At 44.2% G+C, this 144,179-nt stretch overlaps 1 protein-coding gene across 5 annotated transcripts; it reads left to right on the top strand.

Moving 5' to 3' along the window:
* Positions 1-24,191: 24,191 nt before the first annotated feature.
* NCAM1 (neural cell adhesion molecule 1) lies at positions 24,192-141,905 on the top strand (the record flags this gene model as incomplete). 5 transcript variants are annotated; one of them, XM_084274881.1, is made up of 20 exons in its annotated part: positions 24,192-24,243; positions 85,759-85,833; positions 87,311-87,529; positions 88,340-88,483; positions 89,437-89,574; positions 90,055-90,172; positions 91,291-91,460; positions 92,322-92,464; positions 98,093-98,122; positions 103,035-103,185; positions 103,778-103,962; positions 104,300-104,396; positions 105,276-105,446; positions 106,589-106,720; positions 122,943-123,067; positions 123,790-123,970; positions 135,704-135,911; positions 136,330-136,446; positions 138,335-139,117; positions 141,785-141,905. In XM_084274881.1, 20 exons carry the CDS (start codon positions 24,192-24,194, stop codon positions 141,903-141,905), a joined length of 3,360 nt encoding a protein of 1,119 aa, XP_084131007.1. The 5 variants fall into 5 exon arrangements, with proteins under 5 accessions (XP_084131007.1, XP_084131009.1, XP_084131008.1 ...); XM_084274883.1 differs by lacking the exon at positions 138,335-139,117 and adding an exon at positions 107,900-107,914; XM_084274882.1 differs by lacking the exon at positions 98,093-98,122.
* Positions 141,906-144,179: the final 2,274 nt, after the last annotated feature.

Here is a 144,179-nt window from a genome sequence, read left to right as displayed (position 1 = left end):
CTTCCTGCTCTGGCAGCAGAGGCAAAGAAGCAGTGGTAAAAATGTAAGAAATAGGATATATTTCAATCCCTCAGCTGCATATTTAGGATGAGATTTCCCCCACACTCTCCCCCCCAAAAAAAATATCTGAAGGAGTATCTGTGGCCAGATGCCTAGTCTGCAGACTGTGAGTGTGCTCTCTCAGGTCTGCTGTATATTGCCACTGCCTGAGCTGAGTATTGGTGTGATGCTAAGGAGCTGTTGGCTTTTAACTCACAAGATCTCTGTGGGGAGTGACGCACAGGAAAAAATAACCCCACCACCTCAGGATCCCACAATAAGGCCTGTGGGGAGCAGTGACTTGTTTATGCCTATCTAGTCTGCCCTGGAAGGCCCTAGGCCCCACAGGTACCAGGGGTGTATTTTTAAAAACTCCCACTCCTTGTTGCCAGCTCTGGGAGCTGCTCTGCAGACAGGCAGCTGCTACTGTCTTGATTAAACCTGCTTTGTCCAGCTCCTTAACAAGGAGTTTAAAGCAGGGGCAATTACAAATCTCTTAATCCATTGCGATCTGGGAGTGGAAGGCTGGTTGCTAACGTGGTTGTGACAACTGGGCCACAATGCAGTGAAAGGAGAATCATGGGAAGACCACAGAGATAAAGTAGCTGGCAAGGATATGCCCAGGGCTGAGACTCTAATACAGCAGAGAGGAGAGCCTTCATCTTTGGGTGTGAAGAGTAACAGGCGTAGTAACAGCTGGCTCACATTTCAGCTGGTGTATGTCAACAGAGTCTCAGCCAGTCCAGAAACTGAACTGTAATTATATATCAATCAATGAAAGCTTGTATTTGTAGCAAGTTGATAAGCTGTCAAGATCTGTGATGCCCCTACACAAAAGGACTGAATATTTACATGGAGGTTGTAGAATTTACTCTTCGTATCCATCTCCTCCCTAATTTTTGGTAGTCCAATTTATCTGGTGCTCTTCTACTTTTCTATTAAATAAGCATGAATAAAAAAGAAAAATGAAAATTATCTGATTTCAGACATTAACCCAATCCTTGCATTGTCCAGGGGATAACATGGGATGGCAGTTAGAAGCTTTTACAAGGCTGTGAAAGTATAAAGAATTAAAAGGTCTTTTCCAAACCTTGTGATTCTGTAATTGTTTGCTCTACAGTTTCTACAATTTATTCTCAGGACTAAAAAACACAGACACAAATTAATCTGTCAAACCTCAAACAAACACAATACTTCATCAGGGACCCAATTCTGAGCTGTCAGCAGAAGAGACTGTGTTCAGGAGACACTTCTAGACAAGCTCTTCTGGCAACTGAGAGTACAATACATCCTTTTTTCCCCCTTCTGTATTACTACTGGCCTTTGATCTCATGATCACCAACAGCTGTTTCAGCAGATCACACTCAGTCCCCCTGGCAGCCAGTCACAGTTCCGGTACCAAGGTTTTTCCTACCTTTGGAAATAGCGCTGATGTAATAAAACCCTGGTCTGTAAGAGCCTTGATGTCTTGTCTCCTGGAATGTGGGAATAGAATATCTATTGTTTCCCCTCCCCAATATATTCCTGGAACTTGAGCTGCCAATCAGCAAAGCAATAAAGTGCATGATTAATTTGACATAGAATTTCTAAGTTCCAGTGACTTTGCCTTAGTTGTCTTCTCTGCCCTAGAGTGGGATAAGGGATCTGGCAATTTCTCTAGTTTATTAAATCACTCCAGTTTCTAAAATTCGTTTTCCTCAAATTATATACCAGAAGAGAAGCCAGTGGAGAAATCTAGGGATGATAACTGTGGCTTTATTTCTTTTAGGCATCACTTGCAGCAGCCAGAAGTGTTTTCCTGGCTAAAGTTACTTGGTGAATATTAATACTAGAACTGAACCGTTGTGTTAAGTGTCTCCTTCAGAGAACCAAGTCGGTGTAACATTCAACAGAGAGCGTGTTAGGTTCTGGGAGAGGGAAGAGATTCAGAGCAGTTAATGATGATTTGTATTTTAGATATTTGGAATACATCCAGAACGTGTTTACACTGAGGTATAAAGTATCTCCCAGAAGTTTTCCAGCCTTCATTTTATCTTGCTGCCACACTGCATTTTAACAGCGAAATGCACTCCAGTAGAGAGACCGGTAAAGCCAGTTTATACAAACTTAATTGATTAGCTTCTGTTGCCCCAGTGTTGAGAAATAAGGAAAAGGCAGAGGTCTTAAATCAAAAGGCCCTGTCAGATGCTTCCATCTAATTTTCTAAAATGAACGGCACGAGGTAACACTGGCCATCCATCTGCTTCCTTGTTCCTGGCTCAGTGTATATCTAAACCTCCAATTTAATTCAAGATAGGGATCAAGCAGTAACTATTAGTGCAGTTTTAGTACAAGTTATAATGCCTTCTAGATTTTACTGCTTCAAAGGCCAATTTTGCTACTTCTGCTGAATAGGTGAGTGTAAAACAAAGGCAGGGCAATGGGGGAAGCACACATCCTCCCCCAGTCTCCCATCAAATGTCATATAACATAGCACCTGGTTAACTGCTTTTCAGAAGGCAGGAAAAAAGCAACTTGCTGCTGGCCCCTGTCAGAGGTGGGAAGCTCTGCTAGGTGGAGTTTAGTTCTGATTCTACAAGGTTACAGTAACATGCAAGTGTATGGATGCTTGCATCAGAGTCTGCTCTCTGCAGGAACGCTCAGACATGGGAAATGCTTGGGTGACCTGAGTTAGAAGCTTGTTTAGAAAGCTGGTTATGGAGATTAATATATTAGAGTGTCTCTCTTTTCCTTATTGTTTGTATCCAGCTGCAGCCCATGAGCTGCTGGACTAACTGCCCTCCTGCACATTTTTGTAACTGCCATTGCTTCTGCTTTGGTGCATTTGTTTCAGTGATTTTCAGGATGTCAGCTGTGTCCCTGAATGTGTTGCTTTAGGTTATGAACATAGCCTCCAGGCTATTCTCCATGGACTTGATCCATAGGATTTGACCATATGAAGCTAGCAGAGCTGGAAGTGAACAGTTGAACCCCTATTTGCATTCTATGAAGCCAAAACTAGGGGAATGACAGATGTTTTCCTTCACTGTCCAGCAGGTGCTGTGTGGGTCTTGCCTTCTAGGATAGAGTTTAAGGGAATTAGCATGGCCATTTTAAATATTACCATCTGATCCATGCTAACTGTGTCACATCTCTACAATAAACCAGTTTGCAGTTTATTTCCTGGGGAGCATGAAGAATATAGCAATATGAAAACCTTCTGAAGTACTGCCATCGTTACTGAGGGAAGGTTCATTAACTCCCTCCAAACATAAATCAACTGATGTCACCAAGACAATCCAAAAGCTTTACACTTATAATACTATTTGGTACCTTAAGGGGGGTAAAACTCCTTGCCAAAGTCCAGAGCTCTAAACAGAAAAGGTTAGACCTGAAAGGCAAAGTGCCACCTTTGTGTTTCCCAATTATTCTCACAACAACTGAGTGTTCAGCATCTTGAAACAACGTGATCCTCATTCTGCTAACCTGCTCCACTTCAGCTCCTAAAGCTCTACATTAGATAAATTACTTAGTGCCACAATTAAATCCTTATCAGTCCTGTTGGGGCCTATGTCACAGTCACTTTAGGAAAAAGGAAGTTCTTTTTAAAAACTGAATTACACCAGGAAGTAATTGTTTATTATTATTATTTACAAGCATATTTTTTACCTGTATAACAGAAGGTGTGTGTGAGCTGAGTAATTTCAAGTCTCCTCTGCACTGAGAGATGAGTTCATGCAGGACAGTATATTGCCAGAAGTATCTGTGATCAAGAATACATTAGAAAAATGCCATCTTTATTGATAGTCCTTTGTTTTTCTCCCTGAATGGATTCTCTGAGCCTTGCATTTATCATTTGGTTGTAGAGGCAATTAAAATACAGCTAGAAGGATGTGAGTAGTCATCCTATAAAACACAACTAAGCAGAAGACAAGATGTATGCCTCTGCACTTGCTTGGGCAGGAGAGTAAAGGGGGATGCTCTGTACTGGTCTACTCACATGGCAGAGGCAGGGCTGTTGTGTGGCTTCCTGATGATGGGGCATGAAGGGGCAGGTGCTGATCTCCTCTCTCTGGGCACCAGTGAAAGGACATGAGAGAATGGTATGTAGCTGTGAAAGGGGAGGTTTAGGTTGGATGTCAGGAAGAGGTTCTTTACTGAGAGGGTGGTCAAGCACTGGGACAAGCTCTCCAGGGAACTGGTCACAGCCCCCAGCTTGGCTGGGTTCAAGAAGCATCTGGACGATGCCCTCAGTCCCATGCTGACTTGGCTGGTCCTGTGGTGGTTCTGGATGAGTTTAAAGTCCAACATACTTATGACTGTAGCTTCACAGAATACAAAAATACCCCCACCAAACCCAGGACTGAAGGCTTTGAAGAGTTAGATTAAGCCAGGATATGTAGATCACTCTGTGAGTGATCATTATAGTCAAAGTGCCAGGTATTTATGACTGTAATTCCCAGGTACAAACAGGGAAAGGACCTACTGTGTCCATGCAGAGGAGTTCCAGCCACTCTGTCACTTTCCTTGCATAAACGTGTTCGCACCTTTAACTCCAAAGGTCCAGCCTGGTGAAGACAGGAGCCAAATTGCTTAGGGATAGGATCATTTCCACCTGGCTTTGGTAATGTGAATCTTGTCCAGTCTGACCTTGTGAGAGGTTGGACTAGAGTCATCCAGAGGCTTCTTCAAATCTGTGTTCTCCAACTGTGACTCTAGAGCTGCTTTGTTGGAGACTCACAACAAAGAAAGCACTAAGCATCATACAGTAGGCATTGCTGGTAGCCAGATACACTGTGAACTACCTAAGACTGCTATGGGTTTAAAATGCTTGTATCCTTCTCACCTTGCAAAAGAGAGCTATGCTTTTTTCCTCCCATGGTAACTATTCACCAGACATAAGAAAATAAAGGTTTAGTAAATTAGCATCTCTGTGTGCAGATGATAAAAGCCCAAAAGGTATGGGAAGTCATTTGTCAGGTATTTGAAATGTTTAAGGTGTGGGTCATCAACACAAGCCCCAGCACTCCCACCTCTCTGTCTTCTCCACTGATCTTTCTTCTGCTTTCACTGGTGTTTCTTACATGTCCATCTACACCGTTGGGGATATGGTCCAATATGTTATTCTCCAAGATGGTATAAGTAAGACACATATTCCTCTAGGTCATAGACAGCTCTGCTGGTTACTTGTGTATTTATTTGCTTGCAAACAGAGTTGCATTCCTTTGATTCTTTAAAGCAAGAGTAATTTCTAACCATCTAGTTTGTCAGCAGGGTTTTTCTCCTAATGATGTAACTCCCAGATACCTTTCTACCTCCCTTATTGCTGCTGCAGCTGTTGCAGATCTGGAAATGGCATTTCAGCTCTGACTCAGGCAGAATTTCAGTGCACCAGCAGATTTTGGCAAGGGGATCAAAATCCTTGCAATACCTACAATGAGGAACTCATCCTCTGACACTGAAAAGAACAGCTAAATGCACAGCCTGACAGAAATGACCCTGCGAGCCAGGATGAGAGTGGAGGTGAGACTATTTACATACACATGATGAGATGAGAGGTGCTGAAAACAACAGTGTTCCTTTTGGACCTGTATCTTGATGTCAGTAAGCTGTACTTCTTGCCCAAGCCCTGCCATTTTTCTTGCTCCAAAGCAGCAAATACTTTTCCTTCCCTCCTTTCCTCCTTATGTTCAGCCCATTCTCACTGCAGTGGCTGCATCATTCCAGAAGGCATCTGGCTGTTTCTGATCCCCTGTCAGTTACAAACGCTCTGCAGTAAGAAACAGAGACACTTGTCCAAGCTGTCGCTTCCCTGAGAGCTGCTGCAGATAAGGGAGCTCCAAAGGGAGCCTGCTGAACTTGAGGTATATTCTCCTAGCATACCATGAAAGCACCTTAGGACTAGCAGAAAGGAGGAACAATCACATCACAGCCTTGCACTTGTTGTGTCAAGCACTCTGCTGTGCTCCCAAAGCCTTTTTAAAGGCATCATAAAAGGATATCAACATATTTCATGGGTCATGATGTTCTAAGAGTTTCTGCTGCTTCTCTACAAATTAGCCTCTGTTGCTCTGGTGGGTAATAGCCTAAATCCACAGGTGACTTCAAATGATGCTGCCTCTGAGGGAGGAATGCTTCAAAAAGCTGACTGGTGGTGCATATGTCAGCAGTCCCATTCCTAGCTCTGCCACTGACCTCTTGCAAAGCCTCCTGGTAACACGTGCAGCTGCTCTGAGACTCCATCACTTTTTGTAATGTGGCATGGCTCCTTCCTCTGCCTGCCCAAGGTTCAGGACAAGGGCTCTCTCCATGTAGATGTTTCAGTAAAAGGAGTTTTGACCTCTACTGAAGCTGCCAAGAGTAACTGTAATATGGGAAATAGTAATGAATCTGCCTTTCTCCCTGCCTGGGAACTAGGTAAGGGACATCATCCCACTTGACATTAAAAGAAAAAAGTAGGCACAGAAAGGAGATGGGATTTGCTCCAGGTCACACAGCAGATCAGTGGCCAGGAACTGAAGCCAGCTCCCATTTCCCTTCCCAGACCCCTCTTCCTCCTGCTCTCTGCAGATCTCTCTAATGTGTGCTTTAATTGCTAGACAGTGTTTGTTTTCATGGTTGTGCATTCCACCCACGTGATATTGGATCCTCTTTGTCTTGGTGGGGTGGGTGGGCAAGGAGAAAATTATCAGTTCCCCAAGCCCCTTCCAAATTAGGAATCCTACTTGACTCCAGCACTGTGAATTTGGGGAGGGGAAAAGGGGGGGCCTTCTAGACACTCCGACTCCTTGTCCCACTAACTAACACTCCCTTGTCCTAGGGGAAAAGAAGCATTTAGGACACTTTAAACCTCAGCTGGCAGACAGGAAATTCAGTGCACTGTCTGAAGAAGACATAAAGTGATAAGGGGCTGAAATGTGCAGAGTCCTGAAGGGAGGGAGGGAGGAGAACAAAACCTTCTACCCAGCATGGGGATGTACCTACGTGTCACTGTAATTCAGCATGATGCATGCTGGAGAGGCTCGTTTGTTACCCTGCATTTGAACTCCAGGGAGAAACCAGAGCTGACAGCCTCCCTGCACCTCTTGCTGGATTGCAAGGAGAACTTTCTGTTTGAAAATATAGCACCTTGTGTGAACAGGCTTCCTTTATCTCCAGCAGGAGGGAGGGGATGGGCTCGTGTTTTATTTTGACACAGCAGTTTGCAGGGCTGGAAGGCTCAAGAGAACAGACTACCAGAAACAACTGGCTTCAGCCAAACAAAGTCAGTTATATTTTAGAAACAGGAGGCCTGAGGGCAGCCACGCTGCACCAGAGGGAAGCAGCACAGGTAACAGAGTAGGGCAGTAAACTTCTGAGAGGGATAGAAGCTCTGCTGCTTCCATTTGCAAGAAAGATGTGTGTGACAGACCCAGCCCAAAGAGCAGACTGGGGTGTCCCCCTCAGGAAGGAGGCCTGGAAGGGAGGGGCAGGCAATGCTTGCCTGTGATTTCTAGTGTATTTCAAGTCCTGACAGCAAAATGCTCAGTTATATGACTCAATACTACTTCAATTTAATAATGAAATGTATTAAATTATAAATAGCATCTACTTTCCTGTCAGCCCTTTGAAGGGATAGCATGCAGACTGTGTTTACTTCACCTCCTGGATTTATCTTGCATCTGTAAAGGCTGGTTCACACTGACAGCTACCCTCTCAGCTGTGCAGCTCCTGCAAGACTGCCAGGGTGAATATATCTTCCCACAAGCAAGGAAGAATTCCAGGCCCAACCATCCTTTCACCACAGTTGACTGGCCAGAGACTGTGGGAAGGAGGAAGTCTGTTTTCAGGGAGTCACGGTTCAGCAAGGTGGCACTCTGCAACAGTTGTGCCATGAACACATCTGTAAGGGCAGCTCTGCCCGTGGGAATGAGGAGTTTTGTGATCCCAAGGGCAATACCTGCATAACATAGGTTTATTTCAGAGCTGGAGGAGAATCTTGAGCCCTTCCTTTATCTGCCCACAGGTTTATTTCCACCTTTGGGGAAGTCTTGGCTTCACCTCCACGTTGCATCAATGTCATGTTGTTGTATTCTACTCAGTAAAATCCCAACAGGGTAGGGAGGCTGGAGGGAAACCTCTCATCAAGACTACTCCCTAAAGAGAAAAACCTCAAAAGAGGCAGAAAATGTGCTTAGTAGAGCTGATGACAGTTTATCAAAAGGTGCTTTCAGTCGGTGTTTACTAAAGCACATTGCACACAGTGCATCACAACCCAGCAAGAAAACCAGGGTAAAGCAGTGGAATAATAAGGAAAGATACTGATGGGATCTTTCCTGCTTGGCTTAAACCCAGTTGTATCCGTAGACTTATTTGTATATCAAATGAAAAAAAAAAAAAACAACCCCAAAAAGCAACTGAATCACCAGAACCTGTGCTTGAAAACCACTAACATTAATAAAGATCAGAGTTACACATTATACACTAACTACAGAGTTGCCCTGTGGAAAGGATGTACTGAAACTGTTGGTGACTTCAGCACCCTTCCTGCTACTCCTTGGCAATTAGCATTCCAGCACTGAGCAGCCCTCACAAGAAGGTTCAACAGGCTTTGTTACCAGTGAATAGCAACCTGAACAAAGAAAACCCAGATTGAGCTGAACTTTATCTGAGACCAATGCCTCCTGTGACAAATTGCCACAGCAAGAGGAAGGCCTGTGCTAGAAAGGGTGCTGGCTGCTTTCTACCCTTCATTTTTGGTGGTTTAAACCATCACTTTTTCACCAAAGCCCAGATTTTCTGGCAAAATAAGATGAGATAGGGAAAGGCAGATCCTTGGAGAGGCAGAGCCTGGCAGGGATTAAGAAAAAAACCTTGTGCCTGTCCCCAGCAGCCCTGCACAGTCCTGTCCCTGAGATGTCACTTGCAGGGTGGTACCCTGTTTGCTGTAAGCTTTGGACGTCTCTCCCAATTCACTTCAGAAGGTCTGAGGAGGAAATTCTTGTCCTCACGCACAAGTTTGAAGAAATGAAGTGAAGGAATGGGAGCTGGTTGGCTTTGAAGTTCAGTTTCCCTCAGAAATGTCTTGATTCCTCAGGGGATTCAGGCAGGTGGGTGCCCTGTCCCATCAGCTGCCACGCTCATTTGTACACGAACCAAAGCTGCTCCAGGGGCCACTTTACAGACCTCACTTTTGGATTGTTTCACTGTCTGATCAGAAGCTGGTATGTTCAATAAGAAATTTACCCCCAAAATGGCCCTTTAATGATATGTTTTCTTGAGATTCACGTTTTAAAACCCCCCAGTTATTGTGACATTGGACCTTGTAACTCTGATATGTCTCTTGGATGCTAATGCCAGCATCCCGCTGCAGTTCACTGCAAACTTTACTTGCAAGTCATTTGCTTGTAAATGGTGAAATCTTGCTCTAAGAGAGATGTCTGATGCAGGGTACTATGTAAATATTTATGTTGTTTCTGTGGAGGAATGCCTTGCAATCAGACAAACCACACAAAGGCAAATGAAGGCATCAAAAGGAACCACAACTGAAAAATAGACATTTATCTCCTTTCAGAGAGAACCCAGGTGGTGCTGGGATGTTTTCCTCAAGAGAAGATCCATTTTCTAGTTTGCAGGTGCTTCTAGACTATTAACAGCCTGGGAGAACTCCCCCAGTCCATCTTAAAACTCAGGAATTGGATTTTCATGGAAGCCCAGTGTTTCCTCAGGCAGGAATGAGGAGAAAGGCTGCATTTTACAGCACAGTTGTTACAAAGTAGCCAGGACACAATCACCACTCCCAGTCAAACACAACAACTTTCAACTGTTTGCCTTTTAAAAAGTTGAAACCTGCTCTGAACCAAATATTTTGCCTCCTGGTCACAGTTTACTGTCTTTACACCTCAACATTCAGTTGCAGCAGAAAGGGGAAGTCTGTGTTTTGTCACTTCTGGTTCCTTTCATGTCCTTTTATTTTTAACACCATCAAATATCCTCAGCACCAAAACATTAAAACTTTGTAGGAAGTTTGCTGCTGGTATAAAAGAATAGATTTACATTTATTTATCCTCTAACTCCAATTTTTGATATGTATTTTATTACAGACAATAATAAAGGGAGCTGCTGCCCGGGGACTGGCCGGGCATCGGTCAGTTCAGGGTGAGCAAATGTTTTCATTTGCATTAATTGCTTTTCTTGGGGGTTATTTTTCTCTCTGTGTGTTATTTTCCTTTCCTGTTGTTGTTGTTATTATACTGTTTTTATCTCAGCATGACTTTTCTCACTTTTACCTTTCCAGTTCTCTTCCCCCATCTTGCTGGGGGAGGGAGAGTGGCTGTGTGGTGCTGGCTGGGGTTCAACCACACCACCAAGGAGTGTACGCAAGAATAAGACCTTTCAACAGTACTGTGGCCTTGAGAGATGCTGAAAAACAATCTGTAGCATCTTCTTTTTGCGTGTGTGTGTGTGCAAGAGATTGCTTTTTCTTAGGAGCTTTAGATGTACATTACTGTTGGACTGCAGCCTGTGTGCTAGGTACAGATGTGGGCTGCCTGCCAAGCATGGAATTTCCCAGAGGTTTTGCTTGATCAAAGTAACAGAAGTTGTCAGCAGCTTCAATCAATATCCAGAGAGTCACTGGACTAACCAACAGTGCTCCTGTCTTGTCAACCCTTTTGTATCTAGCCCAGCAAAACTCTGTACTAGCAAAACGTAGCAGCCAGCCAGCTCTGTGTGGCTGGAGAGGTATCAGAAGGGATGAACACAGTGAAAAACAGGTTTAATTACTGGACTTCAGGTCCTCCCTTACATTCCTTTCACCAAAATCATTAATTTATTCACATACCAGGGAGTGACCCAGAATAGCTTCCACCCAGATATCTATTCCTAATGCACTAATTAACTACTCTGTAACAAACTGTCTTGTTTCAGAAAGTTCTTTTGAATTATGATCTTTTTTTCTTCTTTTCTCTATGTAGCAACCAAGTTTCAGCTATTGGGTTTTATCCAGACCCCCAGCTTTTAGGAAGAGCTTTTGAGTGACTGGGCAACCTTGTGTAGACCCAGGCTGGAGGTTGGTGGCCCTGCCTGTGGCAGGGGGGTTGGAGCTCTGTGACCCTTGGGGTCCCTTCCAACCCAGACCATTCTATGATTCTATGACTGTGACCTATCTGGAGTGCTGTACTGTCTCCTCATAGAAACCCATACACCTCAGGCTCACTATTTAGAACCAGTGGCCACTGCAAAAGAAGTTGAGACCAAAGTAACTCAGGATTCAACAAATTAGGATGGAAGTAGAAATGAAACATAAAGCCCCAGTTTTCTACTTTCACTTACATTCCTCTTGGAAGAAATAACACTACTACTTGTTAGTAGTGTAGTAGGACAAGGATTAAAGCTGACATCTGAGCCCAAATATCTGTATCCTTGAAGGAAATTGGATTTCACTGTGATGATGCAAATCATAACTACCCTTCCCTACCAAGAGACTCTCCCCGTTTTAGGAACCTACCCTTATGAAAGATTATCATACACACCTCAGAATCCATACACTGATGGATAGGTCTGTGCTTGTGCTAAGGTGAATTTGAGTTTGTCAGACCAGGCAGAGCTGTGATATAATGATTTAATTCATTCCTGGGTAAATGCAAGGGATTTACTTAGGAACTCTGAAAACGTGACTGATGGGGTTGTGGAGAAAAGTTTGGGAGTGTAAAAGCACAAGAAGATGGGGGAAGTAAAAGGAACAGTAGGCAGAAGATGGTGCTGTGACTCTCCAGGAAGCCAAAAGCCTGGAACAAACGATCCTCAGAAACACTCCAAAAAAACCCCTCCACAGAGCAGCACTGGCATGTTTGGCAAACACTGAAATGAAAATGTCACCGTCTTGCCAAGCTGGCAGAGGGAGACCTGATGTGTGATCATTAAAATGAACCCTGGCTAACACTAGTGTGTCCTTAGCACAGGCTGGTAAGGGAGCAAGGGCCATTCTTCAGTTACCCCCCACCCCTGTCAGCTCTAGATGCAGGTTGATGGTGTTTCTTCATGAATTAGAATTTCCACAGCTGCCACATCCCAACCCAAATCAAGCTGAATTTTCCAAGTCCCAGTGGGGACAAGTAAACCACAGACTGGTCATGAAGGGACTTGTAATGTATGTGCCTGTCTGTATGCACCTAAGAACATACTTCACCCTGTGAGACTGGGCTGAAACAATCCAGAGGGTCTCCAGATCGTTGCAAAATATCTGTCAGAGCCAGAAGAAACCTTCCTCTTGCAGATGAGGGGCAGAGGGACACTAAAACAAGAACAGAGAAGAAAAGCGACTCCTCGATTACTGACAAAAGACATGGCCAGAGATTTGGTATCCAAAAGCAACTCCAGCTCTTACTCTAGCCATCAGCCTGCTTCAGGCAATGAGTAGAGCTGAGGGTAGCAATGTGGCTGCCTGCAAAGCAGCAGAACCTGGTTATGCTCAGCAGTGACCTCTTCTCATGGCAACTGTGGGCACTAATAACTAATTCATCAGTCAGGAGGGTCCCTTAACCCATGCAGTGTCTGTAGCTGACAGGCATCTTCCCTTCACTTTTCAGACTGCTGCTTAAATGGTTTCGTCACTGACCTTTGTACAAGTCACAGTTTCAAGTCATGCAGAGAAGGATCCATCCCCTGACCCCTTCCCCAGAGAGCCCCTGGCTATTCCATTCCATGTACATGGTCACTGAGAGAGGATGAATCATGACTTGAGTTTTGAGATGTTACAGCTGATGGCAGAGAGATACCAGTGAAAGCAAAGGTACAAACACCAGGCAAGTGCTTCTCACTAGTTGATAGCTGAACTGGAAAATCACAGGCACTGAAGAGACCTGAGCTTTCCAGCAGTGCTCATGCACCCTCAAAGCAAATCTTTCTCAAAAACAGCAGCAAAATCTACACCTTATTTACAGTTCTTCCTCTTGCCATTTCTCTGTTGTTGCGTTTAAAACAAGCTCAGTATCTTATAAACTCACCTGAGCTTGTAGATCATTCAGGGCTGAGATGCTCTCTTGCCTGCATGGCATGGTGGACTGCTGGCAGGCAGTACCACCTGGCATTATATGCAGGATCTCAAGGAGAAAAGGCCAGTGTCATGCTCTGGTTAGTCCTCCCCCAAGAATGCCATAAGCTAATGTGTACAGAGATTCTTATTTTAAGAGGCTTCAAGCTATTTTCCAGGGGAAAGAACCTGTTCAGGGATGTATGGGAATACCAGGGCATTAAGCAGGAACAACAGTATAGAAAAGGCAAAACATGACTCCTAAAAATGGCTCTGCAGCAAACAGGAATGATGGGCAATTATTTCAGTACCTTCAGCAGAAGACTTCAGAAGCAAGATTCCCCCCTGCTCTTGCAGCAGGGCATCTTGGCATATTTAGAAGGAGCCCAGAACTCCATCAAGTCAGTGGGAATCTTTTTGTTTGTTTCAGTGAACTTTGGAATAGCCCCAGATTAGATGCAGCCATACAAAAAAAAAAAGCTAGGGTAATTGCTTGTGGCTGCATTATAAAAAAACATAGTGTTAACCTAAATTTTATGTGAAACTGATTTAAAACTAAAATTCCAACATAAAGGCCTGGGACAAACTCTAGGAATCACTGCTGAAAAGTATTTTTTTTTCTCATAAAGTCTGAAAAGAGAAAAAAATAGTCTCAGGTAACAGCTTTGTCATTTGACTGATCATAAACTCAATTATTTTGTAGTTCTAGAAAGATGTCCAAATGTCAGTTCACTACACCTAACTCCATGTATCACCAAAACATTGAATGACAAATCAGTCCCAGAGAGCAAATCAACATAGTTTACAGATCTTCTATCTGTGTCAGGTTACAGATAGATGCTCTCTATTAATTAGTTGGTATTTTTGTTGTTGTAATACCTAAATGCTTCTGTCAGTAAGCCATTTTATTAAATACTTCAAACACCAGTCAAAATTTGCTTCCTGCAGTGTATGTATACCATAAGACCAAATGGCTAAACCACAAGAACCACAAGGTACCAGCAATAGTCATAAGCAGAATGAAAAAGAATAGGTGCTGAAAGCCAGAGGCTTAGACATCACCTCAGAATTTCTCACTACTTGCTCTTCTTTATCATTCCTTTAATATTGTTGCTCTACATATTCTGTTGTAGTTTCCTGGTCTGAGTGTGAAAGACACCAGTGAAAAAGCACTACCCCAAAACCAGGACTTGGTACTTCAGCAACATCTGTCCAAAAATAACTTTTGGAAGGTGTGCTAAGCCAGAGGTAGGGAATTCTTCTCTTCTACAAATTATTATTTATTGAATTATTAATAAACATTCATCTCACAGGCTACAAGAGAATCTCACACAGCAAGAAAGTAAAGCTTCCCTTGAAGGAAACGTCTGCTTATCTTGCATGGTTCATCCTCAACAGATGTGTTAAAAACACAGACTAAGAACTTCTACAGGAGGGAATTTAATTTCATCTTCTGAGTGTAGTTTCGGAGGTGAATGCCATTGGAGAAGGGGACTATAGGATACAAGGTCACCTGTAAGTAAAATCCCACAAGTACCAGAAACACACACATAGCAAGAGTGGGACCACACACAGGGACCCCATTTGCTGGGCTGTAGGTGTGGCATTAACTCTTGTTTGCTGGCTGGAGAGCTGTGCACTGGAAACACACCACAGCAATATGAAGCAGAACCTGCTGCTATTGCAGTTTTCTTTTATTTGCTCATTTCTTCCCTGTGATTTATATGGAGATTGCTATTTGGAAGATTGGATTATTGTGCAAGCAGTAAGACCACACAATGTTCTGTTCTTTGACTCTCTTACATTTTGCCACTTTGGCCATGCTGTTAAATCCTGAACTGGGGCAGTGAGCAGAAAATGGATCTGTGATTAAACTGGATTTCCTGATCGATGGGCATTTCCAGAGTCTGAATATTTTTTTTTTTTGTTACATAATAGAAAGTACTTTAGAAAAGAAGCAGAAATCTATTACAAAAATATAACTTCTGAGGGGAAAAAATAATCCTGATTTTAGGGGCATAAATTCCCTTCTGAAGTACCTCTCCCCCTCCATTCAGTGTGAGGTAGAGATAAGTGCCTGACATCACTGCTTCAGTAAACTACATAAACTTTGTTGAACTGTATTCAGGCCACAGACCATGAATGACAGTGTCCACCTTCTTCAAATATCACTTTCCATGATAAAGAGCAGAAATTCATTGTATAAGGGAGCTGAAAATATACTTCTGTTGATGTTAAACGTCTGGATAATTCTCCAGAGTAAAGGCATAACCTGCTTTCTAAGGCAACAACTTCTGGATTAATCCACACAGTGGTAAAAGCTAAGCTCTGTCTGAAAGCTCAGGCTGAGATGATCCAAAATTTGAAAGCCCACAATGACAATATTTACACCTATGCTGCTCCCCCCCAGCTCCTCTGACAGGTGTCTCTATTTGCCCTATTGTTGGCATCTGCTTTAGAATGAGATTAACCCAGCCAAAATGACCCCCACCTGTAGCAGGCTCCATGAAGGATGTGCTGTTCCTCTATTTAAACACCAGCTTTCAGCCTTGTTCTCTTCTTACTACCTGGTAGTTGTTGCTTGTACAAAGGGATTGTGTGAACTGGTGCAATGTGAGCTGGGGAGCTGCTTTGGCAGGGGGTTGGACCCGATGAGCTCTCAAGACCCCTTCCAACCCTTGTGATTCTATGAACTGCTTCTACCCACATCTGCTGCTTCAGCACTCACCTCAGGAGAGATATGAAGAATTTCAGTTGAGAAACAAGCACCTGCAAAGATGGGGCAAGGGCAACGTTGGGAGCAAGAGGAGAGCAAAAAGGTGAGGTAAGCCAAATGCAATGAATAGTTTTAGAAGACCCCCTGAGCTTTCACCCAGTCCCTTTAAGTGGGGCGAGGGCAATGTCAAACTTCCTGCTGCTACCCTACAAAATTCTCAGTAGAAAATCTTTGGCCATCACAGAACTCCTGTGCCTTAGAGCATCTCTGCCAGGGTTTTTTTTTTTTCCTTGCAGGCCCCAGGGAGGAGATTCCTAGGAGTCAGTTATGCTGCAGCTGTCCCTTCTGGTCTCAGCAGCAGCTGGGGGATAGGAGTGAGCACTTCAGTGAGTCACGCAGGATTTAAAATCAGTCTTGGTTTTGAAGTTGTCAGGATCCTGTCTAGAGCAGAAGCAGAAATGTAATGCTACTTGACCTGAGTTGGTAAGCTACTTTTTAATGACACAGCTCGAGACAGATTAGACCTTCATCACTGTGACTCAAGGGTTTTCAGATGAATTCCTTTAATAAGGTGTGCTGGTGGGTAGAGCTGTTGGAGGGACAGACAGACTGGGTTAGGAGGCAGCAGCGTTCCCTTTAAGCCAACAAGGCAAGCAGAGAAGCAATGCCAAGGCTTTGCTGACAGCTCCATAGCTGCAGTGCACTGCTGAAGCCATGCTGAGGGTGGCTGTGCCAAAATACAGAGCCCACCATCTTATGGGAGCGTTTATGGTAGGCAAAGTAGGAGAGGGCTCGGATGGATTGAAGTCCTCCTGAGGCTTGTCAAGCTGGGCAGTCAGGCAAACTGTTGATCCAAAGCTGGTATAATACAAACTAGGAGGGGTGAAAGGCAACACTAATACCTTTCCAACTGTGGAGATGGGTTTTTGAGCCCCTGCCCTTTGGATTTTTGTATTCCTACCTTGAGGCTGGAATAACATTGCCAATAACTTTGTACAGAGCTTCTTCCACCCCTCGAGTGAGGGGAGGGAGATGCCTAGAATAGAAAATGTTAATTGCAGTTTAAATGTGCAGTAAGTATTCTCAAGGAACATCCACGTTCCATATGCATTGTTAAAGGTGCAATAAATAAGACTTATGCTGAATATTTTGATATTTGATATTTACTTTGTGGCAAAAATAGGAGATGCTGCTTGAACTAGACTGAAAGTGTTGCTTAGCAATGGGAAAGGATCAGTTCCTGCTCTGCCCAGAAGAACAAAGCAAATCTCTCCCTTAATTCCTTAGGCAGTGAACAGGATTGTGAAGAAGAGTTCTAGGAAAGTTTAGGTTCCTATGTAAATTTAAAAAAAAAATCACAGCAGAAATATGGAGCAATACACAAGCAGATAAGAACGAGACTGACATCACCATGCCACTAACCTTGCTGGGATTTTTTTTTCATTACCCAAAATGACACAAGGATCTGACCATGGAAGTGGTGTTACAAAACAACTGGTATTTACCTTGGGTTTCCTCTGAATGGAATCAAGGCAGTTACTTTGTTCTTCCTGAGAAGACATTCCAGGCTTTCTCTTTTGTGGGCATTCCTCAGATTTTCTCGTTAATGCAAATAATTACTCCAACTCACTGGGGAAACAAAACCAAAATAACCAAAAGAGTTTGGGGAATACCAGCTAGTATAGCAAGTCCTATCTTGTTCACCTATGGGCCTATCACTCAGCTGTTAGGGAATGACTGTACTGAAATCTGCAGGCATCAAGGCCAAACGTTTGCAGGCTCAGGTAGATGCATCTTTGGAAAGGTGATGTGAACATTATTCATGTCAGGTCTTATCCACAATATAATACCAGCTGTGCAATTGCAATGTTTGGAAAGCCAGACAGTAAATTCAGGTGGACTCTGGGCTCCCTGGGATAAAAAAGCCAGGGATCTCCTGGAGAGAGTCCAGAGGAGGCTACGAAGGGGATGAAGGGCCTGGAGCATCTCCCCTGTGAGGAAAGGCTGAGTGAGCTGGGGCTGTTCAGCCTGGAGAGAAGCAGCCTGAGAGGGGATCTGATCAATGGGTATAAAGATCTGAAGGGTGGGACACAGGGGGACATGGGCAGCCTCTGCTCAGTGGCTGTGGGGACAGGACAAGGGGCGATGGGCTCAAGTTGGAGCACAGGGAGTTTTCTGCACCAATGTGGGGAAGAACTTCTTCCCAGTGAGTGTGAGGGAGCCCTGGGACAGGCTGCCCAGGGGGTGTGGAGTCTCCTTCTCTGGAGAGATTCCAGACCCATCTGGACACCGCCCTGTGTGCCCTGTCCTAGGGACCCTGCTTTGGCAGGGGGTTGGACCCCATGAGCTCTGGAGGTCCCTTCCAACCCCTACAGCTCTGTGACTCTGTGACTTCAACAGTTTCTTTCATTTTACAGAGATCTCCAGTTAACTTTAAGGAGCAACTTAGGGGAGCTATGTGAAGTGGGTAAGTGCCATGGACAGCACTGGCTTGTTGGAATTTGGATTGTATAAATGTGACTCTTTAGTATTTGTTAGCACAGGGCAGGTTGGTTAATACTTTAAGCATGCATGTGGACAGTTAAAGTCAAACATGGCCAAGGAAATATCAACCTGACCCCAGGTACATAGTATTTTGGTGGTCTCCAGGATCAGAGAACTGTTTTGTGGTAGGATTCGTTTAGGAATGAAGCTTAGTCAGAAACATAAGACAGAATGTGATTTCCTTAACTGGCACAACAGCTTTCAAAACCATTTTATCTTTTATTAAGTAAATCCTAACATCAAACTTAAGCACATTACGAATGGCTGTATTTAACGGCCTGATTATGTGGACATATCTGACTCTTAGTAACACTGTGAAAGAAATGCATTGTGGATATTGATTGTTATTATAATTATGAGTCATTTCCTCTGATATAATGCTTGTGCCAATGAAGGTTAGGATGCCCAAGAGGCTCTTTTAGGCATTAGAAAAAAAAAAGGATCTACGAAGGGAGTGTGCAGTGTAGAATGGCAATGACTTTCATTCAGAAAACATCTTTACAGGATAGCTTGGCTTAGAGAAGAAAAGGATTTACATCTCTTCTATTATGAAGCTGGAATAATAAGAAGCCAAACTAAAAATGGCAAAAGAAAGCAGAGTTCCATAGTTCCAAAGGAAGTTTTGTAACATTAAATACACTTGAAAGAACAAATCAAGATTTAGATTGGATAAGATTAAAAAGATTAAAATGAGACTTTTATCATACACTGTAAGTGTAAGGGTTTATACATGGAAACATACACATTAAACTTGAAATTTTAACTTCAAAGATGGGAGATTTATTTCCAAAACTACATGGGAAGTAACTGCCAGAACTTCTAGGAATGACATTAGATTGTTGGTGACGCTTCCACTGTGAGTCAGGCTGACAGACTGTCTTCATGAAGCTTCTTTCCTTGGGTATTTACATGAAGAGATCAACAGCAGTCAAGTGCATATATTCTTGGCTCTCTGCATGGATCAATTATCTATTTGCACAGATGTGGCAAGTAAATTCTCAGAGCAGGAAAAGTGCTGACATCAATGTTGGGAGTTTATTCCAGTTATGGAGATAAAATATATATGGTTTTAATGCCAAGACCCTCAATTTCTGGATTGCTGTTTTCTCTCTCAGATTCTGATGACTTCATCTTCATTCTTGAGGTTTATGACATCACCAGAAGTGCCTTAATAGTTTTGTAAACCCTGTCGCTTAAAGGAGGAAGGGATGATACTAATTCTTTTCTTAAAAAGAAAGTAATCTGTGACAGAGAAGGATATTTTAAGGGACTATCTCTGCTTTTATTGCTTATCTGTGAAGAAAAATATTGATTTGAGATGCATCTTGCACCTTGTTATCAATCATAATAAATATCTACACAGAATGGAGTCATACTTTGACTAGAGAGGCTACTGAAGTCCGTTCCCTCAGTGTGCCACTAATGTATGCCTATTTTCTGTAGCCTACAAGTAAGAAATAAATCTGCTTTGTGGTTCATAAATCTGGGTCTAATGGTTCCCACAGAAGATAGAGAGTAATTTTTTGCAGAATACCTGTCCTTAATGATGCTAGCCTAAAGGGCATGTGGATGAAAAGGGTTTTCTGCTGCTTTTCAATGATCAGCAACAGAAAGCATCTGTGATTATAGCAATGGTCGTAACTGTCCTGTTGCATCAGGTCTGAATCCTGGGGTTTGACCTCAGTTGCAATTTTAGATTGTAAACTTTTCTTTCCAAAGCCTGACTACAAAGGGGAACTGTCTGCTATGTCGTTTCTTTTTAGCTTGACAGCTGAAGTCCTCTCTCGACCCCATGCAAAACCTCAATGCCATAGAGAATTTCCAGTGTATCCTGTAACAATCCTGCCTCAGATAGCAACCAGTCTACAGTTATGCCAGGAAAAGGGGGATGCTGACTCTGAAGAGAGTTATTTTGCAGTCTTTCCATGATGCTGAAGCTGCACCCCCTGTGAAATGCCTGTATAGCTCAAACTCTAGTTCACCTGTTCATCAAAGGAGAAGCATTATTTGATAGGTGCCACTGCTGCTATTTTTAAAGCTGGGAGAAAACTTGATCCAAATTTCCTCTTCACTTCTATGCAAATTACCCAATGAGGTCAAGAACTGAAACTTGTGTTTCAATCGCTGATTTGTGGGATTTGCCCTTTTTATTTTACAGATGGAGGAGAAGAAATGCATGAGCATGGCCTGTAGATGCCTGTTAATACCAAAAAAGGGGAGGTGTTTCATGTATTTAGAACATCTCATTTAATTTGTATATGCTTGGGACTGCTCTCTATTGGACTTTAACTACAAAATCCACAATTCTGTTTTTAAATTACACAGCAGCTTAAACTCAGCTAGACATTTGGTGTCTTTGTCAAACCTTATTTTGGTGGGTGGTGGAAGCTCCTGTTTCTGGACGTCTGCTACAGGTGAAACAGTGTTGACTTCCATATGATTACATCTTGACTTACCCTGAGAATGAATACTACTATGTCATGGACTAAGATATTGCTTAATAGGAATAAAGATATACTAGCTGTCTTTAACACAAACAACTACTAGCAGGACATCGTAAGCCATGCTATTTGATGCATGTAACACCCTTTTTTTCACTTATCTTTCTGTTCCAATTTTAAGCAAAGTTAGAAGAGAGCTGTCAATTGGTTTAATGCTCTGTACAAGACATACAAATACTACTGCTTCACAAGTGTTTTGCTGATTTTTTTGTAGAGAAGATGACTGAGATTTCACAGAAAAATCTCAGTTGCCATTTATAAAAATACAGTTGTATCTTATAAATTAGTGGTTTAGCTCTTGAGTCAATATCTAATGACCTATGCACTCCTACAACCTCTAATTATGAATGCTATACGTGTAGTTTTTACAAGGTAGCTGTCCATCTAGATGTTCTTTGTAGTGAATGGAAAGAAATGGACAATAGTGTAAGCCCTCTGGGAACTAGAAGTAATCCTACATACTATTTCTGACAGTGCAGGTGACAGTATGACAACTCAGGCTCTTTTCTCTGTAGGAAATGATTGGGCAGCAATCTGGCTGATTGCAAAAGCGTTTACCTAATTGCCCAAGGTAGAAACTCAGTCTCTAGTGCTATAAATCCAGCTGGTAAAGTTGGTATAAACCCCCCACGTCTCATGAATTCATGTTTTGTTATTGTCTGGGGTTACGTTTTACAGGGCAAGCTCATTGAGAACATTGCTGGCAGAGAGAAGGGGAGACCCAAGGAGAAGCAGATTCCTTGCCACTAGTTCACCCACACTTGTCAACCAGCAGTTGAAAGGATGGAGAAACAAGATGGGAGTCTTGCAAGATGTCCTGGTTTGATGGAGGATAGGGTCTCTCCTCTAAAGCCTAAAGTTATGTAATAATAGATGTAAACTCAGTGTACACTTTATAATAAAAGGAAAAGTATCAAATATGTATCCAGAAATTGGCTTACTATTTGTAGGACAAAGGATGCTATTTCTTCTGAAGGTTTTTATACCAAAGAGCCTTAGTGAAAGGCTGACTTTCTATTCCAAAATGGTCTGAGCATCTGTATGACCTGAAAAACTGTGCATTAATGATGGCATCCTCTTGGATGAGTGATGTGGAGGGTGGGGGAAGACAGAGTCCAAGGCATGGTAAATCTGCAGGATAGTGAGGATTGGTATGAACTGGGAAAGCCAAGACTCAGTGGAGTAATAGAGCAATAGCACATGGCAGGGTTGAGCAAGGTTGCTCTCTAGATAATCGATCCAATATGAGACCATGGTCAAGGCAGACCAAAGGAGCAGGGAAGGTATGTTTTCAATCTCAGTGCAATAAGTAATCTTGTTTTTTCTTGTAGAGAAGGATTTTTATAAATTGAAAGGGGGAAGGGTTTTCTCAAACAGAAAAGGATAAATACAGAAGAATGTCATGTGGTCTGGAATGATCCACTAATGGCAAAATACTGAAATGGACTGACAATATTAAAATATTGTAGAAATATGGGTGTCAAATCATATTCTGAAGATATTAAGCTATCTTGTGCATAAGTAGTTCCTACTTGACAATCTTTTCCTAGTAAAGTCTCTGTGTCATTAGAAGTCCTTATGTGTTCCTAACCACTCTTCTGAATTTCAATTTAAAATAGCAACTAAATGAAGCAAAGGAAGAGAAATAATTTTGCATGTTACAACAAAGGTCTACGTCAGCTGAAGAGCTTTTCTCTACTACTAATGAAATGGAAGCAGACTGTAGGCTGCACCTGAATAAAATCAATGCTTAATTTCTTTTTTTTTTCCCTAAGAACTTTCTCTTCATTAAAGCCCAGATCCCCTTGTTCACAGCTCCCCAAACAAGCACAGGGTATGCCCAGGTAATGGGAACTCTTCACCCTGCAGGGTGGGAAAGGTGTGAAGGGGTGCTGGTAAATGTGATAATCTCAATATTCCACGCCAACATGTGGAAAAACTTTTTCACAGTGAGGGTGAGGGAGCCCTGGGACAGGCTGCCCAGGGAGGTGGTGGAATCTCCTTCACTGGAGATAGTCAAGACCCGTCTGGACGCTTATCTGGGTGATATGTCCTAGGGAGCTGCTTTGGCAGGGGGGTTGGACCCGATGATCTCTTGAGGTCCCTTCCAACCCCTACAGTTCTATGATGGGCTTTCTTGGTTGTAATGGAAATCTACTTGAAAACTGATGTTTCACTGTTTTGTTTTGGGTTTTTTTCCCCTTCCTTCTTCTCTATTCTCCCTGTACTGAGTCCCTATCATGTTTGGTGCTGTGCCCAAGTGCCTGCCCCCTCTCAGATCTTGAAGGAAGTGGAGTTGCCACTGTGGGTGTTGAGGGAGGGAGACTAGAAATTGAGTGACAAGATAGAATCACAGACTGGTCTGTGTTGGAAGGGACCCCAAGGGTCACAGAGCTCCAACCCCCCTGCCACAGGCAGGGCCACCAACCTCCAGGCCTGGAGCTACACAAGGTTGCCCACAGCTGCTCTGTATATACGTTCACCTCATCACAACAGCCGCCATGTCCTGTGTGAGGCGGGGGTGGCGGGAGGGTCGGTGTGGAGCCGTATGAAGGAAGGCCTGGTAGAACCAATCCAAAAGGTGTGTGGCCTCCTTCCTTCCTTCAGAGCTGGGCTGCCACAGCGCACCTCTTCCCCCACGGACCCCCTTGGCTTTGGCCACACGCCTTTGTTAGAGCAAAACGCCGCCTGTGAAAGCTCCTGGCTCTGGGGCTGCCAGTTCACGTCCTCTGAAAACGGCCCAAAAGCCCACCCGAGCTACGGGGGGATTATTAAAGTCTTCTCCTTGCTCTGCTCCCTCCACAGATATGCCTTCGGGCCGGCCCAACCGGCAAGGAGCTGCCTTCCCCACCGCCGCTTCATCCGTCAATTTCATGTTTTGCAATAGACCAGAGGGGCCGCGGCCGCCCTGCCCCGGGTTTTAGCTCCCCTCAGCCCCCAGCGGCTCCTCCGCGGGCGAGGCAGCGGGCACGGAGCCGCCGCCGAGCCGGCACCGCGTTTCGGGACTGGCCGGAGCACCCCTCGGTGCTACCAACCCCCTTCTGCGCAGGCTGCGCTGTACTACTTGAGGCGGACCCGGGTGGAAGAATACGGCTGTGCCAGCAGCCGCCACGCGAGGCCCGCGGCGTAGGGATCCCGGCTGCGGTGCTGAGGCCGCCTGTCAGTCAGCGCGGCGGCGCCGGGACGCGGCCGGGGCGCAGCCGGCAGAAGGCGGTGCGGGGAGTACGCGCGGTAACGGAGCCGGAGCGCAGCCGGCAGCAGGCGAAGGAGAGGACGCGGAGTTGGGGGGGGGGGGAAAAGAAAACCGGAGGGGAAATATAAAAGAAGCGACCAGCGTTTTTTTCCGGACTGCGGGAAAAGGCTATTTCACGAGCGGCTTCCTCTCCCCCAGCTGGCTGCGATGCTGCTAGCCACCGTGCTGCCCTGGACGTTGTTTTTGCTTGGAGCTGCAGGTACGGCCCGGGGCTGTGGGGCGCTGCCCGGGGTTGGGGCGGGGTAGTGCCGGGACCTGGTGGGGCGAACAATGGGGTTGGGCGGACCCCACCGCCGCTGCCCTGCTGCCGGGCTCGGGGGGGGGGGGGATGGAGAGGAGGGGGGAACACACACACACACGACACGACACAGCCCCCCCCCCCCAGACCGCGCCCGGTGTGCGTGAGGAGGTGGCTGTTCCGTGCACATTGTTCGCTGTTGCGGGAGCTGGAAGGGGCAACATGGCTCGGGCTGTGCAAATTTGACAGGAGGAAGGGGGGGGGGGGGGGGGGGGGTGGATGGGTGAGGAGGGTGTGTGAACGAGCGGCCGCTTTCGCGTTCTGCTGCTGCCGTCCGCGGGTGCGACAGGGAGGAGTGGGCTCCTCCCGGGGGAACCCACCTCCCCCTAGGCTGGGGCTGCCTGGGTGCGCTGCGAACCCCAGACAATGGTGATGGGGAACGAGGAGGAGGAGAGCGGAGAGGAGGGGATGCTACGTGCGCTGTGTTAATGGTGTCGCCGTGCCGAGGAGGCGGTGGATTTTTTTTTCGTTGTCGCGCCGGCTTCATTGTGAATATGTTGAGGATGCTGCTGCGCTGCGCAGCGGCGTCCGCCCCTCCTCGCCCTCCCTCCCCCTGGCAAGCGGGGGGCATGTGCGGGGCCCAAAGCGCAGCGTGCGTGGGGAGGGGAGAGATGCGGTGGCGGGGGGAGAGCAGATGTTTAAGGGATGGAGGGGGGGAAAAGCAGCCCAGGCGGCGGGGGGTGGGGAGCAGGACAGCTGGCATTGGAGGGGAAGGGAGACGGGGCGCTGCGGACGGGGGAACGCGGGGGGGGGGGGGGGGGGGGGGCTTCTCCCGGGCCGCTGTCGTTAAGGGAGCGGCAACCGGATGCCAGCGCCCCCCCTCTCGGGGCGGGGAGGGGGAGATGGGCGACTAACGGGGGATGAGAGGCGGCGGCTAACGGGGAGCGGCTGTGAGCCGCTTGGGTCGCCGGTGATGCCTGGTGCCCAGCCTGCCTCCCCTCCCCCGGGCCGGGCCGCTCGCCTCGGGAGGCGGCAGGTTGGGTGGGTGCGGTTATGGCCACACCTGTGCCGACACCTCCCCTCCGCCGGAGAGGCCACGTTCCGCCCGACGTGCCGCCGTCCGCGCTGCCTCAGACCCCCTTCCTCTGCGCTGTCTTTATCCACGCTCATCAGAAAGCGTTTCCCTGGAGCCTCCTGCCCCGACTCTCGGCTGTATCGCTGTTTCCTCCCTGTCCCATCCTACAGCCCGTCAACCGCTTTCTCCCGCCCCACCCACGTCCCCTCCCATCCTTTGTAACCGCGGTGGCCTAAAGCACCCACCCTGATTGTCCCTTCTGTCTTTACCTCCAAATGGACATAGCCTTGACTTCTCTTAGCCCCTCCTCAGCTCGTCATTCCCTAATTACATCCCCATCGCTGCTGATGTCACCTCAGCAAAGCTCACTCTCTGTCCAGATTCCTGTTCTCTTAGGGTGGGTATAGCTCCTGTGCCCAGATTCCTGTTCTCTTAGGGTGGGTATAGCTCCTGTGCCTGTTTCCGTGTCCTTGCAGTGTACCCCAGTGCCCTGCTCCTTCCCCTCCCTGCCATTACAGCTCTCACTGCGCGGCTTCTCTTTGCACCTCACTTCAGCGCCCTTCGCAACGCCCATAACCCCCCTCCCCGCCTTATTCCCACACGGACGATTCCCTGGTATCTCCTGAAGTCATCCCCTCCTAGTGTAGCCCTGTCCACTGAGTAGTACAACTGCTGTCTGGTGGCTGGCTTCCAGCTCCTGTCATGGCGGAGCGTTGCCACCAGTGTGCTCAAGTGGGTTGCCAAACCCAGCCACCTGTTTAACATCAGCACAGCACCCATTCCTAGTGATACACAGCTCCCCCGTGTCATAAGCACTGCTTTTTCTTATCATTTTAAATAAAATATTACTGCTTACTAGAGGGTATATATAACAAATGGGGGGGGGGGGGGTGTATCTTTCTATTTCCAGCCCAGTTGTTCCCTCTAGCCAGCTCTGCATCTGGCTCAGCCACGCCTTCTCATCACCAGCTCTGCATACATTCCTGGTCTCAACCATTATAAGATGCCAGACTACTATCTGTGATTCTGCACCTATCGCCTCCCTGACACATATCACACAGGCTTTCTCAGCTGTGGGAGGGGAGAATAAAGTGGGTTTGGTTTTTTTTTTTTCCAGGGGGAATAGAAGGGAGTAAGAAAAGAGAAATTATCTTCGCATCATCTCTTGCCCCAACTCAATACATGTTTATCCAATAATAATAATTATGAATGTGTAGAGTGCCTTGGGAGCTGCACAGCTGGAACTGGGCTGTTAAATCAGCATAAAATGGAGAACACAAAACCCAAATAAAATATTTAAAAAGCTGGAACAAAGCAGCAGCACTGTTTATGGTAAAAGCAGCACCCAGCACATCAGTTATGCCTTCTGCGCTGAAGGATGCTTTGGCTTGCTAAAGCTTGTACCTTTTTTTCCCAGCTGACCTCACCACAGTCTGTGATGGGGGTGGGGGGGGAAAGGCTATTGCTTTGGAAGCTATGATATTGAAGGAGATGTTGGTGCAAGAGGGGGAGCAGCTACCATGATGGTCATTAAAGAAACCCTAACTACAGCTTTGTGGTAGCTTAAATGTAAGAGGTGGCAAGAGATAGATGCTTATCAGAGAAAAATCCCTGAAGAAACTGTTGTCTGAGCAACAGTGATTTGGTAGGTTCAGAAGGAAAGCATGCCTTTACATCTTTGAGAATAATTCCTTATTTCAGATGTATCCCCATGGCCTGTGATAGTGGGGATTTAGGCTACTATTAAATTAAAACATTCTCTTGTAATTTAGAAGCTGATTTACAAACACAGCAGATGGCTCATCTCATTTCATTTATATCTTGAGAACTATGATTTCTTAAATAATAGAGCTTTTTGTATAAAATTCATCTATACAAACTTAAAAAGCCCTGGCTTTGTTGTTGCATTTTTTGTGGTTTGCTTTTGTTTGATTATTTTGGGGGGTTTTAGGACACTTAATGTAATAGCAATTTAATGAATATCCCATTCTTAACTGTTAAAGATTGTGACTGCTCTCCAGACTGAAAGTACCTTTGATTTTTCTTGGCTTATCTCCAGAAACATATGTTAATGATAAACTTTTCTGCAATTGGATACAAGTGATTTGTTTCTTCCTAACACGGCATGAGTTCTTTTGAGTTTTTGTTTGGTTGATCTTTGGTTTGCGGGGGTTTGTTTTTTTTATTGGCCAACACTATGGTTTTGCCTTGAACTGGCTGTCAGGAAAGCAGAACCAATTGATGGGGGAGGAGGAGTGGATGCTGCATCTGCTGCCATCAGTCTGCAAGGAGCAGAAAAATAGCTTTAGTATGAGACAAAAGCACGTTTTATTTCCTCACTGAAGGCCATCCTGCATTTTTTACTCATTGACCACACTTGGTGATACTGTTTATCTACAGAATGTGCAACTCTAGGGTTTTTTTTGGGGGGGTTTTCTTGTGTGGCTTTGAAGAATTGGCTTTGCAGTGCAGTCTACTCCAGTATGATTTGATGTGTCAATAACAATCTCTGCTGTACACTGAATTCCTGACTTGCAAATAGTAAAGCAGGTATTACAAACTTCCCAAAACGCCTGTGTAAGCAGGCTGGGAGAAGCAGTCTCCTTTGGTAGTGTGTCTCATTGCTTTTATGAGGGGAACTGTCAGAACGATTCAAGTAGGGGCTGTTACAGTGCTTTTCAAGTGCAGGGAAAGGCTCTGTTGTCTTCCCAAATCAGTGCTAAAATAAGTAAAGCCACTCAATTTTTAATAGAATCAGAAAGCCAATTGTGCTCTTTATCTTCCTGTGATAGCTGTCTGGGAGAAACTTGGCTGAGGGTGTGTCTGTAAGGAGAACTACAGCTCCCAGGCACCTCTGCTTCCCTGGATGCTGTCTTTTGTCCATAGCACTTGCTGTGTCGGTTTTCATCACAGCCCCCTGCAATCTGGGGAGGGGAGGGGAGGGGAGAAGAGCCACCAGGCAAATAGACTTTGAGACGCATCAAATTCCCAGAAGCAAATGTGAGGGTCAGATCTATGTTAGCTCTGGCTTCTTTTGTTTAGGACAACACATTGCCATCATTTAAAGCCCGTGCTTGATGCAAAGGGATGTAAATGAGGTGGGCTTGGCTGTGGTGCCATTATGCCCTTTCAGTTCTTGGTGTTGACATGCAGCTTCCCCCAGTGCAGCTGCTCATTAGGAACGTTGCCTTTTGAAGTCCCCCTCCCGACAGCCAAATGGCAGGCTTTGGGCTTCCCAGCCCTTCCCATAGGTCCTGCTCACAGGTGTCTGAAGCAGCCACTGCTGAGTACCAGAAGGAGATGTTTCTGTGGGGTTTAGTTTACAATACAGGTGCCTAAAGAAAGTGGGGATACAAGCCAAGGATCAATGTCCACTGAAAATCATTCTCTCACTCACAGTTCACATCCAATAACTTTGGCTGCATCTGTCTGAGGTAATTGTTATCCCTACAGTGAATCCTACTGGCAGCTTCTAGACCTTCCAGGGAGAAATGGAAGAAGAAAAACCTGTGCCAAAACATGTTGAGGTATACAGGGTAGATGATGATCTATTTGAAAACAACCTTACAGCTTCTGTTACGGTGGTTTTGGATCTTGTTATTGGCTCTGGCATCTGAGAGAGCTTTTGCTTTATCACAAACAATGTGTGTGTTCCATGTGCTTTAGCAAAACTTGTTTGGGAAGTGTGGAACATCAGTAGCCTTGTCCTGCTGACTTCAGGTCTTTAGGCAGCTGCTGATGGAGAAGTTGTGTTTTTTTGGAGAATACCTAGCAATCCTCCTAGGCAAGTGCAAATTGCTTTGAGATACCAGAGTCCTCTGAAGAAGCACCAGCTGAGGTGTATTTTCACATTGCCCCGTGCTGAAGAATCTAATCTGGATTAGTTATCCAGATTCTTAAGCCATCAACCTTAAAAAGTGAATAGTTAGTATGGATATCTAGTATTAGACCTGTGTATTTGCAGCAGAAACAAGGGACCCACGTTACCTTTGAAGAAAGTAAGATGCTCGTGCCTGAAGATTCCTGTCTAAACTTTCTTCTGCATGTTTGAAATCAGACCCCAGAATTTAAAAATTAGGGAGAGGGATTTTCAGCTTAAGCCTAAAATTGTTCACATTCTCTACCGTGCAGGTTCTGTGTTTCCTTGCAGCCCAGATAACCAGGGTATTGAAGGTCTGTAAGCCTCTGACCATGGAAGTCAGTAGTAAATGTGTCATCACACTGCTTAAAGCAGGTCACAGAGGGACCCACTATGAGGGAACAGCAGAACCTGATCCAACAGCTGTTTCTGCCAGGAGTTCGTAAGGGTGGGGGTGAAGCTGTAGATCAGTTACAAGGTAATGAAGTTTGGGCTAGAGGTAGCCATGTGATTTGTATCACAGTTGATCCTTGAGCTATTCACATCTTAGACCTTATGACAAGACAGCTCCAGAGATCTGCAAGGGTGTGTGCTGTGGAATCTGGGAGCTGCCTGATTTAGTACTTGCTAGAATGCTGTGGAAGATAATTTGGAAACCTGTTAATATGGTTAATTTCTCAGAACGAAGAGAGTGTTTAATTTGGTTTTGTGTTAAAATGAATATCCATCACCTTGTCAGGTGACTGTTTGCCAGGACCTAATGCATGTAAACTCTCTCCTGTGTTCCAGAATCCTCAGTCTTATAAGGTCTTGAATAGAAATATGTTTTCTTTGTAGAGATTGTAACACTGTTGTGTCCTTGTAAGTCAAGATAGGTACTTCTCATGATTTGTCACTGATATTAGAAGTACACAAGACAGACTAATTTTCTTAAGCTCAATCCACTCAGCACCAGTGAGGCCACATTTGGAGTGCTGTGTTTAATTCTGGGCTCCCCAGTACAAAAAATTCATGGATTTAGGAGAGTGAGTCCACTGAAGAGGCTCACAAAGGCAGTGAAGAGACTGGAGACTGTTTGTAAGAGGAGAGGCTGAGAAGGGCTGAGACTCTTAAGTTGGGAAAGAGGAGACTTGAGGGCATTTTAAATGAAGTAGGATAACTAGCTGATGGGAGGGAATGAAGAAGGAAACCAGGCTTTCCTCAGTGATACCCAGTAACAGGGCAAGTGACAACAGGCACAAATGGGAACCCAGGAAATTCTGTCTGAATGGAAGCAGCAACAAACAGAACAAAACCTTTTTCTAATTATTTTTTTTATTTACTGTGAGTGTAGCAATTGAATCCAGAAACAGGTTGCTCAGAGAGATTGTGGAGCTTCCATCCATGAAGCCATTCAAAACTCATCTGGGGACAGACCCCTACATAACCTGCTGTATCTGCCTCCCCCTGTTGTACTAGATGATCTTGAGACATCCCTTCCTACCTTGATGATTTTTGTGGGTTTAATACAGCTACTTCTAGAAAAAAATCTAAAATAGATGCTTATTTAAATATTTGATTTGCTTTTTTTTTTTTTCTTAATATATATCTTAATGATGTGTATCAACTTTGACATCTTTAAGATAAGCAAGAATATGAATTGTTGGGGTTTGGTTTATATTTATTAATCATTTACCATGTTGGTTAATTTGAAATGCCTGTACAAAGACATGAAAGGGAGTGTTTAAATTTGTGTGAAAGGGTTGGGAAGTGTGTGAAATAAAGGGCTACAATGAGAAATTAGTTAGTTAACATATTCAGACTGGAAAGACTATAATATATTGTCACTTGAAATGAAAGGTCCTTTCCATAGGAGAATCCTGGCTGAATTCTACATAGGGTGGTTAACCAGGTGATAAATGACAAAAAAGAATGATCAAAATCTTATACAGGGGAAATGGGGAATTGGTATCTCCAAATCTGAATGGGCTTTTCTGAATGTTTCAGGTATTGTTTCTTTTGTCCCAAAACCAGCTATGTATATTATATATATATGCACACACGCACATATGATGTTACTGGAAATGCAGTAGATTCATACAGGAATTAGTTGTCACTGAAACTAGTTTGTAATATTATAACATTTTTTTATTTTAAAAAAATCCTCAATGTTATTAAAAAGTGCATTTCTTTACATTGGGGCTTAAATGCAATTTTTTTAACAGAAAGATTGATATACATTAAGAACTCAGAAACTGAAAATCCTATTTTTTTTTGCAGTGCCCTCATACTAGACTATATTCAAAGCTGCATTTAAATATGATACAAAAGATGAACAGTCAATTTGGCGTTGTTGACACAACATTGGCAAATTGGTCTTAATGTGTGGTATTATTACATAATCTTATGTTTAAAATAAACACTGGAAATAATTGAAGAAACCTCAGAATTTGGAAATGCTCGTTGGTGGTTCTTCACATCCCACTAAAAAGCAGGCTGTCTTTGCATATTAATCAGCCTTTCAAAGGAAGTTTGCCTTATTTGCATTGTGCATGCACTGAGGAGTCCCATAGTGTGCCTGAGAAAAAAAAAAGAGGGGGGGGGAGGATTGGAATTGTTGTTCTCAAAAGGGTTTTTATTCCATTCAAGTGGAAAAACTGAATGCAGGAGAATTAGCGCAGTGTTTTGTGGAAGAACAGTCCCATTTGGTCATGGCGTTTCATGTGGAGCAGTCCTGGCTTGTAAGGAGCCCGGACACTGGGGGTAGGGTTAAGAGGGGAGTGACTCATGACTGTATGATGTAATCTACAGGATGCGAGATGCTCTGAGTTGTGTGTGCAGATACTCTGTGGGTTATCAGACAATTAGGATTTGAAATAACACATCAGAGTGACATTTAGTGTTTGTCTTCTATGGATACAGTGGCCAAAACATGTTTAGTCTGGAGGAGGCTGAGGGGAGCCCTTCTCCCCACCTCCCCTGCCCTGCCAGGAGGGTGCAGGGAGGGGGCTGAGTCCCTGCCCCTGGGTGTGCTTAAAAAAAAGGGGAGATGAGGTGCTCAGGGATCTGGTTTACCATAGGATGGGAATGGTTGGATTTGATGATCTCAAAGGGCTTTTCCAATTCTGTGATTTCTGATTCTTTGATACCTTCGGAAAACTTTGAAGGTGGAAAGATTGGGGAAATTTTCAGGTTGCATAAGTACTGGAATAACAAGATTTCTTAGGCCTACATCACTTCTCTGGTAATGTGGTTTTACATTGTCTTTCACTTTGGGGCAGTGTAGGTTCCTGTATTAATGAGTTGTGCTACCTTTGTAGTCTCTGTTCTGGCTGCAGATCCAGGCAGGTGAGCTGTCCTGTTATTTTGACATTAGGCATGTGTATAAACAAAGAAGGGGTCTCTCAGACTCAAAAAATCCCCAAACTTTGTATTCTGTGATTTATTTTTTCAAACGTGAACTTAAAAGAAGAGTAAAGATGTTTTTATGACTCTCAACAGCTCTCAAACCATTTTGCTTGGTATCCTAATGAGATGTATAGGTAAAACACATTTGTGTGTGTATATATATGTAGTGCAAACACTGTATTGGGAATTTTTATTTTAAAAGGACCTGTGGCACAATAAATAAGACTATTGGCTTGCGAGCTGGATCTGTGGTGGTTATGAGTAGCATTATCCACAGCTTCTGTTGTAAGGACAGGTGAAACCTAATCTGTTCCAGTGGTGGCCTTATTTCTGCTGAAGGCAGTGGAGGAATAGACATCTGTTGGAGGGAGAAAGTGCAGCTCAGACAACTAATATAAGCCCTGCACTTTGCAAATCCAAAGATGTTACCTTGTGTTCAATCAACAATATTCTCTGCTATTTGCTGAAGTCCTTGGTGTCCTTTTTCTTTTGCTTGTACTTGCATTGTCAACTACTGGGTTCTGTTTTCTTATGTTAAAATAATTTCATTTTGTTCTTTTAGTAAAATAGCAGGTAGTTTCCTTTTAATGTGAAATCTGCAAAGTTGTGATTGATGTAAACCTGTGTAGGGGTTTTTGGAAACCCTTGTCCTATGAACTAAAGACACCAGGAAAATCTTGAGTGATGCTTTGCCTGTGAAATGGTTCATTTTTATTTGAAAAAGTCTCTCCAGAAATTAATCACAGGAACAGAGCTTGTGGTGTCTTAACTGTTGCCACCTGTAATGCAGAGTGATATCATAGAATGTGTAAGGTTGGAAGGGGCCTTTAGAGGTCATCTAGTCCAACCCCCCAGCAGTGAGTGGGGACATCTTCGCTCAGAGCCCCATCGAGCCCGACCTTGAATATCTCCAGGGATGGGGCTTCCACTATGTATCTGGGCAACCTGTTCCAGTGATCTACCACCCTCATATTGAAGAATTTTTTCCTATTGTCCAACCTAAATGTCCCCATTTTGAGTTTAAAACCATTATCCATTGTGCTACTTCTACAAGTCCTCTTCCCCAGCTTTCTTACAGGAACCTTTCAAGTATTGGAAAGGCTTATCCTCATAGGAGAGGTTCTCCAGCCCTTTGATTGTTTTCCTATCCCTCCTTATCTTCTTAGCTGAACAGAATGCTCAGCTTTTTTCTGTCACTGTGAACATGAGGAGTTTCTGTGTGTTTGGTAACACCATTAATTAATGCAGGATGACAGGAAGAGCATCCTTCCAGTAAACCTTCACAGGTTTATGGTGTCTGTGTGCAACTGCATATGTTCTAGAGTGGAAATGAAAGATTTTCATGCTGTATTGAAGCATGGTCTGTATGGTTGTGTGATCACCACACCAACAGTAAAAAGGAAGAAACAGTCAGTGCAATATACTTCCCATTACTCTGCACCTTGATTTTCTTAATATGTTTGTATAAAACACTGCACTTCTAGTGTTTAGAGGTTAAGTGTAGTAGCAATTATTCTGTACAACAACTCATAGAATAATGGCATGGGTTGGAAGGGACACCAAGGATCATAGAGGTCACACCCTCCCTTGCCACAGGCAGGGACACAAGCTGATTCCCCTCCTGTTCCTCTGCTCCCTTCAGGGACTGGGAGGCTGCAATGAGGTCCCCCCACAGCCTTCCATTTTCCAGGCTGAGCCAGCCCAGCTTCCTCAGCCTCTCTCCGTAGGGGAGCTGCTCCAGCCCTCTGATCCCCTCCATGGCTCCTCTGACCCCTCTCCACCAGTCCCACATCTTTCTTGTCCTGGGGCCCCAGCTCTGGACACAGGACTCCAGCTGGGGCCTCCCCAGGGCAGAGCAGAGAGGGACAATCCCCTCCCTGTCCCTGCTGCCACCCCTCTGCTGATGGAGCCCAGGACACCATTGACCTTCCCAGGTGCCAGAGCCACTGCTGGCTCATGTTAAGTTTCTCATCCACCAGAATCCCCAAGTCCTTCTCAGCAGGGCTACTCTCAAGGATGCTCCTCTCAAATGCTGCTGTATCCCCATCTGTGATGGGTTTTGATGATAGCTGCCTTAATATGTAGCTGTGGAATTGTTGTGCAAGCTGTGGCACTGTTGTGACAAAGCAATGCACTTGTACTGCACAGTCCTGTGTGTGCTCTGAAAGCCTTATAAATACATGTTCTCTCTAGCTCTGGGTATAAATAACACTTATGTGCTTAAATATTAATTTTTTGCTGTTCAGGCTCTAAGCATGCAAAATGCATGTTCCCAGTATTAGCTAATTATCATTTTACAAGAACTTCATTTGGGGGTTTTGCATATGTTAATAGAGAGACAATCATCAGACACTTGTGTGTGCCATTTTAGAGAAATATAATCAACAGCTGCTTGTCCAAGTAACTTATTAAATTACAAGCCTGCAAAATTCAAAAGAACAGACTACTGTGACCATATTTCTGTTGTAGTGTTTGGAAAAGATAATCCCTTAGAAGTATAACAACATGCTTTTAGGGGTTGTGAACAGGCGTACAGATTTACTCCACAGTCTCCTAAATCCTTTTCGAGTTTAATCTCTTCATGATCTGGGTGATGCAACTTGAAGGCATTTAATATTTATTATATACACCGTAGCTGTTGGTGATTTTTAGGCAAAAAAAAACCCCTCCAGGCATAGGAGAATATTATTATGAAAATAAAATGTGTCTAGGTATTTGCTATGGATGCTTAGTCTGCATATGCTAATGAATATTAAGAAAGCCATGGTGACGATCTTAATGAGCACTAGGAAGTGGTGTGAATCCTACTTAGCTCCTCTCCCTGTTGTCATCACTAGAATTTCTCATCCATCACGATCAGACTCTAGCTAGAGATACACCTTGTTTCGGATCTGTAAAGCTTCTCTGTCTGGCTGCAGCTTGCTAGAATTTTCTCTGTTCCACCTTTTTTATCTTTTCCAAAGCTGGATACAGCTACAAGAGGAAAAAGATCAGTATTTATCTCTCATTTCTGTAGAGATTGCTTGTTTGTTACTGCATTTTGAATCTAACGGTTTCAAAGCTGACTGGCTGCAGAATTTTTCCAGCATTTTGAGTTTTGCTTGAGAGAACTCAGTGGCCTGTAAGAAGAGGAATGGCATATGGAATAGATTGGATTTAATATGGATTCACTTCCCAGCTTTGTCACTGGGTTTTGGGTTTGGTTTTTTTTTGTGGAATAGTTTTTCTCCATTTCTCTGTAAAAATAAATATTTCATAAAATACTTAATTTGTACAAGCAGGTTGATGGTAGTTTGTGCTTTTCAGACAAAAATAATGCAAAAAATGAAGTGCTGCATTGTTTGTGTGCTTGTGTTTGGATCCAGAAGACTCTAATTTTACGCTTCAAGCGAGCCAGGAATGTTAGATTACTGGCTCTAGATTACTGTGAAATGGGGCTGTTTAATAGAATAAAAGTCATTTTGTCTAGGTACTTGAAAATAGGTCTTCCTGTTGGTAGGATGCTTTTATTACTAGCAAGGAAGCATGGATTTTAGTCATGCTTGTGTTCAGTTTGCCTTTGCATAGTATCAGTCATTAAGGAGGTAAATCCTCCACTGAAGGATGTGTGCAGAGCTGTTATCCACATCAGTGAGAGTCATACCTAATGGTCAGGAAGGAACCTGTCTCACCTGTTCTGAGATGCTGTAGGGGGGATCACTAGTCAAGTGGGCACCCTGTCAGTGTGAGTGCTGTGGAAGCTGAGAGTGGTGACCTGAGGGAAGGTGAATGTAAACTGCAGACCTGCCAAAGACTTCTCAACTAAGTGGGCATTCCTCTGAAGTGAAATGAGTTGTGATAAGCTTTTGTATGCTTGCTGAATAATTTTTAAAAATGTAAATAAAAAAAAAAATTAAGAAATTAAACATTTAAAATGAAAGTTAATTTTTTTTTTAAAAAAAAAGAAAATATGTATTAAAAGGGGGGGAATCTAATTGAAAGAGGAGAAAGGAAGCCTTCTGAGGAAGCAGTTACCTGCCTTACTGTTCACACTGAAATTCATTTGACCTGTGGTTTCCAGTAATGACTTCCTCTTGGTTGGGTAGGAAAAAGTATAGAAAATTGATGTGAACAGCGATCTCTCCCTAATTAGGTGCTCTCAGCATTTTAAATGCTAGTACAGTTAGGACTTAAAACACTTAGTCTGTCAACATTTCATGGTATTTAACAGTTACATTTTTTTTTTTCCTGTTGTGAGAAGAAAAATCCTCCACTTCTCACCAGCAAATCTGCTCATCACGTAACGCATGAAACTGATACCAAACAACCTCATACCTCTGATGTGTTCTTTTACTCAGTCTTTCTCCTGCTGTGTTTTAACTGGACTTTTTTTTTATTTTTTAAAATACACATTTTCTGAAGCATTTGTGTTGCCTTTATTTTGCTAAATAGACATTGAATATTCACATTAAAAAGATGCTCTTTGTACTTGGAGCACGAGCTCTTGGAACAATCTCTGCAGTATGTTTACGTTGTGTTTTTGCAGTACCCTGTGCATAGTCACAGGGCAGAAGCGCTTCAAATATTTATCTCTTGATCAGTAGCAAATGTTTATTTTTGCTTATACAACAATAGCAGAAATAAACTTGTTAGAGACAAGCTTGGTTTTAGCAATTGCTTCATTTTATTGCTCAAATAATAACTGGGGTAAATGAGGGAGCACTAAATGCTGTACAGTGCTTGTAATTGACTGCTTCCATTTATCACTATTTCTTTTTTGATACCTAAACTTCCCTTTCCAATAACCTGTCTTTCTGTTTTAATTTCTGTCTACTTTGCAAAAACCTTGATCCCCAAAGAAAAGTCTGAATATGCCATTATTTATAGCTGAAAGTCTTGGTGTATTCTGTTTTCAGAACTGACTTGGGTTGAAAGAAACTGTCTATAGATGGAGAATACTTGTCTTATGAGACTGGATCTCAATTTAAATGAAATCGTAAACTGAATGTGTACTGAGCTGTTGACTGCTTTTTTGCTGCAGTTATACATGAATTTAAGGTTCTGGGGTTTTTTTGGCTTTCTAGCTAGCTGGCCACTGTGTCAGGTCTAGAGAATGATTAATACTATATGCAGAAGCTTCTATATATATCATAGAATCATAGGATGGTCTGGGTTGGAAGGGACCCCAAGGGTCACAGAGCTCCAACCCCCCTGCCACAGGCAGGGACACCAACCTCCAGGCCTGGAGCTACACAAGGTTGCCCAGGGCCCCATCCAACCTGGCCTTGAACACCCCCAGGGATGGGGCACCCACCCCCTCTCTGGGCAGCCCCTTCCAGCCCCTCACCACTCTCTTCGTTAAAAACTTTCCCCTAATACCTAATCTAAACCTTCCTTCCTTTAGCTTTAATCCATTCCCCCTTGTCCTGCCATTATCTACCCTTTTAACAAGCTGATTCCCCTCCTGTTTGTATGTTCCCTTCAGGGACTGGAAGGCTGCAATGAGGCTTCCCCCTATATATCCTTAGTAGGTGTTTCTCATAAACTTGAATTTGTACATGCAAGTAAAACTTGAGATAAGTTAGTGTGGGATTTGCTATTTTTATTTCATGTGTTAAAGACATAAATAACATTTCATGCATCTCTGCAGCGCCCTTTTGTGCAGATGCAGTTGTGATTTACTGTTTATAAGGAAATCCAGTAGTACCTTCAAGGATTTGAAAAAATAAAGGCTATTTTCTTATCAGGTGAATGTTTTTATCTTATCTCCTTTTTCTGGAACATTGCAATGAGTAGTGGGACCAGAAGAATGGAGCTGAAGTGGCGAGTGAAAGCAATGCTGCTGATTCCCTTGGAATTTAGCACTTTAAATGGATTAGAACTAAAAATATCTCTGCTTGACACTGCATCGGATCTGGAAACATTTTAAAGTATCTCCATTTACACCTTTGATGTAGCTCAAAAGTGGAAATATTTTAAAATTTACATGAGACCACTGCAAATACAAGCATTTTGGGGATTGATGTTTTTATTGGTACATCTGAATGTTGGACACAGCTGTAAAATGAACATGTATTTTGCTAAAATGTTAACCCATAGAAAAAGCATTTGGGAAGGAAAATGTAATCTTTGTTGTATGCAAGATGTAGCTTAGATATGCAGAAGCCTTAATAAAAAGAAGCATTAACTTCCTGATGTAACTCTGAGGTGGCATGGTATCTTTCAGTCTCTTTTGCTGTTCCCCATGTAACTAGGCATTGTACTTAGTGTTTTGAGGTCCTTATTTCTGAGCTGTGTTTGTAGCCTTCTGTGCCTTTGCAGGATGAGTAAAATGTCAGGATATGGAAGAAAAAGGCATAGTTTACATCAATAAAAAGCAGCTTGTTAGGTCGCTAGGTGAGTTCTTATTAAGGAAATGAATTTTATTGCTGGTAATGTTTCATTGCTCATCAATTATGTTGCCAACTAATTCACCCTTAGCTGCTGGTTTTGTTCTGTGGGGGTGTGGTAACGCTGCATTATGGCTTGAGAGATACTCCTGCTTATAATGACATCAACCCCAAGATGGTATTTTAACAATGGAGAGTGAAATAACTGCATTTGATGCTGATCTAAAAGTGTGGAACTTCAGTACCTGCAAATGATGGTGGTTTGATTTAAACTGTGGTATCTGTTCCCATCTTGATTGGCCTGTGCTCTGTCAGGCCTGAGCCAGAAAAGCTCTTTCACCTTTGTTTGCCAGACAAACACCATTGGGACGTCCTTCCATTTTTATAGGTGAGACCTGGTCCTGTTATCTTACTGGATACTGTGGACAGCATCTCTAACACCAGACTCCCATCTTGCTTACAGTTACAGGCCTCAGAAGCCACTCCAGTGAAATGTGGGCAGCTTTGATTACTCTGCTGCTTTATGTAACACATCAGACGTTGGAGACTGCATCCCACAGTCTGATTTGGGACGTGGCACTTACATACTGTAGGATGTTTTTGTGCAGCTGACCTTAGAGCCTATATAAGGCTTGGAGATGTAGTTTTGGTTTGAAGACAGAGTTGTGAAGTAAGGCAAAAGATGTAGAATGGTTTGGCATTTCCTTCTGCATTGTATTTCCATTTACTGTCTTCACTGGGTAAGGCTAGTTCCCTTGCCCGCCTCACCCATTGCAAATGTGGGATAATACTACTTCTTTATACGTGTTTCAAACCAGTTCTGAACATTAATGAGCTAGGGACCCTGCCTTGGCAGGGGGTTGGACCCAATGATCTCTTGAGGTCCCTTCCAACCCCTGTGATTCTATGATTAAGCGTTAACAATGAGCAGTGTGGCAGTTAGACTTGGTGTTCTCAGTCTGTTGGGCATACAGCAACCATCCTAAATCTTAAGAGAAATAGGGAAGCTTATGCAAATGTAGCTTGAATTAACTCACAGATGGGTGGATTAATGGTAATAGTTTTTACTTTCATACAGTGGATAATCTTGGTGATCTTGCAGAGGGGCTGAAACAGAAATACATAATCACATAGCAGTAGTTACTTATTTTCCTATAAGAAGTTGTAATGCTTTATGTTAAATTTCCCTCTGCATTCTTATTTTCAAACCTGCTGGAAAAATAGTTATAAAATGATACTTTTTTCTCCGTTATAATGATAATTTCTGTTAATTTTTGGCCCATACTTACTGATTGCATTGGCTGCGTGCTCCACAGCTGTAAAGGTGCAGATGTTTGTGCAGATGTTGAAGGCTTTTACCTCCTTCTGCAGACTTCCAGAAGTTGCAAAAGATTTAACATGCATGTTACAGTGATGTGTTTGGTCCCATCTATGTGCTGCATGGAAGGCCTATTGAGTTGTTCCTGCCTTCATTTCATTTAGGTGTTTATTATAGAGGTCATAAGTTAAAAGACAGTGAAGGGCAGGTATGGTGTGAAAGCTCTGCTCCAGGTTAATATTTGGAATTCCACTAGGTGGCACTGATTTATTGTTCTGGGGATAAAGTTGCTTTCTCTGGACAAAACCACCAAATGCAACCTGTGAATTATGGTGGGAGATGTTTGCTTTTGGCTCAGGAAGCATAAATAAGATGATGAAGATGATTCATACTTCTCTGTTTATCTTGTGTATACATATATGGTATCCTTCATGACCCCCCTGTGCTTTTGAAGTGGACTAGTGAGCTGGAGTTTTTTTGGATGGGCTGGGAAAATCATGGTATTTTTTAAAAATTAGAGCCAGAAAGATAAATGAGAAGGGAAAAGATAAATGACAAGGGATGCTTGTGTAGCATGGGGGGTTTTGTTGCTTTTGGTTGGGTTTTTTTTCCAACCCTTTTTGCTTAACCATCCTCTCTTGATCCCAAAGACAAGAACTGGTCCAATGGATTGGTGGCAGGTAGTGTTTGATGGACAGCTGGGTTCTCCATAATTGTGTGTCAGAGCATCTGAAGCTTGGTCTGAGAAGGAGGAGTATTTTTGGCACATTATGGTGTACAAATACTAGCATCAAAATGATTTCAACGTATTAATGCTGGAAGGGCATTGGATAGGACATATTTTATTCCAGAACTAAGGGTAGAAATGGCTGTGGCAGTTCTTTTTGGAAAGATGATACACAGTAAGTTCTCAACAAAGATCCTCTGTGTCACACTGCACTGAGCACAGCCTAATCAGAGGAGATACCACAGAGTGGTGTATGTTCCTTTGCCATCCTTGAAAACATTACTACTCATTTGGAGCAGTCTTGGGCTCTGTTAATGGCTTGCTGGGAAGAGATTTCCCTCTGCAGTTAGTAAACCCTATAGCTGGGACAGGCAACTTTCTCTGCAAGAAGCTGGAAGTGTTGTGCTCGTTACAGATGTGACAGAGTATAAAATCAGCTAGCTAGCTCACCCCATGGAACCAGTGCTGTAAGGGTGCATGAAGTAACTCATCTCTTGTCTCCTTTCCTGGATTGTCTCTGTGCCTTTGGTGTGGCTGATGCATGAGTCTCATATGGACCTTGCCTTCAAGCCAGTAAGGGAGATTTTTAGGATGCTATATAATAATAAATTCTGAATAAAGCTTTGTTCTACCAACAGCACCTTCTTTTCTTTATCTAATCTTGTTTTCTGTCAAGCCATGGGAGAGCTATAGGCAGTCTTGCAGTCTTTCTGGAGAACCTTCTGTCTCAGAGAGCTATAAAACCTGATAGTAAATCTTCAGCTTTTTATCAGTATTGTAGATGTTGAACAGTTTATGCCATCAGGCTTCTGATCCTTTAGCTGCACTTTTTGGAGCTGTGTGTAGGATTTATGGCAGCTGTGTTATTTCCCTGGGGGCTTGCTGTGCTGTTGGGGCAGGTCAATGCACTCTTCCACCAGCTGGTGGCTTTGTGGACCTCTGCCTGGCATGGGGGGTTTTCCATAGGACTGGAAATGAGTGATTCACATCTGAAACGAGTTTTCAAGCTCTCAAATCTCACTCCAGCCCCAGCCAGTTCTTTGATTGAATTTATACATTGGGCAGGGCAAAGGCAGGTTTAAAACCTAAATGATAAGGCTGTAATGCTTGTATTGAGATGTTTGTGCAGACAGTGGTTAATCAAACAAAACACTCTGGTGATGCACATGAGGGAACTGAGATACATTTTTGTTCAGTTGGCAATCTGCCCTCAGGCATTTATGTTTTAAGTACCGTGAAACAGTTTGATTTATGTGCTGATGTCCTTTGTCTGGCTTAGGATTTGTTGTGTAGTGTTTTTTTTCCTCTAAAACTGTAGATTCAGTTGTTAGTCTGGCTCATAATATATAATTATAGTTATTTTTCACCTGGCATAGTACACTGCAATCTGCATAGACTCCTTCCAGTGGAACTCACAGGATTTTTTTACTATCTTTTTTTCCTCTTGGTGCTATTTAATCCTTACAGAAACTTCTGTGCTTTAAGGTTTTAACCCTTTCTGAAGAGTCAGTTGGTGATACGTCTTGACTTTGTATTGTTTGAGTGGTTCAGTTTTAGTGTAGCCTTCTATAAATGATGCAAGGATTTCCTTTGAATTAAAATGGTGTGTAGGTAAATGCTGTGAAAATGCCACAATACATAGTGTTTTCAGACAGTATATAAAAGGTATGAGCTGATAAAATGTTAATTGTTTGAGTCTTATCTGGGGATAAGACCAAATAAAGATTTTTACAAAATTTATGAAAATTGTATCACTTTTCTGGGTTTAATCAGTATATTTGCTATTGACTTTCTCTTCCCTTGCCATTTAATTATCTTCTTAACAATTTCTGTATCTTAGTTGCAGCATATTGTTTAGCAGTTTGAAATTCTGGTGCTGCTACTCTAGATGTGACTGTATAAACGGTGCTGTTAATAACTTTATCATGGCAAGTGTGGCTGCAAATGCTTGGGAATACCCTCTGCCTGTTCTCTGAGGCTGATGGGGACTGGCTGCCTGCTGGTCTTTGGACAGATCACAAATCTAATTGTAAACCAGCCTAAAAAGGGGAAATTTACTGAAGCGTATCAGGGTCTGTTTGGTTTGTTCTGTTGGGCTAATCAATCAGGACTGATGACTGAGGTGGGTAGAGACAAGGGAGAGGGTGGTGAGGGCAATGAGTACAAGGTCTGTTTTCCAGAACAGAAGGTGGAGTAGTAATTTATTCCAGAAGAATAAAGAATTTTGGAAGCAGGCTTTGCATATGCCCTCCTACCCCTCCCTCCACCCCCCTTTTATTTATTTAGGTGCTCAGAAAAACAGAAGAGTTAAGTCCATCCTTGTTACTGGAAGTGAAGCTGTGTGGTGTTGGGCCCTGTCCTGGTGTTGAGATACACAGCATGAGTAACAGTCCCTGAACAATCCAACCTGAATGTGTTAAACAGATTGAAAAGATGAGAATGAAGGAAGAATGGCCCAGAAGTAGAGTCCCCAGAAGTACAGAGTGCTGGGAGTTATGGATACTTGCAGTACAACTTGCCCCTTCCCCAACCTGCTGCCATGTGATACAGGACAGTAGCAAGGAGCTCTGTATTGGACCTGAGTATCTTTGGAAGAAAGAAGAGCTGTTCAGGGCTAAACATGCCTCCTATTTAACACCAGTGAAGAGTTAGATAAGCAGCATGTGGATCAGTAGGCAGTGTGTGAGTCCCTCCATGCTAATGGCACATTTACTCCACTGTGGTTTGGTTTTACTCCTTTGTGGCTTTTTTTTTTCCAAGGGGGCTATTAATTGAGACTTTATTCTTGAGCTACTTTGATCTGTTGAATTTTATTACAACATGGCAGTGTACTGCTTTCTTTTTTTCCCTCTTTACTGAGTGTAAAATGGCAGAGGCAATTCTCATCCTCTTCAGATTGAAAGGAACTGCTGGGTTCAGCATCCTTGGTGTGACAATGTGGTCTGCCACAGATGAAGAGCAGATAGGAGTATGTGTGCACTCTGAATGTGTTTCTTGTGGCAAGTAAGTGCCTTCTGGGTGTCTGTCTGCCTTACAGCCTTCAGACTGTGATCAGACATTACAGAAGTCCCTAAAGACCAAAAAATACACAGATTATATGGAAAAGCAGTGAGTGTTTATATCTGAACTAGTTAACTCTGCCTACACAAGCCAGTGGCTTTTTCTACTGCAGCATCAGGAGAGTGGCATACGCCTTCAGAAGGCAATTTAAGGTGTAGAATCAAGTAGACAGTTACTTAACCTAAGTATTTTGAATACTCTGAGGACAACTGTCCTGCCTCACTGTCTAAGAAGTCTGGGGACCTTTGGTCCATAGTTGGAGCTGCTGTGTTAGGTGAAGTGAGTACTTTCTGAAATGTACAACTTGGCAGAGTGGTCCTTCAGAGCATCTCAAGGAATGAAATAATTGCTCACAGGATCATGGAGCCATGGAAGGGATAGTATTAAGAATCCTCTGATTCCTAGGCATGTAGAATTGTATCAGAAAGAGGTTTGACTTGAGATTTCAATTTAGAATTCTGAAGGCAAGTCAAGTTAGTGTCTGTTTTGCTTTTCCTTCTAATTAAAAAAAAAATACCCAAAAAACCCACTATGACATGAATGTTAAAAAAACAGATGAAGGAGAGAAACAATGTCTTTCCATTAAAATGCATTTCTATTAATTTGAAGGCTTTGATATCAACCACTAGTATTCTGTAATTCTTGTTGATAGCACATTTTCACCATTTGAGTGTAAATTTTAACCTCTGATGCTCTGACTTGCTCCTTGCATTTTTTCTCACAAGAGACCATACTTCCTTTTCTTTCCTCTATTTCTCCAGCTTTTGCATGGAGAAAGTAGAAAAGGGGAGAGCTGTTACTTCTAGTTAAAAGTTAAGCAGGTCCTATATGAGCTTTGCCTAATTCATTATAGATTACCTCTTTAGAGTTGGAAAATTGTGTTATAAATCATGATGTCATTTCCAATTAATCAGTCCAGGCACAAGCTCACATGTTCCCTTGAGTGCTTGCCCATTATGAACAGCTGCATCATGTGCTTTGATGTCTTGGAGAGACAGCAGGATCATTGTTCTAACTTCAAACTGCTGTGTTCTTTGTTTAGCATTAGGTTTATGGTATTTTGTGAGATGCAAAGGAGAAAGCTTGGTATAAGTCCTTGGCAGGAAAATGCTTAGGAAGTCTAGCACTTAAACTTCATTACTCTGTCAGAATTTTAGCAGCAGAGTTTTAATGCTAACAAATAGATGAGAATGGAGGGGAAATCATTGCTCTTTGAGTGGAAAAAATCCAGATGAATTGAGAGGGAAAAGATATTTAGTATAGGTAGCTGAATGTGAGGCTTTATGGAAGGTTCTAACTGGAGTGACACTGCTTGTGCATGGATAAAATGTAGTTGTCTGAGACTTCAGAGAACAGGCATGTGTATTCTTGTGGGATTTTGAAGTGGACAGGGCAAGATGCGTGCAGAGAACAGGGTAACTCACTCCTTGTGTGTGTGTGAAGGGAGTCTGTCTATGCAGAAAATGGTTGGTTCTTGCCCTCCCAGTTATGTATGTTAAAAAGCAGCAGTTAATTGCATGTTTACAAGGAGGAGGAAGTAATTGTATCTGGGAGAGGTAGGGGGGGGTAACAGAAGCACCATTGCAGTGGTTTGGGTTAAGCTTAGGAGCTGGTGTAAAGTGACAGTAGATCCATTCTTTCTCCTCTTACTAAATGTTCTGCTTGCCTAATACATTCAAAGATTATGGCAGATGTGAGCTGAAGGCTGCACTTGGCCATTGGAGATTATTTGTGAGTGGCTGAAAGAGAAGATTGAGTCAGGTGAAGATACCTCTGTCATGTACAGAACTGCCTTCCTGTGGAAAGGAGCAGTGACTGTCAGCTTCCAGAAACAGCAGCCTGACGTCTGAAGACCAGATCATGCCCCTGAAATGGTTGCAAAGATAAATTAATCCTGGATTTAAAACCAATAGTGAAATATCTTGTATTAATGCTGTTGGGTTTGTATGTTCCCCATACTGGCAACATAAGAAGGTGATGCTGGGGGTGGTCTTCAGGTGCTTCAGTTGAGAAGATAGATGGCTTGAATTCTGGAAAAGGATATGAACATAGAATGTAAAACATGGTTAGCAAGAAGAAACGTCAGAAGGCAGCTATTGACCATGCTGTGGTTATCTTCTTACATGGGGATTTGAAGTGCTGTTACTTTATTTCCAAAAAGCATAGTAGGTCAGACTGTTCCATTGGAAGACACTTCCAGCAGCCATCTAGTCCAACTGCCTGACCACCTCAGAGCACGTTAAGGACATTGTCCACATGCCTCATAAGCACTAACAGGCTTTGGGTATTGGCTGCCTCTCCAGGAAGGCAGTTTGAATGTCTGACCATCCTTTCAGTAAGAAAATTCCTTCCTTCCTAATGGCTCACAGCTGTGAACCATTCCCACATGTCCTATCTCTGGATACCAGGGAGAAGAGACCAGCACCTCCCTTGCCATATCCCCTCCTCAGGAAGCTGTAGAGGGTGATGAGATTGCCCCTCAGCCTCCTGTTCTCCAAGGCAGACAAACCCAAAGTGCTCAGCTGTTCCTCACAAGACGTCCCTTTGAGCCTTCCTCCAGCTTTGTTGCCACCTTCTGGGTGCATTCAAGTGCCTTTCACAGCAGCCTTAAATTTTGGGGCCCAGAACTGCAGAGGTGAGGCCACACAGCAGGGTCAGCACCTCTTTTGACCAGCTGGTTATACAGTGTTTGCCCCCCAGGATGATGTTTGGCCTCTTGGCTGTCAGGACACTCTGCCAACTCATGTTGAGCCTGCAGCCAGCCAGCACCCCAGATCCTTTTCTGCAGAGCTGCTCTCTAAACACTCTTCTCCCAGTTTATGCTTGTGCCAAGTGTTACTCTGTCCCACATGCAGAATCCAGCGTTTGTTCTTGTTGAATTTCATAGCATCGATGGTTCTCCAGTCTATCTAGATGTCTCTGTAAAGCCCCTCTCTTCTAAATTTGGGGATTTTTAAATACTGGACAGCTGTATCTGATGATTTATTAGATTTCAAGGAAGCTTAGAAGTACATTCTCACTTACATTTTCAACAGTAATAACTCTTTTTAGAGTCCTGGTAACTCGTGTTCTCACAGGGGTTTTGTTGTTAACTCAGTGACATAACTAAGGCTTTTGTGTATGTATCAGGTACCACTTTTCTTGTGCCTCTGTCACCAAACTTTGTCAGTTTGTCTGTATCTGTTTGCAGCAGCCTTGGGAAGAGTGGGAGGAACAGAGCTGGTGGTTAAAAGCAAAACTCAAGTGGACCTCCAGGGATGCATTTCCTTATTAGTGCAATGATCAGAGAAGGGCAAGTACCTAGTTTGGGGTTTTAGTATCTTCACCAGCCTCTCACAGATTATTTAACTTAAAAATTCTTCTGGCAAAACCTGCAGGTAACTCACTATATTAACCCTGTCATTAACTTCTTTTAAAAAACTGTTTACTGCTTTAATTGCAGCTTGTTATCTCTTGTTCTGATGAAGTGAAGGATCAGGATGTCCCTGGAGGTACTGGCTACTAACAAAATCACCTTCCACGTTAGCTCAGACTCAGAAACAGGCCTCCTGAGTGCATTGTTTAATGAGCTCACACAGTAGGAAAGGTGTATTGTTCTTTCCACAAACAATTGCTAACTTGTACTGTCTTGGAGCTCTCTGGCCAGAATTTTTTGCTTACTGTGCTAATTGTCATTTGTTTGTGGGTTTTTTTCCTTTTAATAGATACAAAAGGAAAATAATCATAGAAATATTTCTGTGTTAGAGGTAGAAACCTTCTATTTTATTGTGTTGAAATGGACTTCTGGGGAAGTACAGGCAAAACAAGAACAAACAAGGCTTGGTATTTTTCCCACAAGAGAACAAACAAACTGCTCCTCAACAACACTTGAATACTCAGTGACTTATGAATCAGTGCTGACTTCAGGAATAGGTTCAACTGGACGTGAAGTAAGCAAACATGACTCCAGAGTTTAAATTATTTCTGGTTTCTGTGGGTATCTATAACTCTGCAGCCCTGTTGTGTGTTACAGTGCATCACTGACAGCTGGGATGTGGTAAATACACTGTTTGCTATCTGTCAGGTGGTTCTTGTAAGCCTCCTTCTTCAGTTCTTCTCCACAGACTGAAAGAGACATGAGTTTTGGTGGTGCTTTGTTTTGAGCACAAGTATGCAATCCCTTTTACAACAATGATTATTTAATGAAACAAAGGCAGGAGTTGGATGCGAATGGTGTGATGGTGTCGAGTGTCTCACCAAGTGATTCTGTTGGCAGGGCTTTATCTACAGGACAGAGTTACAGAATCACAAGGTTGGAAAAGACCTTTGAAGATCATAAAGTCCAACCATTCCTGTCCTGTGCTAAACCAGCTCCCTGAGCACCTCATCTCCCCTCTGTTAAACACACCCAGGGGCAGGGACTCAGCCCCCTCCCTGGGCAGCCTGGGCCAGGCCCTGACAACTCTGCCAGGGAAGAATTCTCTCCTCACAGCTGCTCTGACCCTGCCCTGGTGCAGCTTGAGCCCATTGCCCCTTGTCCCATCTCCTGGCCCCTGGCTGAAGAGACCAGCGCCCACCTCTCTGCACCCTCCTGGCAGGGCAGGGGAGGTGGGGAGAAGGGCTCCCCTCAGCCTCCTCTTCTCCAGGCTCAACACCCCCAGCTCCCTCAGCTGCTTCTCAGAGGATTTGCCCTCCAGCCCCTTCCCCAGCCTGGTTGCCCTTCTCTGGACACGCTCCAGGACCTCCATGTCCTTCTGATGGTGGGGAGCCCAGAACTGCACAGAATACTCAAGGTGTGGCTTCACCAATGCTGAGTACAGGGGCACAGTTACCTCCCTGGACTGCTTGCCTTCACTTATGGTTTGCTTTTAATAGTATGAGACCTAGAAGGCACACAGGGATATGAGTGGTGGATGGATGTCCTTTTGGTGTAGCTGCACTGAGCACAGTTCTTACCCCCTGAGCACTGTGCCTACAGCTCTTGTTTATGTTGAGCCAATTTAATTCTGTCCTCAATTGGAACAGGACACTTGTTTGAAAGATTCAGTTAGGAAGCTGTGATTTTTATCTTCTTCTGCTACAGATCTTCAGCAAATAAATGCCTTTTACAAGTGAGATTCTGCAACCCCACTAATTTAATGCCCCAAATTATTTTTTTCCCATTATTTCCTGGTAGCCTAAGCACATGTGAGTTAAACAGAAGAATCTGTCCCCAGATGTTAAGGCTGGGTGTTGAAGTGATTTACACTTTCCATGGTTCAAGACCATCTTTTTATCAGTTCCTGTGTTGGCATCTGTTTTTGTTCCTGGATAGTTCAAACTGGAGCCTTGCACTTCAGATACTTCTTGAAAAACCCTTTGGAAATCTAATTGCTCCTCAGATTGGAGACCAAACCTGGAACAGTTTGTTTTACAGTATTTGAATTTCACTGAAACAGATTGGTCCTCTGGAAATCCAAAGCAGTCTGGTGAATTACCTTCCCTCTATAGAACCTAAAGTCTGTGACCAGGCATTTCTCTTGCCCAACTTGCAATTGTGGATGCTTTGCTAGAAGATGAATTTTCTTAAATGTGCACAGATGATTAAAAAAACCCTTAGCAGCAGTTGCTTAATTTGTTGTTGGTTTTTTTTTTCAATAATTTATTTAAATTATCATCTCCTGTAGAAAACTCTTGCTTAAATTTCCTTGGTTTAAGACTTGTCAAAACTGTGTGCACAAGATCTTTTCCATTTGATGGGAACAACTTAAAAACATCTGGAGGTTCCAAGTTGTGGGTATGATTTTCTAAGTGCTGTGATTTTTCCTAACAATGTGATCAGAATAGATTTTTCCAAGAGTGGGAAATCTAATCCTTGTGTACCTTGACTGCAAATCAGTCCAAACAGTGTGGTTGAAGGGGGTAGGAAAATAAGCTTGACTAAAACAACTGACAAAAATAGATGACTTTGCTTGAATGAGTATAATGGGGAGGATGAGCCCATGGGAGTGGGGATACCCCTGCCAGTCTCCACGTGATTCTAGGGAAGGAGCACTGAAGCATTATGGTTTTACAGGTGGCTTCATGCTGCAGAGGTCTGTTGTGAGAAGGCAACGATTCAGGAGTTTATTCTTCAGTTACAATTGGAAGAACAGCTGTTTTTTTTCCTAATATTCTCTAGTGAAAGGCACATTCCTGAGGGATTAGCCAGTCATGGAAGCTGATGGTACTGGAAGCGCTGTTTTCTCTGTTCTGTGGCTGTTTTACACAGGCTCAAGAGTGTGTGAGCTGGGGAGCACAACCCTGGAAGGAGTGAGATGGTTGAAAGATGTGGGGGCATCTGCAGAGTCTGCCTTTGATGTCCCAAGTCTGCCAGAGAGAAACGTGTAAATTGCTGTTTTAAAATATGGGTATAGAAATATAATAACTGTTGACCTTTGAAAGAAGAAAGGGTCCTGTTTAAGGAACAGGACGTGTCTGTTCTCAGTGGGGCTGATTAAAGTGTTTAGTTTTCTGATTTATTTCTAATTGGTATGATAGAGCCTTTTGTGTCTATAGGGACATGGGGTTTGTATTGTACTTAAATCATCTTTCTTACCATGCTACTTGAGTTTCCTGTTGATTTCTTAGTTTAGCATCACCCAAAAGGTATTTTATTCCTTTGATAAGGACTATAGTACCATTAGTTCATCATGGTATAGAGATAGATAGCAAAGGGGCTTTTCCACTTTGAAGGTATTGTCACTGAGACCTGTTGTTACCTCTCAGTCTTTAGGAAGTATGGATTATATTATTTAATTATGAAACATGATAATTCTCAAGTTGTTCATACTCATCTGTGTGTAGTTTCTCTTTTTTAATTGTTGCTGAACAAAATGTTGGGAATTCTTAGTGTATCTGCTTGGAAGGAAACTAATTTGAGTACTGGGGGAAAGTAGAGATACCAGGCTTGTAAATAGTAGCAATACTGCAGCTGTGACTATTGAAGGTGGCAGTGTAAGACAAAGAAAACCCCTGTTTCTTTGTTGTTCATCCTCAAGTGAAACTTAAATAGCTTTGTGAAGGATGTGGCTAGAAGCTTGTGCTTCGTGATGCCACAGACTGAACAGGATAGCTATTTATAACTGGGATGTTCTTACAGATACAAAGGAAATATTTCTTACAGAAACAATATGGAAAATAGGTGCTATCACTTCACATCCCAAAACATATTTAAGGTATTTGAATTTTCCTTGATTTCCTTTTTTCTGGGATTATAAAGTATATAGAGTCTCCCTGTTTTGGTTGCTCCCAAGATATGCTTAACATACCTTAATGTCTTTGTATATTAAATGCATTGGTGTTGTGACTGTGTTACTGGAGTCAGTGGCTGTGTTGGACTAGATCTTTTCCACAGTAAGAAGAACTTCTTCCCAGTGAGGGTGAGGGAGCCCTGGGACAGGCTGCCCAGGGGGTGTGGAGTCTCCTTCTCTGGAGAGATTCCGGCCCCGTCTGGACACCGAGCTGTGTGCCCTGTCCTAGGGACCCTGCTTTGGCAGGGGGTTGGACCCCATGAGCTCTGGAGGTCCATCCCAACCCCTACAGCTCTGTGATTCTGTGATCTTCTGCCTTGCCTAAGGAAGCAGGGGGGTGAGGAAATCTAGTTGGTAGGGGTTATGGTGCCTGCCTCTGTGGTTCTTTCCCTTTCTCTCAGAAACAAGAGGGCAATGCCTCTGGCAGGCTGTGTACAGTAGTACCCCCACTGCATGATCTGTGTACATGAAAGAAGCAGAACATTATGTTGGTGCTCATGTTTAAAGGAGCCTGGGAAGCAGTCTGGCCCCTCAACTCATGTGAACCTGCTGCAGCAGCAGCCAAGCAGGGTTTCCCTTCTGAGCTCGCTTTGCTGGTGAAGGGGAGTCCTATATTGTTGGCAAAATAAGTGTGTTTTACACCCTTGAGCTCCCAGGGGTGAGATGCTTGTGTTTTGTATTCAAGCTGATAAAACCTTTGAGACTCCTGGGGCAAACAGAGGTACCCTGAGGTACTTTCCCTCTCTCTCTTGGTTATCATGTCAGGCCTGCCTGATGGCTGCCTCAGTGTTAACTGGCTTAACTGGAATGTTACAGCTTCTCTGAAGTATTTTAAAAGGTTCTTCAGTGGGACTCAATGGAACAAAACCAGAGCTAGAGGTGACATTTACTGATAAATGTAAATAACATTTTAAAAATGCCCTAAAAGCCATCCAAACTGCTGAAGTTGTACCAGCTCCAAACCCAGATGAGATTTATGCTTCTGATAGGAAAGTACATGAGCTTGTGTAAGGTGCATTGATCGTCTTTTTAATTGATTTTTCTTTTTAAAGCAGCACAACGTGCTCTGCCACAGAGCGCTGCTGCCTGTTTGTCAGAGATGCAGATGAAGACTTCTACCCTGTTCAGCTGCCTGGTAAATACAGTAAAAATACATGATTGTGAAGAATGAAGCCCTGCAGACAGTGGTGTTGGCCCTTGGGACCTGAAGGCAGTTGAATGTAGTTTCTTTGTTTAGAAAGTGATGGGTGGGAAGTTAGTTGTTCAGACCTTAGGGACTCTGCTTCTGAGGACTCGATACAGGCGGCTTGTAGGAGCAGAGAGAGTAAAATCAGATCTGGACACAGGACTCCAGATGGGGCCCCACAAGGGCAAGGTTAGGTAAGGTTATGTCATGACTTGTATTTCCAGCCATCTCTGGCTTTGTGAAATTGGCCACATGTGAAGTGATTCCTCTTAGCAGCTCAGTTTCTGTAGCTGCAGATTGCTTTTCATTGCAATTTCACGGGGCTCTTACTTAACACCCGTTCGATCCTTGTTCATATCAGACCCGTTGAAAGTAAAATGGATTAGATCATTTAAACTATAATATGTGGGCTTCTGAAAGACTGTGCCTTGCTTTATGTCCGAATATATTTTTGGTGGGTGTCCACCAAGCCATTCTTCCTTCTGGATGTTCACAAGGAGCGGGATTTTTGCATGTTCTTTAAAATATATCAAGCTGATAACAACCTTGTTCTCAATGCCTCTTCAGCGTACCCAGTAGCTGAGTATCAACCTTGCTTCTTACTGGAAGCCCAATTTTTGCATCTGGAATTATGCCAGTTGTAGTCTTCTTGACAAGACCTGGCTGCTGTTCACAGAGAGATGTGGTTTTACGTGGCTGTGAGTAGGTGTTACTTGTGAGACAGGGATGTGTTTAATAGTTTGCCTGCTGTGTTAGAGCCAAGCATGATGGGTTTGTACAGAAGGAATCTGTGTTCTGCCCATTGGTTCTGACTGCTCACTGAAAACTCTGCTTTTCCTGATTTTATAAGGAAAGGAGGCCAGCCTTTGATTTCCCAGTCCCTTGTTTCTCCCAAGTCAAATTTACGGTATGTTAATGTTTGGGGTTTAGTTCTTGCCCCTTTTAAGAGTTTATTGTGCTTATTCACACAGTACATGTGAATATATATATAAATATATATATGTGTATATATATATAAATATTTTGTATATATACACACATGTGTGAACTTTTGGGTTTAGCAGGTACTTCAGGACCATTCAGGAATCTTCTGTGCAGTTTCCTCTTTGCTGTTGTCAGTTGCTTATAAAAAAAACCCCCACATACTTCAGCTGTCTCATTGTAAGAAAGGTCTCAGTGCATTTCCTTTCCTGGCTTAATTTTCTTCTGCCTGGACTTTTCAAATTATAACAGTAGGGTAAACAGTGCACCTAGTCATCAGGAGTGTGCTTCCACCTCTTGCTCTCCTCCTGGTTCTTTGAAACTTTATTTGTGAAATGGGGAATAAACAGTGCAGTGGTGATGCCTCAGGAGGAGAGCAGAATGGGGCTAATTCTGCTTTGATCATAACATCAACCTATGATAAAGCTATTAAGTTCTTTACTTTTTAAAGGCTTCCCTTCATATCTGAAGCATTGTGCTGAGCTAACGAAGGAAATCTGGTTAGGAATCATTCCAGGAGAGCTGATGAAATGGAAGGTTTGTGTTTCTCTGTTTGGAAAGGGATGAGAGATGGTGACAGGTGTTCATCAGAGGATTTGGAAGAGGAGGAAGTTGAAGTGTGCAGCTTGCTGTTTAGTTTCTCATCCTGGAGTTTTACTGTATATCCTAAATGAATATACACAGTTGTGTTCCTTTACTCAACAAATAGTTACGAGTGTGGCTTGAATTCTTTTGTCATACCACGGAGGAATCTGTTTTCTTGAGCCTGTATTTAAGTAGAAAGTTGATAGAAGAGGAGATTTCCCTAGATCTACACTGGGATGGTATATGCTCAACTTCTCAAAAGAGCTTGCTGTGAGAAAGTTTGGTGCTTGCATTTTTTGGTGAGGGGATAATACACTTTTCTCTTTATCTGGGGTGAAGTTCAGGGACAAACACTTTCTCTTGCACTGTGCGTAGCACTCATACTGACAGGAGCTCTGAAGCCGTCCCTGTTTGGGGTTTCCTGTGTTAACCAGTGAATGAGCAATGAGGCCATAGAGGGTTAAATTACGTTAAAAATGGGTCATTTGCTGGTTTTCTTAGGATGTGTCTTACAAACTGTACCCAAAACCTGGCTGGCTGTAGAACCACTTTGGTTTGCAGTAGATCTCTGGAGTTTGACACATCAGTAGCACACACAGATTTAAGGAGCTTGGACCAGTGTCACCTGTCTACTTGCATGTTTCTTGCTAGAGTATTGCTAGACTGAGGAGACCTGTCAGGTGGGTTTGGGTTGGATTTCTTCCAATTCAGTGCAGCATCTCTATAACTCTGATCCATTTTCCAGAGGTATTCCTGAGAATGGCTGGGACCTGCTGTCTGAATCAGGTCAGCATATCTCTTTTGCTTTCTGCCTCTGGGTCATACATGGCAGTCACTGTAGTTCTGGATTTTAACTTACCCTGCTAGAAGATTTCACTCCCAAACACACAACATCAGGAAGAAAATGACTTGTAATGCTTCCTGAGGTGTTCATCCTGGATGTGTGATTGTCTTTCTGGACTGAAGTCTTCACTGAAGCAAAAGGAGCTCCTTGATTTGATTATTTATTTTTTTTTTTAAATATTTATTTATTGGTAGTGATGACTACCATGTTTTAATGTTTCCTACACTAATGCTGGTCTCCTCCTGTTGAAGAGCAAAGGAACTGAAGTTGGGAAAGTATGGGAAAAGGGCCTGTGAACATCTGAGGTGCTTACAAAATACTTGATGCGCTTTCCCCCTTACAGCACGATGTGGTTTCTGATCTCTGGGTGAGCAGGGAAATGGTTGAAATTCAGAAGAATGCTGCTTGTCACCTGCAGATGCTGCCCTGTTAATGGAGCAAACATTTGTTTAACTCTTATGGTATGAGTCTTGAGGCTTGACAGTGGAATTCACTCCTGAAGCAGCAGGCAGTTACGGTAGCTTAAGGGCTGAAGGTTTCCTAGAGGCATTTAACAGCTGGGAAAGCATTGCTGGATCAAACAGCCAGTGCTAGCATTTAGTGGCATAGCTGGCACTGTCCTTGTCCAGTGTGCAGCCTGCCATCCTGCTAACAAACTGCCTGAGCTTAATGCTGAACTGCTGACTGCCATCTGAGCATGCTGGCTTTTCCTTTGGGGAGAAGGATGTGCTGGTGGAGTACAAGTACAGCCACTTTACTCCCATGTGATTTAATGACCAGTCACATCATGTGCTGATAACCGTTCCATTTATAACACATAACAATGCAGCAGCATCTTGGGAGGGTGTAATTAATGTGGGATTCAGTTCTAGAAAACTGCTGCATCCATTTTGAAGGTCTTTTAATTATAGACCCCAGCATGTTGTGTCAGAGAACAGGGTAATTCATTTCTTAATAGAATTGTACCCATTCCTCCAGAAATATGCTTGCTTTTTTTAGGGAACAAGCAAGGAAAAAAAAAAAGCTGTCAGATGTGAAATCCACTTTGGAATAGTGCAGGAGAGACAGTGCCCGAGTGTCTTTCAGAAGTAAAGCACACATTAATTCTGCATGCAGCATAATCATAGAGCAGGAGATGGGTTTTCCCTCCCAACTGCTTGCATTAATTGGCTGTAAGCATACACCATTTATTTTAATGGTCCAGCCACTTATTTCTGATGTGGCATTTGGCTGTGGGGTTTTAAGTCATTTCTTTCAGCTCCATTCTAATGCCCCAGGCTTTTTGACTGTTTTGATCTCAAAGCTTTTATCAAGACTCTTTCTTTCAATGGTTGTATTTCCATGGGGAATACAGCACTAATTTTGGGGAAATTCCAGCTGTGGATTTTGGCTTAGTTTTTGGTCACATGTGACCTTCCAGGGCGTTCTGTAGTAATCACAGAATGACAAGGTTGGAAAAGCCCTTTAAGCTCATCGAGTCCAACCGTTCCTGTCCTGTGCTAAAGCAGCTCCCTGAGCACCTCATCTCCCCTCTGTTAAACACACCCAGGGGCAGGGACTCAGCCCCCTCCCTGGGCAGCCTGGGCCAGGCCCTGACAACTCTGCCAGGGAAGAATTCTCTCCTCACAGCTGCTCTGACCCTGCCCTGGCGCAGCTTGAGCCCATTGCCCCTTGTCCCAGCTCCTGGCCCCTGGCTGGAGAGACCAGCGCCCACCTCTCTGCACCCTCCTGGCAGGGCAGGGGAGGTGGGGAGAAGGGATCCCCTCAGCCTCCTCTTCTCCAGGCTCAACACCCCCAGCTCCCTCAGAGGATTTGCCCTCCAGGGAAAGTCACTTTGCTCCAGAGCGCTGCCCTAGGGTGTTGGTTTGGTTGCCATTCCCCAATTCACCACAGACATTCACATGGAAATCTCTTCCCACAGGCTTAGTTAGACTCAGTAAAAGTCTGTGTACACAAGGCAAGATCTGCAGTGCTATAAAACACACCGTGAAACATCCATCCTGAGATGGGGGTGGGATGAGGTAATAATCAGCAACTGCAGATACTACAGGAGCCCAGTCAGTGTGCAAGTGTTGCCTTTCACTAATTATGAGATTTATCTGGCAGGATAGCATGGCAGGGGATTAGCCCTGGTGATCTACAACACTGGTGACTGCATGAATCTGCAGTGTTAACAGATTTACTTCTGTTTTGTGCTTTTACTCTGTTTTTCCTGTGTTCTTTGGGCTTCAGAGGTGTAACAGGACATCTCAGCAAATAAAATGGGTACTCGTGTGTGCTAAAAGGTTAATTGTCAGTTCTCTCTCTGCTTGATATTCAGCTTCTTTACTCTCTGGAAGGTGATAAAATAAGGCAGAAAAGTCCAGAGGCATTTTGCTTTCTAAACCTCCTTTCTCTAGGCTTCTGAAACTTATTTATGCACAGGCCTCCATCCTAACAAAGGACCCTTTGAGGGTCCTATGGTAGTCTAACATTCCCTTCTTTCACATGAAATTAAGGGCTGTGATTTACTGCAGTGACCTGAGTGTTCTCATTTACAGCTAGCTCCCCCCCTCTTTTTTTTTGGGTGTGTGGGGGAAGCAGGCAGGGGAGCTCCTGTGGGTACTTTAGTTGTGCTGACACACTACTGTACATGTGAGGGATGGGCTGATGTCACAGACCTCACAGCCACGGTCACTGGAGTTACTGGGGGGGGGAATTAAAGCAAAATCAAAACTACCTATTCCTTTCTGGAAAGAAAATTCTCCTTTCTTTCCCCTCCCCTGCTGAAGTCTTTTGCTTTTTGTCAAGTGGAGGAGGGAGACTATTTCTCTTTAATTGCTTATTACATAAAGTTATTTTAGTTTTTGTTATCTCAAGGGATTGTGGAGGGCTTGGAACTGAAAGGTCTAGGACAGACTCTGAAATGATCACTGTTACAACTTGCTGTTCAGCATTCTTAGGAAATAATGTTTTTATTTTCTTCAGAGAATTCAGGATGTATGTCCAGCTTGGTTGACCAAACCATTTCTGCTACCACAGGAAAGATATTCAAGAGCCCAGAGATGTAGTAGACCTTTACCTAACAAGATACAGGGATAGGCAGCTGGATTCCTCCATTGTTTTTCTTCCATCCTTCCCCCTGTAACATTTTTGATGTGCACCTGCTGTCCTGTGTGTGTCTGCTGTAATTTTGTATATAAACCTTGTGGCATTTAATGGTGGGCTCAGGTAGAACATATTCCAGTTTTTACTTAGCAGCCAGGGATTTTCAAATGTTCTCTACCAGCTATTGTTTAGGGTACAGTTTTGTAGAGAAAGCTGGTTAAACCACGGGCTATCTGCTATTTTTGTTGTGCTGAACACACAAAAAAAACCCCAAACACATAAGCCTTTCTTTCTTTCATGAGAACACTATTGGGTTAAGCACTGAAGAAAACCTAAAATGCACGTGGTGCCCAAAAGCACCGAGTACACAGCACGGCATCTAAAAGCTGTGCAGCTTTCCCTGCCCCTCTGAGGTTTCCTTCTTGGAAATGCTTCAAGACCAAAGCCCAAGTTGGATGGCCCTAGGATCTCATTTGTGAACTCCCTCAGGAGCCATGTCATGGTTGCCATAAACTACTCCCCTGTCATGACCAAAACTCCTATTCACAGTGAGTGCTGGGGGAAACAGGTGGCGCAGGGTTTCCTGAGCATCGGTGGTGGGTGGTACAGAGGAGGATACACCTCACAGACTTGTTGTGGTCTCTGGAACTCGCTGCCTGTTTTGGAGTTTCCTTCCTTTTGATTTTTCCTTCTTTTTCCCTTTTTCCTTCTGTGGGCTCTGGCTTTTCTCTCCCAGGTGGTGACTGTGGGCTGTGGGGGAAGGCTGGGCTGGCTACCAGTCTCCAGTGAGAATCATAGAACCATAGAATAGTCTGGGTTGGAAGGGACCCCAAGGATCATAGGGCTCCAACCCCCCTGCCACAGGCAGGGCCACCAACCTCCAGGCCTGGAGCTACACAAGGTTGCCCAGGGCCCCATCCAACCTGGCCTTGAACACCCCCAGGGATGGGGCACCCACCCCCTCTCTGGGCAGCCTGTTCCAGCCCCTCACCACTCTCTCTAGAATGCAATAGAGAATTCCAGTTAAACCTTGTTTAATTGGGGTCTGTCTTTACTGATTAGTCTGTCTGTAGGATACTGCACAGGTATCTCACAGAACTGTTTAGTTGCAGAAAGTTACAAATCCATCTCACAGAATACAGGAACTTGCCCAATGAAAACAGTGCTGGAGTGGGGAAGAACCAGTTCCTTCCCTTTAGTCATCATCAGTATAGGTTTATATTGGATCCAGGTCCCAACCTTGAGCATTACATTATTTTTCTGGAATTATATCCAACCTCTGTAGCTAGATCAGCTGCAAAGGAAGAGAACTACACTTTGTAGAACATTGGTGTGGTAGCACAGCACAGAAACAGCACAGAGGGTCTGACTGAAAACATCTTTTTGGCTTGTTCCTGTTCAGTATGCTTGCCATACACTATAAACGTAATGCAAGATAATGGAATTATCCTTGGTAATGTAATTCTTTCGCTTCATGATCTGTGGCACTTGCCATTGTTTTTAAGAAGTTTTTCCACTCAAATTTTCAGTGTGATACTGCCTTCAGCACAGCATTAGTCTCATGCCTTCGTCATCTTCTGTCTTTTTCTTCCCCTTATTTTTATCTGTCCTTGTGTGTCTTGTCCTTCCCTCTACCAAAAACAAAACATCCTTTGTGGCTGTAAACTCAGCATGCCAAATAGCTTGAATAACTGTAGCACTCAGAGAGTGAATGGAAAACATAAAAGCAACAGTAAATTCCTTTCCATGCTATCCCATAACAACAAGAATTCCGGGTTTAATAATTGGGGCAGTAGAATGATTGACCTTGGTGTTTGATGCAACCCTTAGGTGGTTTGGCTTGGTTTTCAGAATCTGCTTACATTCTGTGTTAAACTTTGCAGCCACCAATTTAGAAGATTGTTTCATGACTACCAGGCGTATTTCCTGTTGTAAGCCCCTAAATGGTGTGTGTTTTGTGAGAATTTCTCCTACTCCACACACTGGTTTTGCTGCTTTAAGGTTGGATGTTACTGGTGGGTCATTTGGTAGTTACCTTGAGACAGCCCTTTAACTTTTCAGAGCATAATTACACTGTCCTGATTGCTGCCATGTGATGCATGTCACTTCAGAGGCTCCAGCCAAGCTTTGTTACATGTTTAGGTGTTTCAGGTATAAAAGCTTTATATCTGAAATACTGGGGTGGGGGAGACGGTGTGAGTAGATTAGTAATTACGTAATTAGATTAGTAATTTACGTGGTATACTGAAAGCATCCTACACATCAAAAGGCAAGCGTGTCTTGTTCTTAGGATCAAAACCTGTTCTCTTCCCAGGGAGACAGAGACCCTGCTGGCATTGGAGGTCCTGCTGTTGGAGACTTGCTGTGCCCCTGGCTAAGCATGTCTACCTAGACACCAGCTGGCTAAGCTGCCAGACAAAGCCTGCTGACATGCAAATGTAGATCAGGTATTGTCTGGCTCCTCCTCCTAGTTCTCACTTGATTGTGCTAGGGATGTCTGTATGGAAATTGAGTGAGCAGCTGTCTTTAGGGATCTCAGATAAGTAAGTGTATGAAGCGCTGTGGCCATTGTTTGAAAGTCGGCTTCTGGTCCTGCCTATGGCCCTGAGCTGATCTGTGATGTCAGAGAAGCCAGCTACATCTGTTCCTATTCCAGACCATTTGTTCTTTGGTGGTAGCTGCATGCTAAAGGCTTGTCGAGGTCAAAGAGGCAGTTTTACAGAAGCTGGGGAAGCTCTTCCCTCCAGGTTGCTTGTGCATTCAGGAAAGGACACTGGCCATTGTTTGAGTCAAGAACTGTTTCCTAGTTTTATTGGCCAGTGTAGGGAAGAGTCACTGAAGGGCAGAGCTAGGGATGACTGGTTTATTCACCTAATTATTAGCCTTTGGGTTTTGATCACACTGAAACCTACCTCAAATTCACAAGTTGACTTGCCCACAACTTGAACCTGGTGTTAAAAATTTCTCTTCTGAGTTATTCTGCACAAATAATCAGGCTTCTGGCAAGCTTTCACTTGCCAGGGACTTCCTCATCTACTGAGCAACCCCAGTGAATTTCATGTGTGCAGAGTGATGCTGAGCAGGGCAGAATGTGCAGTTTGATTCTTTTAAAGGACCAAGGAATCTGCATTAGTGTAACATCTGCCCCTCCCTCAGCTCCAGCAAGAAGGGCCTTGTGTTGCACATAGGGCCAGTTTGGAATGCTTTCCCTAGGACTATAGGAAAAAAGGCTTCAAAACAAGCAATATCCCTTGGTAGTGATGAGTTAGAAACAGAGGGGGTTTTCCTGGAAGAATTGGGATAGTTTGGCTCTCAGGAAATGAGAAAGCATTTTGTTGGTTCCTGGGGTGACTCTCTGAATGGTGTCTAGATAAAGAGGACAAAAGGCCTTGCCTATGTTTATGATCACAGCAAAAACCTCATAGGTAGAGGGAGCGGTGACCGTAGGGCTGTAGTTTCTTCCACCTGTTTGTGGTTATTTTGGTGGAGGGTGGGTTCTTTTCCTTCTAACATTGCAAATATAGATCTGTTTCTGGCTTTGGCTGGAATGCTCTGGTGTTAGTGCAGTCCCCATGTCCAGAATAAGGCCAGCACTAGGATGAGTGATCATGGGGTTTTTTTCCCCCAATTAAATGACTCTTGGATAATAAATGTTTACTTTTTTTTTTTTAACTTCTCTGGTCTGCATTGTCTTCATGCTTCTTGCAGACTGTCCTAGCTGCTTTTCCCTGTGACTTCTGGGGAGGGGAGAGTCAGCTGGCACACGTTCATAGAATTTCATTGTGGAATACAGAAATACACTGTGGCTCAAAATAAACCCATTGTAGCTTTTGACATTGGAAGAAAGCTTTCCAGCCCCACTGTGGCTTTCATTACACCAAAGAAAGTTCTTAGTGGCAAGAGAAATTTATTCAGGGGATTGCTATTTCTGCAATTTTGGAGTTGTGCAGCTGTGGAGGGGGAATGATAATATACTGGCCAGGGGCCCCATCTGTTCCTAATAAAACACGTCAGGAAAAAGCTATGCAGAAGTGGCAGGAGGGAGCAGTCCTGTAGTGCAGATAGGGAGGTGAGTGCCAGCAGTTGTCTACTACCAGTTTCCCCTCTGTATCTTCTTAGTGAGAAGTGAACATCTAGGGAGGGATGAAATATTAGGGGGAAGTTCTTTGCAGAGAGAGTGGTAAGGGGCTGGAACAGGCTGTCCAGAGAGGGGGTGGATGCCCCATCCCTGGGGGTGTTCAAGGTCAGGTTGGATGGAGCCCTGGGCAACCTTGTGTAGCTACAGGGCTGGAGGTTGGTGTCCCTGCCTGTGGCAGGGGGGTTGGAGCTCTGTGATCCTTGGGGTCCCTTCTAACCCAGACCAGTCTATGATTCTATACCATGCTTTTTCCTCTCCCTTCATTTTTTTCTTCTAAGAATACAGACTGTTATACCCTCAATGTGGTTTGAAAAATGAGCTGTAAGACAGAACACTGCATAGCTGCAGTCCTAGGAAACCAAGCAGCAATCTCCTCAAGCCCTTGCAATGCTCAGTGCAGTAGACTCCAAGATGGGTTCAATCCTGTTTCTGTAGATGAAACGTAGGTAAGTTGTCTGCTACTGATCTTCTTGGAATGCTTGGTTATAAAATATACTAAAGCAGCTCAGGTGGAATTTTTAATGGAACATTTTTCACATCTATTCTACAGAAGCTCAAAACTGAAGTGGTATCATTTAAAGCATAAGATAATGAGGTTATTTTAGAGAGAATTTTAAATGCTTGTTTGCCTTGCTTTCATCAGTAACTCAGTCTGGAGGTGGCAGTGTTCTAGCTGTAAGTTTTTCTTCCAGTTTTTCTAGTTTAGTAACAGAGGCCATAATATCTGTTGAGCTGGAAAGTCTGTGGACACTGGTATCTTACATTCACACTTGATGGAGTTGGGCATCTCCAAGCTGTTGCTTTCAGTGGGAACAAATATTACTTTTCCATTATAGTGAATTAGCTTTGATGGCAGCTTTTCCTTCTACATGAAGGTGTCTTGAGGCGATGGAAAATGGTAATGTAAGGTCCTTCTCTGCTCTTCCATGGCAAATAACCCTCTGTTGCCTGAGTCAAACCCTTATCTGAATTATAGTGGAAAGTATGCTTGTCGTTTACTGCACTGACAATGCTTGATGTGTGTCTGTAATGGATGGTATGTGTCTATCCTTGGACTCCCAGGAGATGGATGCTTTTGATTGTGTTAACATCCTCAACTTTGATTATTTTTTTTTGCTTAGAAATGCATACTATGCAAGGATTAGGAACTTGGTATATGAAGCATTATGTGAGCATAGGATAAAAATGTGATGCTTTTGAAAAACCTGATTTGTGTTGCAGCAAAAGAGGGCAGGGCTGGAATGGGTTGGGAAGAGGGAGTGGAAGGGAGGGGAAACAGCCTGGAAGTTGAAGAGATGCTTTGTGTTTCCTCACTCTAGAGTGCAGAAAGGCACCCCAGCCATGTACCTTTCCCCAAATGGAAGGCAGCACAAATGAAATGTTGGTGGTGATGTCAGAGTGCTGGTTTGGAAAACAAGTAGGGTCCCACACATTTCATCTCTGGTGAACTTGGGATCTAGAATCCAAGGGGTTTTAGATGAATGAATACCAGGCAGAAGGTGAGCTACTGAAACAGGTCACTTTGGGAGTGGAGAACACTTCAGAAGTGCTGTAGTATCCTTCAAATAGAAGCAGCAGTCCAGGACTTGTGCCAGATGGAAGTTTACAGGTGTAATTGGATGAAACCGTGGTGCACAGAGGTGGAAGCAGCGGCTGCTGGTTGCGTGGCAATAACCTTGAATGAAACCCAGGAGTCCACCCTAGTAACAACTGCAAAGTACTGTGCAGCTTTACATCATGCAGGCATTTAAGGGAACCCTTTACTGTCTTTGCTTACAGTCTGTGTGTTGTACCAACTCTGGTGCCAGCTTGCAAGGACTTGGAAGTGTGGTGGAATAATGGTGCATGAGATGGCTTTGTGATGCAGACAGCAAGTCAGCCCAGCTGCAGTTAGGTGCATGTTGCCAATGGGTGACTTGTGTGCACAAGGAAATGAAGTGTCAGTTCTTTGAAGTAAGGGAGGCTTCTTTTTCTGTCATGCAGTATCCAAATGGCATGATCTTTGAGCAGGTGGCTTCTCTGTCCAAAATGGAATGGAATCAAGGCTGCTCTTTGTCAGGGTGATTTATGACAAGTTACCCAGGTATCTCAGTGTCTGCAGGAATTAGGGGTGTGTTGGAGAAACAGCTGGCTGAGGCACCATCCACAAAAAACAAGAGCATTGTACTGATAGTACGTGTTTGCTTGTACTGATCATCAGAGGGGTGTGCAGCTTTGGATTTGTTGGGCTGACACCCCCACCTCCTCTCTGGCTCAAAAGCTTACAGGTAATTGCTGATTGCAGCTCAGGAGTAGTCAGGTCACTGCACCTTTGTACACTAGATCCAGACTAGTCACAAATACTAATGTGGCTCAGCTAATCCACTCCTGCCAGGTTCTGCCTTTCCTCTTTCTTAGATCCTTCACAGGGAGATGTAGGCATAGTGGTCCTTTTTGACCTTAAACCAGATGGGTTTAGGAGGGAAAAAACCCAATGTGTATTATAACCTTTCTAGGGTATGAACCCTAGTTTTCATGGGCAGTGACAAAGGATTATTTCATATGCTTGGTGGGAAGGGCTGAGAGGAGGATGGCTGAATACATGTTTCCTTTCTGGGGTGTTTTTTTTCTTGACATGCATTCTTGACACTGATATTCTTGTGATAGTTTTCCACCAAGTCTCTGAAAAACCTATTCTTTATAGCCAGCTTGAAATAAAAAAATACTTCCTGGGAGATATAAACCAGCAAATTGTGGTTCTAAGCTGGGTGAGTTGAATTCTGCAGCTTTTGATTCGGAACACTGCACATCTCATGCTCTTGAGGCAAGTGTTACTGTAGTGCTTTGTTTCAGGAGGGTTTGTGGAGCTTTACATCCTCTCCATTGTAACAGGACACACATTGTGATGCTGGGGACTCATTTTAAAACACAAGATTGGAATTACTTGTGAGCTCTGAGGAGTGCATCCCACAGCTGCAACAGTAGATGAGAGGGGTGAGAGACTTTTAAGCTTAAGAGCTCTGTGGAGGGAACAGGTCATCTCCAGCCTGTGTGGCTGGGGTGGGTTGAGGTTGGTTCTCCTTTAGCACTGTTGGTAACAGAAAGGATGGGACTTACCATGGGGAATGTTCAGATCTCCACGCTTGTTGCCACTGAAGAACTTCGAGGGCATTGCTTGTGGCACCCAGATTATATTCTGCAACCTAGAGCTGCTCTCTGTAGCTCGTTTCTGGCCTCACCTCACCCTGTACTCCACCCCCCCAGCCCTTACTACACCTCCAGTTCTAAGGGTGTCCTGCCCAGCCTGGCGCAGCGGGCTCTCCTGTGCCATGGGTTGCGGACTCCCTCTCGTGGCTTCTCCGGGATGCTGCTGCGTAAAACACCAGTTCCCATGCTGGGAGGGAAGCCATCCCAGTGCTGAGAGCCATCCCAGCTGGTCGGGGGCACAGTTTTCACTGCAGCCTGCCGCTTAACCCCCGGCATTCAGTCCAGGAGGAGCTAGGTGTAGTTACACACCACTGATGGATCTGTGCACTGATTGCATCGCCCCTTCACTGCTCATTCAAAAACGTTTTTCCCCTTTAGCATCATCTTAGTGGGTGAGGGGAAGGCTGTGGGTGTAGTGGGCAAAGCCTTGGGCACCGTTTCTCACAGCATCCTGATTGAGAAACTGGCTGCCACTGGCCTGGCCAGGTGGACCCTCAGCTGGGTTAAAATCTGGCTGGGTGGCTGTGCCCAAAGAGTGGTGGTGAATGGAGTTAAATCCAGCTGGATGCTGGTTGTGAGTGGTGTTCCTCAGGGCTCAGTCCTTGGGCCAGTTTTGTTCAACATCTATATCAGTGATGGAATCCCTCAGGGGTCGGTGCTGGGACCTATACTATCCAATATACTTATTGATGACCTGGATGAGGGAATGGAGTGCACAGTCAGCAAGTTTGCTGATGACACAACCCTGGGAGGGGTGGCTGCCACCCCAGAGGGGCTGTGCTGCCATCCAGCAAGGCTTAGACAGGCTGGAGAGCTGGGAGGGGAGAAGTTTCATGAGATGGAACAAGGGCAAGTGGAGGGTCTGGCATCTGGGGAAGAACAACCCCAGGGACCAGCATAGGCTGGGGACTGGCCTGTTGTGTGGGAAGCAGAAGTTGTTTGGACCTTAAGACCTGGCCCTCTTGCAGGGATGGCTGTAAGCTGCCTGGATGTAGTAACTGCTGATTGTCCTCGTGGCTTTCAAAGCTGATTGGTAATGGGAATTATTGATCACCTCTAACAACTTTATTGTATCCATTTAGTTTTTATGTAGTGCATCATCCTCAGAGCTTTGTGAGAAGCTGTTGTACCCTTCACCCCTGTAGTCTCTGGAGGGTTCTTTTTGCACCCTCAGCTGTTTTTTCAGTCTGAAATGAACACAAGGATCAGATGGGTAGGGATTGGGCTGTGTTAATTTTTGAGTCATGTTGATGGTGATTATTTGTGTAGCTGTGGGTCTGGGTAAGGTTAGGATATGTAGTACTGGACCCTTGGCTGTAACAGCAAATACTGGCTCTTAATGATGGAGAGGAAAGGCAGGATATTGTATCTGGGAGATTCAGACACTTGAGCATCTCGCTGTTCCCTGGGGGCTTCTTACAGCAAAGAGCAATTAATAATAGTAGCCATGATTCCTAAAGGGGGTTTAATGGCACGTTATCTTCTGCTAGTTTTAATCATGGCAGTGCAGTGATACTTAGGTTTATTCTTTCAGCAAACTTCCTACCCTCATTACTTGGCAGGGGGAAGGGTGTCAGTTGGAATACATGTTAACTGTTCCTGTACTCTCAGGGGACGTTTGTCCTACTCCTGCTGCACTTTCTGTTCTGCTATTATGTATTATACAGCAGTGATGTTTTCCTTAGGCTGTTACTTCATGCTCTGGAGAGTAGGAGAGGGTGTGGAAGGAAAGGAGTTCAGGAATCCTCAGGTGACTCAAAGGCCTTCTCCCTCACCGAGCGCTGGATCTCTTGTGACAGTTCCTGTTTTCCTATGTAGGGAACACATCTCAGTAAAGATCTGAGTGTTGAAAGTGCAGAGCAGGCATCAGTATCCCTTGACATTAGGTGTTGGGTGCTGAATATGAGGCTGCTTTGTAAATCTGGAGTAAGGATACAAGGTCTGAGATTTTTTTTCATGAAGCCTGAAAGTGAAAAGCTTCTTTAGAGTAATCCTGTTTATGACTTTTAAATTAAGTCCCAATATTCTGAAATTCATGGTTACCATTCCAGTATATCAGCTTATTAGATATAACTATATTACCACTAACTTTAAGCTTCTGTCATCAGACTGGACAGCGGTTAGACCTGAGTACCAGCTGAATTTTCACCAGTTACTGGAAGGTGTCTGCTGACTGTGTCCTTGCAGGTGTGACAGTGTTTTGTTGGGGGCTTTTTTTTAAAGCAAATGTTGTATCTTTTAAGAGCTTGAGGCTGGATTTTCATTGTCTTTATTCAGATGGAGTAATCAGCCACTAAATAAAACTACAAGCCAGCTTCATTAAGAACACCACAGGCCCCTCACATTACTGCAGCAGTCGAGACTCTTGCAGACTCAGTTCTCCTGCTGGTTTTATTACACTGAGTGGAGAAAGTTTAGGCAGTACAGAGCCATTCACTGGTCAAAATCAGTGATGAAGGAGGGTAAGCAACTGATGTTACTATGGAAACAGATGGTGCATCCCAGATAAGTCTTGGAGTGGTGCTGGGAATAACAGAGGAGAATGAGCAGAGTGGTGGGGTGGTGCAGGAGTGTTCTGCAGAAGAGGGGGTGGTATTGGGCAGACGGTTGGACTTGATGGTTGTAGTGGTCTCTTCCAACCTTAAAGGTTCTGTGATTCTCTGAGTCATGACTTGTGACAGGCAGTGAACTTCACAGGCCAAATTCTTCTGCAGTTACCCTCCTACAAAGAGAGGTTCTGGAGGAGACAGAATAAGAGAGGACAGGGGAAAAAAAAAAGCTAGAAGAAAATAGAAGTGGTGGATTAAGTGCATGGCTATGCCAGACTGATTTGCCTTCCTTAGGATTATACTGTGCTTACATTTTGATCGGTAACTTTGGTAGAGTTGCAGTGGGTTTAGCACAGATTAGAGTCCTGTTTTATAAAGCCTTGATGGTTTTTAATACAAGGCTGCCTCTTTGTAATCTTGGTGATTAGCTATGGCTTAAGCTGAGTTCTCATAATTTACAAACTTCACCTGTTTGTTTTCCATCCCATCAAAGCTGCTATAGTAGCGAGTTCGCTTTTGGAGGTGATTTCATGAATGCACTATAAATTACACTTGCTGAACACTTGATGCCTGAAGCCACTACTCTGACTTAAGTCATTCTAACTCCACCCAGAGAGACTAATGTACTGCAGACATGAAAATCAGAGTATAGTACTAAATGAGTGAAGGTAACCCACTCTTCTGTGCATTTGTGCCCAGTTTTTGTAGAGGAGGAGCACAGTAGGGTCAGGAGGTGAATCACTGTGTGTATGAGATGTATTGGATTTTTGTTTTTGCTTTAAAGGGCTGTTACAAGCACAGTGTCATGTGAAGCAGTCAGCAGCAGCAGAGCAGGAGTGTAGCTCCCCACTACCCTGTATTTTACGGCACAGGGAGAGGTGTGACAATCCAGTTGTGTTTGGAATGCACTGAAGGTACTCTTGATGCTTACATGGAGTAAATTACCAGAGGGGACAAGAGTACCTTGCTTGTAGTGACTGAGGGGTTCAGTCCTTAGCTCTGGCAGTCAGTTCTCTTAATTTTTGAAACACAACTGTTCAGCTAAAATGGAGGCAAAGATCATAGATACCCAAGGAGAACATTCCCTCCAATCAACTTGGGCTAACTAATGATGAGGCTAACTATAACCCCTTAACAGATGCAATTGTCCCAGTAAAAACCCAACTAGATACCATGTTTTCTAAAGCTGAGGCAACTGGGGAGAAGACTCCCAGCTATCCAGGTCTGTGCCCCATCGTTAAACATGGATGAAGTTTCTTATATTTGCTGTGGTGAATTCCTGCTAGGTTTCCAGGAGATGACCCAGAGGGCAGAAGATGAAGCATTTTGGGTACTATTTATCCTGTCAGTCACAGCTGATGCTATATTTAGATACTCTGAGGGGGGAACTCTGCATTCCTTTTGTTTCTTCCCCTGGGATCACCTTTCTTTGAGCTTCCTAGCTGTAAATAATGACTGAGGTACTGTTTGTGTAAATTACCCCCCTCTCCTACATGTTGTAGTGCCTGAACAAGGAAGGCCAGTAATTTATTGCCTGTAACTTGACATGAGTCTGACAACTACATAGTAAAATACGCAGCAGCATAGCAAACAAGCTCCTTTCACTCCTGCCTTAAGACCTTGTTTGTTCCTGTGCTTGCTGAGCAAACAGGCCAGTGGATTAGCATGTTACTCAATCTTTTGGCTTCTGTTTTCATCACAATAATGCTTTAGGTTTTATTTGAGGGAAAGATGTCTTAATGATGTTAATAGCCCTAATGATTTTCTGAAGTTCTGGAGGTTTTATCAATATGGTAGTTGCAAAAGGTCTTCCAGTTAAGACACTACTTTAAACCTTATCATAGCCTACCCAACGACTTGTAGTGGCATTTCCAGAGGCACTAGCATATTTAGCAAATTCCCAGAAACATCTTATAGTCCACTCTGTGACAGTGCAATATTAGGTTGTAAGGAAATGTTGATAATTCCTCTTGACTACAGAGGAGTTGTTTATGTATCAGTAGTACTTGTTCTTGGTTTTTATCTGTCTGTAGCTTTGGGACCCAGCTAACCATCAGCATCCTTTGTTGTGTCACTTATAAATTATCAGGAATCACCTTTTATAAACTGTGTTCTGTGAATGTTACCTCCCCCAAGTCTGTTCATTAACAGCTACAGTCCATCTTGGCTACTTTTAAGGGACAAATCCTGATTCAGCTGATTCTTGTAGAAGATTTCAAGCTGTAATGTTATGGGCCAGTCCTCCTGGCAAGAAATACAAGTAAGGCTAGCATGCTTTACACACTTACTTTGGCTACTCTTGGTGTTAAGTTAGGGAAAAGGCACTTTGACTCTACCAGGTGAAGTTTCCACTGTTACTTTTAACATTGGTTTAGCTGCCTTCCTTCATGGTACAGGTCTAAACTGCTTGTCTGCCAAGATTTTTCCAAGGTGAATATTTGCAGCCAAGTTACAAATCCTGGAGACTATGAATGTATAAAATAGATGCTGACACAGCACATCTTGTACAGCAAGAACACTTTTATGCATGTAGAAGGTGCCTTGCATTGCAAAGGTGCATCTGTGGACTTAATTGGGTTGTGAGCCAAATCAAGCCTTCGTGTAGTATTGCTGACTTTGCTCATGTTACACATGCACTCTGTTTGCCCCTCTGGCACTGCACAATACTTGGCTGGATGTCCTTCTCTTGAAATAGTCTGCAGCCTTTCTTAGCCTCCCCCTATTTTCTTGGGGCTGGCTTTGATTAGGTTCTATGTAACCAGGGACTAATTCAGGCTCAGTGCCTTCCTCACTGGGGTAAGTGAAGAAGCTTTAGTGGAAAACCTGTATTCTCTTATTTTATCAAGATGAGAAGTGTCTGTTTTGGCACACACCAGGGCAGGCAGCTAACAGGCTTTTTTAATGTTGTGTTGGACAAAATCAGTGATCCTGTGTGACTCCTGGGTACGCTCTCTGACCAGTGAGGGAACTGAGCTTATTAAGTCATGCTGTATTTGAATATGGAGTGCCAAGTCAGAAATAATCCAGTGATAGACCATTTTCTAATAAATATTGTGAACTATATTTCAATGGCATCTCATCTGCAGGAGATGGCATTAAACATTACTTGTATTGTGCTCTGGTAAAAGGATTCATTAGAGCATACAGACCCTGCTAACTATTTAGCTGGATGCTTTGCTACCTTTGTATACTTCAGAAGGCTTTAATGAAACACTCCATATTGCAGATTTCCTTAGTTTGTCTGTGTGTAGATAAGTCCCTTAATTTACACAAGTAATTAGAAGTCTAAAGAAATTCATAATGAGGAAATTAAACCTAAGAAAAAGCCTCCATCTGAGGTGCTGCTGGGATAAAAAGGCTACTTCACAACAAATTAAACACTTGAAAAATACATTTATAATGTCAGTAGGGTAGAGCTGGGAAGTTCGCCAGTTGTATTCTTCTTTTCTATCTTGCTAGTGACCAGGAAGCTAGGGAGAATGTGCAGAGGGGAGTTGGTAAATGAAACATTTCCTATCGTTTAGGAGCTAAAAGAAATATCAGCTCACATCTCCTTAGCTGCTTATGCCAGCTCTGACTTGGGGTTGAGGGAAATCTGCTGAGAGGAGCTGTCAAGAGAAATTCTGTATTCCAGATGCAAAGAAGATTACAAAAACATGTCAACAGAGAGGCCAGATGTTCAGGTCAGTCAGCACAAGCTGTGTAGATTCCTGAATGTGGCACAAAGAATAGAGCCATGTTAATCAAAGCCCTTTCAAAACCACCAGCCTTCCATGAGAGGGCTTCTTGAGAGGGTCTGGTGGAGCACAAGATTCTTGCATGTCACTAACTCTGAGTGTTTTTAGCTTGCTACCTTAAAGGTTTGTTACCCTTACTGAGTGGCAGCAGATTGTGAGGAGCTGAGGCCTGATCTGTGTTTAAAGGGCAAGCAGTGTACAGTGTTCCCTTGCCCTTGACTAGGAGTGTTTCCAAACACTCTGTTATGGATTCTGCCATCCATCATCTGCAGCTTATGTGGCTTCTGTAGTGTTCTGCCCTGGTGCTGGCAAGCAGCTGCACCTGGTCGCAGCCCCGAGGTTGACTGAGTTCAAGAAGCATCTGGATGCTTCCAGTCCCATGCTCTGACTTGGCTGGCCCTGTGTGGTGCCAGGAGTTGGACTTGATGTTCTGTATGGGCCACTTCCAACTTATTATATTCTATGATTTTAAAACTTAGGTTTCACTTGAGTATGAGACCTATAAACTGATTTGATCTTCACTGCAGTGTCCTTCACAGACCAATGCTTTTGAATGTGTACTCCAAGTAGCTTGCAAAACAACGGGAAAGAGCTCCAACTGGATACTCTTTTGACATCCATTTCATCATGATGTATGCAGTGCAACTGATGTTTTGCCTGACTTGTTGATGACATCGTGTGTTTGGTGTTTACAGTTTGGCAACAGCACAAATTTTGTAAACTGTCTTTTCACAGGCATGATTTAGATCCTGGTTTAAACCTGTTTCCCAATATTACTGTCAGTTTCTATAAAGCACAAAAAAACCTCCAAACCAACCCAAAAAATACTCTGGTCATAGCTCTGAAACGTGCAAGAGTGTATGTGACAGTATGTGGTGAATACTGTAAGCTTGGATGTCAGGCAGATTCAGCCCTGATGTCTGTCTAATTATGTAATTATAGCGTATGCCAAGGAGAAACAAATTACTATTCATCACCAAATCAGTAACGGTGTGAGGGTTTGTTTTGGTGTTTGGTTTTGGGAGGAAGGACAGGGCTAAATGATCAGTTGTCATCTCTGTCCATTCAGTGGTGAACTAAAACTTGGGTTTCTCGTGGTGTTAGTTCACAGTCAGAATGTGCTGCCATAGGTCTCCTGGTTCTTTGCAGAAACCATGGCTGTCTATTTGGAATACCTAGCCTAATGTACCCAGACCCGTGCTCCTTTGGAGGGCAAATCCTCTGAGGAGCGGCTGAGGGAGCTGGGGGTGTTGAGCCTGGAGAAGAGGAGGCTGAGGGGAGCCCTTCTCCCCACCTCCCCTGCCCTGCCAGGAGGGTGCAGAGAGGTGGGCGCTGGTCTCTCCAGCCAGGGGCCAGGAGATGGGACAAGGGGCAATGGGCTCAAGCTGCGCCAGGGCAGGGTCAGAGCAGCTGTGAGGAGAGAATTCTTCCCTGGCAGAGTTGTCAGGGCCTGGCCCAGGCTGCCCAGGGAGGGGGCTGAGTCCCTGCCCCTGGGTGTGTTTAGCAGAGGGGAGATGAGGTGCTCAGGGAGCTGCTTTAGCACAGGATGGGAACGGTTGGACTTGATGATCTTCAAAGGTCTTTCCCAACCTTGTGATTCTATGTGATTCCTTTGGCCCCCTGTGTTCTTGCAGCTCAGAATCCTTTGTGTGCCGGGCTGGGAGGCGGCGCGGGAGGCAAGGCCAGGCCTAGTCATCTTACTTCTGTATTTCAATTCCAGAGAGTTGTAGGTGTTTCATTACTATGAAACGGTGACTCTTATGGCTGTTTTCTCATCTTTTTTTCATGTGTTCTCAATGCTGCCTTTCCTGTAAAGTACTGAACATAGGTATGAGCCCTGGAAAGTGCTTGTTGCCTAAAGCTGAGTGCTTCTGGAGAGCCACTGACAGGATTAACAGATATAATGGTATCACCCAAGTGATTTCTCTGTTTCATAGTTACAGACCACAGAGCTGAGTACAAAGAATTCCTAGGGCTTGCACCAAGACTTGTAGCTGTTGATCATCTTAACATCCAGTACCCTTAGCAAACAGCTTCCTGGCAGCCATTTCCAGGGATGGAGTAGCTGAGCCTGTAGTAACCGTTGTGCAGTGCCTTTTAAGCTTCTGGCAAATGCTGTCTGTAAGCACATAGGCTTATTGCAGTGTGCATGACAGGGTCTGCATAGGAATAGTTCTGTGTTTGTGGTACCTGATGTTGATGGATTTTTATTCTTTCTTTTTTTTTTTTAAATTTTCATTGCAAAACAATTTTTTTCTTTGCATTGGTTGAGTAGCAACAACAGCAAATTTTAATGGCAATAATAAATAGGCAATGTTATGTTTTCTTTAAGTCTGTGATTCTTTTAGCTCTTCCTAAGCTGAATACCACTATATAGTTATCAAAGAATTCCCAAGTCTCACTAGATATGAAAGATTAATGTACACATTAAATAAAGTATTGATTTCTTTGTACTTGGCAAAAAGATGACCCCCAGATAGGAATTTGAACTATTAAAATATATAGCACTCTTTTGGAATCATGTTTGTAAGCTGCAATTTATGAGAGGCAGTATGTCTCTGAAATGCATGTGGAATGTTTAAGGACTTGGATAACAGGGGTAAGAAATCCTTCCCTAGGAAAATAACACAAAGGGCTGTTGGTTCAATGTTGATGGTACAAAATGGATCAACATATGATGTAGAGGATTAGAAGTCATTGTGTCATATATAAATAATTGATTAATTGTGTCCAATTAATTGCCACAAGTTGGACTGTGTTACTAGAACTGAGGTAGGTTGGGGGTGGGTGTGATCTGGATGGATTTGGACTGCCATAGCTTGTCAGGTATGGTGTCCTGCCTCTGGATTGATTATGGGCACCCATGAGCTCCCCCACTCATGGTGCTTGTGGTCAGCGAGTATCCTCTGTTGCCAGGTAAGCTTAGTTTCCAGCCTCTTCCTCAACAGGGGCAGTAATAAGGTTTGTCTCTGCTTTCCAATTCATCTCTGAAGAGCTTGGTTTTCTTGGAGACTCTTTCTGCATTGTCCTAGCTGGCTGAAGCTTGTGATTACACTGCCTGAGGAGGGATGGGATGCAACTGCCACACCTGAGAGGCAGCATTGCAGCTGGCTCACTTTTTTAAGGAAAGAAAATTGGCCTAAGTTCAGGTAGAAAACAGAGTGCCTTGGATTTGGATATTTGTAAGAAAGTTTTGTAGATCCTGATCTAAAATTGAAGTGAAGAACATATGCCTCAAAACCTCAACTTTGGTTCCTTGAAGCAGCATCCAGAAGCTATTAAGCCCCTTAATATTTTTTTGCTTGCTTTTGAAAACCCATGTTCCTTTGTCTTCTCTCTTCACTGTTTAGACTGCTTCTGTCTTCTTCTGAGCTGCCACAGGGTAGATCCACAGTCAGGTTGGACCTGATGATCTCTTGAGGTCCTTTCCAACCCCCTGTGATTCTGTGATGACAAATACAGGACCTATGAGTAAGAAGTGGTGGTGAGTGCAGCTAGGCTGCTGTCAGCACATTAAGGCTGCTGTACTATGGGATTGTCTGATTTTTTGGCAATCTAACAATGCTGCCCAAATGACAGAGTTGTTTTGGACATGACCTTTCCCATACTGTTACAATCACTTCTGTCACTGATTCTGAACAGAAACTGAGCTGTAAGAAGAAACAACCTTGCAGCCTGTGACTGAAAAGCAGTCACAGAATCCTAGAACAGCCCAGGCTGGCAGTGACCTTGAAAAATCCCCTGGTTGAACCTTCTGTGGAAATGGGAGCCTGGATGTCTGCTTTGCCATATCAGATCTACTGCTGAAGACTCTATTGGTCATGTTACCTTGATACTGAAGTGCTTTAGGAAGAGGCATGATCTTAAGCAGAAATGCCTATAGCTGGAGGAAAGCAGGAGAAACCAAGTCTCATTCTTGCTAATGTCAGCAACTTCTGCCTGCTGCTTCAGCTCGATCTGCAAGAACAAAATGCACCAGTGCTTTCATACCCACTGAGACTTCATAATCGAGCCTTTAAGAATCAGAGCACTTCGCTTCTGCATGTGCTTCAGCTTCTTCAGAAACAGAAGAGAGAGAAACTACATCCTGTGTTTTCTTTATTCTTCCTTTTAGCTGAAGTACAAGGGAAAAAAAAGTGACTTTTCCTCTTGAGACACTCTGGTGCTCACACAGGATAGGTCAAGCAAAGGGAGAAGTTATTCTACAGTATGGGAGCAACTGTCCACTCATGGAACTGAATGAGCCAGTCTTAGAATGTAGCTTCCTTGAGTGAATCTGCAGTGGTGAGAGGAATGTTACACTGAATATTTTCTATTAAATACTTCACTTAAATTTTTTCAGCTCTCCCAACTTCAGCTGTTGCCAAAAATACATCCCATAACGAAATCAGCATATAAAAAAGACCAGGAAGTAATTGTTTTCTAGACTTGAAAATAAAGTCTCATGCTAATAGTGCTACTGCATTTACTAAGGCTAAATGATACTCTGTAGAGGAAATGGAGCTTGCAGGTTATGGGGATTGCCTCAGTTTAGAAATGACATAGACATCCCAAGAGGTGCAGCTCTTGTGGAGCTGTGAGCTACTGCTGCATTGCAAGTGAAGCAATAGTTCTATTCCACCAAAGAATGCAGTATGTGTGCACACTGCTCAGCACACTGCTAAGATAAAGCTGAAAAAAATAGACATGAATCATGAGCTCTCACACATCCTGTGTTTCTCTTCTCTGGGCTCTTAATATTCCCATTATGCAATAGAACCCACCCCCATTTCTTTTTTCCATAGAAGATGGTAAGATCATTTGTTTTTAATTAAAAATGTCTGTGATTGAAAGGCTCCATAAAGCATCTTAGCTTAACTCTGCTTCAGGTAAATGAAAATATTTGCTGTGACAAATAGACCTATTAGTTTTATGATCCATAGCAATAAAAAGCTTTTATCAGGAATGTCATCAGAAGAGGGGTAAGATATTGTTCCATGTAAAATGACTGAGAAGCTTTGCTTTGGTTTATACGTTTCTGTAGGAAAAGGTGATAGTGGGATCACTTTTTTGTGTGTGTCTTGTGGTCACTTCAGAAATTCAAAGCACTTCTCAGCAGTGTTTGAGAAGATCTTGTGCCTATGAAGGATAGGGTTGCAACCTGGGCAAGAGATCTGGGCACAGTCTGAATTATCCCCTCTTCTTTGCACAGATGGCCTTTATGAACTTGTGCGGGCATAAACCAGCCAGGGATCTCCTGGAGAGAGTCCAGAGGGGGCTACGAAAGGGATGAAGGGCCTGGAGCATCTCCCCTGTGAGGAAAGGCTGAGTGAGCTGGGGCTGTTCAGCCTGGAGAGAAGCAGCCTGAGAGGGGATCTGATCAATGGGTCTAAAGATCTGAAGGGTGGGACACAGGGGGCCATGGGCAGCCTCTGCTCAGTGTCTGTGGGGACAGGACAAGGGGCGATGGCCTCAAGTTGGAGCACAGGGAGTTCCACACCAATGTGGGGAAGAACTTCTTCCCAGTGAGGGTGAGGGAGCCCTGGGACAGGCTGCCCAGGGGGTGTGGAGTCTCCTTCTCTGGAGAGATTCCAGCCCCATCTGGACACTGACCTGTGTGCCCTGTCCTAGGGACCCTGCTTTGGCAGGGGGTTGGACCCCATGAGCTCTGGAGGTCCCTTCCAACCCCTACAGCTCTATGATTCTGTGTCGCTTTGTCCAGATTCAAAACAATTTTGACTTAAATTAAGCACAGAAGATGCCTGTTCATCTTGCCTACAATGTGGTGTGTTCAGCAACAGGATGAAGAGCATCCTGTCATGTCCCAGCTGTGGGCTGCCCTTGAGCTGCTGGACTGTGGGTTGGGTTGTTTTTTTTCAGACAGTTCCTCTATGGTTGCTTTGCTCAGGTCTTTCTCTTTGTGTTTTGCCATGACACTGTGGTAAACTGCAGTTCACTTCCATTTGAATCTTTATGTTCAGATATTCCCCTAAGGTTTCAACAAACCCCTCCCCCAATTCATGGGAGCATCACTGACTGGTTACCATGGTGATGGGGAGGCATTGGCTCTGCAGAGCAGCTGAGATCAATCCCAGCTGCCTGCCTCCCAGCCCCTAGCAGTCAGCGTATTTTTCATAAAGTGACTGTGTACAGGAGGCATGTCTCTGCCTTGTTAAGCCTTTGTTGTATATTAAATCCTGAGGGCTTTCACCATAATCTGCTGAACTCACAAGCTTTACAAATCCCACCCTTACTCAAAGAGCTGTGGATTTTTTTTTTTTTTTTGCACTAGATTATTTGGGGTTTTTTTTCCCCTGATCAGTTCCCTTTATTTCAGGGATTCAGTGTGCACTGCTGGCTTTCCTGGGGAACTCTTCCTAGAAAAGAATAAAATTTAAGGTACAGTCTTTAAGAAGTGCCCCTGGGGGGTCTGCCTTTAAAACTCATTTTATCTGTGCTGAGTTTTACAGAATCACAACATCACAAGGTTGGAAAAGACCTTTGAGAGAGAGTCCAACCGTTCCTGTCCTGTGCTAAACCAGCTCCCTGAGCACCTCATCTCCCCTCTGTTAAACACACCCAGGGGCAGGGACTCAGCCCCCTCCCTGGGCAGCCTGGGCCAGGCCCTGACAACTCTGCCAGGGAAGAATTCTCTCCTCACAGCTGCTCTGACCCTGCCCTGGCGCAGCTTGAGCCCATTGCCCCTTGTCCCAGCTCCTGGCCCCTGGCTGAAGAGACCAGCGCCCACCTCTCTGCACCCTCCTGGCAGGGCAGGGGAGGTGGGGAGAAGGGCTCCCCTCAGCCTCCTCTTCTCCAGGCTCAACACCCCCAGCTCCCTCAGCCACTCCTCAGAGGATTTGCCCTCCAGCCCCTTCTCCAGCCTGGTTGCCCTTCTCTGGACACGCTCCAGGACCTCCATGTCCTTCTGATGCTGAGTAGCCCAGAACTGGACCCAGCACTCGAGCTGCAGCCTCCCCAGTGCCCAATACAGTGGAATTTGCCAAAAAGTGATGTGTGTTCTTTGAGCTTCACTTGCATGTTGCAGAGGGATGTGATCCAAAGGCAAAGCAGTGGTAATATAACACTAGTAGTTTATGCTGTTAGTGGGTTTGCTTCTAGGCTTTTAGCCTGCCATTTCTTTCCATTAACTTCCATAAAATCCCTTTGCTTCCTGGTATCAAAAGCAGCATCAGCTGGCAGGGCGAGCTCCTCTGAAAATCCATCAGTGGATTCTGAATCCTTTTCCACCCAGTTCTAGCTGCACGTGTTTAGGGCTGCCCTTAGGTGTGTATATAAAACCTGGGTGCATGATTCAATCTCCACAACTTGGATGTGAGCACAGCGTGACCTCCATGCCATAGAAATTCACCTTGTTTCTCTGCACTGATGCGATAAACTGAGATATCCTGCTGGTTCTTGTTTCAGTCAGACTTGTGTCTCTTATTCTCTTACAAGGTGGATGCAAATTTGGGTCAGAGATTTCAGACAGCTGGAAATAAGCTTGTCTTGGATGTTACTTAGTGCTCTGTATTTAGTTTCCTTCTCCCTTAACGCCTCCTCTAAATTCCTTTTCTAAGGCTGTCTTGTAGGAAGCTGTGAGATACTAAGGACACTGTTTTGGAAAGTATTTTTGGTGCTACTTTTATAGAGACTATTTCTTCTAAACAGTCACAGCAGTCAAGTTACCTGCTTGATGCTGCTGCCCAGGGGCATGAAGGGATGGCTGACCTCCTGTGAAAGCAAGAGTGGCAGATCCTTACAGATGGCAGTTCTGTTTGTGCTGCAGTTGCAAGGCTCCAGGCTTGTTCTTTGCGATCCTGCCGACTCTGTTTGTATAAAGGGATAAGTCTAGCTTTCTTTATCTCCTTTTCTGTACCTGCTTCACCTTGCTGCAGCCACAGTGACTGGTGGCTCTCTTCTAAATATAAAGAATTGTTTAATCAGCTTGAAACTGCTGGAATCTGTTTAGAGCCTGTTGATCCCAATATTTCTTTATCTTTGAGAACAGAAAGTGGATTTTGTCAAAGGTGCAGCAGAGGCAATGCTTTGTTCTGGTACTGTTGTCCTGAAAGCAGTGAGTGTGACTGGGATTTATGGCCTGGGACCATTTTAATAAGGGATCAGGGACATTTTCCCTTGGTTCAAACAAGAAGTAGCTGATGTGACACGGGCAAAGCTTCAGCATTTGTAAAATTCTTATCCCAGTGATTATTCTTTTGTAGCTTCTTTTCCTAAAGCCATTCAGAAAATGTAACCAATAAATGGTTTCATGTTGGTATGGCTCTGTATTTAGGCCCACTTCCCTTTGACTAACATCTGGGAAGGAAAACTCAAGAGCTTAATGAACTTCTAACAACTGTTGGAGCTCTAGGCTGCCTGGTAATGCATCTGTTCAAGGAGAGGCATATTGTTTCATGTCTGAATCCCCAGCTTTGTTTTCCTAAATCACCTCAAACCATCTCAGTAGGTATGTCTTGGAACACTACATACACTTTCTGTTCCCATGGCCCTGGATAGATCTTCAAGAGCTGTGTGTGCATTAGCCTTCCTGCTTCTAATGTGGAAGGGTGACTGCATCTCACTGCAGTTCACTCACACTTTGCTTCAGTTGAGTCCTTTCCAGTTCAGACAGATAAAGAACCAGTGTGCAGCAGTGAACACGCTTTCCTGGGTTAAAGTGGCATGTTATTTACTCAGCAGGTTAAACCTCAGTCTTAATCCAGCCCAGCAGGAAGACAACCTCCCTGCCTATTACCAAAAAACATGGATTAATTTGAGCTCATTTATTTTGTTGAAATACAAAACTAATGATACTTCACTACAGATGAGCTGGAAGTTGCGTTAGCAGAGGGTTTGGTTGGTTTGGTTTGTTGTTTGGTTTTCTTTTCAGATGGATGGGGATTTATTCAGCATTATTTTGGGGGCTGGAGAACTTTGTAACTAAATAAAAGATGGAGAGGGGGGGAGAGCTGTAAAAAGTCTTATTGTGTGATTATGAAGAGGCCTTTTAATGCAGTTATGTGATGTTAAAAAGGCCTTTATTGCTTGAAGTTGGAAGTGGAATACAAATAGGCTCACAGTGTCTATTAAATGAAGAGTGGAAAAAATGGTCTCTGTTTCCCTGAACTGCAAAGCAAAAATAATGATTGAGTAGTGATTAAAATCTGTGGCAGTGCTGGCTTTGCTAGTTTGGTCATAAACTAAGCAATAAAGCTTAGCAAGTAGGGAGCAATTGTTTGTGTAACTTAAGGCATATCTCATTGTTATAATGATCCTCTTACCCAGGTTACCATGTCAGCACATTGTTCTGCTGATAATGGCTGGTTGAAACAATTAGGGTTAAATTCTCCCTGGTGTAAAATAAGTACAGATGAGCTTGATGTGAATAATTTAGGGGGATTTTTTTTTTTGATACCTGATTTCCAGAAGTTATCTTAGATTCCCTGTCTGAAGGCTGGTGGACCAAGACAACTGGGCTCTTTTGTGCCTAACTTCATCACCAGGGGTCTGCCTCCCAGCTCTTTGAAGGAGAAAGCTCCTGTTTGCAGACACACTGAGAAGAAAAAACAGGGCTGGTTCCAGGCAAGCAGATCCAGATCTTATCCAATCTGTTATCTTGGCTCCTACAGAGAACCACTGCCAGAAGAAAACACAAGAGACTGAAAAAGGCCAGGTGTGATTTGGCTTCTCAGCTTCCATGGCAGAAGGGAAATGTTGAGGTTTCTTAAGTGTATTTTATGCCTTTAATAACTACAAGGTGATCACTTGCTCCACCTGGTGATTAATAAGGAGGAGTCTTTCTGCTGGGAGTGATTGCTGACTGGGGTGTAAGCAAAGGCATGGCAGCAGACAGTACTTTAAGGTGGTTCTTGGCTGTTTCTTAGGTAAGTGGATCCTGGATTTCCTTGTGCTAGGCACAGTATAAATGCAAAACAAATGCTGTGGCTTCTGCCTAAAGACAGATGGGAAGGTGCAGATGACTGTGGGCAGATTGATTCCCACTAGGAAGTTCTGAGGAGTTGACCTGGAGCACTTACATTTAGTTCTCTAGCCTGACAGGTTCCCCTCTCTGTTTCTGCAGACAGTTAACACTTCCCCTTCTGAGGTGTTCCCACTTCAATTCATCTATGCTGACAGGGAACTATATCATGCTTGTCACTGCTGCCTCCTTGCTCTTCCATCACCACAGCTGCAACTTGTCACTTCATTATAGCTTTATGGGGAGCTTTCCAAAATGTCCTTGTACTGACAGGACACCATATATATATATATATATGTGCACAAGTGGAAATTGCTTCTTTCTGGTGCTGACATGATCTTACAGGAAAGGACACAGATGTTTATGAAGCTGAAATAGACAAATACTGGATGAAGATACCTTCAGGAAGATCTATGGCATATTTTGTAGGTCACTAGTCAACATAAGAGTACAAAATTACTAGGCTTCACTGTAGTGAGGAGCTACTATTATATATATATATATATATATATATATACTATAAAACATAGTAGCCACTATTTTCGCTTTTGAGTAATATTCTCTGAGAACTTAAAGCTCTAGTTCTGCAAGCAGTGGGTAATTGCAGCACTGTGTGTATGCAAAGGCACCTGAGTGACTCAGAAGCCTGAACATCTGGTGCTATGTGCTACTCAGAAGGTAAAGGGACTTGGGCTGCCAAGTGCCAAAGGTGACTATCAAATTTCTTCAGAGTGTTCTGCTGTTGGTTGCTAATATAAATGAGCTTGCAGCAGAACCTCTGTTGTATGTGTCTGGTACATATGACTTGGATATTTCTTGGTAGCATCAGTGTATTAGAGGCTTCCCTGAATACCATGCAGAAGAGTAGCAGACATTGAGCAGAGAATTCTGGCACTAACAATCATGTTTTAGTTTCTAATGCAATGAAAGCTGAAGCACCTCTCTTGTGAAGACAGGTGAGAGTGTTGGGGTGGTTCAGCCTGGAGAAGACTCCAAGGAGCCCTTAGACCATCTTTTGGTACCTAGAGGGACCTACAGGAAAGTTGGAGGGACTTCTTACAAGGGCATGGTGAGACAGGGGAAGGGGGAATGGCCTTTAGCTGAAAGAGGGCAGGTGGAGAGGAGATCTGAGGCAGAAATCCTTCCCTGTGAGGCAGGTGAGGCCCTGACACAGGTTACCCAGAGAAACTGTGGCTGCCTCTGGATCCCTGTCAGTGTTCAAGGCCAGATTGAATGGGACTTTGGGCAACCCAGGCTCATTCAGGGTATCCCTGCCCATGGCAAGGGCGTGGAACGAGATGGGCTTGAAAGGTCCCTTCCAGTCCAAACCATTCTGTAATTCTGGTGACATAACTTCTGTCACTGAGGCTGTAGGGAAATCAGTCCCTTGTGTGATGTAATGCTGGTGTTTTTAATACCTTCACTGCAGCTGACTTGCTGAGCGTGGTGATTTCTTCACTGACACTGGGTTCAATAGTAGGATAAGACTCAGAGGAGAAACAGTATTATTCATTATTGGAAACATTAACTGCCAGTCTGATAGTTCCCATGATCCTGAGAAACTCTTGAGTAGAGGAGAAAGAGCATGTAGGAACTTAGCCAGCTACTACACTGAGAACAAAATCATGTCTGTGTGGTTTAAGATGTTGTGTACCTGTACTGGCTTTAGTTTGCCTTCCACAGTGCAGAAGGACACTGAAACACTGGGGAAATCAAAGTGTCTGGTGCACAGAAAAGCACGTGGGTGGTGAGTTGTGTAACGGCTGCTGGTGGTGTCTGGTCTGCTAATGGGCTGGTAAAGGGCAAGCAGTGTATGTGCTTCCTTTGGTCATGTTTGCAAGAAGCTTAGAGCAGCCAGTAGCAGCTGTCAGGAAGGGTGGGCAAGTAATTTTTCAAGTTCTGGACATTAAGAGGGTTATTTGTGCCACTTGAGGTCTTGAGCAATTAAGAAGAGGAAGAAACTTCTCTTACCTCCCCAACCTTAAGAGCTAATTATTCTTCTGGCAAGATGGATGGGCTTTTCCTGTGAACAGAAGTCTTGTTGTACTGGAGCACTGCTGTGTCACTGCAGAGTCCTCAGCACGGGACTTGGGCCTTTGAATAAGATTGTGCTTGTGGAGTTGCTGATGTTGTGGCAAGCTTGAACAGGGTGACTTCCAGAGGAGCAACAGTGATGCTGTCAAGACACTTTGTGACCTTAATATTTACAAAGAGATTGATACAAAGGCACAGGTAATTCTCTAAGGTCCTGTAAGAGACCTTAGAGAGGGTGGACCTTAGACCTTGGTAGGGTGGATGGGTTGTTACAGGCAATCTGCTGCGCCCAGCCCTCTGTGTTTATAGGGTAATGAAGGTATTGGATATCTGGATTTGAGACATTTAACATCTCTTGGGAGTAGCTGTGCTCTTGTTCCATACAGCAGACACCTCCCTAGGAAAAGCACCCCAGAATATGATTCCAGGTGTAAACAGATGTTGGAAAACTTTATAAAATACCAGTAACAAATATGAGCCTATAGAATTGGGCTCTTTAGTCCTCTCTGCACTGAATCTAATAAACCTTTAGCCTTTTTTTTTTTATATTTGGCTCTTTGTGCTTGCAATTCTGTTTGGGATGAAGTTATATTAAAATAATATCACTTAGAGAAATTAGATTACCCAGAACTAAACCAGGCTGAATGGAGGAGCTAGAAGGGCAAGGTGTACTTCATTGAAAAGTACAAGGAAGGTGAGAGAGGAACCCTCAGACGAGACGTGTGAGTTAAGTATGTCCAAAGGGAGACAGGAAACATCTGAGATTCATTTTGATTTCTTTCAGCAACAGGATCCTCAAATGTGCTCTCTGGAATTATTATTTAATGGATTATTTTTAAATGATTCCTTTGAGGCTGTGCTGGATTCAGTTGTAGGGAACACAGACAGTACAATGTCTTTCACTGACTCCAGGATCCATCAGTCCCAGGCAAGTGTGTAATAGATGCTTCACTTGGGTCCAGGGAATATCTGGTCCACCTCTGCTGCCAAAACACCTTGAGTCTCTTATTTAAAAATAGAACATCAAAAAGTCAGGAAAATAACAAGTAAAAAATAAAAGCCAAAGCACCAATGATGTTCTGAGAAAAGACAGTGGAAGAGACCGAGAGTTGCATCCCTGCAGCGGGAGGGAGTTGGGTGAAATGTTCCTGGATGAACTCTGAAGGCAGAAATCATGAACTGTCAGTAGCCCTTGTCAGTATAAACTGGAGGAAATCTCCTTCCTACCCATGGTATGCTCTGTCTGCTATAAACCTCTCCGTTTGCAGGCTGTTTGGATTAGGTTTCTGACTGGAAGATCAGAGTGGGAAATCAGGGAAGATCAAGTGACTCCCACTTTGCATCTGTGATAGTTCTTAACGGTGACTTGTATGAATGTGGTATCTTAAAGAGCAATAGGGATTCTCCAAAGCAAAGGTAGTTTGTATTTGCTGCCAGGAGGCAGTGTCAGTTTGAATTCAGAGGAGTCTCTATTGGCTGCATGATGTTCTGGTGCACAGATCAAGTATACTCCCTGGCACTGCTGTGTGGTAGAGATTTGAATGTAACTCAGCCCTTTCTGTATGATTTGGGGCTTTATAAAGGGCCAGAAACAAACCTGCATGTTAGCAACCTCCTTTTGGGTCCTGAGGGGTTTGTAGCTCTTCAGAGAAGGCTCTGGGCAGAGCTCATGGCAGCTTTCCTGTATCTGTAAGGGAGGTGGAGAGGGAGTGTTAACGAGGGCACAGAGTGATAGGATAAGGTGGAATGGCCTTCAGCTGAAGGAGGGGAGACTTAGATTTAGATACTGGGAAGAAATTCTCTACTGTGAGGCTGGTGAGGCCCTGGCCCAGGGTGCCCAGAGAAGCTGTGGCTGCCCCTGGATCCGTGGCAGGGTTGGAGGCCAGCTTGGATGGGGCTTTGGGCACCCTGGGCAAGTGGAGGGTGTCCCTGCCTGTGGCAGAGGGGTTGGAACAAGGTGGTCTTTAAGGTCCCTTCCAGCCCAAACCATTCTGTGTTTCTATGAAATACTGATGAACAGCATTGCTTGTGAAGCCAGGAATGCACTAGCCTGTGGAGCCATGGGGATTGGAAGGGTGGTAAAGCTTTTTTTGCTGAAGACCACTCCTATCACCTAACCATCTACTGCATGCTTATTTCTTTTCCAGCCTCTCTACAAGTGGACATTGTTCCAAGCCAGGGGGAAATCAGTGTTGGAGAATCTAAATTCTTCTTATGTCAAGGTAAGTGATGTCTTATGGCATCCATTGTCTTCATTTGGGTTTTGCTGGGCAGGTCAATCAGTGTGTTAACTCTGGGATAAAAGCTCCAGTGACAGGTCTGGCTGCAACATCTTTAGATCTTTCTTTCTTAAATGTCTTTATGGTTTATAAGACTGCATAATGAAGAGGACACGTGCTGTTTATTGGAAGCAGAAAATGTGTTCTCTCTTCAGAGCTGGCAGCAGAAAGCAGCTGCAGCAAACAGAGTTTAAAATGAAAAAAAGCCCAGGTGTCAGTGTTGCCTCTAAGCTTGGGCTCTAACCATGACAATGGCACCTTGCATCTTTCCACAGTGCTTTGATCTTTTGAGTTTAGAATTAAGCCTGTTGTTTTTCCAAATTATGTCTCTAATCAAATGCCAACAGCAGTAATGAGAATTCTAGGTGACTTGGGAGTTGTTACCTCCACAACTAAGGATTTTAATGCTGCTGAAAGCCTGCATTTTCTTGTGCCACCATTTACTCTTTGTGCAGAGCACAAAAGTCCCCAGGCTGTTCTCCTGCAGTGTGGTGCAGTGCTGGCACAAGCTGTGTACCCCAAAGTGGGTCCTACCGTTATGGTGTTTTCCAACTCAGCATCCACATGTCCCCTCCAGAGACTTTCCTGAAAACAGCTGGGCAGCTTTCTCATGGGAGGAATTAGGACCTTGGAGCACTGGTGTGATAGCACCCTGAAGCATGACACAGCAAATGGGTGCTATGGTGAGGTCTGGGAGCAAACCACAATGAGAGCACTAGGCTTCCTCAGGAGCATACTGACTGGGACAAGATGTGAGGTCATCTGACCCAGGAGTGCTCAAATGCAGAGTAACCTGGTGAATCTAGTGCTTTAAAAATGGAAGTATACGCTGGGAAAGTGATGATATTTGCATTCAGAAAACTGTGGGACCAATTAAAGCCCCTCCAGCAATAGGCCTTCATCCCAAATATCAAAGCCACATTGAGAAATGCAGAGATGGGAGCTGCAAGAAAGAGACTGCCTGGAAGCACTTAAGATTTGTGACTTACTCTGGGTGCAGCAGGAGGTTTAAGCTGATCAATGCCAGCATTGCTGCTACAGCAGCATCACCATTTTGGTATGCAAAAGTAGCTGAGGCTGCAAATAAAGATGTATGATGGAGCTCAAGCAGGAAGAGGGTTTTACTGTGTAGTGGAGAGACAGGGCCATGGGATTCCAGGATACATAGGCTATTCTGGACTCAAGTGAGTGAGCCCCTGCAGATTCTAAAATCAACCTAATATCGTTTTTGCAGGACAGCAGTTGGCCACTCTCAGTGCTGAGAGACAGAATTTTCTTTGCTTGCTTCTCAGGTACCAGCAGCCCTTCCCTTAGGTTAGTCTTCTGCCTAGTGCTCCTGGTTGTGTGTCGTTCCCTCTGTGCAGAGCTGTTGGGGAACTCACTTGGCTTTGCTCTGTTCTCTTGTTTTCGTTGTCCCTAGTGGCAGGGGAAGCCAAATCCAAAGACATTTCCTGGTTCTCCCCCAACGGTGAGAAGCTGACGCCGAACCAGCAGCGCATCTCGGTGGTGCGGAACGATGAGTTCTCCTCCACCCTCACCATCTACAACGCCAACATTGATGATGCTGGCATCTACAAGTGTGTTGTCAGTAGCCTGGAGCAGGGAGATTCCGAGGCCACCGTCAACGTGAAAATCTTCCGTAAGAGAGAGGCTCCCAGGCTGGTTTCTGGTCTTACCTTGCACATCTGTGAGGCGACGTTAGGGAGTCAACCCTCCTACTTTTCTAGAAGAGGCAGTTTTGAAAGGGGAAGAAGGGGTTTTCTTGAAAAGAAAAGGGGTGTTTCTTGAAGGGGTTGGTGGGTGGGTGTCTTGAAGGGTGAAAGGGGTGTTTCTTGAAGGGGGTTTCTTGAAAAGAACAGGGGTGTTAAGAAGGTGAAGTTGTCTTCACTCGTGGTTTTGAGGGGGAAGGGGGATCTAGGACTTGGCCTGACAGGGCATTACCAGTGTGTTTACTGCTTAAATCCTCCTGAAAGACAGGAAAGCAAGGGGTAGGAGGAGATGATTCTAGCACATCCTCAGTGTCTGGGAGGAGTAAGCAAACAGAGCGGCTTTTGTGGGTGACAGACATTCTATAAGATAAGACTAGTCTTCAGTAAAGAAGATCACACGTTCAGAAGTGTTATCATAAACCATCAGCATGTTGTCCAGCAGAGCCATGATAGCAGCTCTTCCCCTTCCTGCTGGGAAGCTGAGAAATCCCAAGTTCACATTTTCTCTTTGCAATGTGGACAAATCAGTGAGCTCTGTAAAGGATTGATTTGGCCCACTGACAGGCCTGGAAACTGGGGTTCCTGTGCTGCAGTGCGTTGAGTCACACACACCTTTATCATCCTCCCCTTGGGAACATGGAGATTGCTAGGGAATGTGTCCTCTGGGGTTTCTTTCCTCAGGAGCACAGCTTGTGGTGTGCTGAAAGCTGCAGTGACTTTCTCTCCTCTGTTGTTTTCAGAAAAGCTGATGTTCAAGAATGCTCCCACTCCTCAGGAATTCAAGGAGGGGGATGATGCTGTGATTGTGTGCGACGTGGTCAGCTCACTGCCTCCTACCATCATCTGGAAGCACAAAGGCAGGGATGTTATCCTAAAAAAAGATGGTAAGGCACAAGAGATGTTTTGGTGCTTGTCCATTCCGAGGTCAAATGTCCATCTCTCATCTTAATTCAAATTAGGCTAACAGAAGGGGTTCAGAAGAACAAAATGGTGGTGGTCACAAGGGAGAAGCAATTTGGACCTAACAGTGTGTCTTAGGATTTGAATTTAGTTATTCAAGATGCTCTGGTTTGTCAGGACAATAATGCTCCCATAGAAATGGCCATTGGGCTTTGACACTGAAACAGGTGAAGGAATGTTAGGAAAAAACTTCAGCTAAAAGAAATCCCATCAGAGAGAAAAGCCTCATGTGGTGATGCCCTCCTGCCTTCCAAAGGAAAAAGGGCTAAAAGAACATTTCATTTCAAAATGCTGCAGGCTGTCCTGCCCAGAGGAATGTTTTGCTATCAGAGGGGACTGCAGAGCCCTGACTCCAGATTGTTTTCCAGGTCTGCTTGTTGCAGGCTCAAGGGGCCTATAGTAACACTTGACCTCTGCCACCGTTGGGCAACAGGGACAAGTTTCAAATTGCTTGTTGTGTAATACTAATGAAATGTAAATGTGTTTGTGTGTGTGTGTATGTGCTCCTCTCTGGGAGGGTGTACTTACAGCACAAAGCACCAGAGCATTTGGTCTGCTGCCCACGTCTGGTTTCTTTCATGGCAGCTTCAGTTACAGCAGCAACTCTATTAAATTATAGAATCACAGACTGGTCTGGGTTGGGAGGGACCCCAAGGGTCACAGAGCTCCAACCCCCCTGCCACAGGCAGGGCCACCAACCTCCAGGCCTGGAGCTACACAAGGTTGCCCAGGGCCCCATCCAACCTGGCCTTGAAGGGAAATGTTGTTATGCTAAGCTTTGTCTCAACATAGCAAGGGCAAGGAGAGGAGAACCACCTGTTAGAGCAGCAAGCATTCCTGAGGATCCTTGGATGAACCTTCCTTTTGTCTCTTCCAGTTCGATTTATAGTCCTGTCCAACAACTACCTGCAGATCAGGGGGATCAAGAAAACGGATGAAGGGACGTACCGCTGCGAGGGCCGGATCCTGGCGCGTGGGGAGATCAACTTCAAAGACATTCAGGTCATTGTGAATGGTGAGTGGCTGAGAATAAGGCCTGGTTCAGGGGCAGGATGTGTAGTACCTGTACTCCAGGTTCCTGATGGAGATGTTTCTTCAGATTGGGGCTCACAAGTTCTGGGCAGCTCAGGAGTACTTCTCTGCTGTGTCAAATAGAAATGTCCATGAAATTGAGCACTTACAGATGTTTACAGGGAATCAGCATGTCAAGAGAAATCTGAAGCCCCTTGTGACACTGATCTTGTTGGGACTCACAAGTGGTTTGGGCCACAATACTGATTTTCTGTTGGTCTCTCCACCCTCTGCCCTTCCTTCCCTGTGCTGTTGGCTTTGGAGAGGTCAAACCTGTTCATTGAAAGCTGCAGGTGATGGGATAAGGGCTTTAATTACTGGTGATGCCTGTGTGTATCACACATGTACAGTGACCCTTCCAGGGCTCACTGTTGCTCACATCTTTTGCTCTTCTTAACTTGAACCTGAATTCCTTCTCTTCTAGTACCTCCTTCTGTGCGTGCCAGGCAGAGCACCATGAATGCCACTGCCAACCTGAGCCAGTCTGTCACCTTAGCTTGTGATGCTGATGGCTTCCCTGAGCCAACCATTACGTGGACAAAGTAAGATGCTGTGTGCAATGTCCTGATGGTGTGTGAGTGTGGATGTTCTCACCAAGGCCTGGAAAACCAGGCTGGAGGGAATGCAAGGTTTTAACTAGAATAAGATTGATTAATTTCTCTCACAAGAGGAAGAATGGCCTCATAATGGAGTTGCAGTTAGCTTCTGTTGTGGGTTAGTCCCAGTAGGCAGCTCAGCACCACACAGCCATTCACATTTATCTGAGTGGAATGGGGAAGAGAATCAGAAGGGTCAAAATCCAAAGCCTCCTTGGCTGAGATAAATGCAGTTTAATAGGTAAAGCAAAAGCTGTGCCTGCAAGCAAAGCAAAATAAGGAATTCACTTCTTACCATTGGCAGGCAGGTGTTTAGCCAGGTCAGCTGTACCCTCCCAACTTTTGCACACCCTCAGCCTGCTTGCTGGCAGGGCAGTGTGGGAAACAGAGAGCTCTTGGATGTTGTGTGGATACTGCTCAGCCACAGCTAAAACATCATTGTCTTACCAACGCTGTTTTGGCCACAAACCCCAAACCATAGCAGCATATGAGCTACTATGAAGAAAATTATCCCAGCCTCAACCAGAACAGCTTCCTGGAAAAACAAGAATAATGGTAAAATCAGTAATTTTCACTGGCCTGGTGCATTCTTCTGTCAAGCTGCAAATTAAGGTGAAGCTTCATGCTCACCAGACTTGTCCTGTGGGTCAGTTTGTGTTCATCTGTTGTGGGGAATCTTAGGCAAAAATGGATGCTGTAGCCTGTGTTTGTCATACCAAGAGATCTGTATGTGAAGTCTCTTCATTTTTGTCAGGTCTACGTTTCCCTGTCAGGCAGTGGTACAGTCATCAGGTACACTGTTCTTGAAATTGTGTGGCCTTCTAGGTAAAGGTTGTGAGGACAAGTTGTAACGATGAAAAGGCTTTTGACATCCTGGGATAGTTGCAAGGACAGAAGCCACCTTCAGGGTGTTTATAGCTCTTGCATATAGGCTGTAAGATGTGTTGAGGGTGGGGGAAAGGTTCAGCTACCAGGAGCCCTGATGCAGGAGGGATTAGGAATAGATCAAAATGTAGGCTTTGATAGCTTCTCCTTCCCAACACAGTGTGCATTGTGCCTTGCAGGGATGGAGAGCCAGTGGAACAGGCTGATGATGAAGAGAAATACAGTTTTAACTATGATGGGTCTGAGCTCATCATCAGGAAGGTGGATAAGAGTGATGAAGCAGAATACATCTGCATTGCTGAGAACAAGGCTGGTGAGCAGGATGCCACCATTCATCTCAAAGTCTTTGGTAAGCATGCTCTTGCTGTCCTCCCTTTCCAAGCCAGTTGGCTGTTGGTAGCTCTCTAGTGCAAGCTGGAAGTAACCTACTTATCCCTGTTATGCCTGGTATGTCTTATCCACAGTTGCTGCCTTCCCAAGCAATGCTGTACACCTCTGCCATCATGCTAGGGAAAAGTAGATCTAATGTATGTGTCTGAAACAGATGCCAACTCCTTTCTGCTCCCTCTCTGATAAAAGAAATTCAGTCCTGTGCCAGGGGTGGTGTGAGGGTTCACATGCTACCTGAAATATCTTCTAGGCCCAGCAGGCTAAATCCTAATCCAACAAAAGCTGTGATTAAAAGGGCTTTAGCACTTCAGGGGGACTTACTGTAACCTGGACAGGAAGGTGAACTCCACCCCACCACTGTGAATGACCTTAGGCTTACAGGAATGAATCAGCAGCTCTCCTACCTTCTGTGAGTCTGGGAGTGTTAACATAATTCTCCCTGTCCCATCCCCCTGTAGCCACTTGGCAAAGCTGCTTATCAACCAGCTAATTTGGGACAGAGAAAGTAGACAGCAAGGTACAAGATTTAGCTGACAGTGCCAGGGAATAGTCATTTGTGCACTTTAAATGGGTTCTATGTCAGATATACCCTTTTCTAGTCTTTTCTTACAACAAGCCTCAGCTGTAAGCACGTGTAGAAAAGGCTTTCTAGTTCTGCAAGGAGGTACCAAATGCCACTCTGCTCCCTTCCTCACATGGCAGTAAACTTGTGACAATTCAAAAGGCTTTTTCCCCAGTGTTGCTTGTTACAAACACTGCTGCTGACAGGCAGGCTTCATTCTGAGCACCAACTGAATGAAGATTGCTTTTTTCTTTTCAGCAAAACCCAAAATCACCTATGTGGAGAATAAAACAGCCATGGAACTGGAGGATCAGATTACACTGACCTGTGAGGCATCTGGGGACCCAATCCCTTCCATCACTTGGAGAACCTCCACCAGGAACATCAGCAATGAAGAGAAGGTATAACCCTTACCAAAACCATGGCCTCACTTGCTGGGATCAGTGCAGCTTGTATCTGCTTGCCTCTGCTGATCCTGAATGCATGATAGCCACGCAGAGATGCACATGGAAATCATGGTGATTCCCCTCTCTGTAGTAAGAACACGTGCAGTCCTACACAGGCTGTCTGCTAAAGGGTCACCTGGACAGCTTGAAGTAGTGTCATAGGTGTCCTTTTGTAGAAAGAGCCATCTCAGTGTGTAGTGATTGAGGATCTGAATTCCTGCTGGTATCACCCTGTGTTGAATGAACTTGAAAAGCAGTAGACTGGACACTTTTCAGAGGAGCTTCCAAAGGGACCTACAGTTGCAGGAAGCTTCTGAAAGGGTTTTTTCCCTTCTGTTCCCAAGCTGAGAGGTGGAAATGACCATCCTGATTCCAGTGTTGTCCATACAATCTCAGAGGGTGGCAGGTTGAGAGGTGTTGGGGTATTATCTCTCAAATATGCACTGGACCAAAATGAGCCTGTTAATTCCTTCTTGCCCTGTACTGTATTCTAATGCTGCATGTACCTGAAGCACAAAAGCCTGGCTGCCTTTGTGTTCACCTGTTTGTTGATCACATCAGTACCATTTTGTTCTTAAAAGGCAAAAATAATTAGCAGTTTCTCTTTCAATAGCCTGTGTTGGTTTTTTGTTGTCCACAATTCCCCTTAACCAAGTGAGATCAGGATGTAGTGATTTACTGTAGGTATTTCATACTGGTTGCATAAGGTAATCAGGAAGCAAAGTTTAGAGCCAAGGAAACACTAGAAAAAGTAGGAGCAAGGAGCTGTTTGCTTATCAATAATCTAATAACAGAATGCTTCAGGGATCAGATAACTTGGGCATACCAGGGATTCTGACTCAGTACAAAGGCAGCAGTTGATAGACTTCTTAAAGTGACAGAGGTAACCACTGTCAGTCATTCACACAGCTGCCATTCTGCTTTGTAACCTCCTAAATGAGCTTTTTGAATTGCCTTCGTGATGTGAGCTCTTCACCATGTTGTTACAGAGTCACAGAATCACAGGGGTGGGAAGGGACCCCCAGAGCTCATGGGGTCCAGCCCCCTGCCAAAGCAGGGTCCCTAGGACAGGGCACACAGGTCGGTGTCCAGACAGGGCTGGAATCTCTCCAGAGAAGGAGACTCCACACCCCCTGGGCAGCCTGTCCCAGGGCTCCCTCACCCTCACTGGGAAGAAGTTCTTCCCCAGATTGGTGTGGAACTCCCTGTGCTCCAACTTGAGCCCATTGCCCCTTGTCCTGTCCCCATAGACACTGAGAAGAGGCTGCCCATGTCCCCCTGTGTCCCACCCTTCAGATCTTTATACCCATTGATCAGATCCCCTCTCAGGCTGCTTCTCTCCAGGCTGAACAGCCCCAGCTCACTCAGCCTTTCCTCACAGGGGAGATGCTCCAGGCCCTCCATCCCCTTCGTAGCCTCCTCTGGACTCTCTCCAGGAGATCCCTGGCTGGTTTATCCCAGGGAGCCCAGAACTGGACACAATGCTCTGTTTGCAGAGAGTTTGATCTGTCCAGCCTAATAAAACTTAACAGGATGTCAGTGGCAAAACTGCTAACCATTTTTGAGCCTCTCATATATCCAGTTTGATGGTGTTAAGTTGATGATCAATGTTAAGGAAAATGTTAATGCTCTGATAGTTTCTTACATATATGGGGGAAAATCAAAGGTTTGAGGTACTACCACGTGTCTCATGTACTAGTTCAATCCTTCAGGGAAAAGGTTTGGTCTTTTGGGTTGGGGGGGTTATCATATGCCATGCACTTTCTAGGCAGGATTCTATTTTTTGTGTGGTTTTGGTTTTCCCTTGTCCCCCATTTTCTATCTTGTGCTGTAAACTTAGGGGAATGGTACAGATAGCCAGAAAATCCTCAGGTCAAAATAGCTCTGATATGCATTTGGTTGCATATGTAATAAATGTTTATATTTGGTTTACTGTCCCTGGGTTAGCACAGGGAAATGGGTGCTCTTTGCTGTGGGACCAAAAAAAAATGCTATTTTTAAAATTATCAAGCTCTACTTTGGAATATGATTTAGATGCATTGGTCTTGCTAGGTGTTATTTACTTTTGTGATCATACTCCAAACTTTTAAAGATCTAGAGGTGCCCCTTATTCTCATGAACTTCAGAAAAACCTACCCATACCCCCAAACAACAAACAAGTCCTCAGTTGCTTTGTGGTTCCCCCTCTCCACAGTCTTTGTCAAAGAACAGAGACAGTCTGATGTGTGGACAAGGGGCAGGAGGTGCTATAGTCCAAACACTTGGTTAATGTAACAGCTATTTCCACAATCCCATGCTTCCCTGAGAGACCTGAGGATATCCTAGCACCTTTAGCAGAAGTTTCTCCTCTCTGTGGCTATGCATAATGTGAGGTCCCTTTGGGCAAACAGCCTCTTGCATTGAAGATGCTCTGCAAAGGTAAGTGCTTGTGGCCATGCTTTAGGAAAGTCCCATGATTGGCAACTGTGTCCCAACACAAAGGAGCAAACTACACTTCTAGATACTGGCATGGTAATTGTTAAAAATAAAAAATAATAGCAATTTTTTAAAAATAAATTGCTTAAATGTGGTTTACTTTGGTTGTGGATGTAGAAAGGTGCTGCCTAGGAGAAACTCTTGCTCTGTTAGTCTGTGATTCCACTGTCATTCCTGCAGAACATGGCCACCAACAGCCCTGGAAAGTCCTCAACACAGTGACTGACGTGGTTTGGCTTTGTCTTTCCTCAAGTATTTATTGATGTAGCACTGTAGAGAGGAAGAATGCTTTCTCTTTGAATGACACCAGCTGCAAAGCTGATCAAACCAGTATGCCATGTTCCTCCTCACCTTCAGTGTGTTTCATGCCCTTTCAAGAGACATGCTGCCTCTGTTCCTCTAACAGACTAACTGGGGTTCAGCAAATAGAGGTTTGCTCTCTACTGGTGTGTACAGGTTGTACCATTTCAGTGCAGACATGAGTGTGGTTACTGACAGGTTTGTGGAGTCACTACCAGCTCTTCCACATGACACAGTTGCAGACAGTCCTCTGTGTGTTACCCAGCAGCCTAGCTTGGTGCCTGAGGAATGGGAGGTGATGCTTTTTGTGCAGACCTTTGACCATCTTGCCAGAGCTGGCAGTGGGTATATCTGTGGTGTAGAATCTCCCCCAGCAATGCTGTCTGTCCTCCCATGCTGGCACTCAAGATCTGCATCTCATTAGCATTTTCTCTATGGCAGGTCAAAAGTAAAGTGAAGGTTTTATCACATCCTCTGTCAAGAGCAGAGGGACAGATGTGTTCTGGTGTTCTTCCTCCTTTATCCTAGTTACAGTTTAACCTGTAAAGTGTCATAATGCTGGGTTACTGGTTCCTACTAAAGTAGGATAATGCAAAAGTCTGACTTCTGAATGGATCAGAGTTTGAGGCCCCCTTTAGTAGGTGACTGATTCACAGAATCACAGGGGTGGGAAGGGACCTCCAGAGCTCACGGGGTCCAACCCCCTGCCAAAGCAGGGTCCCTAGGACAGGGCACACAGGTCGGTGTCCCGAGGGGGCTGGAATCTCTCCAGAGGAGGAGACTCCACACCCCCTGGGCAGCCTGTCCCAGGGCTCCCTCACCCTCACTGGGAAGAAGTTCTTCCTGTGTGCTGATGCTAATGAGCATTGTTGCAACACCTTCAGCAAAGTGCTTCCAGATGGGATGCAGCAGATCTAAGATTTCAAAATTTAATTTTCTGATTTTTTTTTTTATACAATTCCCTGTCCTAGATTTGTGATGTACTTTTTATCTCACAAGAGACATACATGGAAATATTTGTGGATTTAATGATCCAGGGGGGAGATGAGATTGGAAGTTCACAGGAGCTCTCTTGGAACTGAAGATGTTCCTGTTTAACAACTCACTTCCAAAGGGAAGGGGAGATGCTAGCATGCCTGAGGCTCTTGATTCCCCCTCTGTCCCCTGCATGGTGCTGAGTACAGCTTCTGTATCTCTTTGTCTTAATCAGGAAGGGTTAGTATGAAGCTCTCCAGGATGGAAAATGTGGTTCTATTCCCCTCCATCCCCCCACTCACAAGCACCATTACAAAGAGACTCTAGGAGCGTGGAAACAGGCTTTTTTCTTCTTTTATCTTCCTTTAAGCTGATAGGTACTGAACACCAAAGGATAAAACCACATCTCCTTTTCTTGTTGTTCATTTGGATTGTGGGGTGTTGGGTGTTTTTTTTAAATTCCTCTGTGCTGACACCACAGAGCATCAGCGGATTGGGTTGAAAGGGGACTTGCATGGCTATCAGCAAGGCAGTTCCCTTGCTGGCCCATCTTACTCAGATACAGAGGAAGTGCTGTTATGTCAGAAAGGGGTTATGATGAATTATGGTTGCCTGTTCAGCTTTCCAAGGAACTTGTGCCCAACAGGATATGCAAACACAGAAATGATGGGAGTATCCTAGCCCATGCAGTTGTTAATGAGCTTCTCTTACAACTGCTTCACCTCAGGCCTCTAGTTGCAGGCAGATACCTTGTTTTCCTCAAAGACATTGTAAAATGGGGCTGTCTGTACCTTATGTTTAGTATTTAAGTGTCCCAGTGTTCACTAGAAGCACTGTGGAAGGAGTTGTGCACTGTGTTTCTCTGATTCCCATCTCCCAAGATTCCATTCCCATTCCTGTAACGTCACTCCCTCCTGAGCTGTCACATCCACACGTCAGCAGTGCTTGTGCCTCACATCAGTAATGCCATCCTGGCTGTGATATTAGCAGGTGATTTTTGACTCCTGAACTGTATCAAGTTGTAATTGAAATACAGACCAGAAGAAGAATATTTGAAAGATAAATTGGGGGTTGGGGTGGTGGTGGGGAAGAACCAGAACCCAGCAACTCTGTGCTTTCTGAACCACACTGTTGGTGGCTTTCTCTGGATGGGAAATGTATGCTTACTGGGAAGGTTTGTGCATGTTTGGTTGTCCCAAGCCACTGGGACACAGGATAATGAGCTGAATGAACACTATCAACTGGAGATGCAAGGTTCTACCCTGCTGTCTCCAGGCTGGGAGACTTCATACTGTTTCAGTGCTCTGCAGCTCAAGGTCTCCTACTCCTGACCAAGTGTGCATGTCAGAACATGGACAAATGCATGATCACATCAGCAGTGTGAGTGTTAATGTCAATCAGTGTGTGTGGGTGGCTAACAAACCAGTGTCAGCAAACCAGTTCTGTAACTGTCCTTGCAATTGAGTGACCTGGGTCATCCGAATCTCTTCCCCCAGTGTGCTGGGGACAGGTTTCTAGCCATGGTGAGAAGTGACAAAGGAAACAGTCACTCCATGTGTAAAAATGGGAGCAGGTTTTATTAGCTTTTTGCTGAATCATTTGAAGACCAAATGACAGGGTGTAAAATTTGGACTGCCAATCTAAATTGAGATGATACTGAGAAATGGGAATGGTGATCACCCCACACACGAGAGGAACAACTTGGAGCCTGCATGTGCACAGAACGCTATGTGGTGCAGACACTGTGATACCTAAAAAGCAACCTTTGATAAACTTTTATTGCTTTTTTTTTTTCCCCCTGTTGTTGTTGTGTTCTATATCTGTTCTCTCCAGGCTTCCTGGACCCGGCCCGAGAAACAAGAGGTATAAGATTACCAGACCTTTAGCAAAACTTAGTGGTTTTGGTTTTGGTTTGTTTGGTTTTTAAGCATTACAGATTAACAAATCTCTAGTCCAGTAACCATGCCAACTAAACCAGCGTTAATAATATGGTCAAATTAAATATCAGTACATAAAAGAAACAGCTTGTAGAGTTAGAAACCGCTTGGCACGTAGTAATGCATTGTTGGATGAGCAAACTGGCTGTGTTGGGAGTGAGTAATTCTGGTTGCACTTTGAAAAAAAAGGAAAACAAAGACAATTAAATCATGGGCAGCTGTGAGATCTGACAAATACTGCTTTCATAATTTTCTTCTCTGCTACCACAGTGAATCATAAATCTTTTCTAGAGTTTAAAGAATTAGCAACAGCACATATTCTGGGAAAGTATGGGTTTTGGTTTTTTTTTTCCCAAAGTCAGGCTCTTTTGCTCCAGCCAACTCATCTGTTTGCTCATGGTACTCCTTATATTTGACCTTCTCTTAAAGCACAACTGCATCATGTTCCATTTCAAACTCAATGCAGATAAATCTTTCACAGGTTGTATTTTTCCACAAAATGCTCTGAATTGCCAAACTGTCATTTCTGTTGGAGTTTGAGGGTCGGTGAGGAGGTGGGGAATAATGCAGGGATTTGTTTTGGTGCAGGTGTGGTTTGCTGTTGTTTTATTTCACATTCAATGCTGTTTTTAAAAATAATAACAACCTACTTTTGTATGCACCTGATTTATAGCATTCTTGCTTCAAAATGGACTAGAAAGTTTGTTTCCAAGCAAACAATAGGGAGCAGGTAGAGAAGAAAACTAGCTATCAGAGCTACGTGTAATTGTAGGATCAACAGCTTCAAGGAGGCTCTGGGTACCCTGAATTCTCTTTTATTTTTAACTTGTCCTAACCTGCTGTGGCTTAAACAAAGTGAACCTCTGGCTTAACCACCACCTGCCTTTGCTTCACGTGGAGCTAAGAAGATACCACCTATTCTTACTCTAAAATTACCTGTTGGAATGGAAGGTTTGTGGCAAGTGAAGGCATTGGATATTCAGTCCAGTTTGCGTTGAAGAATTTGGAATCTGAGTAGTTGCATCTCTTCAGGCCTGATGGTAATTGCTACTGCACCTCTCCTCCCCAGCTGCTGCCTGTGCTCTCCATTTCAAGGGGGTTTTTAATTAATACGAGCACTAATACTATTAAGCTTGCTCTCTCTGAATTCCTCACTGTAACCTTGTATTAAAATGCCCAGGCTGAGTTCTGTAAGGCTGTTGTTGAAGCTTATTGCAGCTTGTTTTAAATAGCATGGTGGCTTTTAGCAGCATTATCCCAGTGACAGGGGCCACAGCTCCCAGGAAGCCCAGTGAATAGTCGGCATCAAGTGTTTCACTGGCACTGGTGCCTTAGCTAAAGTAAGGAAACCTCTATGAGCTTCAGTCATAGCAGCATGTATGGCTGTTAAAACTTGCTTTCCTTGCTTTGGAGGCACAATTTTAGCTGGCAGCTTCTTCCTCTAAACCACAGTCAGCTCTGTTTAGTATGCACAGTGCATAATGGTTCTGTTTGCCATGCTGGTCCTGTATATCCTGGAGGATTGCTGAAAGTCATGTTAGCAGCATATGCTGACAACCCCCCCCCACACACACACACAACCACATTATCACCAACAGATGCTAAAAAAACTCAATTGGAAATGAAATTACATCTCAGTTATACCCCAAACTGGTGATGCCTTTCTAACCTTGCAAATATTAAGAGCTTCAGATGACTTCTAGTCAGCTTGGTGCAAGCACAGAGCTAGGACAGACCCTTTGTTTTCCTTCACCAGAGTTTGTAGCTGTTGTCAGGAGTTTCTGGGTGCTGTTTTGTAGTTACATCCACCATGTGGAAAAAGGGTGAGGAAAGGATAGGACTGTTTGTTTGAAATTGTTGTGGATAATGTTTGTGAAAGAACTGAAAAATCCAGAAGGTGGAGGGAAGGGGGGTAAATGCATTCCCTGCTTGTCTGTCCTCTTCCCCTTTGGCAGTGAAGTATTGAAAGAGGCCAGCTGTGTACACAGAACTCTGTGCCACATTGGTGGTGTTGCCATTTGGAGGAAAACACTGGCATGTCACATGGATAAATGGTACTAATTGGTGATAGGGAGGACTATCACATCCTTTCCTGTAGAGTGGCAGTTGGTTTGACTTATTGCCTGTCCCCCTTAGGCTGTCTCCCAGTTACTATGAAACATTTTATTATCCAGAATCATTGAAAACAAGGAAGCTAGGTAAAGGGAGTCCCAGTGTCTACATCTGGCTCACAAGTTTCTACCTCCTTTATCCCTAATAGCCAGGAATTGTTAGCATCTGATGGTCTGAAATATGAATAAAGAAAACTAGTAGCATGCTTTCTCAGGTAGATGGGGTTTTTTTCTCTTCTTTGGAGTATTTTCCCCAATCATTCCTTTTTTTACTTGCACATTAAAAGAGAGAGCTTCATCTTCAGAAGCAGTTGCATCATTTGTGAAGTTCTAATTTGTCTGCCTAGAACTCTTCTGTTTGTATTGAGTCTTGACAAAGTGGGGGAAGGTAGGTGACACTGGATGTAAAATGACTTTTGCTGTAGTGGTTGGGGTTTTTCTTTTGTATTTTGCCATGTTTATACCCTTGCCTACTGATGGGGTCACAGAAACAAGTGTTTTGAATATCTACCCAACTTATGAGCTAAAAGAATCTGGAAGCCTCTGCAGATCTGTAGTCTTCGCACTGATAGATCCTTCTGTAGTAATTTCAGAAGTGAGCTGAGTCTTGGAGTTGAATCACTAATTGGACAACAAGATTTAGTCAGGCAGTGGAGAAAGATAAAAGCAGAATTGGCATGTGTAAAATACCACAATGGACTGCTGGTGTGTTAAGGGGTCACAGAACTGTAGGGGTGGGAAGGGACCCCCAGAGCTCATGGGGTCCAACCCCCTGCCAAAGCAGGGTCCCTAGGACGGGGCACACAGGTCGGTGTCCAGATGGGGCTGGAATCTCTCCAGAGAAGGAGACTCCACACCCCCTGGGCAGCCTGTCCCAGGGCTCCCTCACCCTCACTGGGAAGAAGTTCTTCCCCATGTTGGTGTGGAACTCCCTGTGCTCCAACTTGAGCCCATCGCCCCTTGTCCTGTCCCCACAGCCACTGAGCAGAGGCTGCCCATGTCCCCCTGTGTCCCACCCTTCAGATCTTTATACCCATTGATCAGATCCCCTCTCAGGCTGCTTCTCTCCAGGCTGAACAGCCCCAGTTCTTCTAAGAAATGTTGCACACAACACCATGTGTATGTGAAATAATGAACTGTCCCTAGCAACACAAAAGACCAAGCAGAGGAGAGGGAGTTGAGCTCGTGGCACTGGTCAGATCTGCAGTAAACCTGCATGCAGGGTAGAGGAGAGAAGAAAAATCCATCTAATTGGGTTTGTGTCATCAAAGGATACTGGGTTTGTGCATATGAAATTTGACTGGCTCAAATGAACTAATATTCAAAGGTAGCAGAGGTAATCATGTTTACTTGTAGAAACTTTGTTAGCCTTGGAGTTTGAGACAACTAGCTCAGAACAGCAAGAGGCTTCAGGCCTGGAAGATCTGACCTTTGTACTACAGCTCAGTGTATTTGGCTGCTTAATGTCCTAGTGATTTTCCTTGTAATCTCAGTACTTGTCCTGGATCTTTCAAGAGAATTAATGCTCTTGTAGCATTAATTGCATTAATTATAGCAATCTGCAGCAGTAGGCACAGCCATGAAGGTTCCTAATTTAATTTGCATGTGCCACTTTGAAAACTAGATGAGAGAGCTGGTGCTTTAAAGCTTCCAAGCTGAAGCACAAGCACCAGAAGCTCTCACAAGCCCCACAGTGGAAGGAGTCATTTGTGGCCCTATGTGTTTCATAAATGAAGAGAGCATGAATTGGAAAGCCTTGGGCACGAATTGGAAAGGATAAAGATAAACAAAACCCATTTGTGTGGGATGGGATCACTGGGTGGCTGCAGTGCATGTGAGCAGATGGCAGACTGGATTTCACAGCCCTTGTCTGTCTGTCTCATTGACATCCCTGTGCTTTCTTGCACGTGGGAGCAAGTTCTAAACTTGCATTGTATAACCACAGAATCACCAGGTTGGAAAAGACCTTTAAGATCATCGAGTCCAACCCTTCCTGTCCTGTGCTAAACCAGATCCCTGAGCACCTCACTAGCCTTTTTTTAAACACACTCAGGGAAGGTGACTCAGCCCCCTCCCTGGGCAGCCAGATTGCACTAGAATTTTCTCAAAACACCACAAGACCTCGAAGCATGGTTGTCTCTAGAAGAGTCACACAGTTTCCTTGCCCTCTTCCCTGTACCTTTCTCCCTTCAGTGCCATGTTCAGGTGAGAGGTCTGAACTTCCCTTTTGCCTTATTCAATTCTGAGGTCTGGATCTATTGCCAGTCATTTCAAGGAGATTGAAATAAAAGAAGTGTCAGTGAGAGAAGAGAAAGGCCTAAATTCCCTGAGTTAGAAACACAGCAGCTATTGAGGAGATACTCTACAAGAGCATGCTGGCAAAAATTATTAACCAGAGCTGGATCTCTACAGTTTTCATTCTGCAAAGAAGCTTGATGTTATCCAGCTGTCCTCAGACATGTAGTAGCATCTGATGCTTTGGTCTTCCTTTTTAAATTAATTTTCCCTTCTCCTGAGTGCTCTGAGTCCCCGTGTGACAAGGGATCTTCTTGTTGCTTTGGGAAATCCCTCTCCGTCCCCATGACTTCACCTGACCTCAGGTGATCCCTTCTGAAGTCAAGAGCACTGGAGGGTTGGCGTGAGGCAGACTTGCATTTGTTCACATCCCTTTGGTTGGCATCACAGGCTCGGAGCTCAGCCTCTAACTCTCTTTTCCTTTCCTGCCAGACCCTGGATGGGCGCATCATAGTCCGCAGCCACGCGCGAGTGTCATCGCTCACCCTCAAAGAGATTCAGTACACAGATGCTGGAGAATATGTCTGCACAGCCAGCAACACCATTGGGCAGGACTCCCAAGCCATGTACCTTGAAGTGCAGTGTAAGAAGCAGAGGATGGTGTGGGGAGGGTGCTTGTGTGTGTGTGTGTTTAGGGGGGTAACTGTTTTGCAGGCTTCTTCCTACGGTGAGACCTAGGCTCCCATGGGTAGGGAGGTGTGTGGTGTTTAGGTAGAGGGCATGAGGAGGAAGACAGTGTGAAGTGATTTCATTGGAGACATGATGCTGTGTGCATACATGCAAATGTTTGTTCTAGCTGTCTCCAGCTGGGGCACTGTTAGGACCTTGGAAAGATTATGGACCATGAATCTGCTGGAGTCTCACTTGTTGGATGTATCTGAGCTCTTCCCTAGGAGGACATCCTCATGCATATCTCTGCATGTATAACATGCTGTCTCCTCTCCCTTCCACGCTGTATTAGGAGCAGCCTTTGAGACTTGACTAGGTTTCCTCCTTCAGCAGAAGACATTGCTCAGCCCTCAAATGAGAAGACAGTTCAGTTTCCTGTGTTAGATTCCCTTCTCCACAAACTGGACCCTAGCCCAAGGGTTCCTTAAAGTGAGGCTGGCTGGGCTACTTTTAGGAGATCTTCTGGCTCAATTGCCTTCATAAATGCAAACATGTCTGTTTTTCAGATGCCCCCAAGCTTCAGGGCCCTGTGGCTGTCTATACCTGGGAAGGGAATCAAGTCAACATCACCTGTGAGGTATTTGCTTACCCCAGTGCTGTCATCTCCTGGTTCCGGGATGGACAGCTGCTTCCCAGCTCAAACTACAGCAACATCAAGATCTACAACACTCCATCAGCAAGCTACCTGGAGGTAAGGAGAAGCAAGGAGGGGAGAAGGCATCCACAGCCAGCAGGGCTCAATGCTTTCAATGAAATTATGTTCCTGCTGTTGGAGGCATTAAGTCTTTTGTCACCCTGTTGGTAGACAAGACATTGTGTGTTGTTTCTGGCACATAAATGCTGAGAAAATCAGGTAATACAAGATGCCACCCCCTCCTTGCCTTTGACTTTCTGCCAACTGCAGTTCTTCCCACTGTGGACAGCCCTCAAAGTGTCAGCACATGTACTTGATCATGACTTCTCTCCCCAGCAAATTGCAGAGTGGAAGGGTTTTCTGATCCAAGCATGAGCCTTCCTTCCTTCCACAGGTGACACCAGACTCTGAAAACGACTTTGGGAACTACAACTGCACTGCTGTCAACCGCATTGGCCAGGAGTCCTCAGAGTTCATTCTTGTGCAGGCAGGTGAGCATCCTGGGCAGGGAGATAAGGAATCTATCTATTTTCTAGCCTGCATTGGCAGGGTAACAGGAAACCCAGCATTTACTTTCAAAGAGAGCATTCCTAGATTTGTATTGGAGTGGGCTGTAGATAACAAGATCCTTGGCATCTGTGTTGCCTTGTTCCTGAAGGGTCTTGTTCCTTTCTGCATGCTTTTGACATAGCTGGGATCATTGATCTGTGACAGCCATGGCATAGGTGTGCATATGCACACACATGCTTCTTTTAATCAGCAAAAGATCCTTAATAGTACAGGTAGTGTAACATAGAAACTTCAGGGCACTGTGTACCCACTAAAAGGGCCTGGGGTTTGACTGCCTGACAGGCAGGAAAGGTCTCTGGTATCCTCTCAGGGGCTGCCATGCAGGTATAGAAATGGTCAGGCTGTATATGGGAATACTCTATAGAAGAGGACACTCTGCTCTACTTAAAGGTGTCCCAGCTGTCTGCAGGGGGGTTGGGCTAGAAGACCTTTAAAGCCTTCCTTCCAACCCAAGGCATTCTAAGATTAAGAAACTGTAGGGACAGAATAGCATCCAGGGTGGTCTTGCTACTCTGCTCTGGTTGCCCAGGGCCCCATCCAACCTGGCCTTGAAAACCTCCAGGGATGGGGCATCCACCCCCTCTCTGGGCAGCCTGTTCCAGCCCCTCACCACTCTCTCTGCAAAGAACTTCTCCCTAATATCCAATTTAAACCTTTCCTCCTTTAACTTTGATCCATTCCCCCTTGTCCTGCCATTATCTACCCTTTTAAAAAGTTGATTCCCCTTTGATTTCCTTTGCCACTGTAGTTTGTTTCCTGCTGTCTTTCATATCACTGGCTGTTTTCCTTTCCTCCCCCAGATACTCCATCCTCTCCTTCCATTGACAGAGTGGAGCCCTACTCCAGTACTGCTCAGGTGGAGTTTGATGAGCCTGAAGCGACTGGCGGGGTGCCCATCCTCAAGTACAAAGCAGAGTGGAGAGCTCTGGGCGAGGGAGAATGGCATTCAAGGTTGTATGATGCAAAAGAAGGTAGGATGAAAACCCAAGATGTTACCATCCCCTGCATCTACATCTCAAAAGTCTTTCCTTCAGGGAAAAGTCTGAAGGGTTCCAGAGCTTTGCAGTTTCCTCTACTATATTAAGGCCCCAAACGAGTTCTTAAGTGTGTGTTTTGCAGCAAGACCTTCAATTTTCAGTTGGAAATCAGGACCCCCCCTTGTGAAGTTCAACATGTGTGATAAGGCACCAGCCTTCTCCACCTACAGACCACGTGTTGTAGCAGTATGTTCACCTCTGTATCCCTTCCTTGTTTGCACAGTCCTGTGTGAATAAGATGAACCCTGTGACTGGTATTGAAGGATGTTTCACAGGGTTGTGACTCTACTTACCCTTCCATTCCCCTTAGAGCATAAATCTTCCCATTCTGGAAACAAGTCTAACTCCCATTACAGTCTGCTTAGAGTAATCTACAAAAATACAGACTGCTTAAAATGAATGCTTAAGTTCAGTAAATCAAAGGAATTTCGATTTGGGAGGACTCTGCAAAGGGGAGTTTTCTTTCAGAGCTGAATATTCCACTGCAAATCCTGCCTGGAACCAAAATTCTTCTTTGGGGTCCCTACTGGAGTGATGTGATCATAATCAGTCACGTTTTATTTTTCTTATTTCTCCATTTGTGTCTGTGTAGTAAAAATAGAGCTTATTTCTTTCCTCATACCATGATAACCCAACAGCATTTTCTTTCCATGCCTTACATTGTGCCTGACTACCTTATAGATTGTTACAGGAAAGAGGTGGGTTTCTCTCCTACTAAGGCCTTTGCTTTCAGCAGGATCATGCAGTCCAACAGATGAGCAGTTCTAAGCTTTATGTGTCTAGTACAGAGCCCCACATGACAGTGGTCTTTGAACTGCATTATTCTGGGAGCTCCTTAGCACAGGCCAGTGTCTACCACGAGCTCCACTACATCCTCTCTAAAGAGGCTGTGGAAATAAACCTCTGTAATCAGCTGTTTCTCACAGAGGTGGTAGCTCTGGTTTTGCACTGTTGATGTGCCACTAGCCCCAGAAGAGGGCTGTTAACATGGGGTGAGCATGGCCAAGGTGTAGGATAGAAACACAGCAGTTATTGTTGACTTAAATCTTGAGCCTTTCTTTGCTTTTTCTCACCAGCAAATGTGGAGGGCATGATCACTATCACCGGCCTGAAGCCAGAAACAACCTACTCTGTGAGGCTGTCTGCAGTAAATGGCAAGGGTGTGGGTGAGATTAGCCTGCCATCTGACTTCAAGACACAACCAGTTCGTAAGTAAAACTGAGACCTCAGTCTGCTTTCCTGGTTCTCTTTCCTTGCCTCTTTCCAGGGGATTTCTGCCATGCATGGATGACACCACCTTCTCTCTTGCAGAACTTGCTGCACCCTTTGTTCTTGTGCTTTTAGACTTTGATCACCAATTAGAAATCTGATTTGAAAGGAGGAGGCAGAGGAGCTGTTTGGTTTGCACTAGTTTGTGCCCAGAGGTAGTAGTATCTCAACTTTGTGTATATGAAGAATGAAGAGTTTTAATAAGAAAAAGAAGCGACTTGAGGAGGGTGTTTGTCATGGAGAATGTAACGTTGTCTCAAGGCAGGGTTTTTTTTTACAAATCAGGAAAAATGAGAGGTTCAGCATTGTCTGGCCACAAACTGTGGAAAGAAGGGAATTTCTTCTCTGCAAATCACTGCTTTAAGATGCCCATGCAGCATGTAAGGTGATTTCCACAGCCTCTTTCTGCTTTCCTTGGGTAATCTTCCACTCCAGTGGCAGGATGCTCTGCTGTGGCCTTAAAACTTTTTCTCCTTTTTCAACTAGGAACAAAAGACCATAACTTTAAACCAGCATGGGGGTAAGCAGAGTGGGTAGGGGAGATGTGACAAAAGCAGGCAGGGGAGAAGTGATCTTTTTATCCTTGTACACAGCCTCATCCAAATACTAGGATCTGTATTCAACCACCCACAACCCCGGGGGGTTCTTCTTTCCTATTCCTTTTGTATTTAGATCTACAGCCTATTCTTCCCACCATCACACCCATAGCTCTTCTGAAACCGTTATGCAGGACCTTCTCCTGAACTCAGTGTTAGCAATATTCCTAGCCCATGTATGTGCATGTTGTGAGCTGTGCATGGTCTTGAGTTTATATGCCAACTTCTGCCTCAACAGAATTGTTGAGCAGCATGGCACAGTGCACTTGTAGCTGGGAAATCCCAGGTCCTGGGCAGTAAACCAGCCCTCACAGTTGATGTTTGTTGTGGCAACTCCTGTAAGCTGCCCCACTCCCTCGGGCTGGATTTGAGACAGCTGGTGGTATTTTGATTTTCCAGGTCCATGTTCTCTATCTCCTCACTTCCTCTACATTTATTTTTTTATTATTTTTTTGTGTGTGTGTGTGTGTCTATCTCTGTCTTTTCTACTTGTCTGTGTTCCATCCATGGAAAAAACTACAGGCATCCCTCACTCACGTAAGTGCCTCTCTGCATTTCTCTCCTTCTCTTTTTATGTTCCTAGAGTGTTCCTCTAACATACATAATGTTACCTTTTAATCTAGCTTTTTCCTCTCATGGCCTTTAGAAATGAAGTAACTGGTATTTTCCATTTCCTAACAAGACTGACACTAGAATAGCGATTCTGCTGTGGGTAACAGTGTTCTCTCTAGAGCAGAATTAAGGGTTAACATCCTTCTCTCTGTAGTAAAGCATGCAGTTCAGAAGTTTAACTTGGTGATTGTCTAATAATAATAATAGCTTGTTGATTACACAGTGGAGTAGTGGAAGGCTTCATTTTTATGAATCACTTAAATCACTTAATGAAACGTAAATAATTGGGGGAGGGGGCACAAAACAGGAAACACTTGTAGCTAAATTGCAGATCTGGATTTAGGCCAAATAAGAGACAACCAAAACCTTCAGAGTTGTGAATACTTACACAATTTTGAAAGCAAAAACTTGAATTCAAAAAGAAAAAACACTTTTATGGTTTTTTTTCCTCATCTTGCTAACAATTTTTACTCTTAGTCGCCTTTGGACAGTCTTCCAGCACTTGTGTAGATTGTGTACTCAAATAAACAGACCTCATACTAAATTAAAAAATAAAATAAAATGCATGTTTCCCTCTTCCCAGTAGGAGTTAGAGAGATTTGATGTGTATGTTTCATTTTCAGCTGGGTTCAGTGAAACATTGTGTGCTGCATGGCTTTGTGCCTTTCAACTCAGAGTGTTAATCAGTGACTAGAAGGCACCTCTTTATCTAAGTGACCATTATTCTGTTTATTAAAGTATTTGTTCTTGTGGTGAACTGTTATTCCCAAGATTGCATGGGCAATTTTAACCCTAATTACAGGATTTCAATCATGCTTGTGCTGTTTTGTCTTAAAGATTGTATTATATGAAAGCTTGGACTCCATTGACCACTAACACGATGAATGGATTGGTAGTCAGGATGGATGGACAGGTGGATGGAGAGAATTTCAAATTGCAGTAGTTACAAAGAGTTTCCAGAACATAAGTACAGTCTATTAGTTAAATTGTTTGGAGCCTGTTAATTTCAGCAGAAGTAATAGATCCCTTACCTGCAGCTAATCATGGCTAGTGTTACAAGTATTGGGCAAATGATTTGGTGAGCCCTGCTGAATTGAATGTAGTCAGTGCTACAAAAGGGACATGAAAGCTTAGGTATTCAGCCTCTATGCAGATCAGCACCACAGGAAAAGGGAAAAGATCCAGTGAAGAGAGGAAAAAGAACATTAAAAAGCTTTGTTTCAGCCACATCTACAGACCTGTCTTCCAAGCCTTATGTTCATCACTTGGAGATGGGTATGTCGCTTTGAACAACATTAAATCATGCTTATAGTAGAGTGTTTAGGGGGTATTTAATGTGGCAGTCTGCTGTCAATCAGCCTGCAGTCCCTAACTTTCATCCTTTGTAGTGGAAGTTCCATTTCTTTTTTTCCTTCCTTGTGAGCTAGTACATCTTTTACTGCACAGATTCTGCTGATGCTCTCTCAAGAAGCTCTATGGTTGTAGCTCTGGTCCTTCCGAGCATTCAGTTCTCTTAATTCTTTCTCTGCTCTCTGGGATTCTCAAAGCCCATCTCAGATCAGAACTGGGTTGCAGAGATTGTTGGCACAATAGAAATGCCTTTTTTTTTTTTTTTTCTCCTATGCAGGAATTCTAGTCACATGCTATTACCTGTTTGTGAGCCCAGTCAGGAAAAATTCCTGTGTTCCCAGTCTGATGTGACTTGAAGACCACAGAAATGTTTCAGAGATTTTACAAGGACTATAAAAATGGGGTTATGACACCAGGCAAGGCTGTATTTTCAGACTAGACAAAGCAACTACTTTTCCTACTTGAATGTAAAAATTGACACCACTTTTTATGGGTGGGATATTTTTTCCCCATTTTTCTCAATAAGAAAAAAAGTAGTTTCTCTTAGAGGCCCATTAAGGCCAAAGTAATTAGATGTGCTGCAGTAGTACAGATGAGAACTGTGAGGTTGGGAGCATATCTGTCTGACTTGACCTGGTTTGTATTCCTCCAGGTCTTAAGCTGGTAATAGGATAATTAGCCTTCACCAGAACACTGGTTGTCTTGCTGGCATACACTCAGGGCTGGCCAGCATCTCTGGCCTTAAACAGAATTGGTTGGAACTCTGGGGAAGGCTGGTGGACACTGGGGGGTGTGTGTTTTCAGAGATCAGGTGTTATGACAGTGTTGGTTTAAGGCAAGAATTCACAGAGGATCCAAAATGCAGGTCTGGCAAAGTGCACTTACTTTGCTTGTGCTCTGTGTCTGGAGAGGCTTGATCTGACACCATTTCTTACCAATTTCTTTATTAATTTTCTGTGTTTTGGCAGTATTTAGCAGGAATCAACTCTTTACCTTCCTTTCTTTCTCTTCCTTTAGCTAGTAGTGTTGCACCCACCTCCTGTGTAGCAGAGAGTGAGTATGGTAGAAGCAGCTGTGTCTGTGTTCACTCTGCATGCATCTCCTCACCAAGTGTGGTGCAGTCTGCCTAACATACTGGGGGGGATTTTACTTCTTTGCTGGTGGAGTTTTGCTTTGTTGTTTGTTACTTTTTTCCCCCCTGAGAGAAAACTGAATTTTTGAGTAGAGGAACTACAGATAAGCATGAGTTTGATTTCCAGGGTGGAGGAAAGCCACAGGCAGCTCCCAGGCATGCTGGACTCATGAAAGGAGAGAGATCAAGAGGAGGATGTAGAGTGAAGCCCTGCCCATATGAAAGCAGCTTTTTATCACTGGCTTCAACCTGCCATCAACCCAAACCCCCAGATATTTTTACATGGGTCGGCTCTCCAGCCTCTCAGGACTCCCCCATCTCTGTAAAGTTCTCTGGCCAGCCATGAAAATGGGACAGTGACAGTTCTTGTTAGAGATGTTATACAGAATGGTAGAGAAATCCTTCACAGCTTGTGTGCATCGTGCTGCATCTTCCCCATAACCTTTAGAAGTTGAAATGTTCTTCTTTGTCAGTCTGTCCTGGTAATCCTTGTATTCCCCACTTGTACAGTCTGCCTTTGCTCTCCTGGAAGTGGAATGCCCAGCAGCATTCCCAGTGGGCCTTCAGGCTGCCAGCTTCTCTAAAATCTGCCTTACTTCTCAGGGGTGATCACAAGGGGCTCTTAGATCTTTGCTTTTCCTCTTCTCAGCCTGTTCCCTGGCTTTGGCACGTGGAGGTGAGAGAACAGTGCATGGGGAGGGTAAATGCCCCTTTGAGCAAGGGGTGCTACTCTGTAGGGCCTCCCAGAAACTCCAGTACTTAACGGGCTGGCAACACGTCAACCTCAGTTGCTGTTTGGGCCAAAAGTAGGCAAAAAGATTCAGAGCTTCAAGTCTTCAGGATGAAAAACCATCAGCAGGGACCTGTGGAGCCATAGCTTGCTGCAGGAACCAAGCAGTGCAGGCTGGCCCCCCTGTCAAGCAGAGGGGCCTGTGTCTGTCAGTATCATCCTCAGTTGCTTCTCATTATATCTCCCCTCTCTCTCTATATATATATATTGCCCCTACCACTTATAACTTCCTGAGATGATATGCTTCACTGTTACATGTCCCATCAATCCTTCATGTTTCCATAGCAACTTGGCCTCTGGCTGCATCTGAAAGCTCAGAGCCACAAAGTGAGTAGATGGGAACTGCACCCCTTTGGTCTGGAGTGCTATTTGTTGTGCTGTGGCCCTTCTAGTGAGGGAGTTAAAGTGCTATACTGCATTATTTTGATGCCTGTTAACCAGAAATCTGGCATTAATGTGTTGTGTGAGCATGTAGTTGTTAAGAGCCCAGCATGGTACTCCTCCTCCTCTTCCTGTTATCCTACCAAGCATGTGGTAACAAAATGGAAATACAAGATTTAGAAGAAACACAGAGGGGAAGAAAGAGGGAAAACAAAGAAATATAAATGATAATTTCCAAAAGGAATGTTTTCCTTTCATATTTTCCATCAGTGATTTTAATTTAAACCTCCATTCACAAAAGGGACACGAACTAAATAATCCTTTTACTATCTTCTTGAATTTAGGGCCATACAGTCGATATTAGAACTCTGGATGTTGAAAGAAGATGCAAATGAGGAGGTAGAATATCTTACAGGAGAGCAAGCATCATCCCATCTTACCACTGATGCCCTGCCTGCATTAAAAGAGATCAGAGACTTCACAAGAAGCCCATATCTGAAATGGGAATTGGATTCAGATTCCTGCCATTCTTGCTCAGCACCTTGCTGGTTAGATAGCCATTCCTGGGGAGAGTGAGTCAGATAAGGAGATGCTTCTATGCTGGATCTGAGTAGACTAAGTAAAAACAGCTAAAACTTGCATTAATTGATTTGTATGTAAAAGAACCCTTATGAAATGTCTGGTTTAGACTAACTGTTCAGAGTTCAGTGGCACACCTTCCAGATACTGAGTGGATGTATCAAATGTGTGATTTTAATCCCTATTTATAGGGGATTTATAGCAAATGACATTTATAGCCAAGCAAACGTTTTCCACACAGTCCTGGAAGAGGAAGTAAAACACTTAGGAAGACACAGGTTTATGTGGTGCATGTGTGTGCAACTAATCCTTTCTCCAGAGAGAAATGCTTTGACTTGTGATTTGCAGTAATCAAGTGTATGTGCTTCTGTGAATATGGTCTCTGAGCTAGAGACCTCTTAGTTTGCCTGTGGTGGGTTAGAAGTGGTTCAAAGTTTCTAAACATTAAATACTAAAAGCATGAAGTATGGGAGTGGTTTTGGGTGTTGGGATGGAGGGGGAGGGCAGTATGGGTATTCAGAGGTATTAAAACATATAAAAATACTGCTGCATTTATGGGTGACATGTTCCATGGTCTTGCACCTCACATGTGGTGATCACATGTGGTCCTTTCCAGTGACTACAACAAATACTTTGATTTTTGCAGTGTTTTTCACGTACCCAAGGTGCCACACCATAATTCCTGCTGCCTCTGGAGTGGTGGTGGTTCTGTAGTGCTGAACAGAACTTTTCATTTGAATCCTACTTAGAGGGTGAAGGGCAGGGGAAAGGTGGCAACCAGCAGGTCTCCTACTAATCTTCTGTTTTACTTTTTAGGAGGCAGGGACTCCATTATGGCTGTTCAGATGTGGGACTAGGAGATAGCTTTGCTTGTGAGGGGAAAAATCTGTTAATGTTTTTCAGGACAGTCTTTGTCCTTAAAAAGAATGGGTCTTTCTGCCCAGAAAAGATACTAAACCTTGTCCATGCTTTTTTGGGGGGTTGGTTTTTTTCCTATTGACTGGGAGTATTGGGTTTTTTTAAGGGTAAAAGTTCTGATTTTCCACCTGTATTGACATTCAGGCTCTTACACTGAACAAAAGCAGATGTGACTTGTCACTGTCTCATTGTCATCTGTGTACACAGTCGGTTTATGCAACTAGTATACACACTGGGTTTGGATGCTGAGTTGTTGTTCAGCAAATGAACGTGCTCTGCTCAACAGCATAAAGGGGTCCTGCACAAGAAATGTGCTCTTAGAACTTTTCATCATTTAATTATTGATGCTGCTGAGTGACCTTGTGTCTCCCCCAGACTTGACTTCAGGGGTTAAAAGAGCAATTAGAAATCAAGAGCTGCTGTGAGGCATCATGAAGAAAGTTAAGTAACAGAGAATTTAATTGGCATCTGATGGAGCTGGAGAGAGTTTCTTCACTGACTTTATGTGATCAGGAAGGTGTGGGAGAAGTCTGTGGTCATGTAAGAGGTTTAAGGAACATGTATCTGCTCTGACTTAATCCTCTTAGGTTGCTTGAATAAATAGTTCTGTGTCAGTGGCAGTAATGAAGTTTTTCTTGTAGCACTCTCCACCTTGGAATCTGTTTTGCCTAGCAGTGTTTTAGGCCACTTGTAAAACTTCTTTATATTTCAGTTGAGGTACCAATTTGGGTCTTTTATCATCTAGTCTTCTAGTTTTCCAGAATCTCATAGGAGCTTTTGTCACACTTGCTGGATACTGACCAGTTGATTTAACAGTTGTTGGATGAAAGAGGTGAAGGACACTGAGCAGGACACGTGCAGGTGGAAAGCCAAGTGTGTGTTTGTTTTCTATAAATTCTGTGTTATCTTGCAGCATGCATCCAGTCAGTTCAGAATAGCTGTAGTTTTGAGATAAAGGTGGTATGGCTGTCCCAAGGAGCTGTTGACTCTTTCCTTTGGAATTCCTTTCCCCAAGAAATGTGCCTGGCCACCAAGTATTTCTTAGAAGCTGTTAGACATCAGTGGGTGTGAGCATATTTACAGGAAAAAAAGCAAAAGTTTGATAGCAGCTGTTGACTAATTCATTTTTTCACACCCCTTTTCTTTCTCCTTTTCACTTATTCCAGACTTACCAGGCAGTAAGCACAGATGTGTATATTCTCTGCCCCTGCCTGTGTCCAACCAGAACCTAAGAGCTACTATTGCAGTGCCTCAAGGCAGACAGTGCTGAGGTCCTCCAGAGGAGTTTCATGTTCAGAGACAGCTCTAATCTGAGATCTAGCTGGCTAGGGAGTTAAGGAGAAGCGTTTCCATGGAGCAGACAAAACTGCATCTCTCTTCATGCTTTTTAAAAATAGGATCTGCAAGTAACCTGCTCACTTGTCCATAGCTCTTGATAACAACTATACTTTTAAAAGATATTTTTATGGGGTTACTTAATCCAGGAAGGATTAGATTACTGAACTGACTATGCAAGCCCTTGTGTTTTCAGATTCACTTAAGTACTGCCTGGGAATAGAAGCCTGTGTGTACCAGGGCCTAGTTCCTCTTCAAGTTCCAAGACAATCAGTTTTCTGACTACCCAACTTCTACCCATGACAAAAGAATGAATTTCAAAGTTTTAAGATAAAGACAATATTTCTAAATGTCTTCTGTGTTGCAGAAACCTCATACAAAGTGGCTTTCAGTTATATTTATACTGTTAATTTTGTGCTTGATCTTGAAAGCTTTCTCTCAGGAGGAAGTGATCTCAGAGGCAACCTTTCTTATCTTTTTAAACCTCATGTTATATATTAAGTTTACTGGGGATTTGGAAAAATGTTTCCTTGTAAGTAGAAGACACTGAATGCCTTTCCAGGTAATCTCACAATAACTCTTAAACTTCCCTCCTTTTGGGATGTACCTGCCTAGAGTTCCACGAGTCTCTGTTTATAACTAGAGACAATGGATTGGAAGCTCAGATATAACAAAAACCCATTTTACATTTTGCACCATCAGTTCTTTTTCCAGTCCAAGCCTGACCTTAATCTTGTCAGATACAAGCACCCAGAAGATTAAGGGTTTAATTGTCTTTACACCAAATTAACAGGGAAGTACCAAAGCACTGTCAAGTAGCCTCATTAAGATGAGACAGAGGAATGATCATGAAAAATGCAAGTTAAAGTAGAATGTAATTTAAGGAAGGGATACAAAGCATGGAGTTAGTGGTATCCTTCAGTCTGACAACTGATTTTATTTACTTTTTTTTTATTCCCTGTCATACAGTCTGCACACTTTTTCATGCCTCTCAGCAGTAGCTGTCTTCCTTGTGCCATCTTTGTAATGAATTTCCAGTGCAGAGTGCTTCCTTCCTCTCTCTGTTGACAGAAAAAACCCCACCCCTTGCACACATGAAATCATCTGTGTAATTAATTATACAACTCATGCCATTCCTTGAATCTTCAGGCTGAATGTTGGATGGAGCTTGTGCACTGTGAGTGATGTCAGTCTGACCAAATTCTGGTTGCAGAGCAAACGTTCTGTCCTGGGAAATGTGTCTGTATGGTAGGTTTTTCTCTTTTCAGATATTGTTGGTATTTCAGAAGACATTTGTTTCTGCAGAGGGGAGTGTGAAACGCTGAGGTTTGCCTTCAGGGGACGGCGTGGGCTGTGGTGTTGATCACTTCACCTCTGCTGCCTGGGCTGTTTCTGAATAACAATGTATGCCGTTTTTCTTCCCAACAGTCTTGTATCCAACAGTCTTGTGGATTCCTTCAGCTGTCCCAAGCTCTGGTGCACGCTCTACAGTAATTTTGTTCCTTCAAGTTGGTATTAAACAAGCAGCAATGCAGCTGTGCCTAACACTCACAAGGTCATAACTCAGTGCTTTCTATGGTTTAATGCTCTTATAATTCCAGGCAATGTTACTGTCTCCCCAGTGTTTCTGATAAATACTGGCTAATTTAATTTTGTTTCTGTTTTATTTAGTCTGTAATTCTGTTGTTGATTTTTTTCCCTTGCCCATTGTTTACATCAGTTTTTTAATTTTTTTGTATTTTCCATGTGACCTCCTCCACTTTCCTTTCAACCAATCATGTGCGTATCATGTGGCTTTGTCATGTGGCTTGCATGGTGCTGATGATGTCGTCCACGCTGGTGAACAGAAGGTAAAATACTTTGTTCTGATTGGTTGCCTAGATTTGGGATGAGGATTTCCCCTCTGGTCAGTGACCAGGGATTTCAAAATTCCATCACTCCCCAAAATCCTTCTACAGGCCTTTTGGAGAAGTTACTGCTGTCTGCATATGAAGAAGTCAACTTCTGTCTTCCACACTGAGCTTAAAAAAAAACAGCTTGGAGAGGAAAAATAAGCCCACAAAAAGTCCCAAAACCAAACCAACCAACCAAACCAACCCCCTGACAAAAATCACATGGCTCAGTCATTTGCTTCTTTCCCTATTGGAACCCGACAGTCAACATCCTCATAAGGTTCTAAAACTCTCTCTGGCTTTAACACCGATGGCCAAAATCCTTCTGCCTTTCAGGGTACTGGTGCACCAGCTGCAGAGTGGTAGTTGATGGGAGATTGTGGGTAAGATGCTTGGGTAACGTCAACACCATATCTCCTGTTGCTTTAGCACCATTTTTACCCTATACAGTGTGTGTTCATATAGAGAGACCTACACACATACACATTCCCACTCTATGTATTTAGTAGCCTATCAAAAGGACCTGAAATTCCCTCTCTCTGAAATGTAGCTGCTGGTAAGCATGCAGCATTAGGATTTAAGAAATAAATCTTTATTTCATGAGGAAAACTTAACCACAGCTGGAGTGGGAGCTGTGTTTTAATAGAGGAGTATGTGTAGGCACAGAGTATGTGATGGGAGATAGGTTTTGCACAACGGACATCAGAAGTACCACTGCACCCCTCCTGCCAGACCACCTCGTTCCTCTGGCACAGTATCTCAGAGCCTGGCAAAGGCTTTAATCTGAACCTGTTTACCAGCAAGAGCTACAGTAGCTGGTGATTTCCATAAAATGAAGAAGCAAATGATTGACCCTTGCAGCGTTCGGAGATGGAATCAGTCTCTGAGTGAAGCTTGTGGCAGTAAGAACAATTCCCCCCACACTGGGATTTTTACAACCTGACTTAACGCTGTGTGCGTAAGCTGAAGGGGAGGAGGGAGGGGAAACTCCTGGTTTTCTGCTTCCCCAACTAAAGAAATAATTTTGAAAACCAGGATGCAATTGGCTTTTTTCAAGCTGTGAATTCCCAAATCGCCTTATTGTCTTGGACCACCACCAGGAAAGGATTCAGTTTGGGGTTTGCCAGGAAAACAGAACTAATACCAGTAACCTTCCCACATGACTGCATGCATGGAAGCAACTCCTTAGTCTCTTCCCTTTCTGGTCAAAATCCAGGAGGTTTGAAGACTTGGTTGTCTGTTTTTGCATGTTCTTCTGTTTTTGTTTCTTATTGTTGTTTGCCTCTCTTGTGTGGTTTCTGAAGACTCCCTACCTATCTTTCTCACCTGTGTATGTTTCCCACCCTAGGAATCTTTCATAGGTATGGCTGAAGCTTGGTTCAAATTGTGACACTGTAGGTCACAACCCAGTCCTATTTATGTGATGGTCAAAGATTGCAGAAATCAGCTGCTTCCTTGCTCATGTGTTGCAGAAATTACCTTTGATTGCAGCTGTATTCTCCAAGTACAGCAAGGATGCAGGATCTTTCTTTGGTGCCATCTGGGCAGGGATGTTAAGCTCAGAGTCTGAAGTGCTGCAGTTGTCTAATAACCAGTTTGAGCAGCTTTTCAAAGGTGGGCAGCAGAAACACATGGAAAGCTGCAAAACAATTGTGCTGCTTCCTAGAAAAATAGTAGCTCAAAGACTGGAGCCACCTAGTCCCAGTGTCTTGTTTCTCATACTGGCCAGCAAGACATTTCTAGTATAAAATCTGATTTTGGGCAAATCAGTGCAGCAGGAGTCTTTTCTGAAGTCATTGTTTCTTGAGAAATCAGCTATAAGGAATGTGGGGAGGGATCCAGCCAGATGAGGGATGGAGAGCTTGAGTGTGGTTAACGTTATTCAGGCAGCTCCTTGTGGTTCTCAAGATAAAGCAAGCAAGGTTTGCTCAAAACCAGTTTAAACTGGAAGAAGCAGGCAGTGTGCCATGTGTACCTATTAGCCCTTCTCATAGGTAGAGCACCTCTTTGGATTCCTTTTCTCCTTGGCTGAAAAGTGTCACTTGGATGAAATGTAAATCAGTGAGAAGTGTCCAGGTTCTACCAATATCCACCCCTTTTCTCAAGGAAAAATATTAAGTGTAGGGGTGAAAATTTAAGATGTTTGTCTCCTGCCTTCCAGGGGACTCCCCCTGGATGATTTTATCTTCTCACTGCTGTGCTGAATAAGGTGCAGAGTGGCTCAGACAAAATCCCTCAGCATTGTCGCACCATGGAGTTGAAAGGATGAGATCCTGCATCCCTTCTGCAGCAGAGGGAATCCTAAACAGATAGGTGTTTGTAAAATCATTGTCAAGAGGAAGTCTGGCATGCTTGGAGCCATCTTCTCTTCATGAGCTAAGCAGCAGTATCACAAAGATCCCACGTTTACTGGGTGGAACAGGCAGATTTCTGCAATGTGTCCAGTGGGCTCAGTGTGGCTGGGAGATCCTTAGGCACATAGCACACCTTTGTAATGCACTTTTCCTTTTCAGCCCCCATCCTGTAGGGAGGATGCATGTTCTGTGAGCATGAGTTTCTTCTCTAACCTTCTAACTACCTTTTCTCTTCAGCTACTGACACTTTGACTCATTATAGGGATGCTGATTCTGCTGAACTAAACTTTTCCCACTAAACTTCTTCCTCCTTTGTTTGAAGCTACACACTAACCCAATTTTAATTTTACAGGCCTGTATCTGGATTACATCTACCTTCCTAAGATAAATGCAATGCTATATGTTTATGGAAAGGAAATGAAAGTATCCAACAGGCCTTGCACTGCTATACCTGTTGGGTTTCAGCCAGTAGGAGTGGTCCATATTCTCCTAGTTGAAGACAACGTTTCTCAGAAGTGTGTTTAAACTACCAGGGAAAGAAGGAATCGGGATCTAGAAACTAGAGAATTAAAAGTGAAGGGAAGTTTCAGCAGAAAGTGTAATTAATCATTGGAATGGCTGTGTGTGTGGCATCTCTGGCACTTAAGATGCTCATTCTTGATCAACTTTTCCAAAGGATGTTCTTTCACATGTCAGTCTAGGTGTTCAGTCACTGGGGAAAAAAAATCCAGCCTGTGCTAGGTAAGAGGTCAAATTCTTGAGGTAGTGTTTCCTCATCACTTCAAGGTCGTTTTAGTGAGAATCATCTCACATCAGAGAGTTCTGTGTATCCATGGATTGTAATTACCTTCTTGGAACAGTTGGTGTGTTAGGGTATGTGTTAGCCTGCAAGAAAATCTAATTACTCTTAAATTACTGTTTCAGTCCAGGTCTTACAGTTTTCTCAATGCTGTTTCAACAAAGAAAAACAAAAGTGCTTGAATTCTTTCTTTGGGGCAGAAGGGGACGGGGGAATGACTTCAGTTACTTCTGAAGATCAACTTTGAAGGATATTGGAAGATCACCTCCTCTCACATTTCCTCTCCATTAGTAGCTGAATACAAAACCAGACAGAATAAATTCAGAAGTGAACATGGGTTTGGGGGTTGAAAAAAGCTCCTGCAGATTCCCATGACTGATGCTATCTTTCAGAGTTGATTTTAGTACAACTACTGGCTTGTTTCCATTCACTTTTAGTGTAATGCCATGGAATGAAGTATTTTGAAAGAGTTTTATTCCAGGTAAAAGGCTGAGCTTTTAAAAAGTCCCAAATACTACTTCAGGGACCTGGTTTTGTTCTCATTTCATTACATTCAGACTGTTAAGTGGTGAGTCACACAAACTCGTGGACTATTAGGAGGTGGAAGGGACCTTGAAAGATCTTCTAGTCCAGCCACCCCTGCCAGAGCAGGATCACCCAGACCAGGTCACACAGGAACACATCCAGGTGGGTTTGTTTGAAGGTCTCCAGAGAAGGAGACTCCCCAACTTCCCTGGGCAGCCTGTCCCAGGGCTCTGTCACCCTTATGGTGAAAATGTTTTTCCTTATGTTCACATGGAACCTCCTGTGCTCTGGCTTGTACCTGTTGCCCCTTGTCCTGTCACTGGACATTGCTGAGCAGAGCCTGGCTCTGTCATCCTGACTCTCACCCTTTACATATTTATAGACCATTATTAATGAAGTCACCCCTCAGTCTTCTCCAGGCTACAGAGGCCCAGCTCCCTCAGCCTGTCCTCAGAAGGAAGATGTTCTGCACCCTTAATCATCTCTGTGGCTCTGTGCTGGACTCTTTGAGTAGTTCCCTGTCCTTATTGAACTGAGGGATCCAGAACTGGACACGATATTGCAGATGCAGTCTCACCAGGGCAGAGCAGAGGGGGAGAAGGACCTCTCTTGATCTCCTAACCACCCCCCTTCTAATACACCCCAGGATGCCATCAGCCTTCTTGGCCACAAGGGCACTGGTCATGGTCACCCTGCTGTCCCCCAGGGCCCCCAAGGTCCCTCTCCCCTATGCTGCTCTGCAACAGGCCAGTCCCCAGCCTATACTGCTCCCTGGGGTGGTTCTTCCCCAGATGCCAGACTGTACGCTTGCCCTTGTTGTGTTTCACTAACCACTTCAGCATTCTCATGGTGTTCTTTTTGCAATACATCCAGAATTGGAGCATCTTTTTGGTTGTATCTCCCCACACTTTGCATATGTGAGCACACAATCAAGAAAGCCCATTGCCCAAACCACGAGTGGCACTGCAAGTACAGACAGAGGTGCTTTACCAGAACTGTGGGGCAGTTTGAGCTAGAGCAGTAAGGTGTGTGCCCAGCATTAAAACCTGTGCAGATGTTTGGGGGCTGTAAACATGTGGGAAGTGGGAAGCAAATCACAGGGTTCACTGTCTGTTGTATTCTCTGTGTATAAATTTCCTGTAGCACCTCTACATGAGCTGTTCTCCACTGACATTAATCAGCCTGACTTCCAAACTGCATAAAATCTGCATGACTGTGGTTAAACAGAGGTGTGGGAGTGTTTTGCTTTTTAACATCCAGCTCTTTAACTGCTATATAAAATACCTGCAGGAATGAGGGCCCTGCAGTGGAGCTGCCCAGCAGCAGGTCATGGATCTCAGGAGCTGGTTGGAATCACCCCCTGCAGCTGACTTCTAAGTTTTACCTTACAGATAATTGCAGTGTTTTGCTGAAATTACCCATAAAGACATTGGGCAGAACAGCTCCCAGAGAACAGCAGCTAAAATGGTCAGAAGTTCTTAAGAAGCTCCTAAGCCCAGACTTTGTGGCTTAAGCACTTTAGGCTCAGCTCTGTGCTGTAGTTGCTGGCAAGTACTGTAAAAGGACAAGCAGGAGTTATGATGAATTTTGCCAAGTCTTACTGACTTTGACCTGTGTTTAAACTTTTGGGAGGGGTCAGGGCTGTAGAAACAACAACTCCAACCTCAGATAAGCATTGGTGAAGAGGAAACTCTTCACATAAAATGGAGCAAAGCAAGCCCAGAAAGCAGAGGCAGAGCAATCCTGTGCCCTAATTCACTTCTGAAAAGAGAGACTAGTTCTCTTTGAGCAATTAAGTTCTTTTGCCAATTTTATAGTTAAATTTGGGGGAGGGTGAGATTGATTATTCAGCTGATGGGCTGCTTTATCCCCAAACCCAAGTCAATAGGTAATGATGCCTCTTGCATAGTAAATTCACAGGCTGTCAGGGCACTTTGGAAACAGCTGATCTGTGGGGTAATGTGAAAGCAGAAGGTGAAAGTGTGTCTCCTAAGCACTTTGCTGCAGGATTTTTTTAAGGGGGGTGGAGTGGGTGGGACAGTACAGTGTAAAGGTGTAATCAATCTGTAGATTTGGCTTTTGTTAGTAAAGGTACAAGAGGAGGTACTTCTGTTGGGATGGGGGAACTGTCTTCTGCAGACTGTGTGTGCAGATTATGAGGGAAGTAGGTGGAACAAGGAGCTGTGGAAACATGAGTGTGAAAGGGGGAAGGTGGTGTAGATCAGTGTGCAAACTGGGAAATGACAGCTCTTCTTTTAATGCTTCTCACAGAACACTGAAGGGGTCTGGTTCTCTCCACCCTGTATTCACTGCACCCAGTTACACCAGTGCAAGCTGAGTGAAAAGATGTGCTGGTATGGGTCGGTACCATTTTCTTCCACGCTCTTAAGTGAGCACACCAGTCAGTCTCTGGTCCAGCAGTGATGAAACATAATGTTCAATGGAAAACACAGCTCTGGATGACAAGGATAATGTCATTTCAGTGATGTTTTTGCATCTGTGTTTCATGGTAGCAGTCTGCCTGTTTGCCACTTACCCTATCTTGATGTTCTCCAGGTGTTTCACATTGGTGTTTTACAGCAAAACTAGGGAGGAATTGGTTATTGCTCTAGAATGTTCTTGTGGAAGGGCAGGTTCTTCACTTAACCTCTGACTCCATTCCAGCACCCACAAAAATAGGAACTTGTATTGGTGAAAAAAAACCTACCAAATGCAAGAAATACTTGGGTCTTGCAAATATTTGTACTCTGGACACACAGTGTCCCCTTTCTGTCTGGGTCAGAGTGAAGCTGATACCCTGGCAGTTGAGTATGATGAAGTATTTTTCTCATTTTCATAAGTACTTTTCCCCTAATGGCTTTTTTATTTGTTTGACAAATAAATCCACCCTTGTTTCAGGGGAACCCAGCGCACCCAAATTGGAAGGTCAGATGGGAGAAGATGGAAACTCCATTAAAGTGAATGTTATCAAGCAGGATGACGGTGGCTCCCCAATTAGACATTATCTGATCAAATACAAAGCTGTAAGTATGACTGATGCTCAAGCCTGGTTTGTATTCAGCCTGTTCAGAGCTCAGGCTTCACTATGTAGGCTGATAACCATGAAGGCTGGAGGTAGGCCAGTATGGGCCAATATGAGCTGGGGAGCTGCTTTGGCAGGGGGGTTGGATCCGATGATCTCTCAAGGTCCCTTCCAACCCCTGTGATTCTATGGGGATATGTGCTAAGCAGATGTGATGGAAGTATATGTGGTATGAGGCATGGCATGCACACAAGCAACACCCTTTGTCTCATTTTCTTTCCTTTCACTTTGACTAGGAAAGGTTATTCCTGTATGCTGTCTTCTGTGACCATGTAGTAATTACATGCACTTAGTATTACTTCACTTCATACACTTCTGAGCTGGGATTGCCAGCAGCAGCTTAAATAGCTGGAGAGACAGAGGCTTATAGTGCAGAGCATTGCCACCCCTGGATCTGTATATAATCATCATTTTCTACTGGTCATTGAAATCGCCACAGTTAATGCTGTTAGAAACCTAATTAACACTGTGCTAGTATCTCTTGTCCCCTCCAGTTGCAGCCAACAGCATGTGATGTTTTGTATCCCTGAATTAGCTGAGGAGCATGTGCTTGTTGTAGAAACACCCCCCTGTTCCATGGGGTAGTCGTCCCAGCGTTCTCCAAGCTGGCTACTAACGTGCTGTGTGTTTTACACCCCTGCCTGTCGTCTTTCTGCGCTGCAGAAACACTCCTCAGAATGGAAGCCAGAGATCAGAATTCCATCTGGCAGTGACCACGTCATGCTCAAGTCCCTGGACTGGAATGCAGAGTACGAGGTGTATGTGATAGCTGAAAACCAGCAAGGGAAATCCAAGCCAGCTCACTACGCTTTCCGGACTTCTGCTCAGCCTACCGTCATCCCAGGTACAGCAGGCATAAGCTTCCCTGTGTTTTCTGCTTCTAATTAATGCAACAGTGCTGCATCCTTTAATGTGCCTGAGTAACCCTGACGACTTGCTTGCTTAAAGCCATTATCACAACTGGTTACCCATCCAAAAGCTTAGTACATACCTGTACTGTAGCCCGTGTTACAGTATGTACAGCAGCAGCAGGACGCTGGTAGGACTGTTCCCAGGGAATGGTGGCATTTTGTGTTCTGTTGGAGCAGCAGGATTGCTGGATGAGAAAAGCAGTGGAGAGAAAATGCTTTCTGAAACCAGAAAGTAAGATTCCTGGTGTAAGTTAAAGCTGAAGAGACCGTTTGGATCTCTGGGGAGATGCTTTTCACAATGCAGATTGTCCTTCCAAATCTGCTTTGCCTTGCTTTCTGCTTCTTTGTCCATCCAGCTCAGCCTTTGGAGAAATAACAGCATAAAGAGTTTGCTAGCAGGGTAAGGGAAGGGGTTAAAATCTTGTTTTGAAGGTGTTTTATTAAACAGAGATTAAATTACAGTGATTTTTAGAGCACTGCTTTAATGTTGGGTAGGACATTAGGAAAAAGGAACTAAACAGCATTAGAATGCTGCTGCAAACTCTTGTCTCAGGCTGTGCTTATCAGCATGCTTAAAAAGTGAGGTAGGAGCACAAATGCTGTGAAAAACAAACAGATCCTGTTAGCTGAGATGCTAGGAAGTAAAAGTTGACTGGGAGGTGTGGAAAGGACAGTCAGTATTCCTTTGCTACACAGGCAGTAGTAAAAGTCAATCCGAACAAAACCTCAAGGGTGAAATTGCTGGACTACCTGTAAATTGAAGTTCTGATGGGTTAAAGGCAGATAGATGAACTTCCAAGCTTGTTTCAGTCAAGATAAGTCCTCACTGCACAGAGTTAAGCATATTCATGCCAAGGTTGGTGCTAACAGTCCATATTGAAGGGAGTGATGTGAATTCATTTCGTTCCCTCCTTCCTGCCTATTAATCAGCCTCGTGTCTGTCTTCAGAACAACTAGAGAGTCTTCTTCAGTCTTCCCCTTGCTCTGAGTATTCAATCTTTGGTCTGCTGTCTGAAGGAAAGAGCTGAGGCCTTGATGCAGTTTGCATGCTGAAACTCCACTTAATTAAGCCAGTTAACGTTGTTAAGTGTACAAGTGAGCGACCTAGTTGGCTGGGGCTTGGAGAATGTGTTTGGTAGGGAGGATGAGAATAGAGAGGAGGAGGAGGGAAGTGGGGCAGAAGAGAGATTGCAATGTGTGCTTGAACAAGGCAGTAATTTTGGGTGGGAGGACCCTCAGTAACTCATTAAGCAACTTACTCTCTGATTCTCATTTTCAACAGCTCTAATACTTACTACCCTCATATATTTGAAGGACAACGGTGACTGATGTGGCAGGAGAAAGTGAGGGTAATTTGGCAAAGGGTGCCTTAAGGTCAGTTCAGAGCTGAGCAGTGACATGCAGTAGGCTGGAAACAGCAGCAACTGGTTCCTCTGCGCCATGACGTGTACCTACAGGGAGAGTTACAAGTACTGAGCAGCCTTTTTGTTCCTCCACACTCCTTTGTGTGCAACCATTGTTGCCTTCCTGTGCTGATACCCTCCTTTAGCCTTCATTACATGCCCAGTGGGACAACTGGGACAGCTGGGATGCCTCACACAGGTGTATTAGCAAATTTGGGGAATGCTGTTGCTTTTGGAGTGCAGTGTTCATGCTGTTAGTCCCTGGCAATGGGAGGAGCAGTGAGCCCTTCAAATCCAACAGTAACATGGGCAAGGACTGTCTAAAATTGGAGGGGGGGAAACCTAGTTTATTGTCACAGGTGTACCTTTTTTGGCCTCTCTGAAATTACTCCTTGCTTAGAAGGAATCAGGATTTGAGGCTGCCACTCAAATGGCAGCAGCAGGCTGAAAAGCAGGTATTTCCCAGTGCAGTTTTGCTGCAGGATTGACCCAACAGTTGAATGCAGTTGGTTCTCAGGGAGAATGTGCTCTGGTTCAGGGGCACTGTGCACTGCAGTGATTACTGCTGGCTGTGCTGGGTTTGTGACTCTGTTTGCCTGGGGTTTTAGTGGTTTTGGTGGGGTTTTTTCAATTTGTAGAGGATTTTTTTTTTTCTGTTAGGCCTTCCAAGGTGTTTCCAGACCCTTTGATTCCTTAAGCTGATTGCCCAAACTAAAAACATTGGGGAATATATTTCAGGAGGGGCAGGTTAGGTTTTTCTGTTGTGCAGTCCACAGTCCTCTACTGAAATGAAGGCAAGTATGCCAGACTGCAGCAGGGAGAGGCTCTGTGTGTGTTCCTTTAGCATCTCTTGTCATTTCCATCATGTTTAGCTTTTATATTTTGATTTCCTAATGAGCTACATAGGAGAAGTCAGAGGCAGTGCCTCTAATGTGGCTTTGCTCTCCTTGGCAGTAATAACCAGGAATTTCCTGCAGGCAAAATGTATATTAATTCTATAGAGTCCTTTGTTACATCACCTGTAACGTGTCCTTAAAGTGATTGGAAGGATAATGGTATTATTTTCAATGATAGTACTAATTGCATTAGAGTAGTTTACAAGCAGCTGGCAGGCTAATTGGAAAAGTCAGTCCTGTATTTTTGAGGCCTCCTTGTTTCTCCAGGGTTTTAGTCACCTGGATCTGTTGTCCAAGTCCTTGGCACAATAGGCTTTGGGGGAAGGGCTTGGACAGGCAGGTGAATTGTCTGCTACACAAAAGCTTTTCTTTTCTTTTTTTTCTTTTCTTTTTTTTTTCCTTTTTTTTTAAATACGTATAAGACAGTGTTGTCCTTTCAAATACCAGATAACCATCTTCCTGTGTGTCTCATTGAGCCTTCTATCCCATCATTTTTAATCTCATTTGCTTGCAAACCCCATAAACCCTGACTTGGACCCTGCTCTGCAGCTTTGAACATTGCTGAGCTTCTGACCTGGCCCTTTTGTTGGTGTGAATGTGCTAACGCTCTTCTTTAACCTTTAGCCATTTTAATTTGCAAAATTAAATAAACCTTTAGATTCTTATGTTTTTCTATATTTATGACCTAATTTTTTTTATCTATTTTTTTTTCTCTCTCTCTTTCTCTCTTTCTTTCTTTTTTTCTTCCTTGTCCTTTCTTCCCTTCCCTCTCCCTCCTTCCCCTGACTCCTTTCCTGTGTCTGTCGTCATACATGTCACCTTGGATCTCACGGGGAAACATCCACGCTTGCCACATGCACCAAATTTGTTTTTAAACAACCATGTTTTCCCCTCCTGGGAACCATTGTCTGGCACCTGCAGCGACCTTGGGAAGTCCATCAACGTCGTCCTCCTTTGTTTCATTGCTTCTTTCTGCAGTGACTCTGCTTTTGCTCTGTTAGAAACTTAAAATAAAGCAATATTTGCTTGGAAAGGCCTGGGTTCCACCAAGGCATGAAAGCAGATAACTTTGTTTCAGAGGATCATGTCAGTTCAAAAAAAACCAAGAAACAACAAAACCAAACCCTCCCCTCCCAAAAAAAAAAAAACCCCACCCCAAACCACCAACAAACAGCTGGGAACATTTGAAAAACAAATAATAATTGGAAAGAGTGTTTTGTAACAAGGAAAGAAGGTTTAAGCCAAGTTTGGTTTTTTTTTTCCTCTTTAACTTTTTGTTTTTCCTTGTGATGAATTTTTCCCTTTTTAATGGATGTAAAGAAAGATTTTTCTTTTGTTGTTGTTGTCTGCTTGTGGGTTTTCATCAAAGGAAGGTACAATGGTGAAAGCCTTTTAAGATCCTGCTTTTTACTGAGTTCTCTGCACGTCTGGTGCTGATCACTGCACTGTGCAAAAGGTTTCTAAAGCCCCAGCCACAATTCTGAACACACAGACCATAAAAAGAGAAAGAAGATTTGTCAGAGAATCCTGCTGGTTGCCCAAATGTCTCTTTGGGCTTTTGCATATGGATTCCAATTCATGGCCATTAGAAGGTTTCCTGAATGTGGTGGTCTAAATATAAACATCATGTGGGAATTACATTGAAGAGATTTATTTTATTTCCTCTCTTTCTTTCTGTCTTAATGTCATTGAATCCTTGTGACTTCATTGGCCCCTTGTGTGCAGTCAATTATCTCATGACCCATAGTGGATCTGGGGCCCAACACAGCCCATAAATGTACAAATTTGGATGGATGCTTGTCTAATGTTTTCTGGTTTTCCACTGCTGTGTTATCAGCTTCATACAGCAATCCCTTTTCTTGTCATGTTAACAGAAAAGATTAGCTTGGATCAAGTTACCTGACCACAACAATTTTGTACTATTACTGATCCTTAATAATCTTCTTGATTAACTCTGTGTGATGCTACCAGACAGGATTAATTCATGGTGTAAATTGGTGCAGTAGAATGCATCTTTGGTACTGAGCTCTGTGTATTGCATTTCATTGAACAAACTTCAGTTAACCCTCCTCTTCTCTATTCTTCTCACTCAAGGGAAAAGAAAAACAAAACCCTAACCACTCAATTCCCAAAATCAACAACCAACCCTGTGCCCCTCAAGAATTGTCTGTGTGAGGGTAAACCCATTTGGCTCTGATGCTTTTCCAAAAAAAAGGTTTACCTCTCCCTCTAGGTCACTCTTTCCATTTGAATGGACCTGAGGTGACCAAGGATTAAATTGTTGACATAGTTGTTGAACTGTCTGTACAGAGTGTCTCAAATACTATCAGTTGTCTGGAATGGAATTAATCTTTCTAACAAAACTTTAATAGGGACAAACAAAAAGCCTTGCCATCAGTCTTGTCTAACTATGCATTTTATGCCTCTGCTGTGTTTATTCAGACTTTTTGTTCCTTATAAATTGTGAACTGCTTTTTTATCTGTGTTATAAATGAAAAATTTCTGCAGGTGGTGTGTGCAAAAGCATGTGGGTTCCTTTCTTAAACAACTCCTCACCTCCACAGGACAGAAAATTTGTTAGGCCTTTTGAGTTTACACCTCAGTGCCCTTGAAGTACAGCAAGGGGAATCATACTGCTAAAAAGTTGTGGGATGTTTCCTCAGAGCTGGATTTAGTAAGTTGATCTTTAGATCTGCTGTCAGCTTGTGTTGGGGGTTTCCCCTTATCCCCAGGCAGAGGGTACTAGCTGAGGTTGAGATTCATCTCACTCAACTCACAAGGTACTAAAATTATCTTGCCTAAACTATGACTTTGTGTAGTGGGGTGTGGAGAGAGAAGAGCACCTCTGGAGGCCGTTCTTCCTGTTCAAGGAGACATGCCTTAAGGTAGTGGAGGTGCATCATGCTCTGAGGGACATCCTCTCTTGTGGTGACTAGGCAAAGCCCAGGCAAGTAGATGAGATCATTTACACAGCTGAAGTTCCTTGAAACAAATCCCTTAATGATAAACAGGAATCCAGTCAGAAGGGAATATACACAAAAAAGAGCTTTCTGTCCTCATGCTTATAAAAATAAGGAGCATAACTGGCAATTTCCTCACCAGTTCACATGGATTCATAACATATCAGGAACCAGATACACATCAGACTCCTGAGGACTGTCAGTCAATACTGTACAAGGTTCCAGGGCTTATTCTTCATGTAAATAAAACTGTAAAATAGTTTGCAGAAAAGCCAGCTCTTTTTTTTTTTTTTTCATGCTCAGAGATGAGACATAAATTCTGATCTGGAACCAGCAGTAGTTGAACCACTCATGATTTTCAGTGTGCACACACACACACACACACACTTGTTGCAAGCACATACTCCATGGGAACACCACATACCTACAGAAAAGCTGGATCCTCAACCCTTAGGAAAGGTATTTCCATGTGAGTGTGGTGAACTGCAGAGCCTTGTAGCATCTCACATGGCCCGTGAGATTCCAGCAGCTGTACCCCCAGTTTGAGCCTCTAAGACATTTGTCAAAGCATTCAGCTGCCTTTGCTGAAAGGAAGGCAAGGATCAGTGGCAATCCTTCACACCTCTGAGTTTCTGCTAGGTAACAAGTTGGGTTTGAAGCTCTCCTGAAGCTGGTGGAGTGGCAGGAGTGGCCAGGGGCACTGGGGTGTGTGTGGAAGGGCAGCTGTAGGAGCGGTCAGGCTGCGGATCAGCTGCTCAGATTTGCAGTTGGGTTGATTCCTGGAAGAGGATCTTGTGGGACTCACTCTTTGCTTACAGCTTTTCCTTTCTGTGTGCTTATATTCCCCTTTTCCTCTTAGGAAGGAGAGTCAGTCATAGGAACATAAGCCAGGAGCAGACCCCTGAAGCCACACAGTGCTGGTGACAGTCTGAAATGAGTTGAGTAATAGCTGGGAGAAATACCCACTCCTCTCCTGTGTTGGGAGGAATGCTCCACAGGCTGCTGTGTATTTCTGCTACCCAGTAGCTCTTAAGTTGAAAGCAAGCATAACTTGCCAGGCCTAAACCTGTGTGGAAAGAGCAGCTATTACCACTTGAAACAGAAGGTTGCTCACGTGTTGCTTTTCTCCACTCTTAATAAGTTTTTCAGAGGGTCTGAGGTCTGTATAACTGACACCCCTGTTTGAAGGATTCTTCCAAGTGTTTGCAAATTACAGCTCAGCATCCACTGAGGACAAATGGCTTTTCTCTGCTGGTTGTTTTTAATTCTTCTGATGCATGAAATGAATTTTTGGTTGTCCTTCTCTCTTCTGCCAAATATTGCAGGAGCACTGAAATGCCTGGAATCTCATCTACTTCTCTCCACCCCCCTTTATTTTGTCTCTTGGCTTGCCTGTGCCTGAACATTCTCTACACACTCTAGCTGAGACCCCACTGGGAAGACCCATCTGAGTGGTTCTGCTCTCGCTGACAGTGCAGATGTCTATATAGACTTGCAGGAAGTAAAACTGATGGGTCACTTTATAGCACACTGTAAAATAAGGGTGATTGGAAAGGTCCAACTTGCAGGAAGCTCACTATCCATTGAGAAAAAACCATAAGTTTGTAATTAATAAATTCTTCATTTCTTTAGAATTAAGGACTCGAGATTTGTTTTTTTAACACTTGGTGTTTCCTTATTTATCCTGGGGGAGGAGTGTTCATCTTATTCCTGGAAAAATAGCAAAAGGGACTTAATGGAAAACTCCTCAGGCTGAATGTGCTGTGGAATGGGTCAGAAACGTCCCACCATCTGTTTACATGGTAGCACTCAGTGGTGATACATGTGTACTCTTCTACCTGTGATGCTGGTAGCTGATGCTTAACAACCTATTTGTTTCTACACCTCCTTTGTACACTGAATTGTTCCAGGCCTCAGCCTATTTGATTAAACACAACATAAATTTAGCTATATGATTGAGTGAATAGTTCTTAAAGTACTTGTAGATTAATTGAATTTAATCGAATGTGCCTCTCTGTGCAACTGAGTAATACACTGCCTGCTGCTTGCAATTTATAGCAACCCCAGAATCCTTCACAAGGTATCTACAGCCATATAGAAAGGTGGCACCAACAGCCTCCAAGTTCACGAGGTCTTTGAGGATCCTTACATTGCTCTTCCTCACTGCTACCCTGAAAGATTTGGAACTTCAATTCATGGCACGAAGTAGAACTTACAAAACCAGAACGAGTAGAAGAGATCTGAAAATGACTGAAAATTGCAGGGCTTTCTGAGCAGCCTGGGAAAAAAATAACGTTGCAGGCAGTTACCTTGGCCCAGTTTCATTGTCTGAAACACAAGATCTGAGAATAGCACAAACCCAAGGGCATTCCTCTGCAGATTTGCCCTTGTTCTCCCCATCTCCGGACTCTTCCTCCTGTCAGCCTTTCCTAAAGTAGCTCCTCGTGTTCCCTGGGGCAGAGAAGGAAAGACAGTAATTTAAGAGCAAGGGGTGGGGAGACTTGCATCTCTTCAGTAGTTCTCCTTTGGGTGTTTAGAGAGAAAACAAGTTATTTTGTAGCTATCATAGCAGAGACTGGATCTTTGAGGACGGATGTGGTGGAGATCCTTTTCTGTGGCTGCAAAACCACAGCAGGCTGGGTTAGAACTGTATCTTCATGCTAATTAAATGAAATAGCCTTCTGAGGAAACTCAGAATTAGCTTATAGTTATATATGAGCCCTCCTGGTGTAGCATTGTAACTATTTTATGCCCCTGCTTCCTAACCACAAAAGACAGGATAAACAAAGGCTCGAAGGGCACATCTTTGCCACGAGCTGTTAGTTCTCTTGGCTTCAGCGAGTCTTGGCAGTTGTAGTGGCTGAAGATGGACTGCTGGAGCGTAGGAAGTTCTGCACCAACATGTGGAAGAACTTTTTCACAGTGAGGGAGCCCTGGGACAGGCTGCCCAGGGGGTGTGGAGTCTCCTTCTCTGGAGAGATTCCAGCCCCGTCTGGACACCGACCTGTGTGCCCTGTCCTAGGGACCCTGCTTTGGCAGGGGGTTGGACCCCATGAGCTCTGGAGGTCCCTTCCAACCCCTGCAGCTTTGTCACTCTGTTTGGTCTTGGGCTCACAGAGCAAATCAGTGACAGAGCAGAGAAAGGTGGGTTTGGACGTCTTTCCTGTTGCCTTAGTCATACAGCTCTCCATTATACCTGAACTTCTTTAACCTCTCCTGTGAGAACAGCCTTGCAGGTTGTCTGAGAACGTGACTGCCTTTGGGACAAGGTTCCTAAAACCCCAGATACCTGTAGCAATTTTGGGGGTTTCTCTCTGTTAGCATTTAGGTTTTTGTTCATCCTGTGTTTGAAAGCTATGTAAAACCAAACCTTAAGCTGTAGATGAAATCAGGGAGCCATCACTGGGTCCTTGAGTAGAAACTTGGCCCATACACATTGCAATTAGTAAGGTCAGTCATTTTGTGGGGCCTGGTACTTGTTGAGAGTTGTGGGGTTTTTTGCAGGGAATTTGTGGCCAAATGGATCCTGGTGCTTGCCAGAGGCTGTCAGAGAATTAATGCTCTTCCTCCCAAACACTAGTCACAGCAATGCCCAGGAATGCACACACAAACACCAGACCCTGCCATGGTCATTGTAAGTGGAATGGCAAATGTCATCTGGAACAAGAAATATATTCTTCTTCCATTTTTGCTTCCCATTTCTAATTCTAAATAGAGAGAGGTGAGTATTCAGACAGGTTTTTCTGCAGTAGTGCCAAAGAATCTGCCTAAAATCTCTGCTTAGAAAGTAAAGGGGATTTCAGCCAAATTTGATGGATTTCTCTTAAATTTGGGGATTTCTCTTAAAATTCCATACCTTTTTTTTTCCCTAGCCACAGCTCACCTGTGTTTGGTTTCCAGCTTTTGATTCTTCTTGTATCTGCACTCAAATAAAGTTCTTTCATGGTATGTGCTCCTCTGCTGCACATAGGGCTACACTGACTCAGTTCATCCCTGCACATTTTGTTTTGGGAAGTTTATATTGACTGAGTTTCCCAAATAATTTATTGTTTAATTCTTCAACTGCAATTATGGCATTTCCCTGAACCATCACCTTCCTCAGCATCTTTTCTGAACAGCTTTTCCACATTAGACATGCTGATGCCAAGAATGGAGGGGGTATTTCACTTCAAGCTCCTTAGATCCCTGTTGAAACACGTGCTTTGGGATTGCCAGAAGTGAAATGTTAACAGGCTGGGCCAGTATCCTGTGGGAATGGCTGAACCTTTTGATCTCCAGTGGCACAGCAGATTCCTGCACAGGGAAGAAATTAGCTCCTTCCTTACTGTTCCTTGCCCAAGTCTGATACCACAGTGGCACTTGAAAACAGCCTCTGCTGCACTGCCTACTGAGGACCTGTGCTCCAGAGGCAGAAGCTGTGATTGTCCTGATGGGTCAGATGTAGATGAGAAGAAATGTTTGACACATCTTTAGCTTTTTTTCCAGGAGCTGCTGTGAACAGGAACATGTTACTTATTGAATAATCCACTCAGAAACCTGAATGCATTAGAAGAGGAGGAAATATGTGACCTCCTCATTCCCTGAATGGATCTGAGGTTGATTAGTTAATTTAATGATGCAGCTTGCACAAATGTTCTGCTGAGTAGTTAAAGGACTGGTGATGTGAATGTCAAGAGTCAGGTGCTGCAGAGTGACTTTTAGATACAGAAGGAAACTTTGTTGTTGGAGTCTGGGTTCCTTAATACATTATCAGGGTCACCAAATTAAACAACATTCATTTGCCTTACACTAAACATGTTCTATCTCCTATTTGTAAGTAATAAGATGTGTGGCAGAGGATATGGCACTGTGAGCCCTGGAAATGATCTGTCTACCTGGCAAAGTCAACATAAATCAGGCTGAGGGAAAAGAGGGGCTTTGCTGGGCTTTTCTGCAAAGAAAATACTCAAAGTGTTTGAGGACTGTGACATCTAGCAGGTTGGGGGTTTTTTAATGGCAAAAAAAAGCTCTAGAAAATGAATAGAATTGCATCTTAATTGAAAGAAAAAGAAAAAAAAACCAAAATACTCCTGCAGACAATGACAAACATGCTGCTCTGGGGACTAGCAAGGGAGTTTTGAGTAGTTTGGTACATCTGCATAGGTGCTTAAACTGTGTAACCCAACAGCCAAACACTGTTGTCTTGGGAAGAATTACTCTGAGTAGAACAAGAAGTAGTTGTGTTCAGAAAGCCATAGTAAGACCAGGAGGCTGCAGCTGGTAACATTGAAGCTGTGCCTGTTGCTTTTGTGACTGTCAGAGGCTTTGACAGGATTAACTGCTGTGTTCATCCACTCCCTGTTTCTGAGAAAGCACTCAGCATTTTACAAATACATAGAAAGCTCAAGGCACCTCCTCTGAACTTAGTGCTGTGTGGGCAACCCTGTGCCTTCTCTAGACCTCCATCACCACTTCTCACCTGCTGTGTTTTTTGTCTCCTGGAAAAGGCAAGGTATTTTTTAATTTCTATTCTATAGCTGGGGGAAGGTGGTAGAGGCTGGGTGTGGTGGAGCAGAAAGCTGAGGAGACTAGACCCACATTGTCAACAGAGTGACAGCCTGCTTATCTTTACTGTCTGCTGCCTCAGGTGGCTGCTTGGGTGGTTGTCTGTGCCTAAACCAAACCAGCCCTAGAGCAGTCAGTGATGCAATCAGCTCTTTCTCAAGAGGACATGAGAATCTTACTGGTTTCCAGTTCTGGATAGGTGGGTCATACCTGAGCAGCAGGAAGGGTTTTAAGTTTTCCTGTCGTTTTCCCCACATTAGGGGCCAATCAATGTGGAGGTGGTTGTGTTCTGCATCCCACCAGGGCAAGTCATGCTTATGGAATCTAGGCTCCATTTACACTTGTCCTTGTGTCAGGCTGGGGATGCAAAACCCTAGATATAGCCTTCATCTTAAGGAGAAGAGATGGAAGAAAGCAGAAGTCCTTCAGTGTTACAGCTGAGTGTGTGCTATAGAAGAAGAGATTTCTGTAGGCTGCTTTCCAGGCCTTAGCCTAATAGAGGTGGGAAAAGCCTAATAGAGCCTAATAGGGGTGGGAAAAGCCTGATAGAGGTGGGAAAAGCCTAATAGAGCCTAATAGAGGTGGGAAAAGCCTGATAGAGATGGGAAAAGCCTAATAGAGCCTAATAGAGGTGGGAAAAGCCTAATAGAGATGGTCCAAGTGAATCTGTTGTTTCAGGTAGATTGTCCTGCATATCTTTAGGATAAAGTACTGGTTATAACACAAGACTGCTAAGGAGGGGGTGTACTTTTTCTGAGTTTCCCATACTTGCAACCTAAGCATAGCCAAATCTGAGCCATAACTAGCCCGATCTAACCTATTAACTACAACACCTTCTTTTCTTCTCTTTTTATTCTCTAAAGCCAGCACTAGCCCTACATCAGGCCTTGGGACTGCTGCCATCATAGGCATTCTCATTGTTATCTTCGTGCTGCTCCTGGTGGCTGTGGATGTCACCTGCTACTTCCTGAACAAGTGTGGCCTGCTGATGTGCATTGCAGTCAATTTGTGCGGCAAATCCGGCCCAGGAGCCAAGGGCAAGGACATGGAGGAGGGCAAAGCTGCCTTCTCGTGAGTACTGCCACCCCTTCCATTGCTCCTTCTGTTGATCAGCCTGTCCCCTTAGCAGCTTTGATAAGAAACTTGTTTAGGGAGCTGTGGGTTCCTCATCTCTGATGGGAGGATACTGCCAGGATCTGGGGCTCTGCTGGGTCTGCTTTGTGTTTCTAGGAAAAGAGATCTGCAGCTGTTTCTCTGGGTTTTACCCTGTTCCTGTTGGTAGCCATCAAATGGCTGGCCCAGATGGTGGGCATCACAGTGGTGGTGTGTGCTGGTGGGCAGTAAATGGAAAGAGGAGTGACACCAAGAAGTAATCTGCTGTTTAGGCCAGCCTGTGTCTGCCATTCCCTACTGACACTTGCAGCATGTCTTTGCAGGAGGGCACCTGGTGTGAATGGGAACCAATCTCTATGTAATTCCCTTGTTACAGGAAAGATGAGTCCAAGGAGCCTATTGTGGAGGTGCGGACTGAAGAGGAGCGGACCCCCAACCATGATGGGGGAAAACACACAGAGCCCAATGAGACCACCCCACTGACAGAGCCAGAGTATGTTGGCATTAGTCAATCTTAGCACAGGAACAATATGTTGTCCTCAGTCGCCTTGATCCCTGATCTCTCATGCCCATGACTTAGTGCAGGAAGAAAGGTAAAACTCCACAGTCCCTTTGTGACATAACAGTAAGGAAATGCCTCCTCTCTTCCCCAAGATTCAGTGACTCCTATTCCCAGCACTGGGAGTAAAACAATGTTTCCTGAAACAGTGGGTGGATCAGGCACTGTCCAAGTTCACTGCAAAAGGATCCAGAGCAAAAAGCATCCTCCAGCTAGCTCCTTGAACCTCCTCTGCCCTTGCAATGCTGCCCAAGTCCTTGAACCCCCATGGTGAAAGCAGCCCTCTCTACTGATAGCAACAGGGTAGCTGTGCTCTGGATGTTGAGGGGTGCGTGGCAAGTTGGGTTATTGCAGGAGAGTGCTGAACGCTACCTGTGAGCTTTGTTTGTGCTGGGAGAACTTGTTTGAGGCCTGAGTCTGTGAATCCATCCACTTTAAGAAGCTGCTGAACTGCCTGGTAAATATTTAGGTCACGTTTGTGGTTGATGGCACAAGTTGGGCTCTTTTCCTTCAGCAGAGTCACCACACCAGTGAGGTGGTCAGGCTCTTCCACCCACATACTGCTTACCTCCTTTTTTAGGCTAGCTTTAGGGTCTGCTGGTAAACTGGCTCTGCTGGAAGCATCGTGGAGGTGAGAGGAGACAGGAGGCTATGTCCAAAAGCAGCAATGAAGCATGGACATGTGGCACTGAGGAATAGCTGTGACTTAGACTGTACTGGTTTTCTTGGCTAGTCTTACTAGAGTTTTAACTCAATATCCTCTTCTATGAAGGTTTTCTTTCTGTTAATAAGCCTGAGGTGGTGTTCTTGGCCACACCACTTCTCATGGAATAAACCATTTGGTTTTCCAGCTTTGCATCCATGTACTTGTTAAGGTGGTACCTAGAATATACCGAGTTGGAAGGGACCCATAAGGATCACTGAGTCCAACTCCTGGCTTGACAGAGGTCCAGCCAAGTCAGAGCATGGGACTGAGGGCATCATCCAGACACTTCTTGAACCCAGCCAAGCTTGGGGCTGTGACCACTTCCCTGGGGAGCTTGTCCCAGTGCTTGGCCACCCTCTCAGTACAGAACCTCTTCCTGACATCCAACCTAAACCTCCTTGTCTTCATGGCTGCTAAAGAATAGCTATGTTATCAAGGCACTGTCCTAAAGCAAACCTTATTCTAGCTAACACAACAGGCTGGAATCTGGTCAGAAGGGCAGAAAACATCGCTTCAAAGCTGCATGTATGTGTGTGTATGTACATATACATGTTACATGTGTGTGTGAGAGAAAGAATTCTATTCTGTATGCTTTGATGAAGCCCTTAGACTTCCAGGCAGAAGGGCAGGGCCAAAATGAAGGACTGGATTCAGGGGTCCTACACCAGGACCTTGTTGCATGGTGACAGATGGCACAGGACTGCAAGCTCAGGGAATTGGTAGAATCCTTGTGACATTAGGTGGAAGAGGCTGAGAGGAAGGTCAGGCTTAAAGGAAAGAGTCTCTGCAAGTTGACAGGGTTACATTTGGCTCAGACCTGAACCAAAATCTGCGTGAGTAAGCCATTCCTGAAGGATGTGTCCTCTTTGCTTTTTCTCCTCCTAGCCATTCTTCAGTCATCCCAGCCAGCCCTCCCTACCCATTGCACATTTGACCTCTGAAATGTTTCTGCTCCTTCAAGTCCCTCTCCATGTTCTCTGTGTGTTGTAACCACATGTCATGCTGCTGCTGTGCCACTTACCTGCCTTCTCACTCTGACTCTCTGCTCTCCTTTCCCTGCTGTCATTTACAGGCTTCATTGTCTCTATTTCTCTTCTACTCCTGTCCTCTTCACAGGCACCCTGCTGATACCACAGCTACTGTTGAGGACATGCTGCCTTCTGTAACCACGGGCACCACTAATTCTGACACTATCACTGAAACCTTTGCTACTGCTCAGAACAGCCCTACCAGCGAGACAACTACACTGACCTCCAGTATTGCCCTGCCAGCCACAGCCATTCCTGACTCAAACTCCATGTTGCCTGGTCAGGCTACTCCAGCCAAAGGGGCAGCCTCCTCAGTCTCTTCACCACCACCCTCCTCCACCCCCAAAGTGGCCCCCCTTGTTGATCTCAGCGATACCCCAAGCTCTACTCCAGCTACTAACAATTTATCTTCAAGTGTCCTGTCCAGCCAGGGTGCAGTGCTCAGCCCCAGTGCTGTTGCTAACGTGGCTGAGACCTCCAAAGTGGCAGCTGGTAACAAGCCAGCTGCCCCAAGCCCTGCAAACCTGGCTAGCCCTTCAGCTCCTTCAGAGCCCAAGCAGGAGGCCTCAAGCATCAAGAGCCCTGAGAAAGAAGCTGTGCAGCCCAGTACAGTGAAGAGCCCAACAGAGACAGCCAAGAACCCAAGCAATATGAAGAGTGAGGCTGCTTCAGGCAGCACCAAAAACCCCTCCCAGAACGAGGACTTTAAAATGGACGAAGGGACCTTCAAGACACCAGACATTGACCTTGCAAAGGATGTTTTTGCAGCTCTTGGCACTACTACTCCTGCCAGTGTGACTAGTGGGCAAGCTCGTGAGCTTGCTTCTTCCACTGCAGACAGCTCTGTACCTGCTGCACCTGCAAAGACCGAGTATGGCTGCCTTTAATCTTCTGTTGGTTGTGTGCTGTGTCTCTCGTGCACTGGTGCTTGTGCTGTTCTTGTTGGGTGTTCTGTTAACTAATCTCATTGTTTCCTTAGCAAACTAACTCACCTGTGAACCAACCAAACAGGGCTTGGCTTTAAAGCTGCAGGAGGAAAGCCAGGGAAGCAGAGGAAAGACAAACCCAGGGACTTACTGTAAATATGTTGTTCTTTAGAACACCTTTATGCAGCTTTGGCTATTGTAGGTCATTCTTTGCTGGAAGAGATCAGAAACTGATGGGTTTGAACAGCAAAAGAAGTGCTGTCCTCAGAGGTCTGAGTTGCTGCCACCCAAACTCAATTTCCTGACATCTCACTGGAGCCCTTCAGAACTTACTTCAGTGTAAGGCAGGGCAGAAGCCAGAGCTGAAAGCACAGTACCTCTGATCTGTCCTTAAACTGACAGAAGGATAAGGCAACGTCATCCTGTCTGTGAGAGAGGGAGCGGTTGCAGCACGGTTGGGTCAGGAAACCTTGCCGGTGTGTTGTCCTGGTATATTAGTGTTGAGGCTCCATCTGCTGTACTGGGGTCTCATCTGTACCCACCTGATTTATTCAGAGAGCATCAGCATGCTCCCAGGGTCCTTTGGAGCCTTATGCCATCTGGACAGGATCCACTTTCCTCAGCTGAGATGAGTCTGCACCTTGTGTTTGGCAGGAGACACTGGAGAGTGAAAACAGCATGAAGTCCTCACCTGGGTAACTGAGAGGAGGGTCCCCAGCTGTTGTGCAGATGTTGGACAAGAACACTCTTGCTCTGTCTGTCTGGATGGCGGTTCCTGACAGAGCCACAATCATAGAAACCTGGAAAACACTGATTCAAAATGGAGAAGCCACCCATGAGGGGACAAGTACCTAAGGTCCCTGTGCTTTCTGGCTTCCTATTTGGATACAGGGTGTTGTCAGAGGCAGGATGAGATAGGACTATCTTGTCTTTCCTGTGTGAGCAGGGTCTGTGCTTTATCACAAGAGAGAGTGCTGCAAAGGCAGTTTGGATTTGTTGCAGGAGTAGCTCCCAAAATCAGAAGACTTGAGTTCACACTGCATCTTTTCTCTTTTTGGCAGAGAGAAGTGTACTGAGGACATCAGGCACTGCACTGTCAGCTTGATTCCTGCCAAGAACCTAACCAGATGTTCTAGAGCTAGGCTTACAGCTTGCTCAGGCAAATCTAGGCTGTGTTACAGCAACCACACTAGAGATGTACCCTAAGTCATAGCTTTGGTTAGAACTTTTTTCATCCTCACATCTCCAGGAAAATGACTTCATTCTGCAAGATTTATATTTAATCCAAAGTAAGGCCTTGGCCTCGTGCATTGGCTTTGACACTGTGATCACAGTGTGCATTGGCAGTCACAGAAGAGCAGGCAGACACTGTAGAACCAGGCTCTTCACCAGATCCGAGTGAAAACCCATTCAGGTACCTTATCTTACAGCTCTGGTCCCTCTTCCTCCCTGCTCTGCTCCTGTCCTCTCCAAGCCAGGAGAGTCTATTCTGCTGTGTGACTGTCCCACAGCACTGCCTGTGCCCCATGCAGCCGTGGAGCATCTGGCATTCCTGGAAGCCCAGATGATACAGCAGATGCACCAGAGTTGGAGGGAACCAGGCAGCCTTGATGGGTGCACCTGAGCTGCTCCCAAGCAGAGAATGTTGGCTTCATTTCACTGCATCTAAAGCCGTTGCCCTGTCATGCTGGGCTCTTTGGAGAGACAGAGCAGAAAACTGTGATCTGGTACTGGACTGAAAGGGGGTAGGAAATGGTTTGCCCATCACAAGGAAACATTTCAACTGAATTAGTGCAACTTGGTCTGTGTCATGTAAGTGAGTTCTTGGTATGGTGAAATGCAGAGCTGTGCTCTTCCTGGTGATCCAGCCACATCTTCTACCTCTAGTGCTTATCTGCTTCCCTTGAGCTAAATCAGTATTGCAACCACAGGCTTAAGTTCATCTCACCTGCTCATCAGGGTGAATTAAGAGAGCAGACATCTCACACTACCTTTGTGGCCAATGGGCCCTTCTTCAGGGGGGCCCCTGGATATGTCTTGTGAGGTGCATCTCCTGACTATGAAGAGAGCGTGGGACAAACAGGCTTCCCTGATGCTTCAGTAGAGTGCCAAGAAGGCAGGCTGAGCTTTAGCCTGGGAAGCTGTTGGCCTCCCTTACACTTGTGAAAACATATTTGACAAAATGAACTGCTGCTGTGTTTCCCTTCCTGCTCCATCCTGGGAAACTCTGGGACTGACTGCCTATACAGAGACACGTTTCCCGTGACAGTGGAGGTCTGTTTGAATAGGGCATTTTGGGGTGACACGAATGAGCAGTGGTAAAATCAAATTCCTTCACATCTCCTTGAGTTCTCCCCATTGCTCCTTTTTTTGTTTTCCCCAACACAACTCGTGCCACTGCTGCAGCCTGAGACATCATCCCACTGGTACGTTAGCTCGGGGCAGGAGGAAAACCAAACAAGATCTTGCTGGAGCTAACTGAATCTAGGGTTGGGGAGGGAGGGGGTGAGTTTGGTTGTATCTCCTCTGCAAATGCTCGTGTTGCTCTAGCAAGGCAACATTCTGTGTTTCTCTGCCTCTAAACTCTGCCATTTTTGGTGATTCTTCCTCAGGAAAACCCCAGTAGAAGACAAATCCGAAGCGCAAGTGACGGAAACTAAGACACCTCCAGCAGAAGTCAAGACGGTCCCTAACGAAGCCACACAAACAAATGAGAACGAGAGCAAAGCATGATCACCAACGGATGGGAACAAATGACAGAACAACTTCACCTGAGCATTTAAACCACAAACCACAACACCCATCTCATTCCTCTAGTGTCTGTTGCCTTTTTTTTAAAAAACAAACAAAACAGGAAATGCATAAATGGGGGGTGGGTGGGAGGGGAGGGGGGAATATCTCTTTCTTTACTTCTTTTCTTTTTTTTTTTTGGTTTTTTTTTTTGTTTTGGTTTGGTTTTGGAAGATTCTAGAAAGGTTCTATTTGTTGTGCACTTGCTTTTAAAAAAGTAATACATTTTAAAAACAGGGTTAAACCCACAACTAAATCAGGGCTTAGCTGACCCTGTGTATATTCAGATAAGGAAAATTGCAAATGCCATTTGCAAGGTGGTTGGGAAGCTCCAAATCAACTAGTCCTAGACACCACACAAAAAAAAAAGAGAAGAGACCCTGTTCTTTCCTTTGTTAGTATAGCAGATATAACCACTGTATTATTTGGTACAGCTGGTACTTAATGAACAAAGTCCACAATTTATTTTTATACTTTTCAGTCAAGTTTGAAATATGTAAAGCCTCATAAATAAGTTATAATTTTTGTTCACCGTGTATTTGTTCAGTATGCAAAGTGTCTCGAGCAATTTGTGACTGAATTCTGTTCTCCACGTTAGACATTTATTTCGGTTTTCTTATTCTATATTTTTATTTTAGGAAGAATGCCAAAATCGCAGCTTCGGGGGATGTATTTCAATTTGCAGTATTCAGACTCTACATTTCTTTTAAATTTTATGTTCTTTTTTTTTTTTTGCCAACTTTTGTTCATTCCAGTGTTTACAATTGACAAATTTTTTTTAAAACTTTTGTTGTGTTTCAATGTGTTTGTAAAATAGCTGCTTTTCTTTATTTTTAAGTAAATGCAGTCTATAGTTACTAGGTTAGCAGCATGCTTGCTTTGCTAAGGGAGACGTTTTAAAACATGGATGTTTACAGTAGTTGTTTCCCCTTTATCTTAATTATTATTATTGTCGTTGATGTTGTTATTATTATTTCTTACTGGAGTAAGAAGAAGAAAAGTAACGCTGGGTCCTGGGTTGGGGTTTTTTTGGCTGGGGGGTGGCAGCTGGGATTCAAACCAGTTGTCACCAATCAAGGTCTTTATCCAGCAATCCACATAAAACACATGCTTAACTTGGAATGAGAGAAGTGCTGGTGAGAGTCTTTCTATACTTAAGTTTAGTAAGAGTTTTAAAGTCCCTTACTGGACCTGGGGCTGACTGCATAAGAGAAATATAATCTCTGCTTTTTTAGGACATTCTCCCCTTTCCTTCACGGAACCCTCCTGGATCTTTGAAAAGCAGAAGGGAGATTGTACAGTTAGGGCTGGTCTGGTCTCATCTCTGATGTTTAACCTGTATCAATTCCTCCTTAGTGTGTAAGTAAGTACCATTTCAGCACTAGAAATCTGGTTTGAAAGCAGATGTTTTGCACAGGGGCGCGTGGCAGCGCGCAGGGCCTCTCCTGCAGAGCCAGCTCTGTCAGCACACGGGCTGGGTGGATGTGTAGGCCTCTTCCACCCGCACAAGGGTGCGTGGCGGTGCGCAAGGCCTCTCCTGCACAGCCAGCTCTGTCAGCACGTGGACTGGGTGGTTGTGTAGGGCCTCTTCCAACTGATCTGTCCCATTGTGTATATTGAGTCAATATATATGCTCCACAGAATCAAAATTGTGAAATCAAGAGCAAATGCTTTGAAGTCACTGCCAAGACTCCCATCGCTCCCCTTGGCATTGTGTCTTTAACAGTTGGAAAGGCTGGGGTTGATGTAGTACAGTTATTATTATAGAGGGAGAGGGGTATCATTGGAATTTGTGGAGTAACACAGATTTTTGGGGTGAAAAGAAAGGAGCCTTGAGCAGAAGGAAGGCAGAGATATATAGGGGAAGACCAGCCCATTGTGTAGAGATGTTCCTCTGTTGGGGTTTTGGTTTTTTCTTTTCTTTTTTTCTTTTTTTTTTCCTTTTTTTTTTTCTTTTTCTTTTTTATTTTTTTTAAATTCTACTTTAGATCTGCAAGCTTGTGCACTGTGGGTGCGTGACTATTTTAGTGTGAAACGTGTTTTTTGTCATAGTATTGAAATAATAATAAAAGCTTCGACATAGTTTGGATGTGGAAGGTGTAGAGATAGTTCAGATTTAAAAACAAAAAAAAATATATAAAAAAAAAGTTGGGGAGGGGAAACAAAAAAAAAAAAAAGAGAGAGAGAACAACTCTTAGAAAGAACAAAAGACTTGAA

Source organism: Gallinula chloropus (assembly GCF_964237585.1).
Source record: "Gallinula chloropus genome assembly, chromosome: 24".
Taxonomy (NCBI): Eukaryota; Metazoa; Chordata; class Aves; order Gruiformes; family Rallidae; genus Gallinula; species Gallinula chloropus.
This window is presented reverse-complemented; position numbering and strand designations above follow the sequence as displayed.